The 121896-nt window shown below is 40.5% G+C and overlaps 1 protein-coding gene across 1 annotated transcript; it reads right to left on the bottom strand.

Annotated features, from left to right (window-relative positions):
- Nucleotides 1-236: 236 nt before the first annotated feature.
- Nucleotides 237-91211, bottom strand: CACNG4 (calcium voltage-gated channel auxiliary subunit gamma 4). Its single transcript, XM_014068257.2, has 4 exons — nucleotides 90932-91211; nucleotides 17619-17702; nucleotides 6923-7063; nucleotides 237-3480 (listed from the first exon to the last, which is right to left on the bottom strand). Exons 1-4 carry the CDS (start codon nucleotides 91158-91160, stop codon nucleotides 2945-2947), a joined length of 990 nt encoding a protein of 329 aa, XP_013923732.1. The 5' UTR covers nucleotides 91161-91211; the 3' UTR covers nucleotides 237-2944.
- Between the last annotated feature and the right edge of the window lie 30685 nt (nucleotides 91212-121896).

Here is a 121896-nt window from a genome sequence, read left to right as displayed (position 1 = left end):
AGGCAATATCAGTGCACAAAACATGATACAAATATATTTACTTATATATATGCGTGTGTGAAATGGTGCAGAAGCTAGTCAATTATCAACAAAAACATAGCCACTGGAAGAATATGGTCGATTTTACAATGCAACACATACCAAATATTAGACAGTGCCATCCCACAATCTTCAAAGAGGGATAATTTCATTGGATATGTTCGGATACTCTAATTAGAGCAAATACACATGATAACTAAATTCTACCTGTTAGTTTATTAACACAATAGGAAAACATAATTCAGAGAAATCACATTTGAATATACAGCAATGAAAAGAGACATAAGCACTTAATAATGACACAGACACAAACTGCTTCTTTATGTACTCTTATCATAGCTTTATACTACCCCTATCAACACTTTATTTTAAGACATCTCAAAGAAGAAATAACTTATCATTTGTAAGAACATGAACAGGTATACAGACACAAATAACTTCTTTAGTGTTTTAAAGTAAACCTTGAAATAAATGTAACCTTCGTGCACTCTTTTGTCACATAAAGGGTTAACGGACATTAGCATCAATTTTACATAAAATGTAGTTGCATCCAGTTGTTCAGATGGTTTTGCAAAAGGCCTACAAAGGTAGTCATATGTGGCCCTCCAGATGTTACTGAACTGCACTCCCCTCATGCTTTGCACCATTACGTGTGTTGGAAAGGCCTGATGGAACCGCTTTGATGTTTGGTTGGCATTCATTGCTGATCCCTGAACTTGTTAGAATCATCGTGGATTCATCAATGGCCATTAACCATAAAATCAAAATGAAGCCTTAGTTACTGTAAAAGTAAGAACCGGCAATTGGTCTGCTAGGCTTTGGTCTTGCCCGTACTGGTTGAAGACTGAATGCTGGAAATAGTGGAGCTTGATCTGATTTAGAAAAAAGGTACTTTAGTCTTAAAATACACCATCCTCCAGCATTCATTTCAGACCCTTTTTTCCTCTCTTTTAAAAAGATCTTTTTGAACTATCGAAAGTAGCTTTTTCTTAAAAAAAAGTTATCCCTACAAATATCTCTCAAATTGGTTCACTTCAGCTCAGCTTGTATTATGAAGTAGATGCAATGCAAAAGGATTCTGCGGTGATGTTAAGAGAACTTAAGGCTTTGCAAGAGCACAGATAAATTTGAATTGGCATTAATTATAAGCCTAGGAAATCTGAGGTGGGGAATCTCCAATCCGAGGGTGAGAGAGGTAGATCTTCTGTTTAATTCCATTCCTTCTCTCTATTGGCAATTCTGGGGAGTTCCTTTGCCCCTTAAAAAGGTAGCCATAGATATTTACAGCAACCTCTTGCATGCCTTTCCAAGAATGGGAGAGATTTTTCCCTAATAAAAGGAGCAAGGGTGCACATGCCCAATTCTACAGTCTCCCTTTCAAGCAAGAGTTATAGTAGTCTTCCTCTTACTCAACAAATGCCAAAGCAGTCTTTTTCTAGGCTTTAGATAATTATTTTTCAAAAGCTGCTCTTTATTTAAAAAAAATAAGAACTTCTATAATACAATTAATTTGTATTCAAACATGGAACTACATTAATAGTAATTGCTCTTGTTTGGAATCAATAGCCCTTCATAGAAAAAAAAATCTGCAATTCCTGCCATTAACACAGTCAAACTGCTACTTCCTTTGTTCTAAGCTTCTGGTAAATATTTAAAACCTGTAAGAAGGGATGGAATTACACTTTTAGCATGCTAGAGTAGGTGCCATGTGTATTTCATCGCAGCTCAAAGTAAAGGATTACTTTTCAACGAAGTGCCTAGAAAATTATGGCTGCAAATGATTGGTTTAGTAAAGGCCCCTCTTCTCCAATCGCCAACACAGGTCTATTTATGTTATGAGTTCTGGATTTATTCATTTATTTTATACAAATGTTTGAAATCTAGAATGTGGGGTTAGTTAAACTTACCTCTGACAAAATTTGGGAAACTTGCTTTACAAATATATATAGCATCAGTTCATACCGTCTCATCCCCAAATTGTTGCTTTTGACTTTGCAATTCAAGTTTTTTCAACCCTTTGGGGGCGGCTATTCATTTATATACAGTAATAAAGGATGGGCAGTTTTGAAGGAACTGATATTCTTCATCTAATCACAGTCTTTGCTTAAGGGTGCACAGAATAAAAAAATCAAAAGCCAAGGACTACTGGGCAATCCAGTAAACAAGGAAGAGAGGAAAATGGAGTCTACATCTACATTCTCAGCAATATTACAGTGTGTTTAAAGTCAGAAACCAGATTTTTCTCCTCCAACCCCAAGGATGCCTAAGGCTCAGGAGCAAGACTCCAGTTTGAATGGTTTCCCCTCACTGGTCTTCAAAAGTTGGAAACAACCACATGCTTCTTCCCCACCCCCATTGTTTGACTTTTGCTCTAAAAGAGGGGTGTCCAACCTTGGCACTCTGTGGACTTCAACTCCCAGAATTTCCCAGCCCGCCATTCTCATTCATGTCTTTTTTTTCTGCTCTAAAGAAACATAAACATTAGGCAGCATTTATGATGAATTTCAGATTGTACCAAAGGGCCGGGTTGTAGAAAAAAGTCCACATTGAAAATTTAAAAATCTATTTCCACTAAAATATTTTCCAGGACACAAGTTACACAATACATATTACAAAAGTGCAGGGATTGGAACGGCTGATTTCAATTATTTCTCAAATATTCTTTTCTTAATCAAATTTTGAAAGAGCTTATAAAAATCAGCTAAAAAGGTATTGTTCCATCTATCCGGGTCATTGTGTTATGCTAATTTCTCTGTCTGCAACTTCTTTCTGGGATTTTTTTTATTCCCAAAGTATGCAAGAGCCTTTTCAAAAGACGTGCTTTTCACCTACAGTATAAAGGATCTGGATTTCACTTCCTTTGCTTTGTTTCAGAAAAAAAAAACCAACAACCCAACAAATCCCTTCAAACAGGTGTTGTTCTCCTGTTGACCATATTGATATGAAGTCCCTCTTTGAATTCCTTTTGAAGGAAATTGTGGACCTGAAGAAAGCCGGCATCCTGCTCTATATTGTAACTTGCTGCTGTGGTGACCTTCAGAGGTTCTCTGGAGAGGGTGTACATGGAGATTTCATTCATCGGAAGAGAACCTGCCATTTTCATCCCCACTGGAGAAATGTCCCTGGATGGAGAAGGTTCTGTGGATCGAGAGCTGGATCTGGACCTCCTTCTTCTGTATCTGTAGCTTGGCATCCTTGCATAAGGGGAAGCAGAAGTCTTAAGGAACTGCTTCTTGGTCTTAAACCTCAGCTCTTTGTTTTTATCAATATAAATGTTCACAGCCAGCACACCGACTGTTTCTGCCACAATGAAAGACAAGGCTCCAAAGTAAAAAGACCAGCCGTAACTGTATTGGTTCTTTTTGTCCTCATCCCGCTTGTCACTAGGATCGCCTGCATTGCTGGAGATGTAGACAATAATTCCTATTATGTTACTTAATCCTGGGACGGGGGTGGGGGTGGAAATAGCGGAGAGAAATCTGGTTAGGAGAAAAGCTCCAGAAGACAATTATCACAATAACTTTCTTGCCATATCAATTTGCATTTTAGTCTTATAATTAGTCCATGGGCTAATATATTTTCATGCAGTTCTGAGCATGATTTTATTTGCTTTATATTGTTGGACCGGAATCTTAATTATATGCATAAAATGAATAGTTGCCTAGACTTGAAGTACAAAACACTTGGAGAACATCAAGAGCTTTAATTCTGCTTATGTTATTTAAGTGGTTTAAGGCAATACTTTCCAACAAACTCTAGGAATGCTCAAAAATAAAATCAATAGTATAAGTCACTGATAACAACAGTTATTAAAGTAAGTTCAATATGGTTGAACGCTTGTCTTACTTAAGGTAGATAAAAGGTGAAGCCATTGGAAGTGCCTTGGGGGGATCATGGGAAGTGCCTCATGTTATTTTAAATTGTTTTTAGATCCAGTAGAATATAGCTTACACTGTCTAAGATACAGTGAACTGCTTAGTTTGGAAAGAACATTGTGGCAAATCTCAGAGAAGAACAAACCCTGATATAGGGTACACCTACTTTATGATGATGAGTGACAGCATTCTTTTTGTAAAATGTGTCAATAACTGCTATGAAGGAGCTGGGTGTCCTGTGAGCCCCGGGGAGGTTTCTCAAGACCCTGGCAACTGGAGGAGGATATACAGTGTATGGGTGGTACGCATGCACACACACCCAAAATCTATGCCTCAAAAAAAACCACGTAATAATAAGTTTGAGCCTGAGCAAGGTAAGATTTAATTTTCAGGCTTTCACTTGTTAAAACAAAAGCTTATTGCTCTGAGACTAGAATGTAAATCCCAGGTCACTTTGGGATTCACATTATAATAACAGTAATAAGAAAGATTGTCTTCATGTTTATTATTGGTCTACTTCCTAGTTCTCTTCTCCATCCCTGTTGATTAAAAACAACAACAACCCTGTAATATTTTTGCCTTTACTTCTGAGTGAGAGATGACTGAAAGCAGTCCGTGGAAGAGGATGAGTTAACACTTGGAAGGGTTACAGGATTGGGGCAGTGGTGAAATTCAATTTTTGTTACTACCGGTTCTGTGGGCATGGCTTGGTGAGCATGGCAGGGGAAGGATATTGCAAAATCTCCATTCCCACCCCACTCTGGGACCAGCCAGAGATGGCATTTGCTGGTTCTCTGAACTACTCAAAATTTCTGCTACCGGTTCTTCAGAACCTGTCAGAACCTGCTGAATTTCACCCCTGGATTGGGGTTATCTTATCAGATCTCATTATCTTCTGAACAAGAGGCTAGTTAGAAAGATGAGCACAACAAATGACACCATAAGGGTATTATCTCTGTTCTGTTTACCTCCAGCCTTTCCAGATTTAACTTCTACACAGAGCCAATATCACTCAGATACTTTTGGAACTGAGGAATTACTGCATTCTCAATCATTTTTCCTGAAGTGTAATATTTGTGACTGGTCTATAATTATAAAAGTCTTCTAGAAGTAAGAATGATTCCTCAATAGAGGTTCTTAGTACTGCCTTTTTGAACAGTGGGAAATAAATTCCTGCCACAAGGTGGAATTGATAACTTGAATCAGGGGCTGCATGTTCCCACCCTGGCCAATTTAATTAACTACGGGGCCTCCTGAGATAGTAGCTCTCATTTCTCCACATGTACATTCTATATTTTTGAGATCTTCAAACAGAAAAGATTCTTCTATGTGTAAGGTAAGTGATGGCCAAACTTACATCCCTATGATATGCACTAACATTTCTGGTCACAAAGAATAATGTAAGCTGCTTTCAGCAAATCTAACTATTCTGTATTCTTTCCCTGCAAATCCTGGATTCAGAATAAGTACAACAAATTTGTTCTGTGTGAATGTAATGAAAATAGATTCACCTGCTATATTTACATTTTTTTAAAGAAATGAAAATGCTCTGGGTTCCTCTAAAGCAGGGGTGTCAAACTCATGTCGTCATGTTGGCAACACATGACATATTGCGACTTTTCTGCCCTTCCCTGAACCGGGCATAGGTGTGGCCAGGATGTGATGCATCCAGTCCGTGGGCCACAACTTTGACAGCTTGAAGACCTACCTGCATTCCTTTAAAAATGGGAGTGCTCAAATAGTTGTTTTCTATATGGTGGAACACACTTTCCTTCTCTGACGCCTCTCATATCCTGCTTTTCTACCCAGAAGACACTCAAAGTATCTCCCAGTGAAACCAAGATCCTCAGAAGCCTCATTGTTAATCATTATTTGATTTCAATTTAACCTTAGTATTATTAATGCAGATCTAACTCTGCTGCATTTAAATTGAACACTCCAAATGTCCAAGTGCAAACTGGATAGAATCCACAATTACATCCTAAGAGTGGTTAAGAAGTGGTAAGATGAGGCATCATCTGTGTGGGACATCAGAATTAAGCTAAGGGAATATAACAACCACGCCAGGGGTTAGCAATCTGGTACCAAATGACTTCACGAGCCCAAAGATATCAGACTATCTACCACTGAACCATGGATATTCTGCAAAACTGACCATTTGTTGGCTTATTTTTCAAAAAGGAGGACTGTACTTTTAGAAGTTGATAAAGAAAGAAAAAAATAGCAGCAGAGAGAGGCACCTAACCATGATTAGTTCTTGGGTTTTTAGAGAAAGACCATAGTAGAAACATAGAGGATTTTTTCTTGCTCCTCTGTAAAACTAAGACCTCCTCCCATTCCATTCAAAAATCTATGTGAAAATATGGAGGAGTGGTTTCCATCAAGGTGTTAGAAAGTGAGCAGACACCTACTTTGGTTGCCTTTGGTTGGCTGTTCGATAATTCTTTTTACATTTTTTAAAACACATTTTATATAAAGTGTCAATTATATCACTGCCTTTATTTTCAAGGATGATTCTTGATATCCTAATTTGCTCCATGAGCCAGATGGATGGTTTAGCCTAGGGCTGGTTTGGAAATATATCTACCTGCCTCTCAGGAAGAATAAAAGCAAATAGGGGTCCTAAAAATTATTTGGGGAATGGGGACTCAATATGGCAATAGGTGGTATTCTGTTAAATCCATTCACTGTAATTTATTCTATTATTCCAACCTTTCTTTTTACGGCCATGCTGGGGGAAAAAAGTTTGCAAAAAATAAATTGTGCCTCTCAGCCTGAAGTCTGCAGACTTTATATGGTGGCACTTGGAGCTGTGGAAAGGGAAGGGCTGAAGAAAATAACATTTTATTCTCTTTCAGTTCCAGCAGAATTGGCTCAGTGAAGGTCTGAACTCAACCAGTAAATCATAAGATCCCTTTGCTGATATTATTTAGAGGACATGACCTTTTCCATTCCCAATGCCCACTGAAAAATTAAAGAAGAAGCCTATAAAATAAAGATGAAGTTACCTGCTGCTACAAAAAGAATTCCAGCACTAAGGATAATGTTGTTTTTGCTGCTGTAAATCCTCCCAGCTCCAATGCAGAGCCCTCCCAGTAACAGCAAGATTGTACTTAGGATGGGGAACACGCTGGAGGCACGTACTATACCTGAGAAAGAAAGGGGACGAGAGAGAAGGGGGGACCATAAAAGAGGAAGATTGTTTTGCTATCGTTTTTTAAAAAGAAATATAGCAATTAAAAACCAAATTCATATGATTAGTGACAGTTTATTAATCAAATAATATTTACACTCAGCACATTGAGCATTATGTTACTGAAGCTGCTTCCAAACAACTACATGATTGTCATCAACATCATCAGGCATTCGTAACGGCTGTAAAATCAGCAGTATAAAAGTGACACCAACAGAATATCAGAAAATTGCAGGAAATACTCTCGAAAAAGGTGAAAGAAATCCAAATGGTTATCAACATCCTGGAACCTGGAGTCCACCAGGTAATTTATCCAGCTGTGCCAGAATCACCCCGGCCAATATAATGTTAGGGGATGAAGGGAACAGTAATGCAATTGGAAAAGTTATCCAGATAAGGAATGCTTTGTATTTGGGCAAAATGTTTGCCTCTGGAATGGGAAGCCTCCCCCAAAACACTGTACCTTCCATTTGCTTTATTTGTTTTTTCTCCTGATGAGGTTTTTGCACTTCCTGCTGGAAAATTTATGAGGTTATTACCATAATCAGCTTTCTGGAATCACAATATGGGGAAACATCTTCTGACAAGCTACCAGCTAAAGGGGTTATAAAGAATAACCCAGAAATTAATGCACGGAAGAGAAATGAAAAATGGATGAGCAGATGATGGCATAATGCCAGGGAGGCAGTATTATGAACAGCCATTTGCAGGCATGTGGATTTGGATAATTAAGACTGACTGTATGGGAGCTGTCCTGCCCCATCCAGCCTTCTCTGGGGCTGAAGCCTTAAAGACCAAATGCATAGAGTTTAAAGGGGTGCTTGCTTAGAGGAGGGCAGAAGGGGCATTGGGTGGTCACGTCCTTCTGAGTCTAAGTAATAATCAGCCTTCTTTGTCACGCTTTCAAGGTCTGAGTTGATTGATCAATTTGCATGGTGTTGGCATTTTTCTTTGGTTCCACAGAATTCTGTTCCTTCACTGCATGTTTGCTGATTTATTTATTTATCACTTTGAAAGTCAGCCTCTTTTCTGCCCTGGAAAATTCTCCAACAGCACTGGGGGGAAGGAGTACAAACCATAAAAGTGAAAAGAATCAGAGGACAAGGAAGAAAAAAGGGAAGGGAAGAAGAGCAGTGCTGAGGAAGACTGACAGAGGGGCTGTGGAAGTAGAGGAAAAATTAGATTTCCAGCATCTTGGAAATTGGCTCGGTCAGGAACGAGCAACACTTGAGCTTGTTTCACAATGTCTCTTTTGCAGATTTTACCAATAAGTAATGGCCATTTTTTAATTCTACACTAAAGGGTAAATTGCAATCACAGTGAGATGCTTACTGATTTGCAAGAGAATTACCTCAGGCAAGAGCTTCAGAACAGGCTCACAATTACCTAGAGACAGAGAAAGAAAAACAGTGGTGCTCATAACTTGGTTTGGCATCCTAGGACAAAATGGATTGAGGACACAAGGCCCGGGTTTATTTAATATGATAGAATTTGACCTGGGCTTGTTTGTCAAAGGAACTATTTTAGTATGATTTTATAGGGATCATATTAGTCACGTTGGTTACTTAAGCAATAGTGGGGCATGCTTTCCATCTGCTGTCTAAAAAGCTAAATCTGATAAGTAGAAAGAGTAAGTAAAGGTCCCTAGGTCCATGATGGCAAATCTGTGGCATGGGTGCCAGAAGTGGCACGCAAAGCCCTCTCTATGGGCACGTGTACGTTATCAGCTGCTTTTCTGGTTTCTGGCAGCTGGTCTTTGTGGGCACCAGAGCACTGGAAAATGGCCGGAAAATGGCCCAAAACGGTCTGGAAAATGGCAAAAAACATTCTGAAAAATAGCCAAAACACAAGCCATTTTCCGGGCTGGTTTCAGGGTGGTTTTTAGCTGAAAACACCCCCAAAATGACCTGAAAACAGCCTGAAAAATGGCTTGAGAGTGCCCCCCCCCAAAAAACCTGGCCTGAAAATTGCCAAAAAAAGAGAGATATGCACGTGCAAGCCAGTTGGTATTTTGGGTTTCCGGGACTGCAGCACGCGCACACGGGTTCTGATTTGGGCACTTGGTGCCGAAAAAGTTCACCATCACTGCCCTACGTAAACATTACTAGCCTCAAGTAATTGCTTCTCAGGTGGGACTGGAGAATTCTTTACCTGAAATCTGGAACTGATTTTTTTTACCACCACGTTGATCAGGATGAGTAGTTAATTTTTTGCCAAAGTAGAATATTAAGGAAAACTGGGAATTGTACTTCAGTGACATGTGCAGGCCACCAGTTCCCCATTACCCTAAAAACAATGGATTAGTAGCTCACTTACTTTAAGATATTTTTATACCAGTTCCCCATTTTGCTACAAAGAATACTGAACTAAATGTACTAGTAGCCTGACTTAGTTGGAGATATTTTTAAATAAATGTAAAAATATCTTCCCTGGTTAATACTGGTTGTAAATGTCAGTTCCAGTTTTAGGGAGAGAATTTTTCAGTTCTACTTGAGGACAAGATTCAATCTGGATCCTTCCGCACTTGGATCTAGTATTCTTTACCAAAACCAGTGTCTTTTCTTATTTTACAGAACATTTTATATTCTTTTGTGTCACATAAGAGAAATGGTAGAACAATCTCCTTCCCCTAGAGGTTCGTTTAGGCCATAATCTAACAATGTCCAATCAATTCTCAAAGATTACCAAATTTTGCTTGGACAACAAGGGGAAGGTAGCCTTGTTCTGAATCTGGATTGATACTGGCTGTGTGAACATGTGTAAATCTAGTATGGGCCATATGTGATCTTCCAAGTATTGGGAAACTCCAGTAACAATAAGCCTTAACCAATATGGCAACTTTGTGAGGGATATATGCAATATAACAAATTTGCAATCTAGTAATTCATTGTAATTGCGAGGAGGATGAGTGTTTTGGATTAAATGTATTCAGGGAAAAAATCCTCTAGTATTAAAAAAGGAAGCCAGAAAGAAAACTCTAAAGACCTCCTGGTTGCCATATAAATGTGACTGATTATGCCCTAATTAACATCACATTGGAAATCTATGGAATGCTTGCTCTTTAAACTCAGCACCTTATTTTCTGATTTGTGATCTTCAGTACAACAATCCATAAATATACTGATAGCATATTCCACTGTGTTTAATGGTCTCTACTCTTAAGATTCATAACTGTACTTTGATTTAATCCCTTTGCTGTTTCCTCAAACATCTTAAAACAACTTAAAACAGGAATAGGTGATGTTTAACTCCCATCAGTTGTAGACATCATGGCTAACTGCAAGGAATCAGGGAAGCTGCAGACTAGTAGTTATCTAGAAGACAGTATATTATTTATACTTGTTGCAATAGCAAACAATCCAGTGTTATTCTTCCACATTACATTAAATTGCTGACCAAACCTGACAAAAAGTTACCTAAGCATATTCCTATGATTCTTGCCACTTACATAAATATTCTCAACAGTGGAGATTCTGTCAATTGAAATAGGAATAAAGGAGATTTAAGTTCTGTCATCAACAGCATTGTCGTGAAAATCTTAATAATGTTGTGTTAGCCTCTGAGGTGAACAAATGACAGTTAGGCCTCTAGGACTACAAACTTGATCTCTCATCTGAGAGCCAGGAAATGTTTGTAGAGATATCTAATTCCTCCTGCTTCAATTTAAAAGTGTATAAATGAGGGAGGGTACTGTTTTGGCTACACCTTTTACACATATTGATAAATCTGGCAATGTTTGTAAGAATTAAGGCACAACAATTGCAGCCACCATCTTCAAAAAGTAGAAGAGATGTCTCTGCCTATCAGCATCTCCAAGAGAAATTAAGGGATCGGGTGAATGAACAAAATTTAATAGTTCAGGTATAGGCTTTACAAAGAGTTGGTCGACTATGAGTCTTTCCTAGTACTCCAGCATCTTAATAAGAAATACCAAATGCTATAATCTTCTCATAGGGAGCCTTCACAGACTTATAATTGGTAATTGATTCTATTTCCAAAACAACATGGATGGTCCATTGGAAATTTCTTAGATTGTATTGTTATGGTCTTTAGCCAATATATAAGAACATCACGCCTGCCATAAAAAATACAATGTAAGTTACAACGAAGAATACTTCAATGTATAAAAGGAGAAATTCCAAATAAAAAACCACTTTGATATTTAATTTATAACTCTATAAATTTATAACTGGAAATACGACAACATACAGCATTTATGGACTATGTCTTTGCAAAAACATAGTTCTAGTTGATTGTGACTTCATCTTCTTGGCAATACTGAACCAGGACACACTAGGCTCTTCTAAAGCCTCTTGGGAGCTTGATAGCAGCACTGCATTATCCCTCTAAAGTAAGATGGAGATAAACCCATCTGCCAGTGTAGGAGATGAACATTTGGGTTGCCTAAAGGCCCATAGATATTATTATTATTAAACAAAAGTGGAGAAGCATCCAGCCTTGTTTAAACACCCTTATATTTTGGAACAGCATTTGACAAGTATCTCTAATGATCACCTTTCACCTTCAAAAAGGTGCTGTTATACAGAGTCTAAATAAGAAATAATGAATGGGGATCATTCTCATAGATATTTTCTTCTTCTTCTTCTTCTTCTTCTTCTTCTTCTTCTTCTTCTTCTTCTTCTTCTTCATCATCATCATCATCATCATCATCATCACATTAAGTTATTTCAGGAAATAGTGCTTCCTTTAATAACAAGGACTTGTTTTTTCTTCCTTGCAAATGAATGTTAATTTTCTAGAATTGCAGACTCAATTCTGATTATCCTGAACAGAGACAAGTGAGAATGCAGATTTCCCTTGAAAACTGTCACATAATATAGGTTGTGCTCTACATGCCTAGAAATGAAGCAATGTGAGCAGATCATGCTCCAATAAAAGTCCCCATAAAGCATTGCTATTCATTATGTGGCAGCTGTTCATTCCGCTTGGTTTCCTTCCAGGCTCTAGGAAAAAGGGAAGATTAGCGACCAAGACTTGCTATCAACTCAGTCATGCAAGCTAAGACATTTTTTTTGTGCTAACTATAGCCTCTTGATGCCTGAATATTTTCAGACGACATCATACGTGAATGAAGATTGGTTTCAGTGAAGTTGCACCTGCTGTAGTGAAAAGGATAAATTGGTCTCACTCTTCTGGATGTCCAGCATCTGCTCAACCTCTTGGGCAACCTCAGAAATCTCATTACAGTCAAATGAATATTTCAGCATGACAACAAGTGGCTTTCATGTTAGCTGAAGCTCTGGGTAGAGCAAGACATGGAGTATCTTATATTCTTACTGATGATGCTACACAGCAAACTCTTAGTTGGAAAGCATAATATGTTATATTTATGCTCCTATGCACATTTTTACTTGTTTCTTTCTTGAGGTCCAAGAAAGCTCTTAAAATCTTGTTTTCATCCTAGAGGTCTGGATATAATGTATTTTGGGAACACAGCTGTGATTTCTTGTTGCTGTTATTATTGTTTTAGACTGGGCTATCTGTCTGGTTTTATTTATTTATTTGTAATTATTTTTTACTTTTTTGGGTTCTTTATGCTGGTCAGAGTCCATCTGAGTTGAATGGCTATAACAAAGAAAAAAATATCTGAAATCACAATTGCCAATTCTTTAGCTGGCCTTCATGTGCATTGAGAAAACCTAGGGCAGGAGTTAGCAACCTGTGGCTCTGAAGCTGCATGTGGCTCTTTCATCCCTCTGCTGTGGCTCCCACTCACCAGTCAGCTCCACAATTGATAGGGATTTCAGTTAGGACAGATAGAGAAAAAAGGAGACGTGCTAGGTGGGGGAACCGGACTTTCGCTTGGCTCCAGAACTGAATGGGGGGGGGGTGTTCCAGTTAGGACCTATGCAGCTCTTTGAGTGTTTAAGGTTGCCGATCCCTGACCTAGGGTATTATAATTTATCAACATAGTATATTGTATGTCTGGATCTAAGTAGGCTGGCCATTTGTAATTGATAGACAGAACTTTTGTCAATGCACACATTTTCTAAGTGCCATCCAAGATTTTTTGGTACGGCACCTAATGTGCTAATGTCCATTGAGGCCGTTTTCAATTTCAATTTTCAGATCTTGATACTCTGTGATCTTCTCCAATTCTTCGTCTTGTATTCTACTATCTCCTCGTATTGCCATATCGCTTATCCACAATTGATTATTATGAATCGTTGCAGAGTCAGCCAGATGTTCAGACTGGATTTGGCATTTTTATCTACATACCGAGTTCTTTCCAAGGACCTGGGAAATGTAAATATTGATGTTTGATAGTGCTAGAGATATTGTCGCAGGATGTAAGCTGTTCTGAATATAGCTGTCTTTTGCAATTGACTGATGATGAATTTGTCAGTGCCAGTGTTGTTCAAATGGTGCTCTCGTTGTTTTGGGATTGCAGCCAAGGTGCCTATTACTATTGGTACTACTTTTGCTTTATTTTGCCACTAGTCATTGTATTTCCATTTGCAGGTCATTGTAATTTGTGATTTTTCTCCAGTTCTTTCACTACTATTCTGCTGTCTTCAGGTACTATCAGATCCATTAGCCAGACTTTTTTTTGTCTTTCTTATCTACAATTGTCAAATCTGGGGTGTTATATGGCAGGTACTTATTTGTCTGAATTCTAAAATCCCAGAGCACTTTAGCTTCTGGCAGCCGTGATCTCACATAGTTGTGTGTATCATAATATTATTACCTGGCTTTTTTTTTATAGAAACATCATTAAGTAAAAGAATGAGAGAGAAATAATGGACAAAAGGAAAGAAGGAACTAAAGTCTCCTTTTCAAAATAATTGTGGGGTGACTGGCACTAAGAACCAACTGTGTATGGGCATTATAAGAATTATAAACTCCAATAATATTGATTGTTTAATGTTTAAGGAGAGGGGGGGAAAGACTAAAGTAACTAAAGGCTTTATTACCATTGTTGTCTATTTCAGCCATTCAGGAGAGTCTTCTTAGGTTAAATGGAGTCATGTTTATCATAATTCCTTGGTATTATTCCCTAGAACAACATAATATCAACTAGGCAATCTCTGGATATTTCATTATTAAATTTATATGCTGCTACAACTGGGACACTAATTTCCATAACTTTTACCCACCTGCCACGCTAACTGAAAGTTTTGTGAGTGGATAGGAACTAAGCAGAGGAAGGTTGTTCAGTTAATATGTAAGTATTTTTGAACTTTCAGAGAATTAAAAAAAGTATTCACCAAAGAGACTAAGCTGACATTTTTTTAATCTCATGCAAGACTAATTAAATCTTGGAATTCAAGTCTTTACATCTTAAAAAATGAAGAAACTAATCCACTCTGGTCTTTTCACAAAGAATAATACCAGAACATTTAATTATTTAAACTTTTCTTCTTTTTTACTGAGGAAACAAACTTCTAATTTGTCTGAGCTTAAAAATGAGAACCAATTATCCTATCATTGTCTAACGGGTATGTTTTAGTGTGAGGATTCCTGCTAAATAATTTGACATAGGACATATCAAAAGAGCTAGTTGAACATATCAAAACCATTTCTTATTCATGCTTTCTTTACTGGCATAGAGGTTTATTTTAATTTGTCTGTGAGAAGGGATTCTGTTTCAATTTTGAATTCTCTCATTTTCCTTAAACCTGAATCCTGAAAACTGCTGGATAATTTGAAAATAAAGGCAGCATGTTGCTGTCAGCCCTTCTATAGTTACTGTATTAGATCAGTGGCCTACAGCTGAACTGACTACTGAACCGTATGCTTTGCAGCTTTGCTCCTTATTGTTCTAAATACTGTGACAGAATATATTATTTTCATGTCACTGCCTGTACATTTAAATTTTTGTCAAGTTGCTTTATTTTATTTATTTAAAATGGCTTTAATGCTACATCAGACTTTCTCCTTACACAGCTAATGGCAAAAAAAAACCTAAAACAAAAAAATAAAAGACACCTCCCCAATAAATAATATGTACAAAAATAATATCCTATGACTTATAATATCTCTAATTTAAAGCAACCTATCAGAATACTCAATAAATTACAGCTATTCTGATACTGCTATTATGCATCTCAGGTAATATGTTCCTTAATTTTACATCCCGAAGGATCTTTCAGAAAGACAATGTTTAATAACTTTCTAAGAATCACAAATAGGAATATAGTTCTAGCACTAGAGCAACTGAAAATGAGTTCCCGCCTGCTGAATGTGAGAAGACATGGAAAGACACAGCAACTATCTCCTGCAGATTTGCCTTGTGATGGGTGGGTAGATTCTGTTTGTGTCAACCTCTATGGTAGACCAAACTAAGAAACTTAATGCCCTATCGGCCAGGAATACTTTTTATTGTCACATCTGTAGTAACAGAATCTTGCAAGTTGCCCTCCATCACTTATCTGTGCGTAAACTAGGGAAGGGCCTAGATCTCTCTAATTAATTTCTTGGAATGGGTTCAAGACCGACTTATCTGATTGTTGCCTTTGTAGCAGCTCTTCCTGTTCTCCTTCTAGACCAGGCCTGTCAGACTGGTGGTCCACAGGCCAGATGTGTCACATGCAGGCCACACCCACCCTAACTCCGCAAAGGCAAAAAAAAATGTTGTGATAAGTCATGTGACGCAATCGTGTTCTAGATGATTCCCAATGCCCTCTACAGTTTGGAGAAAACCAAACTATAAGCCTTGTAACTCTTTCTAAACTATTACTAGCACTGTGCTAAAAAATAGTTGGGAAGACAATGTAGCTCCCACAGTACCAATGTTATATGGCTATAGCTAGTAGATCCAGTCAGCATGTAAGCACCTACTTCTGCGCCAATGGCGGTTTCCAAATAGTCTTCAAGGGCAGGCCCATGTGGAATGCATTACAACCGAGGGGAAAAGCACATTGCCAAAACCTCCTGCCCCAGAAATGCTAGCAGTTGGCATCCCAGCTGTCGTTATTTGGAATCTTATTATTACCAGTGAGTGTTAAAAGACAAATCCTACACTTCTGCCATTTATAGAGTAGAAGCTCTATATAAACTTGATTTCTAACTGTTTTATAATATAATTGTTTTCAGCAGCACTCTTCCAATATGAGAAAGCTAAAAAGATAGGTTTAGCTATCACCTGCAATTCCTATCTCTTCTTCCCAAGGCAGGAAAAAAATGGTGATTTTCTAATTTTTCTGACAGATTGGCTAGAAAAATCAGCTGACTAACGAGAGAGGCTTTTAAGCAGAGACTGAAAACATTCAGGAGAAGCAGTATACAGTACATCATGGTTGAGAAACAGCTCACAGAGAAGAATAATTAGGTGTAACATAGGAGAGGAAAACAGTAAATGGAAGCATGCAAATGTGGATAAATCAGGAAGGAGGCTCACTGAGATAACATGAAATTGATGTCATGTATATCTTTTTGAGGGATAATCAGAATATAAATGAAAAATAAATAACTAGCAGAAGCAATAAATGATTATTACTTGGTGGGGGGGGGATGTGTACAAGCAGCAAAGATAAGAACAAACAGACTGATGTTGGGGAATAAGTGGTGGTGGGATTTTGCAGATTTGCCCCAAACTGACCTGGATCAGTGAGAAATACTGTGTGATTTAGATACATGCAGTCATGACTTGTTTGTTCAAAGCAGTTGATCAAACTCACTTATCACCCTCTCTACCTCTGTTGAGTAAGGTATATCCTCTCTTTAAATCAGCTTCCATGAGTTCTTAGCTTCAGAGCCTGTCTTTGAAAACTGAAGTTGGATCTACCTGTCACACAATGCCTGGGAATAATCTCTTTTGGATGCTTCCAAAACTTGCTTTCATACAAATTACTTGGATGGAAGAAAGTTGGAAAAAGGTTGTGGTAACTATTCTTTGGATCTTTGACAAGTGGGGCAATTCTTTAATGAGTGGGAAGTCATTTAATAACAAGGGCTGTTACTTTATTCTCAGGATCTTGGAATATAAACATTTAGGAACTTAAAATGTATGGTGGAATCCAGCAGCAGAAACGTGATAGCAAACTGTGTAAAGTCTATTGCAAAATAAAGGAAGCAAATGGAAACCACAGTGGCGCTAAATAGCCATAATTATCCCCTCTCTCATTGCAGACTGTTACATTGAGGCACCGCTGGTTACTTCTTTTATGGTTCTTCATAGGAGATTCTGCCAAAACCAGAACAAATGGACCCAGCCACAGAAATTTGGCAGCCAAATAGGTAGAGATTCTGGGGTTGTACAAAAGCCTTCACAAGCTGCTTATATTTTATGGGCTATTTGTCTTTGGTACAGATATACCAGTGGATTTTCAACAATGTAAAATTGAAATCTTGTTAATTAAAATGACAAAATTATTGATTCAAAATTTCTGGGGGTGTTAATACAATGGTAATCACTTTCATGCATGAAAATCCAAGCATTATATTCAGATTGTTTTTCTAAAAAGAAACAAATCACACAGAACTCTTCTTCTAAGAACCAATACCTATTTAAATAGATTTTGGCTTTTTTTTTTTAAAAAAAAACTTACGGAGAAGATATTCAGAGCTATCATGATCATAGTCATTGTCTTCAGGGAAATGGTTGATTCGAAAACAGTGTCCCTTGTATATCCCTGCAAAAGAAGAAAACATCCAAAGAAATCAATGAAGGGGGGCATTTTCCTGAAGATTTACTCAGTCAAAAGAATCAAGATTTCTGAAGTATTTGAATTGTCCCTTGAATTCAACAAGTGATTTATAATAATATTTTGGGACACATGTTAAGGAAACAGAAATAATTCTGCTAATGCAAACATACCTCATCTTGTTGTCTTTGTCCAAAAGCAAGACTAGAACTCAGTGGTGGGTTGCTAACCGGTTTACTACTGGTTCGCTCGTGCTTGCGCGTGCAACGCTTCTGTGCATGTGCAGAAACATCCGGACTGGTGGGCAGAGCCTCCCACCACCGCCACTATCGGCTCGGCTGAACCGGCAGCAACCCACCTCTGCTAGAACTCATGGCCACAAGAGTTTCTACCTCTGTGCCTTTAATTGCTATACCAATATGGCTTTCAATTTCATTGTATAATGCTTGAAATGTTTGGATTTTACTGTATATTTTTTGAATTGATGGTGTATCTGGACCATAAACTCTTCATAATGTTCCTTCCCTTCCAATATGTGAATATTCAGGAGTCTTAAAGTACAAATAATAAAAATAATAAAAGAAAATTATTTCCTGTCTCTTTTAATTGTTCTTTTTTAGTGTTATCTATACAGTATTAAACTTCCTGGCTAGTGCCCTGAGACTAACATACCCATGAGACTAACATACTTAAGGTTTTTCTTGAACAGAACAACACCAACACAAAATCTTTTCATTCCTTTCCTAATAATGCAAGCTGGAATTGGTCTTTTTACAGTCACCTCATATTGAGTTGATTAAGTGGAAACAAGTGCCCTCTCATATTGGGTTTCAATGACATTCTGCCATCTAGGAACACCTACCTAGTGAAGAGCAATATAAATCCTCAAGCACAATTTATTGGACCCAGTAACAAGAAATGTAGGGTTTTGTGCCTACATTTTTCATGAAAGAAGAGAGCCAACTTGCTTTTTCACTCTTAAAAACTAGTTGATAGGATCTCCACACATATTCACTTTAGATTAGAGCATATGCAGAATTGGTTTATATTAGCAAGCAATCCTGTATCTGCCTCTTCAGAAGAAAATCCCCCTTATGGTCAAGGTAAATTGCATAGGATTGAATTGTTGATGTACGCAACAGCTGTGCTGTAAACAATTAAATTGTGCGTTGTGTCAACTCTTTAAGGCCACACAATCACTCACTTAACTAAAATGGGATTGGATAAAGAAATATGTTTTGTCAAGAGCAGTATTTCATTATCTACCAGAGGATTAGTTCTCCATTGTCTTGAGAAAATGGACCTTCTCTAAGAACTTTGTGTCTCTCTAGTATCTCCTTGTTATTTAAGTTCCTTTCTTTACACATGGGGTGGGGAAAGGGTCAGAGATGCGTAAGAATAAACAAACCTTTTGGTTGTACTGACCATCTTTATTGTACCATATAAGTATTGGGAGAAGAAATTCCTGGTTTCTTTAGCAATTGCCAAGCAACCTAAACAAAACAAGCAAGTCCATAATACAACCAGCCAGTCTTTTGGAGCGAATAACAATAAATTTAGCAATAATAATGATAACAACTCCTGGTTTGGGTGCCCAGTACATATTGCGCAGTGTCCAATTTTCTCAAATCCTTGTTTCCAATCTTTCTCAGGCAATCTGCTGTTATAATTTGCACATTTTCAGCTCATAAACAACGGGTCTCTTTTGATCTGAGCTTCTCCTTCTTGATTTCTGACAGAAGTAGACTATCCTTTTCCCCCTCGTCCTTCAAGGAGGCTTTAATTTAAATGTCTAGATGAAATGTCAGTTTTGTGAGATTCTGTAAGGAGGTGTTGAAGGTTGTCATACACATGTTATGCCCACCAAGATAATTGACCGGATGTGCTTTGTGGAGATTTGATGCATTACAGATTTGCTTTATGGAGAAACGAGGGGAAAACAGTGGTTGGAGGAAGAGGAAATCTGGAAAAAAAACCCTACCTGGAGGAGATTACACATCTGGTTTTGAGACATTGAAAAGAGGAAGTTGCTCTGTGAGTTAGGAAATGATATTTCCAGGAGGAAAAATGCACAGAAGGAAAAAAGTTGCATCAATCAATTATTGCTTGACATTCTGCAATGCTGGAATACTTATCCATATGCCTGACCACATGTTGCTGGTTGCATATGCTCTGCCTTTTAAAGTCTTAGCTGTACATGAGACAGGGTTTCTACTGGAAAGAGACTCTAACTGCATCTGTGTGCAATGACAAATGTTGCTTTATGTTTTATGAAAAAGCCTTGTGTGGAGCATGTGCTCTCTTACCCCCACCCCACCCCTTCCTGCAAGGCGGAGGAGATAATCCTCCTTTCTTTTCTATTTTCAGTTAAATATAATACATACGGATCCTAAAATGTCTATTGAAATAAACCAGCTTTGTAAGTCATTGAAATGGGCTTGCTTCTTGCCCTAAACTACACACTTTCTTATGAGCCCATTCAGAGAGCTTAACGGCTGATCAATGCATTCTGCAAATGCTGGTAACATAATTATGAAAATTTGTTAGTAAGTAGATGTCAGGGAAGATAATTGCAAGCATTTGGAGTTATATCAATCAGCTTCGATTCTTGCTGTGTTAATAACTCGACTGCATTTCAAATAGGCTCTTTTCTTGTGGCTGCTTCTCCCAAGTGTGATGGTGTCATTGTGCTTATTAAAAAATGGAAAATCACATCCCAATCCTTTACCTTGTTATGAATCCCCTTTCCACAGATGAATGTGATGGAAAAGCTTAGTCTAATTACCAACATTCTCAGTTGGGGAATAGGAGTGACATCAACATTCAGAATCAGTTGCAAGTGACCTGTTATCTGATCAAAACAACGTGATGATCTTAAGAAGCACCATACATTTGACTCAGAAACAAAAAGGAGGCTGATAAAACTAGAGCAATCACAAAAGAACTGTAGGAAAAATAGAAAACGCTGTAGGCTGGAGTAAAGGAGAACAAAAAAATCCCAATCTTACATATTCCCCAGTTGATTGAAGGATTGTGCTCATCATAATTATTGAAGATTTTTACTGTTTTCTGTAGTTACACATTATCCAGCATTCATCAAGAAAGGGGCAGATTATACATACTGTAAACAAACAAGGAAACATGTTTTTGCTTAAGTTTAAATGGGTCTCTTTTATTATTTTCAACTGCCAACTTCCTGATATCCTCTTTAAACCATTGGTGTTTATATTTACAGAGTCCTCCTGTCACAACCTCTTTCTATCTCTACCCTTATTTCTTCCTACAATCCTGTCTACTCCTTATGTTCATCCAAATAGAGTTTTATTTTGGTTTCTCACTCCAGGTTGCTGTTATACAGGATTTTAGCCTTTAGAATCTGGCCCTATTATTCTGGAAACCAGCACCTTAATGTAAGACCCAAAGAACCAAGCAAAACATATGCAATTACTACTGAGTAATTCCCTGTATTGTTGTTAACTTACAGGCAGAATCTTGCCAGACTAAATCAATTAGCTGCATAACTATAGATATCCTCTGTGAATTGCAAGGGAAGGTCTGTCCTTGCCTTCTTCCTGCCTACCAGATATTCCAAGTTCTGGCGTCTCTTTGCCTTCCAAGAAAGAGCCTGGGACTCCAGACTACATGCTACCACACCTCTCTCTGTAGAAAGAACATTGGTCTTACCTGAACGTGTCTTTTCAGGGGAAGAAAGGGAGTGGTCACGTGTGGGTGTTCTCAAAGCCTGATTGGTCCAAAGACTGAGAGCAAACTTCTTAAATACTCCTGCCTTCCGCTCTTGCCCAGTTTCCTTGAAGGCGAACAACAGAACTGAAACGAAAAAACCAACAACAAAACCACCCGGCCCTCCCCTTGGCCCCAACAACCTAAACAGGGTGGATCGTGACCACTCTCTCTCTTCCCCTGAAAAGACATGTTCAGGTAAGACTAACGTTCTTTTTGCAGTGGAAGAGAGGGAGTGGTCACGTGTGGGACATACCAGAGCTTAGTCCCAGGGAGAGAAAAAACCCCAAAACAGCTATGGCCCAAGAGAAGGAGCAGCTGCCACCCTCTGCAGGACCCTCTGAGCAAGGAAAGCAGCCGCCGAGGTGAACGCATTTAGACTATAAAGACTGATGAAGGGAGATGGAGCCGCCCAAGTAGTGGCTCAACAAAGACCTCAAAGAGAGCCCCAGAGGCCCATGCTGCCATGGACACGGCCCTCCAAGGGGAATGAGCTGAGATGAGACTCCCGATGGGACAGGACGACCTGCCGCCCCCTAGGCCCACGTTGGCCTGACGCAGCCAACGGCTAATGGTAGCCGAAGACACCTCGGCCCCCAACGCCCCAGGTGGGATGGGGACAAATAAAGCCTACTACCAGCAGACTCCCGCCGTCCGTCGGAGACAAACGCGCAAAGCGCGATGAATGACTAAACGGAGTCAGAGCCTCTCCCTATCACTAGACAGACCCAGGCAGAGAGATTCCCCGCGCCCTATGAAAAGGGGGGAGTTCACCTATGGGATAAAAGTAGGGGCAAGGCGAAGACCACCCTATCCTGGTGAAAATGTCAATGTCATCCTTGGATGAAAGAGCACCCAGCCCTGAAATCCGCCGGGATGAGGCAATCGCCACCAGAAAGACCACCTTAAGGGACAAGAATTTCAGATGAAAGTCCGGAGAGGCTCGAACGGAGGCCCCGTCAAGTCCCTGAGAACCAGGGGCAGATCCCCTGTAGGGAACCTATGGAGAGGGGGAGGCCAGAAAATAGCGACCCCCCAAAGAAAACGCTTGACCAGTGTACCGTGATAGAGAAGAGAAGATCCCCCACCCCCCAAGACCAAAGGCAGCACCGCCACCTGCCGGCGAAGAGAGATGTGGGACAGCCCACCGCCCAGGTCCTCCTGAAGGAAAGATCAGGACATGAGAAATAGTGGCCCTGGCCGGGACAATATCCTGCAGGGAACACCACCTAATGAAAACCGCCCCGGTGGAGGTATAACTTTGAGGTGCTGACGGGTGCCGAGAAGCCCCGACGGTGTGCATAACCCCCAGCGGACAGCTTAGCCCCCCGTCTAGGAGCCGCCGTGCAAGAGCCCGGCGGTCAGATGGAGCCCCTGGGGCTGCGGATGGAGCAAGACTGCCTGACGCAAGACAATCTCTACCCATGGAATCCTCCCAGGGGGAAGGCACCAGCAGCTGGACTGGATCTGCCAACCAGGGCCTCCTGGGCCAACAAAGGGAGCCACGAAGACCACTAGGGCCCTCTTCGCTACCCCCCTCCTGGGGATCCCGGGGATGAGGGGAATAGGGGGAGAGGCTCCCAGCAGACCCGGGGGCCACTTGCTTCGGGAAGCTTCCGTGCCGCCCGCCGACAGACATTCTGAAACCAGGTAAAGAAGCCCAGCAGGTGCGAATTCTCCAGTGTGGTGAATAGGTCCTCCAGAGGTGCCCAACCTCCAACCGATCTCCCGAAACAAGGTCAGGTGGAGCAGCCACTTGCCGTTGTCCAGGGTTGCTCGGGTCAGCCAGACTGCCAGAAGGTTGGACAGGCCGGAATGAGTCCTGATCCCAAAGATGACAGGGGCCGCTCCGCCCAGTTGCCGAGCCCCAGGGCCTCCAGCCCAAGAGCCTGGGAGAGATCCCACTTGACAAAATATGTGGACCTTGGCAGTCACATTGTCTGCCAAAAAGAGCATGTCACGGCCCTCCACGGAGGTCCGGAGAAGAAGCAGGGCTATGCATGCCGCCCAAGGTCCAACCAATTCATGGTGTGGCGGAGAGTAGAGACAGTCCCCTGGCCTGGGCCAACCCGGAACCCCCCAGGGCTCCCAAACCAAACAGACTTGCGTCCGCGGTCACCATTCCCTGTCTGGGCTCCCAAGGAACAGCCCCGTTGGGGGGCCGGAGTGAGTCACCATGCGAGATAGGTGTGGATCCCCACTGGGGGGTGGAGAGATTGAAGAGGGTTGCCCAACCCCCTCCTCTGAAAGGGATGAGCACCCACTGGAGCGGACTGTGTTTGTCAATGATTGGATTTCTATTTCTGACTTTCCATAGAGTTTCAAATCATCCATATATAGTAAAAAAAATTCAGCTTCTTTGGCTGTTTGGTAGCCTAATTTCATTTTTTTAAAGATTACTGATAGTGGGATCATTGCAATGATGAAGAGAAGAGGTGAAAGTGAATCGCCCTGGAAAATTCCTTGCTTGATATTAACCATTCTGTAGATCTCATTCCCTACTGCCAACTCAGTTCTACATTGTTTCATCATCTTTTCAGTAAAGGATGTAATATTTTTGCTAATGCCAGTTGTTTCTAAGCATTTTATGATCCAACTATGTGGCAGTGAGTCAAATGCTTTTTTGTAATCAATCCAGACCATATTCAAGTTCGTTTTTCTGTTCTTACAATTTTCTAATATCATTTTATCAATTAGGAGCTGATCTTTTGTGCCCCTGCTCCTTCTTTTGTTGCCTTTTTGCTCTACTGGCAAGATGTTGTTTGTTTCCAAATAATCCATCATGTTATCTGCAATAATGCCTGTGAGTAATTTGAAGGTTGTTGGCAAGCATGTTATTGGTCTGTAGTTTTCAGGTGTTGTTCCTTTAGTTGCATCTTTCTGAATAAAGTATGTTTTTCCAGTTGTCAACCATTCATCAATTTGGCCCTTTTGTAAAATTTCATTCAGTTGCCTGGCCAATATTGCATGTAAACTGGTCAGATATTTGAGCCAGAAACCATGTAATTGGTCCTTTCCAGGTGATGTCCAATTCTTTACCTTTTTAACTCGATTTTTGACCATCTCAGTTGTTATTTCTAATACTTGCATTTGTTTGTTGCCAATGCTTTTCTCAAAGTCATGTATCCACTTTGCTTCCTTGCTGTAGTCCTTTGCATTTTCCCACAATTTTTTCCAGAATTCAACTGTGGCCTGCTTTTCTGGTTTTTCACTTTTGGTGTCACCATTCACATTAAGACTTTGATAAAAACGCCGTTGGTCTGATCGAAATTGCTGATTTTGTTTATATTGGATGATTCGTGCCTCATATCTTTCAATTTTTCTAGCTGTTGCTGTTATCTGCTGTTTTACAATCTCTACAGCTTCATTGATGTTTCTTGTATCCAATCTATATCTTCTGATTAGCCGATCTATGGTTTTGTTGTTTTTAAGCGATTGCTCATGCATGTTCTTTAAGTTACTAGCATCTGCCCTTAATTTTTTGACTTTTTGTTCTAATTGGATTTTCCACTTTGGCTTTGATGCTTTTTCTGTTGTGTGACTAGGTACTTTAATTTTAGTGCCTAGTTCATTAGTGACTATTACAGCTGCGCTGTACATTAACTGGTTCGTTTCCAAGATGGATCCCGATTCAATTGTTGAAAACACTGCATTAACCATTTTCATGATAGAGGCCAAAATTTTCTTAGGCACAGTTTTTAGTGATGGTAAACATTGCCTTTTCTCATTAAGCAGAAAATGCTCCATAGTTCATCATCATCATCATTATTATTATTATACAATTGTATCACAGCGGCCAGTTGTTTCGCAGGATTTGGCGTTGGTTACTAGTCGGGCCCCACCCAGGGGCCTAGGACGTTGTAACGTATTTTCGTAATATGCGTGGAGATCCAAGCAGTGCGGCTTTTTGCATTTGACTGATGGTGATTTTGTCAATTTTTAACTGTTTTAAATGTAATTCCAATGCTTTTGGAATAGCACCCAGTGTGCCAATTACCACTGGAATTACCACTGCTGGTTTGTGCCATAGTCGTTGAATTTCAATTTTTAAGTCCTGGTATTTTGCGATTTTTTCATGTTCCTTCTCGGCGACCCTGCTATCACCTGGTATTGCAATATCTATGATTGTAACCTTGTTTTTCTCAACCAGTGTGATGCCTGGTGTATTATGCGCCAGTATTTTGTCCGTTTGTATACGGAAATCCCACAAGATCTTGACCATCTGATTTTCGGTGACTTTTTCAGGCTGATGTTCCCACCAGTTTGTTGCTGTTTTAATATTAAAATTTTTGCACAAATTCCAATGGATCATTTGCGCTACTGAATTGTGCCGCAATTTATAATCAGTCTGTGCAATTTTTTTACAGCAGCTGAGTATGTGATCAACAGTTTCATCAGCTTCTTTGCAAAGTCTGCATTTGGCATCATCAGAGGATTTTTCGATTTTGGCCTTAATGGCATTTGTGCGGATAGCTTGTTCTTGCGCAGCCAGGATTAGTGACTATGTTTCTTTCTTTAATGTACCTGTTGTTAACCATAACCAAGTTTGTTCAGTGTCCACTTTATCTTTTATTTTTTCCAGAAATTGGCTATGCAGTGCTTTGTTCTGCCAACTCTTCATTCTTGATTTTATCACATCTTTTCTGTATTCTTGTTTTGTCTGTTGGGCCTTCAGTAGATTTTTGTTCTTTACTTCGATTAATAGATGTTCTTGACTTTCTTTTAAATAATCAGCCAGTGCATGTTTTTCTTCTTCAACTGTTTGCTTCACTTGTAATAATCTTCTGCCACCTGATTTTCGGGGCAGATATAGTCTATCAGTATCACCACGTGGATGCAAACTGTAGTACATTGTCATTAGTTTCCTGGTTTTCGGTCCAAAATGTCCAAATCAGTGTCCAGTTAACTATACCAGCTGTGTATCTTATAACTGGTATTGCCCAGGTATTTATGGCCTTGATTGTATTTCCACCATTCAATTTAGATTTCAATTTTTTTTTAACTCTGTTGGTGTACTCTCGCCTGACAACAGTTTTTATTTCTCCATGCTTGATGTTATCCAACTGCAGAATGCCTAAGTATTTGTAGGCTTCATTTTCTTTGCATTTAATTAATTGGCCATTGGGCATTTCAATTCCCTCACATGCAGTGATTTTGCCCTTTTTTATGGATACAGTGGCACATTTTTCCATGCCAAACTGCATTGAAATATCGGTGCTGAATACTCGGACTGTGTTTGTCAATGATTGGATTTCTATTTCTGACTTTCCATAGAGTTTCAAATCATCCATATATAGTAAATGCGAAATTTTTTCAGCTTCTTTGGCTGCTTGGTAGCCTAATTTCATTTTTTAAAGATTACTGATAGTGGGATCATTGAGATGATGAAGAGAAGAGGTGAAAGTGAATCACCCTGGAAAATTCCTCGCTTGATATTAACCATTCCGTAGATCTCATTCCCTACTGCCAACTCAGTTCTCCATTGTTTCATCGCCTTTTCAGTAAAGGATGTAATATTTTTGCTAATGCCAGTTGTTTCTAAGCATTTTATGATCCAACTATGTGGCAGTGAGTCAAATGTCTTTTTGTAATCAATCCAGGCCATATTCAAGTTCGTTTTTCTGTTCTTACAATTTTCTAATATCATTTTATCAATTAGGAGCTGATCTTTTGTGCCCCTGCTCCTTCTTTTGTTGCCTTTTTGCTCTATTGGCAAGATGTTGTTTGTTTCCAAATAATCCATCATGTTATCTGCAATAATGCCTGTGAGTAATTTGAAGGTTGTTGGCAAGCATGTTATTGGTCTGTAGTTTTCAGGTGTTGTTCCTTTAGTTGCATCTTTCTGAATAAAGTATGTTTTTCCAGTTGTCAACCATTCATCAATTTGGCCCTTTTGTAAAATTTCATTCAGTTGCCTGGCCAATATTGCATGTAAACTGGTCAGATATTTGAGCCAGAAACCATGTAATTGGTCCTTTCCAGGTGATGTCCAATTCTTTACCTTTTTAACTCGATTTTTGACCATCTCAGTTGTTATTTCTAATACTTGCATTTGTTTGTTGCCAATGCTTTTCTCAAAGTCATGTATCCACTTTGCTTCCTTGCTGTAGTCCTTTGCATTTTCCCACAATTTTTTCCAGAATTCAACTGTGGCCTGCTTTTCTGGTTTTTCACTTTTGGTGTCACCATTCACATTAAGACTTTGATAAAAATGCCGTTGGTCTGATCGAAATTGCTGATTTTGTTTATATTGGATGATTCGTGCCTCATATCTTTCAATTTTTCTAGCTGTTGCTGTTATCTGCTGTTTTACAATCTTTACAGCTTCATTGATGTTTCTTGTATCCAATCTATATCTTCTGATTAGCCGATCTATGATTTTTTTGTTTTTGAGCCGTTGCTCATGCATGTTCTTTAAGTTACTAGCATCTGCCCTTAATTTTTTGACTTTTTGTTCTAATCGGATTTTCCACTTTGGCTTTGATGCTTTTTCTGTTGTGTGACTAGGTACTTTGATTTTAATGCCTAGTTCATTAGTGACTATTACAGCTGTGCTGTACATTAACTGGTTTGTTTCCAAGATGGATCCCGATTCAATTGTTGAAAACACTGCATTAACCATTTTCATGATAGGGGCCAAAATTTTCTTAGGCACAGTTTTTAGTGATGGTAAACGTTGTCTTTCCTCATTAAGCAGAAAATGCTCCATGATCTTATCCTTCAATTCTTTTTGCTTTTGAGTTAGTTCATCAGTTGGTTCAGTGATAACTGGTTCTAGTGGTGGTGATGTTATTTCCTCCCCGAGAGCTTCTTCTGGGAGTTCTACTATAATGTCTTTAGTTGTGTCTTGAATATCAGTTATTTCCGCTTGTGATATTGTTTTTTGGGTTTTGTAATTTGCCTGAATTTCCTCATGTTCAACTTCACTAAACACTTTATTCTGTATAATAAATCGCCTTTGATCTGCTAGTCGTTGTTCACTAACATTTGAATCTGGATATTGTTGTTTCCATAATTCATACATTCGCTTTAAATAGCCTCTTTTTTCTGGCTCTGAGTTGTAGTAACAGGCCATTATGGCACGATTTTCATCTGCACTATATTTTTATCGTTTTGTTGGCTGGTCCACTTGTAGCCCACTTGTCGACGGATGTCCAGGGACTCCAACATCTACCACGGCCCTTGTTAACCCACGCGACGACTGATGCGGTATGGAATTCTTATTTGTTTTTTTCACCATATTGTATGGGTTGGCGGGTTTCTTTTACGGGACCAGATGCCAGCCTGACCCCAACCCTCCTCCTTTCTCATCCGGGCTTGGGACCGGCAACGGCGGAGTAATTATTATTATTATTATACAATTGTATCACAGCGGCCAGTTGTTTCGCCGGATTTGGCATTGGTTACTAGTCGGCCCCCACGTAACGTATTTTTGTAATATGCGAAATAATAATAATAATAATAATAATAATTATTATTATTACCATTGTACTTGATCAGAGAGGGTTGAGAGCCTCCCCAAAAAAGGTGGGACCCTTAAGGGGGCTGCCACCAAATTCCATTCAGCCTTGTTATTCATCTGTCCTGTTAAAGGTATCATTGCAAGACATAAGCTGTTCCAAGTGCCTTTTGTAATTGACTGAAAGTGATTTTGTCAATGCCGATGATATTTAACTAATGTTCAAGTTGTTTTGGGATTACATCCAAGGTGCCATCACTGTTCATACTATCTTTGCTTTCTTTTTCATAATTGTTTTATTTTTACTTGCAGGTCCTTGTATTGTGATCCCCCCCCCCACTCCCCAGTTCTTTATTTTCTATTCTGCTCTCTTTAGGTTCGGCCATATCCACTATCCAGACTTTTTTTCTTTCTTTTTGACAATTGTTATGCCTGAGGTGTTATGCTGCACGTGCTTATCTATTATTATTATCATTATTTTATTTATACGTAGGCCTGATTTTTCTTATCTCCACCTGAGATTGAATTTTGATCTGAATAGAATTCTAGGTTCCACTGCCAATAATCAGTTAGTGACATTCTGACAACTTTGAGCTAGACTGAATCCAGTCTTCCTCAAGCTGGTGCCTTCCATTTGCACATAGATTACTGTTCCCATTAAGTTCAAGGTGTCATGGAAACAGCCAATACGACAAACATTTATTTTATTTGCTCCTTGATATTGCTCTCAAGCCTGGCATTATAATAAACCAAACAAACTGGCAACACTGTAACGTAACCACTGTCCTGATATCAAAATCTTCTTTTATACCATTTCCTCAAATCGGCCCAATCTAAAATATTTGCATTTCGAATGCAATTCTGGTCAAATGCTATGATACTGATAGAAATGAAATACAGTTCTTGCCCTGTACCAGGGTTTTATATAATAACATTCTCTAAAAGCCATTATAAATCAATGTAACTCAATGACATATTCTTTTTGTTGGTTATAGCAGATGGAGCATTTTCAAAAATTCCTTTCATTAGTCTTTCATAAGCCAAGCATAAAAATCTTCACTAAATATTCTACTACTGAGGAATGCCTTTCAGAAAATTGATAACTGAAATACAACCATGCCACATTTCAGACAGACAGACATACCTTTTTTCCATCACTTTGAGGCATGCATTTTTCTATCAAAATTGGCTTCTGCAGGAAACATCCATCCCCCAAAATCAAAGTCTTTGAAAAATAAAATATTATTTTTTCTCATGCCAGAAAAATATCAGTGTCCCAAAATATTTAAACTCATCAACATTTCAAATGTTCTCCAAGTAGGGCAACGTCACTGTTAGTAATATAATTACACTATAATTACACTATATTCTATTCTGTTCCTCCTCCTAGGTATTTTTCTTGTATATCTACTCAGCATGTTGTCTGCTTATTGGACTACTAAGGTCCTGTCCATTTGCTTCAATATTATATATCATGGTTGTCCAACTTTTTGGCTTGCTTTGATTGCATTGAATAAAGAGGAATTATCCTGGGCCACATGTAAAATATATAATATAGTTAATGTATAGTATATAACTAACAAACTTCCTTATTTTTTTTTTATTATCTTTGGGGCGACATTACTAGCTGTCCAGGGTTGCATGTAGCCCATGGGCCATGGGGTGGACATGCCTGGTTATATTAATCTACAAGGTTCCAAGCACAGTATTGCAAATAAATCATGTTATGAATGAAAATTACAGGGTGAATTAATGCCACTATTAAGTATCTACTATCCACCAACGTTCTAGTAATATAAATAAGACACTGTGGACTATGCTACAGGAATGGTTTCTTTGAATTAGAGAGACCTAGTTCATCCCTTAGTGACAAACTAGTAATGTGCTTCTACAAATTATGTTATTTATTTACTTATACAGAATGCAGTATTGCAGGCTAACTGCCAAGAGTTTGATTCTCACCAGTCCAAGATTGACTCAGCCTTCCATCCTTCCAAGGTTGGTAAAATGAGGACAAAGATTGTTGGGGGAAGCTGCTGACTCTGTAAACTGCTTAGAGAGGGCTGTAAAGCACTACGAAGCTGTCTATAAGTCTTAAGTGCTACTGCTATTTGTATCCCACTGCCTTTCACACATAATTCATTTTGTATCGGAAAAGTATAATTACACTCATCTAAGCCCATCCTAAAATTCTTAAACAAAACAAGCTATTTCATTTGAAATAATCACAGTTCCTGGCTAACCCTTGTCAATATGCAAATCAGGGTTTTTGGAAAGCTGTTTTATCTTGAGAAGAGTATCAACATGCAATGAAATTTATTCATGATGTTTGCTGCAAACACTTCATTCCATGCTCAACAATTTCAGCTTACTGGATGCTTATCATCAAATTGTTGATCCTGTTCAGAAACTAGTTATAGCTCACTGTATATAAGGAGATTAGTGACTTTATTTAAAAGTAAGCAAGTCTACATCTTTCCTTTTAACTTTTCCAATGATTTAGAAACTTTCCTTCAGTCCATTTTTTTAAATTAAAAATGAAATTTGAGGCATGCATGGAAAAGGGTGGAAGAGAAGACAACATGAAGCCCATTGCAATATTGGCTTCTTAGTAATATTACCAAGACATAATATCTCATATTATGCTAAGTCCTAATTTATTTAAATATATGTTACCAAGTAGACTGCCACTGGCAAGGTTCGTGCAGTATACTTGGCCTTAAATCTTTGATTACATACCATAGTTTCACAAAACCTATTAAATCTAGTTCTTCATATTGTAATTTAATGTATTGGGAAAGCCTAGTCATTCACTCATTCACATTTACTTACAGCAACCTTGTAAGTACACATTTACTTACAGCAAGGTACATAGAATCTTGCTTTTCACCCCAAGCCCAGCTAGATGGAATAAGCAGATTTTAAACCCATTGTAGCCTGGAATTCCTGTTGAAAATTAAGCAATAGGATAGCTATAAGAATGAATTAGTCATGGTAACAATTATCTCATTTTTGTGTGTGTGTCCGAAGTCTTATTCAAAGTCAAATTATGAACTCAATCAAATCTTGGGCAAGTTCAGAAGACCCGTACTAATCAGCCTAACCACTTATAATGAATCTTTTTGTAAAGGCATGCCAAAATTGTGTGTGCACGCACTATCACCCACGCTTGTCTGCCCACACCCAAAAATTGATGTGCCCCGCCCACCTATGCAGGTACACATGACACACCCTGCATGGGGGAGGAGCTTTTGCCTTCCCCAGGCTCGGGAGGCTTTCCTGAAGCCTGGGGAGGGTGAAAAACAGCCTTCCCCGGCCCCTCAGATACCCTCTGGAAACCAGAAATGGATCATTTCCGAACTTCCGGTTGGTCGGTTGGGCCTGTTTTTTGCCCTCCCCAGACTCTGGAGGTTTTGCTGAAGCTTTGGGAGGGCTAAAATGGCCTCCCCCGGCTCTCCGGAAGGCCAAAAATCAGTTGGCCAGCGCACGCATGCACACCAGGGATGATGGCTCGCGTGGCGGCAAATATGGCTCCGCGTGCCACCTGTGGCACGTGTGCCATAGGTTCGCCATCACAGACCTAAACCTATGTAACTTTCCATACTATTAACCCTGGGTTAAAAAGTGACCAGCAGTTTGATATTTCCATTTATTATCAAAACTAGTGGTATTCTCAAATTGCTCATTTGATAAAGAAACCCAACATGCAGCTTTCTTGTATATTCCAGGCTCCTGCATCTTACAGAATATATCCTTGCTTTTTAACTATGAGAATTGTGACCCCAAAATGCCTGAGTTGTCCTGCAGAACTACTTCTAATGCTGATCTATTTCCTTCCTTCTGCTGTTTCTTTGTAGTTTTTGCAAAAGGAGGTTGGAAAAAAAGTCTTCCCTCATTGCTGGATTGAATTCTCCTGATGAACCTTTTCTGCTGCTGAGCCTGCTTGACAGAAGCTGTTTTATCTTCATCCCTGTTCTTTTCACTTCACATCTCCCCCCACCCACTTTTTTTTTTTTTTTTTTACAATTCATAGACTTCAAACACTCTTTAGCATCTCACATTGACTTTGCCTGCGCCAGCTGGATTGCAGCAAGATGAAATAATACTTCAAGACTTTTCCTCCCCTGCATACAGGCCTCAACCACCTGTCATTTTTGCTTTTGGCTTCCAGTTTGTGTGATGGCCGATTCTGGCAGTGGCAATCTCTCTCTCTTTCAGTCTTTACTAGGGATTCTGTTACGTTTCCTTCCTGCAAACTTGATGTAGCCACATCAGATTCCAAAATATGTCCTCCAAATAGTCCTGGGTAAACGGAAGGAAGATATGTCTCAACAATATCCATCCATTAAGAAGCAATGGGTGGAAACTAATCAAGGAGGGATCCAATTTAGAACTCAGGAAAAATTTCCTGACAGAAACAATTATTCATTCGAACAACTTGCCTCCAGAGGTTGTGGATGCTCCAACACTGGAGGTTTTTAAGAAGAGATTGGAAAACTGTTTTGATTACTGAAGTTTTATTTCCTTGGGTAGCGTTGGCACTAAATCTGAGCAAAAGCTGACATCCCCAAGGAGAAGGTGGGAAGGGAAATAAAATACTCCAACAGCATTGCCCTGGAATAACTCCACTTTTTCCAATACCTGCATGATATGAAAGCTTTTCTCTGTAATGTTTAAGCCTACAGAGCCTGTTGTACTGAAGATGTTCGATTAGGAGCAGGACAATCAAATTTTAGTCCAGCCCCAGTCACATAAGCTTGCTTGTGACTTTTGAGACCATATTCTTTCCAGATTAGTCTCCTTTATTCAAATTCAGAAAGATAAGTAATATCAAAAAGCAAAGCAAAGCAAACCATTTGGACATTAACCAAGCCTTATTAAAGTAGACAAATGCTTTCACTTATAATCAGCCTCAACATTAATTGTTTGCATTATTTAGTACAGAATTTTTTGCCTGCCAAATGATATTTTGAGAGTCTAAAAGTACCAAACAAGTGTAAAACTGTTTGCTCTTAAAAGCATTCTAGGTAAATCTATCCTCCTGTAATATGATGTGTATCTAATAGATGGTTGTTCCTAACATTTGTTCACCCCCCACAAGACCTAATTACCGTAATACTTCTGCTCCTATTTACCATTCTAGTTCTAAGAAAAAAGTTTAATTAATTGCATGGTACAGTCTGCTTGCAGACTGTAGAGATGGTGATGCCTAGTTATTCTGATAGGTAAACCCTTGATCTTATTTTCTATCATCTTCAAGCCTGGCTGTAGGATCATAAAGCTCATATCCCCAAGACGGGATGTAGTCTTGAACTCTTTAGCATCCTAGTCTCATCCATGTTCTAATTCCTAATTAGAGTCACTAGTTCAATTCAGGTTTAGCTATACTAGCATATGTTACTCTGAATAAAAACCAATTGACCAACAGCTAGTAGTATTGCCTAGTCCATTTCAGCCATGGTGGGACTCTGACTATTCACCAGCAAATCCATTACTCAACTGCTTCTTTCCAGAATCCTCTCTGATGGTAACATAACATCTTGGAAGTTTGCAAACTCTGTATCTTCTGTATCTTCCTCTCCTCCTCCTTTGAAAATATAAACTAAGGTCTTTCCCCCTATTCTCAGAAATCAAAACACAGAGTAAAAAGAAAGTATCTGGTGCCGTTTCCTTCCTCCTGACAAAGCTGCAAAAAGTCTACAAAAAGTCACAGCACCAAAGTGTAGCTGATTGTTGGCTTCTAACACTTAGTTTTAGATGTATGTGCACAGCAAGATTTATTCCAGGTGTTTGCCTGTCTGTATATGTGTGTGTATGTGTGTTTGTGTTTGTGTTTGTGTGTGTGTGTGTGTGTGTGTGTGTGTGTGTGTGTGTAGTTGGTTTTTGAACCACAATACATTCTGATGCTGCAAATTAAAAAGAAATTGTAAAACCTACTTCCCAACCTTTTTAAAAGAAGAGTTCTAGTTAGGCTACTTATTATTCAGAGAAGTTAGGAGTAGATGAAGCTGGGGCACTAACTGTCCAAGGTACAGTATGTAAATTCTATCATACATCAAACAGGGCTTGGAGAAGAGGCATTAAGAGAGAGAAATCTCTAACTAAGGAGGAAGAGAGGTTTAAACAAAGCCTTTCATCTTTGGTTTCCTTTTTATATGATATTTTTTTTGTGATGATCATGAGTATGGAAATGTGTGCAAAGATCTTTGGCCACTACTCTCTGCCTGATAATGTCTTGCTGCGTTCTCATGAATCACTAGATGCATGTGCTTTGTTCCTGCACATAGTAATTAGCAGTCTGCAATTCCAGCCTTCAGTTCCCTAAACCTGACAGTGAAATTAAACCATTAAAGCTAACAAGGGAAACAACAGCTGACTGCATATTACCAACAAGTCCTGTTTTAAAGGACCCTATTTTACTGTAAACTTTGGCCTAAAATGTGCTTTTTTAATGCAAGCTTTGATGCTGAAAACATGAACAAATGGCAGCAAAGAGGCAGCATGTGCCCTTTTAGTTTTAATTATTCATCAGACAAGCTTCCTTTTTTGTGCAAAGCTTCAGAGCAGAGCTTTTAAGCATGCGATTTGCTCATTGGTCTCCACATTAGAAGCAGCATATAGTTATTTAATTTATTTGCAGAAACACTTCCGATTTTGGTTAATGCCTGTAAAATGACTTCATCCATATAATTGCCAGTAAGCAATACAAGAACAAACTAAGTTTAATGTGCTGTATTGTAGGTACAAAATGCTGCACTGATTTTTTAAAAAAAGTCTTCCCTCACCCTACTAACTTACATGGTGCTGGAACCCAGTGATGTGCGGTGAGGTTTATGGCTGGTGAGGCAGTCCTCTCCCCCGACACCCCACTGACTAAAGCATTTTCTTTCGCCTTCCTGTGCTCACGGCAGAGCTCAGGTGGGCGAAAGAAAGCGCTTTAGTCAGTGGGGTGTTGGGGGAGAGGAGAGAATGCCTGCTCATTCTCTCCTCTCCACGGACACCCCACTGACTAAAGTGCTTTCTTTCGCCTGCCTGTGCTGGCGGGCTGCCACTTTCTTTTGCCCGCTTGTGCCCACGGTAGCCCGCCAGCACAGGCAGGCAAAAGACCTGCCTCTACTGGCGGGCTGCCGTGGACACAGGCGGGCAAAAGAAAGTGGCAGCCCGCCAGCACAGGCCAGTGAAAGAGACTTTCTTTCACCCGTCTGTGTCTGCGGCAGCCCGCCAGCACAGGCCGGGGAAAAAGACTTTCTTTCGCCCGCCTGTGCCTGCGGCAGCCCACCAACCAAGGCGGGTCTTTTGCCTGTGCGGGTGGGCTGCCACGGACACAGAGGCGGGTGAAAGAAAGTGACTTTCGCCCACCTGAGCTGGCAGGTTGCCATGGACACAGAGGTGGGCGAAAGGAAGTGACTTTTGCCCGCCTGAGCTGGTGGGCTGCCCTCCCTGTCTCTCCTATCCCCTTCCCTCTCTTCACAACTCTCTCTCTCTCAAACAAACACACACACCAAACACACACACACACACACAAACACACAAAGTTGCACCAGGAGGATTAAGTTTGAATTCCTCCCCCTCCTTCCGACCCACACATACACGTACCTTTTCCAGCTGTTTCACAGAGGATTTTTCAACTCTGCTCTTGCCTGCCATCAAGAAAAGAAAAAAAAATGTAAAAGGAAAAAGGCAAGAGCTGAGGTCAGGCTGAGCTAGTTGCTGCCAGAGTCACCATGGATGACTCTGCTTAACTGTTTTAAAAAGCCTCTAAAAAAAACGCCCTCTACAGGAGGAGGCAGGAGAATGACGTGCCTCACCTACGTCAGGATCTTTTTGGCTTTTAACCCTTGCTTAACTCTGCTCGAGTGATCATAAAGTCAGACTAGATGAGGCACGTGGTTCTCCCACCTTCTCCTGTAGAGGGCGTTTTTTAGAGGCTTTTTTAAACAGTTAAGCATTAAGCAGAGTCATCCTCTGTGACTCTGGCAGCAACTAGCTCAGCCTTTTTCCTTTTACATTTTTTTTTCCTTTTCATGATGACACTGGTGAGGCTCTGCCTCCCCTGACTGCACATCACTGCTGGAACCGTTTCAACTATCAAATGCTTTCAAACTGAGGAGAGAAAAGTAAGTGGGCGATATATTATTGATGGATTTTTGAATTAAAATGGCAGCACAGGAGCTCTGATCTTTAACAGCTTCTTCACGCTTCAGATAAAGTACCTATCTATCCAAACCTGGTAATCAAAAGAAATGAAGGAACAGCTCTGTAACTATTAATGAGCAGCTATTAATTGTCTTCAACACTGTGATGCACTAGAAATTATACTAATTCAGTATTTAACAAAGCATCTCTAAATCAGATTATTGATCTATCTTGATACTTTTCTTGGGTGTCCTGATTAACACTGGTCTTAAACACATAGACTTAAAACCAGAACTTTTTTATTGGGAATCATATCAGAAACATACAATAAAGACTTGAAATATTTGATTGTAAATGTTTTAACAGCTGCTAGAATTGTATTTGCAAAAAAATGGAAAAATGAGAAAACACCAACACAGAGGGAAACTATTAGGAGAATAATAGAATGTGCTGAAATGAGTAGACTTACATTTGAAATTAGAGAACAGGAGGATGAGCAATTTTATAAGGTTTGGGATTTGTTTTACCAATGGTTAGATAAAAAAAACCCTGGAAATGAAATTGTTTATTTATGTACTACCAGAAAGTTATAGTCATTGTTATGAAAGTTTTTTGCTATGAAATAAAGTGTTTGATCATATGATAGATAAAGGACAATAATGTATTTAATGTATAAGAGTGGGATGATTTGAACCCTATGCAAGTATTGACCATGTTATACTGGAAAGATTTTTATATGTTAAATGGACTAATGATGATGTAAAGAATAATTGATACATATATGAATTGAAATGTTCAATAACTACTTGGATTAACAATGGAAAACTATTTCTGGAGTTGAATATGCCACACTATAAGTATTGTATACTCTATGGATGATTAATATTAGCGGTAACCTGAACACATAATGCTCAATGATAATGATGTATTTAGTTATGTTTGATGGATAACCAGTGATCTTATTTTTAATTGTAAAAACTGATGCACAAAAGTTTGTAACCAAACAACATGCTTGACAAAATTGAGGAAAGTTTTTTGTACGTGTTGTTTTGTTTTTGTTAAAAAATACTTTCTTTGGTGTTAATCTTGTGGTGTGATATTTCTCCTTCATTTGCCATGATAGAAAGTAACTCTTTACACAGAGCATTGATTCCAATGCAATTATGTCTTTTAAAAGATAGGTTATCCATATTTTAAAATAACTTGGGGAAGAGGTTGATTTTTTAAATATCCCACACTTTTTCCAAGGTGATCAAAGCAGCAGATACAGTTCTACCCCCTTTACCTTCTCAATAAATAATAGTTTCAGGTACATTATCTGCAAAGTGGCTGTCCTAAGACACCTAGAGAAGTTCATGGCTTCTCTAAGTGTCTGTTGCTTTGTTTAATCAGAAATGAAAAAGGAAAACACACAAGAAGAAAATCTAGGAAAGCACATCCCAATAAAATAATATTACACAGAGTCCTCTGAAAATAGTTTGTCATTCAATATAGAATCCTATGTTTAAATCAGTGAATACTGTTTTCTCCCCCATAACTTCCTCACCAGCATTTTCCCCAGATAATTGTTGCTGAATTGGAGCCTAGTTTGTCTATGGTTTGATTGATAGAGGGCAGTGGTGGGATTCAATTTTTTTCTACTACTGTGGGCATGGCTTTGTGGGTATGACAGGGGAAGGATACTGCAAAATCCCCATTCCCTCCCCACCCCACTATCTTGCTTTCCAGCTCCATTCTCCTGTTCAGGGCAACAAAAGGAGATCAGCTGGGGGGGGAGGGGAAAGCCTATTTTCTCTGAACTGTTCAAAATTTCCGCTACCAGTTCTCCAGAATCTGTCAGAACTGGCTGAATACCACCTCTAATAGTGGGCAGATACAAAAGAAGCTACATGGAGGATGGTGAGAGCATAATTCCTTCTTCAAGATATTCATCATATTTGCTTTTCTGCTACAAATACCAGAAATAAAATCTGTACATGCTGAAGCAGGAGTACAAATCAGCCATCAACAGATACATAGAGATACACAACATCTACATACCATTCAAAAGAGACAACCAAAAAGCCAAAAAGGAAACACAAAGACCAAAACACCTCCTTACCAACAATCAATACCCAGATAACCAGAGATTAACACTAAGATTAATACTAGACCAACAACCAAGCTGTAAACAATATCCCAATCCAGGAATCACCAACTCAGACAAAAAAAGCTAATAATAAACAACAGTCTAATTCAGCAACCACCTAGACAACTTCCACGAATTGTGCCAGGGTAGCTACTAATATATAAAATGAGAGCAAACCTCACTGCCTTCTGATGATGTTGCCTAGTTTGGTAATGAAATGTCTGCAACAAAACAACCAAGCTCAAAAAACACCAAGGACCCTACAGGAATACTCTCCAAGAGCTACCCTAATTATTTTAACAGGCACTTTTACTGAGCAGAGTCCGGAGAATTTAGAATTCCAAACTCTGAATCAGTTAAAAACAAAACATGTTCAGCCTTTAAAACTACTAGAACTTAACTGCTTACTGCTTGAACTCCTCAAAGGATTATTTGTAGACATCAGAATGATCAGAGACATCTCCTTGGCATCTGCCAACTCCTATCCAACATTATACTTTATGTGGGTTTATGGGTTACAATAAGGATTCACAGATGCTCTTAGAAAATGAAAACTGTCAGCAGTCCAATCAATGCTTTTTTTGGTGGGGGGGGGGGGACAGATTACACCCACCTGCTTCTAAACATGACAGAGATACATCAGCATAGTACAGAGCATTTTGGTTGGGTACAGAGGATGGCACAGAGTATCCTTACCAACACATTTGCTTTTTTCATAACAGGTCAGTCCACCATGGCTCACATTTTTTTAATGTTGACCTTTTCCATCTGTTAGCCAAAGAGTATCCATGATACCTTCTCAAAATTCCAAGTGTACTCACCAGTTAAAATACAGACTTCTGATGTACTGCCATTATTTTATTGGGACAATTACAAGGTATCTGTAACTTTCAAAAAGATGGAACTTTGAATGGATTTGCCTAGTTGCTAAAGCACATATAATACACAAGCCAAAACAGCCTTGTGTGGTTAAAACTAAGTTAATTGAGTCCAATGTTCTGTTTCTAATAACAGGCAGTAACCTTTAGAGAATTCAGAACACAGATCTGATGGATGTATTGCAACTTTCTCCAAGCTAATGCCTTCCAGTTATGTAAGGAATGCTGAAGTCCAACCTGGAAAAGATTGGAATATGATAGGAATAGGAAATCTGTATCTTTCCAATCACTACAGAATTACACTGTTTTTCTTCACCATTGGACATGCTGACAGGGGCTTTTGAGATTTCTATTTATTTAGCAACTGAAAGATTTCTGAGTTCTATTCTAGTTTTTAATTAGCCAGGAAATCCATACATAGCTACTAGGAAAATGTGAAGGCAATGTCTTCAGTAATTAGTTTGCTACATCTACAAAAGTTTGTCACAGCAACTGCAAAGGCTGAGGATCTACAATATTTACTCAAAATTAAAACAGTCTAAATTTAAGAACATTCACCACCATCTCTTAAAATAAGATAAAATTAAACAGAAGCAGGCTTCATTTCTCTCCAATATTACAATCTTGATAAATCTAAGATGATTCTCCAATTTTAAAGATAAATTACTTAGGGAAAAAGACTGGCTTTCTTTCCTAGTACATTCAGCTGTGTGTTTCATTGATTTTCTTTTTATAGAAGCCAAGAATCTACTGTTTCCATGGCCAGAGAGTAGTATGCTGTCTCATTGGTTATTTTGAAATTACAGCACAGAACAATATGAAAATAAGAGAGGATAGCATCACAGAATGTATTTGTTCCTTTTATAGGTAATCCTTTACTTAGTAACCATTCACAGTTATGACAGATCTACCTTGAGACGATTTATGACCTGGATCCAAAGTTTTAACTGTTGTCACCCCTCCGTGGTCATGTGATCAAACTTTGGACATTTGGAAACATAGCTGCATTTGCAGCATCCCATGGTCATATAGGTTTTTAATGATTGGACCAAAACCACCACTTCCTTCCAGTGTTTGAAAAAACTGAGCCCATAGTGAACCACTGGTTTGCTTAATGACCAGTGTTCACTTTGATTGGCTTAACAACTGTATTAGTTGCTTAACAACTGCTGCAAAAAAGGTCATAAAATTGGGTCCATCACACGCCCAAATTGTTTTATGACCATCATGACTTATAACTATGATGGCCAAGTTCCATTAATGTTGTAAGTCGAAATCTACCTGTAATTAATAAATTTTTCAATTATTCAGAATGGCATTCATGGAAGAGATGCATATCTGTGAACATTCAGGAAATAGTGCCATACTGAATCATGCAATAATTTAGTAATTGTCACTACAACATTGAGATTATTTGTAGTGTTGACCTATTGTTTTCTCTATGAATTCATAACATATAATCTTTTTATGCTGAATCTCCCATAAGAATGGGGATGAAAAGGTAGTATTTAGGAAACCTGACATGGCAAATATGTTTCTACATTTTAGGAACCTTTCCTGTTACACAGTGGACAACTATCCTTCTCTCTTTCTTTGTACAGATGCTTCTTCTCTTTGGGTAGGAGGTTATCAGATGATAGAACAAAGATTAGAGAATTCCATCTGAGTATGAATAGTTCTGGGAGAGATATTCAATTTGGTTTAAGTAAATTAGGAAAATGATAAGATAAAAAGAAATCAGAAAACATGACCTCCATAACCATCCATGCAAACCAACTGGCGAAGAAGAAAACAAAGGTATCTCAACTTGAAAATAGATAACTCTTTCAAAAATAATGTAATGATGTATATTCAACATTCTTTTATTAAGTCATCTGCTTAATAGTTCAGAAAGGTGTTTTGATTTCACTTGTGTGAACAAGTGGCTAAAAGATTGTGGCCATCTCTTTGAAATAGTAAAAGTAGAAAAATGTTAAGAAGATAGTGGGGGACTTATGTAAACTTCACCTATAGCAACATGCATTAATTTCTAGCACAGGAAGTAGTATATAACAGAAAGCTTTAATTTTTCATGCATAGTGTATATTTGACCACCAGTGTTTAAAGTCCTTACTGATCATGCCTGGATACAATTCCTCTAAATATATGCTGGGAAACAGGATTGTTTGCTAGTGGGAAGGAGAAGCAATTTAGAAAAGTAAAATAAGAGTTGTGATAATTGCTAGCATTTTGGACTTCAAGATGCATTTCTCTGAGTATTGGTGTTGACGAGGAAGGAAAAGAATTCAGATCCACTGCTTTAAAGAAATACCTGTTGTTTTTATCCATATGCAGGACATTTTGTAGAAAACCACGAAGATTGCAGAAGTACTTTATATTTCTCATCCATAGGGGGGCAAGTTCAAATGATTCATCTCTTGGGAACCAATGGGAAAGACAAGGGGCTTGTAAGAATGCTTTGCTTTATTTAAACCTACTTAAGAATTCAGAATATAAATCAAGGGTGCAGGACTGCTTTATGGTATTCAAACTTTCCCTCTTGAAGAAGACCTCTGTGGCGTATAACAAAGAAGATACAGTCCTCAATACTGACAGGCTGACTCCTCTGAATACATGCACTATAACTACGAAGTTCTGGCTGGAAAACAGCTGCAATTTACTTTGGAACCTGATCGTTTTCTGAAACTATCTGGGTGTAGAAAACACATTCATGACTTCCATTACTACCTAGAAAATACAATCCCGCTCCCATCCAGAACATGGCAATTATGGATCCTAATTTAAAAATAGCAGATAAAAATATTCGGTAAATTATAGTAAACTAAGTATGTGCTTGAAGAGCAGAAAACCAGAGATAACAAGAAACCTAGTCCAATAGCCCAAGTGCGTGTCCATCTTAATATTTCTCAACACTGCAACCAAGGGACAAAGCTGCATATTTGCTCACCAGTACAATCTGTAATCTATATTGCTCCTTATAGTATTATTGTAACCTGATCCACCTTACAGAAAGAAATGAGAGTTTATGTCACAAACATTTTGCTGACAAAGTGATGTGTCAGCAAGCCTTAATTTGTTTCCCTATCCAGAAGACATCAGGGAAGATGTTCCCAGGGGCTTCAAACACCCTGGGTGCATCATTTCCCTTTCAAATCCTCTCCGCTGAGTCCTTTTCTCTAATCTTTTTCCAGCAGACACATTTTCATCTCTTTCTCAAGCAGCTGTCTATCACATATCTTCTTTTTTTTTAAAGCATTAATTACTTTGAACGCAATGAGGAGGGAGGGAGAGAGAGAGAGGGAGGGAGAGGGAGAGACTGACTCTCTGTGGGGTCTTGAAGCTACACCCAGAAGTATGGTTCCAGCAACATCTTTGAAAATGCTTTATCTTTCTCTCCTTTTCCTTCAGTACATTTTTTTACCAGATTGCAATATTATATGAGAATGGGGGAGGGGAGTACACAAATACAGATTCAAAGATCAGCAACAAGTTTTTAAAAATAATCCTACATTGGCTTTCAAAACACTGAGATATTTTTGTTCTCCCAAACTATAGTGCAGATTTTCTTTTTACAAATTGTGTTTCAGAGGCATCTGATATAAATTTGATGTTGCTGCCTTGTTTTATTTTTAAAAATGTAGTTGAATATTCACCAGTCATATATTGTTATGAATATACCTCAAAGTTAACCAGAGAAATGAATACATTATATCCTCCTCTCTCACAGGACTAAGTAACTCTTATTGGGGAACAAATATATCCTGATGTCATATTTAGTGCTGTCAAAACATAAATAACTGGAACTGTGTGGAATTCTGTTCATCCACACCTGGAGGAGACACTGACAGGTGCCAGGAAGTCACCATGAAAGAATTTAGTAGCTTCCCTTTGGGGAAAGGAGCAAGTGCACCATAATCTTTGAGACTTGTGAGGTCATATGGCTACAAAGGTTGACTTCAAAATCCAGCATCAATCTGTGGAAGATGGTGCCCTTAAACGTACAAGCTGCAAAGGTGTTGTTGATGTTTAACTAGAATATCAAGCTAATGAGTCACTTAACCTGCCAGCTAAGGTTTACTTAATACATGTTTACTGAATTAATGGGTGTGGGAGATTGCATCAATCTTGACTCCAAAACTACAGAAGGCAATAGATTCTTTCCTGACACAATATAATAAGAACGATTTGAGAAGTTTAAAAGTTGGTTCAAAAATTCAAAGAAACACACCATGTCAGTCGGTGAGGTAAGAGAAAATGCCTTTTCAATTCCATTGTCCTTTTGCTTGCACAAATTGAGTTCTAAGAAAAGAAAATCTGATTTAAAAGGAAAGAGACGTCACAAGGCTTTGCAATACGGAATAAGGAAAAACAGAAACTTCTGAAATGATAAATGGATTACTGTATTGCAAGTCACTGTTTGTGCTTAGCGTTCACTTGTTGTTTTTCTTATGTTATACTGCTGACAAATCTTTGCACCTAATTCTTTCCAGGTGCCTGTGAAAGGAAACAGACCTGTGTGCTACATCAATAAGGTGCACCAGTGTAGGATAGGATGACTTCTCAGAATCTCAGACAGGTAATTTGGATTTGCACCAGAAAAGAAAATTGGATTTGTTCTCACAACCATACTCTATTCCCTTTTCAGTATTAAGCTAAGCAAAGCGCACCAGGTAACATAATAAAACAACATGAAAAGGTGGGTTGTATATGTCAAAATAGGTTGAATGCAATGAGAATGGGATATTTGAGAAGTGAAAAAAGACACCAATGCAGAAATTAATGCTCAATGAATGTGGACTGAATACAAAAATGAGTGATCAATAGGAACGAAGTATGGAATCTGGTGTGGTCATTTTGGGATAATGAATTAGGATTGAATTGCAAAACCAGTATTAGTGAATGGGTGAATGGGTTAAGAAATAGACCATGGAAGGTGTGAATAAATAAACCACTCATGCCACATTACGAAATCTACCGAACCGTAAAGCCTACAACTTGAAATGTGGCACATGCGTTCCTCTTGGCTTCTAGGTGCTTGCTTAGAAAGGATGTTTCGAAATGACCATCAGATCATTAGTATTTCTTATATTATTATTAACATGTTCTGATGCTAAGGAGTTAGACATTCTACTCTCCATTCAACCTGAAAACCTGGATGTGGCCAGGGCCAGCACTTGACTCATCTGGCCTGCTGGCTGGGAGTTTGGAGAGGAGCCTGAGGGAAAGTAGGGGATAAGATAGGAGAGGCTTCTGTGGGGCAAGACTGAGGGAGAGAAGGGGATTGGATAGGGAAGGATTCTGTGGGGCAAGCCTGAGGGAGAGAATGGGATGGGATGGGGGAGGATTCTGTGGGGCAAGGCTGAGGAAGAGAAGGGAAGAGGAGAGGCTGATGGTAGCTACTCATTAATTTTCAAGGTGTGTCTAGTGTTCAAGTCTCTCTCAATCCTTCTGGATCTTGAGTCTATCTTCTAAAGTGTTGGCTACTCCCCACTACACACACAGCTTATTGTCATCTGCAAATCTGTGAACTCCCCTTCTATCCCCTCATCTAAATCATTTATGAATATGTTGAAGAGCTCTGGGCTTAAGACAGAACTTTAGGGGAAAGGGTATCTCACTGCATGGTTTTCTCCATGTGGATGTATTTCTATATCTACACGTCAGAGGCGGTATTCAGCAGGTTCCGACCAATTCTGGAGAACCAGTAGTGTAAATTTTGTGTAGTTTGGAGAACCGGTAAATACCACCTCTGTCTGGCTCTGCCCCCATCTATGCTCTGCCTCCCGAGTCCCAGCTGATCAGGAGGGAATGGGGATTTTGCAGTAACTTTCCCCTGGAATGGGGAGGGAATTGAGATTTTACAGTATCCTTTCCCTGCCACGCCCACCAAGCCATGCAATGTCCACTAAGTCACGCCCACAGAATCGGTAGTAAAAAATTTTGAATCCCACCACTGCTACATGTTGAGTGTGATTAGTCAGCCAATTGCAAATCCATCTTGGGGTAATGCTGCCTATCTCACATATTTTATCTTACCAAGAAGTAGGTTGTAGTGTACTTTGTCAAATGCCTTACTGAAGTGCAAGTATACAATTTTCACAGTCTACTAGTGTAGTCAATTTGTCAAAAATGCTGTTAGGTTTGACTGGCATAATCTGTTTTTGACAAAACCATGATGGCTTCTAGTACCTTGCTTGTTTCTAGGTATTCACAGATACGTTGTTATCTTTTCTACGATCTTCCCAGGCAGTAGATGATGTTATGGCTTCAGCAGAAAGGATTCTGTATTCGCTAGGCCTTTGTATAAACAGCACTTCTTGGGAAATTGGCAGCAGCAGAAACGCAGGAAGAGGCCAAATGTAGCATATGAATTAGGCCACTGGGCATTCAAATCTATAATCTTGTGGTACCATTTCTAGCAGCTTATGGAGCCTAGTTTCATCTCCATGTCCAATATTATATAGTTTCTTTTCTAGGGACAAAAAAAATAATTGCCAGTAAAATACTAGAACAAAACCTTTTCTCTTAACATTTCCACTTTTATGCAAAGAAATTCTGCTTGCATGTATGTGGAGGAAAATGAAGGTGCATTCAAACAAACTCTCTACATCCACATTCTCTAGAAAAGGACAGTTTGGCTACAAGCATGTCTTTTAATCAAGAACTAGGCTTCAGTTCAACTTTGTCAAGAACTGCCAAGTGGTTGCTCTTTAGTTGCAAGATGGCATAGGAATTTATCAATAATTTCCCTTCTTGTAGTTCAAGAGAAAAAAAAAGATTTATATTCCAGAGAAAAAACGTTGAAAAAAGAGCATTGAGTGACACCTTGCACTTTTGTCAAGAGAAACAACTCATGTTCTGTTTTCAGCTACTGGTTTCTGGCTAATAGCAGACAAGGTTGGTCAACAACAACAACAACAACAACAACAACAAAAGACTGTGATCCTACTTACACAGATTTTCCTATAATCTCACTAGTACTAGTAAATTATAAGCGATGGCAAATTATATGCCATTTCCTCATAAGTAGTCATTGCCCATCAAGATGCTACCCTCAATGGTTCATTGTGGATGAAGAGAATTGTATCTGGGATGGACATTCAACATCTATTCAGAGATTAAAGTCACTGCCTGTAATCGGGAAATAGAATCTCATTGGACCATAGATTTCATTGCTATGTGTCACTCTCAATAGGTTTCTAATATCAGAAAATAGTAGCTTTTTCCTTACAAAATATGATTATACAGAATGTACAAAAGGTACTAGTGAAATGGGAAAAGAATTCAGTGATTAAGCATTCACATTCTCTATTATAAACAGTAACTGAGAAAACTCTTTATACTGGCTATCAGTCAATATGGATAACATGAGCCAAGATTAATATCTGAGATCCAGAGAAAGTAATATTCAAACTGTTTCAAAATTCAATTAAAAAGTTGACTACAAAGTATAATGGGGTTATGTAAACACTTTCCTTCTTTCCTTCCTTCCTTTCTTTTATTTCAAGAAAGAAAGAAAGAAAGAAAGAAAGAAAGAAAGAAAGAAAGAAAGAAAGAAAGAAGCTCTCTATAGTTTCAACTTTATAGTTACAAGATTTTCATGATAATTTGAAAACTTTTCCAGCATCCATTTAAAAGCAAAAAGAGCAGGGATGAAGAAAGGGTAGCACAGCAGTCTCCAAATTTTCCAGAAAAAGAAAACTTGTATAGAAAAGTTGCAAAAGGTGTACTAACCTAAAAATAAACTTTCAAAAACTGATTTAAAAGTATATTTTCATTAAAGATCAATGAACTCACCATTGTGTTTTCCTTCAAAGTAAGAAAGATAACCTGGAAATCTCAAAAACATGATACTGAATGCCAGAACTATATAATATCTTGGAACTATAACTCCCCTGCTGGCTGATTTCTGAATGATGTTAAACCACACATTTTGGGGCGACAATGCTAAGCTAACCTCAGAAATGGTGAATGGGAATTATTAGTGGACTAAATACAATTATATAAAGAATGCCACCTTTTCTTACAGCAATTTCCTGCCCACTGAAGTGAAAACAAAAACTAAACAAAAATAAATTCAGAGAGATTTTATGATGGCTCCCTGACTATGTTTAATATCATCTTTCTATGTCTTTTTAAAGTTATTTTGAATTGTAACTCTTCTTATATGTATTTATTGTTCTTTAAATAAATGATGCATGCCACCTAGAATCACTTCTTGTGAGCTGGGCAGCTAAATAAATAAAACAGATGCTAAATAGACGAGAGCTTCTAGCACATTGATACTGCCATAAGTTAATGACTTCTAACATTGGAAGCATTACTTTTCATCCAACCATTGAAGGTGATATTATGAAAGGAGAATAACTTAGTGTTACAAAATATTTTAAACTCCCAATCTGTAGCTGATAATATAAAATTATGCCTACAAAGTAGAGGCACAACTTTAAAAACTTCTAAAAGTTAAAGTCAAAAGCATTGAAAGTCATTGTCTTTGTCCATATCCTGCTGTACCCACAAAACCATCATAGAACAAAAATGCTTCCTTTAAGAAACATGCATTTAATATGTGCAAAAATGTTCTGTGTATATACCGTGTTTCCCTGAATGCCCTGTTTCCATTTTCTTTTGACCCCCCCGAAATAAGTGCTTGGCCTTATTTTCAGGGAGGTCTTATTATTTTTGAGGTGCAGGAGGCAGCGAGTGTGGTCACCTCATGACTGCTGCTGTGTTGCAATATTTTGGGAGAGGGCTTATTTTTAGGGGGGGGTTATTTTCGCACAGGCACTCAAAAGCCCGATTGGGCTTATTATCCGGGGAGGTCTTATTTTCAGGGAAACAAAGTACATGTATGCATACTGTAAAATAATCTCCAGAAAATGTGTAAAAAGAATTTGCAAAGGAATCATTGAAAAACCGTCAGGATTTTAGTACTATTTTAGGTTGAACTTTATGTGTTTAATGTAGGAAGGATACTTCAAGAGCAGGTCATTGGAAAGAGGCTGAAAGAAGAAAAGCTTTCCTCATTTTCTTTTCTTAAAATCTATAATTCCTCACAGATAACTTTCTAGAGCTGTTCACAAGTCTCCGTTCACACAGCTCTATAATTCATATTGTTAATACAACACAGTGTTGCAGAAATCCTTTCCTGTTCAAATGATCTTCTGGCCAACTGAATGACACTAAAAACCAATCAATAATTGTCTTTAAAGCATTATTATTTTGTAATCCTCCCAAGTACAAGGAAATGTCAATATATAGTGTATTTGTACTAAAGTATCTTTCTTCTTCAGCCTAACCTGAGAAAGTAGTTTTGAGCATTTTAAATGTAATGCAGCAAAAATGTTTAATATATTTTAAAAAGTTAAAATGGTCTCCATGTTTCCCTCTCCCTCCATATTTCAACACACTCAAAATATTCACATACAGAAAAAAATACCTGTTTTTTATAAACCTGAATATCATTCTAAGGAAATAAAAAGTCCTCTAGTGCTCTATTTCAGTAAATGATGTTGTTCTTTATTACAAGAATACTATAATTTTTGAGCTATTTTCAAATCAGGACATCTACTAATGCTAAATAAACATTATTATTTTAATTTGACCTGAAGCAATGCCCTCCATTTTTTTAACTCCCCCCCCCAAGTTAAAATCTCCAAACACCAGTTTCTCTTTTAAATATCTACACCCAACACTTCCAAGAAAAGACAGACTACACATGTTTTTAGGATGTCCTGAGATGGCACAGTAAGGGAAACTGGAAGTCCTTTAATCCTGTTTGTGTGCAAAAAGGCACAGTGCGCTATTGAACAATTTCCTCCCTAGCAACAGCAGCAGCAGCATTTCACGAATTAGATGTCTACAAAGCCCCTGAGCATTATTTTGACCATCTTCACCATACAGAAAAGAATGCGTGTATAAATGACCATGTAGTGACGTAAAATAACAATCATTTTTAGCAACAAAAAAAGGTATGATTAGAAGCAATATGGTAACCTAATATCAACCCTCATGCTGTCCAAATATTTAATAATAATCTTACACAATTCTAGCTGTCTTGCAGACTGAGCATGGACATATAAAATAAGCACCTTGTTATTCAATTAGCATGCTTTTTAAGAGATCTTCTTTTTCAGGGTTGTTTTTTTAAGGCAACACATTAGATATCTTTACAAAAAGAGCTTTGTGGTGGTTTCTGTATAATTTCACCAGCAACAGTTGGGTTAAACCAAGGATGAATTTGGCCTTTTCAGTAAAGTGTAATTTTCTCCATGACTAGTTATTAAATGAAATCAAGAGAGCTGGGCTGCTGCTTGGCATGTGCCGTAGAGGTCATTTCTTTTCTCCTTTGCAAATAGAACATAAATGAAATCTAGCATCTTCATTGTGCTAGCCCATTCATCACACTGTGAACTAAAAATGAGAACACAAGTCACATTCCAGGTTTAAGAACGTTTCCTCACAGCCATGCTAATGTGCTTTCTTCTCAGCGGTAAGTCAGGGGGACAGAATACTGACAAAAATTGTGCTGCCTTTCAGCCCATCTTCAGCAATATTGCTGAGCAGCACTGCTCTCCCAACACAATTTAGTGTGAGGAAGTTTAAAAGTAGCAATTGGTGGATGCCTTGTTGCCCTTTCTCCTACTAGCAGGAAACAGACATCATTGTTCTCCTGAACATGTGGTGGGACAGGGTTGGAAATTCAAGCCTTAAGTTGTTGTTTATTTGTTTAGACTTAATTTAGTTTCAGATTGCTTCTTTGGCAGATCTACTCAGACCCCCCCCCCAAAAAAATTGCAGCCCTGGTATGAGGCAGCCGCTGACGTGGAAATTGACCTAGCCAGACTTTATTACAAAGGAGAAGGGGAGAGTGAGGAATCCCCCCCTGCCAAAAAACCCCTCCCAAGAATGCCGAAAGGGGGGAAGAGTGGATTTACAGGCAAACTCAAGCCTCCCGTGTGCTTCCGCAGTGGGAAGGAGGGGCATCGTGCCATAAACTGCCGAGTCAAGATCAGCCAAAGCGCCCTACCCCCTCAGAAAGAGAAAAAGCTAGAGAAACCTCCCAGCAGAAGGAAGTAACCAGCCTTAACAGGGGAGGATCCTTCTTGGTGTTTCGACCCAGAAGAAGGAGAAAACAAAAACCCCCAGCTCATCCAATGACAGTGACTCTGATGAGGCGGAACACTGGGTAAGTTCCCGTTCGGGGCCCATGACTGTCCCAGTTGAGCTTAGAGTGCCCTCTTCTGGCATGCAATAGAAAATTCTAGCTCTTTTGGATTCCGGTTGTTCACGATGCATTATGAGCCCGGAAATAGTAGAAAAATTGGGATTAAGACTAAAAACTTTAAAAATCCCAATTGCATTTTGCCAATTAGATGGCTCTATTGCGGGAGGAAGCCCTGCTCATTTTGTTACTGAACCTATTGAGATGTGGATGGGAACCCACCAAGAAATGATAAGTTTTATTGTAGCTCCAGGGATGGACTGACCCCTTATATTGGGATTACTCTGGCTACGTAAATAGAACCCACGCATAAATTGGAGGAAAGGTTGGTTACGCATTTGGTCTGCTACGCCTCCTGAAGGGGAGGACGGGGTTCCAGAACCGAATGAGGCAGCCCCCAAACTAGCGGCCAGAGGGCAGGAAAAATTGAAGGGGAGAAGAAAATCCCAAGAGAATACTGGGACCTGAAAGATGTTTTCAGTGAGAAATCTTCTGATAAATTGCCCTCTCATAGGCCCACAGATTGCAGTATTGATATTCAATTTACTCATTTTACTCATTTATTCAATGACCCCTAAGGAAATGGACGAATTAAGAAAATTCATTAACAAAAATTTGCAAAGGGGATTCATTGAACCTGCTAGGCCCCGAGTGGCTGCTCCAGTCTTGTTCAGAGAAAAGAAAGATGGCTCCTTTCGTCTCTGTGTGAATTTTAAAAACCTTAACAGGATTTGTGCCCAAAATGTCTATCCTTTACCACTGATGAAGGACATGCTAGCCCAATTGGGGAAGGGGAAATTTTTCACAAAGTTAGATCTGCGAGAGGCATATTATCGAGTCAGAATTAAGGAAGGAGATGAGTGGAAAACTGTGTTTAATTGCCCTCTTGGCTGTTTCCAATTTTGAGTTATGCCGTTTGGCGGCGCCAGCTGTTTTCATGCAATTAATTAATGAGGTTTTACATGACCACCTTTACAAAGGCATGATGGTCTATTTGGATGATATCCTTATTTACACGGAAACACGTGAAGAACACATGAAACTGATTCGCACTGTGCTCAAGAAATGCTAAATTGTCCAAATGCGAATTTCATCAGGAAAAGGTGGACTACCTGGGGTATTGCATCTCCCACAAGGGGATAGAAATGGACCCAGCAAAAGTCAAAGCGGTCACCGAATGGGCAGCCCCCTGCACACATAAGCAGTTACAAAGCTTCTTAGGTTTTGCCAATTTCTATCGTCAATGTATTCCTTCTTTTGCCAAGATTGCTCTGCCAATTACAAACCTCCTGAAATTGAAGGGGGGGGCAAAACCCAGACCGAGTAAACCCTTGAACTGGACTATGGAATGTCAGGCTGCCTTCAAGTAATTAAAATGTCTGTTTGCAGCTGAAACAGTCCTCAAACACCCGGACATGGATTCACCTTTTGTGGTCCAAGCGGATGCTAGTGATGTTGCAGTGGGGGCAGTGCTACTTCAGGCGAATGCACAAGGGAAGTTACAACCCTGCGCTTATACCTCTCGTAAGCTTACAGAAACAGAGAGGCGATGGGCTATTTGGGAAAAAGAAGCTTTTGCTGTCCGGTGGGCTTTAATGACATGGCGTCATTTTTTGGAAGGGACAAAACACCCTTTTGAGGTATGGACTGATCACAAAAACTTGGAGGCATTGAAAACCCCCAAGAAACTATCTCCTAAACATATGCGATGGGCACAACACTTTAATAGATTTAATTTCACTTTGAAATATATCCCAGGAGGGAAGAACTTTATGGCTGATGCTTTCTCCAGACTTCCTCAATATAACAGTTCAAAGCTGTTGTCCAACCTGTCATGCCAACGAGAAGCCTGGCCATTCCTGTTGTCACCAGGAGCCAGGCCACTCCCAATTTTGAAGTCACACAAGACCTTATTACAAAGCTCAAAGGAGCTCTTGCATATGATGACTGGTTCTGCCAACATACGGATGAATGCACCATGAAGAATGGCCTAGCTTGGATTGGGGCTAAATTGTACGTTCCCGCAACCATTAGAGCCATGGTCCTTCAGCGTGCTCATGACTCTCGCATGGCCGGTCACTTTGGTTTTGTGAAAACCCTGCATCTCGTCAAGAGGCAATTTTGGTGGCCCTCATTGAAAAAAGACATTGAATCTTATGTGGCTAGTTGTCTCACTTGTGCTGCGGCAAAGTGTCCACCAGGGAAGCTTTAAGGATTGCTCCAGGCGGTAGCCCATCCTGAGGCACCGTGGAAGGAGATCTCCATGGACTTCATTGTTGAATTGCCAGAAAGTCAAGGGAATACAGTGATTTGGGTTGTTACTGACTTGTTCTCCAAGCAAGTTCATTTTGTTCCTTGTTCCAAGATCCCGTCCGCTAAATCCCTGGCTAAATTGTTTATTACGCATATTTATCGTCTGCATGGGGTGCCAGACTGCATCATCTCGGATAGGGGAGTCCAATTCACCTCCTTGTTTTGGAAGGAGTTTCTGAAGTTAATTGGCTCCACCCAGGGCTTAAGCTCCGCTCACCACCCTCAAACTAATGGTGCCTGTGAGAGGACTAATTCTGCACTGGAACAATATCTCCGTTGTTTCATCAATTACCAGCAAGATAATTGGGTGGAGTTGTTGCCTCACGCTGAGGTAGCATATAACAACTCAGTTCACAGCAGCATGGGATTTACACCCTTCAGGGTGGTGTATGGACATGATTTTGTGCCTATCCCTGAGATTCTTCGCGAAAAACCGCAGTTATTATCCCTTTCCAAGTGGAGTGATTGCCTCTGGGAGATGTGGCCTTTGGCTTACCGGGCACTGGATGCTGTGCATCAGGCACACAAGAAACAGGCAGATAAAAAGAGGGCAAAGCCAAAGGAATATAAAGTTGGTGATCGTGTATATTTATCCACCAAGTTTCTTCAGACCTCTCAAAAGTCTAAGAAATTGGGCCCCAAGTATGTTGGCCCATTCCCGAATGTAAAAGTCATCAACCCTGTCTCCGTACGTCTCAAACTGCCTAAATATCTTAACCGTGTCTACCCTGTGTTTCATGTTAACCTCCTAAAGCCGGAACGCACTTCTCCATTGCAGACTCCCTTACCTGCCCCACTCCTGGTTGAGGGTGAGCAACATTTTGAGATTAAAGAAACTTTGGACTCTTGAAAACGTAGAAATCGTGTTCAGTATCTTGTGGCATGGAAGTATTTTCCTCCCTCTCATGCTGAATGGGTCGACAAGTCCCATGTACGGGCCCCTCGACTTCTTCGTAAATTCTACTCTGCCTATCCAGACAAGCCTTGACCTCCATTGATTTCTCTTTTCTTTCTCTTTCCCTATTTTCTTCTATGTTATGTTGTTCGTTTGTTTGTCTGTGTTTTTTTGTTTCTGCAGGCGTGATCGTCCCTCTTCTGGAGGAGGGCCGGATGTCAGCCTTTGTTTGGCTGCTTGCTTTTCGGCTGCCATTGAAATGGGGAGGGAGGGCATGGTAATTGGGTGGGGGAAATAATCTGTACAGGAGGACTGTTAATTGGGAGTTGTTCTCACCATTCGTTTGCGCATGTGGAAGGAGGGGAGTTTCCCACCAAGGCCAACTGTCCAGCATTCCAACCTGATGATGATGTTTGAAGATGTTTCCCACCTGACAGTTGTGGTGATATATGATTGGACTGTGGACTGGGGTACAAGGGGAGGTGAATGAATCATGTATTGATATCTATTGGTTTCGCACTCTTTTGCTCAGATCCAGCTTTGCTTCGCTTCTCATCATTTATAATCAGTAAAAGTACACTTAATTCTGAAACATAGAGATGAGTGGTTTCTTTTTTAAGTGAAGGAGCCATGACATTTCCAACATCAACATACACACACCCATATTGTGCATGGATGCATGTCTGTCAGATGCTCTAACTACTTTACAATCTTACCAGCACACATTCATAATGTAGACCCATATCAAACAGGAAGGTTCTTGATGACAGATCTATCCATCTCCTGATAGTTTCATATTCTAGTGCAGGGGTTCCCAACCAGGGGTGCAAGATGATATTCCAGGGGGTGCAAAAAGTGGGTTTAGAAGTTTCAAGATTATAGTGTATATGCATAATTATATGCATGTAATTATTTTCTCTTATAAGGGGTGTGAGAATATATCAGAAGTTTTCTATGGGTTTTAGGGGTGCAGAGTATAGAAAAGGTTGGGAACCCCTAGAATCTAGTGCAATGAGAAAGACTAAATATCCATTCTCTGTGGAAGCCAAAACCAAAATAGCAAGAGAGAAATAGCACTCAAGGACTGAAAGAGAAGGTCTTTCCAGTTCTCTCTGCAGCAGATCAGCAGATCTCTCTTTCAGAGGGCATCATCCACTGGATCATGTACAACAGAGGTCCCCAACCTCTGGTGCATGGACTGACACTGGTCTGTGGCATGCCAGAAACCAGTCTGCACAAACAATCGAACTGGTCCCATGGGGAAAGGGCCATCATCCACCACCTATGATCTAAGATATCCAAGAGGTAATCATGCCCGTTTATAGAATGATGCATCATGACTGGTTAGCTCCGGTCAGGAACCTGACAACTAAACTCATTATCAGTTGCTTTTCTTTAGTAATCTACATAGTTTCCATTACTGTAATAGAGTGTAATTGATGTAGAGTATGAATGATTATGACGTGTCACAATCCAGTGGTTTATTCAATGTATTTAGGAAAAGGACACTTCTTTTTCTAACTTTCACTCACCCTCTTAAAGCAGCAATGTGTTTAAGAATTTGCAGAGGTCTTGTAGCAAGGGTATTTCTCTAGGGAGCAAAAATAAAGATTAGGTTTCCAACCAGAATTGATTAGATTTGATCTGCTGAATTTACTTATGTAACGGCTACTAATATACTTGAAGATCTGAGCTGCTTGCAAAGCATGGGGGTTGAAGCCTTCCTTTAATGAAGCTGTGGGCCTTGTTTGAGACTTGGAGACATTTCTGAAAATAAAAATTGTCCTGGAGGTTGAAAGGTTTGCCTTCTTACTAATCTTTTCTCCCTCCTTTTTTTATTACAAGAGTTTTGTAAAGTTTTTTAAAGGACAGAGAATTTGAGGGTTGCCAATGAAGCTGCTTGCCATTTTTTAGATGCCATCTTAGAGATCCTTGAATTAAGAGGTCTGTGGATTTTGGTTCAAAGGTTAGGGGGGAAAAGAAAATGAGGTTTCAACCATGGATGAATATTCCTTCTTTATAAAATTGTAGCAAGCAAGGACTTTTACAATACATCGCTGTATTCCAACAGTAGTATTCTTCATTTTATAAGTCTCTGTTGCTTAACAATGCAATTTGGCAAGAAAACCTGGTTCTTAGGCTGTAAATGCAATTACTGATCTGTTCAATGTTTGGGGAGCCCATGCACCTGGACACACCAAATAAATATGCCTGTATACTAAAACAGAAATCATGTTTATGTTGGAGAGGAGGAACATTAACTAAAAATCAGAGAACTCTTTGTACTGAATGCCAAGCTGCTGAAGCAAAAAAAAAAAAGAGAGAGAGAGAAAGGCTTCGGTAAAAAGGTTCAAACGCAATCATGTTTCAATACACATCTCCAGGATGGCCAAAGCAGCAAAGTTGGGGGAGGAGGAAATCCACTCTGATCATGAATGTGAGCTTGTTATCTTGCTTTTCAGGGGGAAGGGAAGCCGGAAGAGGGATCATGCTGGCTAATTGAAGCTTACAATGCAGTCACATTTAAGCACTACATTTTAATTATAAACTGGTGACAGCACAGTCTCACGTTGTGCTTGCCCATTTCAAGTATAAGTACATATATAGGAATCTTCCTCTTCATTATCCTGTGATATGCTAGCAGGCAGGTGCTTAATGACATATTTAATGCTAAAAGCAAGTTTTGGGTTAAATTCTACAATAAATAGCAGTTAAAACTAGGGGACAGCAGAAACCATTGCCATATACAGTGTATCCCTGTATTCTGGTCATATTTCTCATTAAGAAATTGCACAGATAGTCCTTGAAGTATGACAATTGAGCTCAAAAATTCTGTTGCTAAGCAAAAGTTTTGCCACATTTTATGACTCTTCTCTTCACAGTGGTTAAGTGAATCACTGCAGCTGTTAAGTTAGTAACATGGTTGTTAAGTGAATCTGGCTTCCCCATTGACTTTGCTTGTCAGAAGATCATTAAAGATGACAACGTGATCCCGGGACACTGCAACCATCATAAATACATGCCGGCTGCCTAGCATCCATGACCATGGGAATGCTGCAACGGTCGTAAATACAAAAAACAGCCATGTCACTTATTTAGTGCGGATGTAACTTTGAGCAATCACTAAATGAATGGCCGTATGTGAAGTCAATATAACAATAGGGAGATGAGCAAACATCTTAGGGGACACTTAAAATTTCAGGGCATTTTGATAAGCTGAAACAAAGAGTAGAAACCAAAATGTTGAATTTCAACAGAATTACAAGTTTTGCTAGGGGACCATAAGTGGCAGCAATATGTGAAAAAAAAGTCTGAATAAGACCCAGCGGTGTAAAGTGACTGCAAAAAGAACACACAACAGTCCTAGGATGCATCAACAGAGGTACACTGGAAGATCAAGAAAAGTCACTGTTCCTGAAATATTGCACTCAGTTCTGAGCACCACATTTTAGGAAAAAACTGAAACATGTACAGAGAAGAGCAACCAAGATGATAAGGAGTTTGAAAGGAAAAACATGGAAGAAACTATTAGAGGTGCTGAGACATGACTCTAGTCTTCAAGCAACTAGAAGGTTGTGTGTTGCAGAAAATGGAGCAGACATAATCAACTTGTTTTGGAAATAGTAATTGCAAGAAGGCAGATTTTGGTTGGGAAAAAATGATGATGCCAAGAGATAACAATGGATTAAGAAGGGATAAAAAAAGGTAGACATTCTTCACTAGAAATGTTTTAAGTACCTAATACATTTCCCAGCCTTGGCAACTTTAAGATATATGGACTTCAACTCCCAGAATTCCCCAGCCAGCATACACAGATTTCTACAGTGGGCAGGCGGTTAATAAGGTCCATTTTGTCTTTACATTTTACGATCCCATGATTCTTTCAAGATCAATCTAAAGTGATTAAATAATGCAGATGATAAAGCAGTGCCTTAACCATATTTTAATCTCCGTGAAATTTTAAAATGCACTTTTTCAATAACTTAATTTGAAAACATATTTCATCTTGATGGGACCGAATCATAATTGAAATGCTTCCAGAATTTTACAAGCGAGCTGTGCCGTTTGTCCTTTGATTTTTATTGTGTAAAGTTGTGGGACATATTATCCTGATAAATTGCTTTTTTGCTACTGATTCCCGTCACTTAGTTGCTGGCCCCTTGAGCCAGAAAACATTTTCTTCTGCTTTATAATAAAGGCACTCCCCCTTCTTCCAGAGAATCGTAAATTGCTAAAGCTACAAAATTGGAATTATGGCCATTAATATTGAGCCGTTGCTTAGCAGTTAAGAAAGAGGAAACTACTGCAGGCATGATCTAGGCTGAAGCCTTTGCTGTGTGGGAGGGTTTATGGTGGCAGTTAATTTCCCAAGATGCAACTGGACTTTGATAGTTAGGTATAGGAGAGTCATAGATGAAAGCTGTATAATCAGCAGCATCTGCAGCAAACTGTGAGGATACAAAGATTATGCATGTGATGACATCATCATATAAATGTCACTATTATGTACTTTCTCTCATCTGATGCTAGGCACAGACCCTGTGGTTGTGAGAGAACTAGAAATGCTATCATGTTTTAAGTCCAATTTTCTTTCTGAAAATATGAAGAAGTCAAAACCATTATTTCTCTGATGCTAATTTGTTTTTCTAGTTTATTTTTTTAAGTTAGGGGTAGTGCTTAAGGTGTTGGTGTAGAAACCAGAGGATTGTGAGGTTGTAGTCCTGCCTGAGGCGCGCGCACACACACATAAACACACACACAACTGAGTGACTTTGGGCCAGATATTCATTCTTAGTCCAACCTGACCTCACAGGGTTGTTTTGGGAAAAAGATAGGAGGAAAGAAAATTAAGTTATATTCTCCACCTTCAGTTATTTATAAAAATAATAAAGGCAGAATACAAATAAATAAATTCTTTGACTGAACAATCCCTTGAGTGAGCAGAGATAGGAACACCACTTCCTTTCCCTCTCTCTCTCTGCTACTCTGCCATGTTTTTAGTCAATTTCAAGTCAATCTCATCACTGTCTAAACCAGGATCAAATTTCTAACCAATTTTCGCATACAGTACTCACTGAAAACACTCTGGATTGACTCCTGCTTCTTCCTCTTCCTCACAGATTTCTAGTTAAACTTCCAGAAATAAAATAGCACTGCAATTTTTACACACAGAAGCCATTATTGACTTAATTGTTGTGGATGTGGCCGTGTGTGTGTGTGTGTCTTCCTTCCTGGAGGAAGGAAGGAAGAAGGAATTCAGTGGAGAAAAAAAATTAAGAGTTTTGAAGGAAAATTGCATTCAAAGGATCAGTTGGAATGGGTGTGGTATGTTTCTATTGAGATATAAATTACATATGAATACATATTTATAGGAACTATTCCAACAACACACTTAATTCCATCACTAACCCAATCAAATCTCCTTAATGCTTCTATCTGCATGCATATATATATATATATATATATATATATATATATACATACATATATATACATATACATACATACATACATACACTTTTTTTAAAAAAAAAGGTAGATATGTGGGTGATTTGGGGGTGATTCTTGAACTGCCTTCTTCAATAACTAATGAGCTGCCCAACGAAGCTGCTTGTAGCATCCACCCCTTGGAAGGCAAGGGGAAGGAGGCCCACAGATGTTGTCGCTTTTCCCACACGACTTCTGTTTTGTGGAATTGTTTTCTGCCAGAAGTTTAATTAGCCCCACCACCCTCAGAGTTGTTTTCTGAGGGGAAAAAAAGACCAAGCTTTCCTAGAAGGCATATTAATTGAAGTGTCTCTCTCTTTTTGTCTACTGATTAATTAGTTTGTTAATATACCATATTTCATCAATTTTAAGATTACTTTTCACCATGGATGTTTTTAATACATGTTAGTATGGTACTAGTCTTTCTGAGATTTTGATTAGTTTTTTTATTTATTGTTGATCATATTTGTCTGCTGCCAGACTTCTGTTTGTGAAATAAAGTAACCCCTGCTCCCGCATGGGCAGTTGTACATTGAATGGGGAGGAGTGTGTGATGTGGGAGCAAAGTGAAAGCCATGAATTCTAATACCATTCTAAAGATCTTTGCATATGATGTGTCGAGGATGATGTTAAAGTTCCGTCATCCCCTGCCTATCAACAAGAAGTGACAATAGCAATTACACCATGGGCTTGCTTAGTCTCATAACATGACGCAGGAAAATTAGGGGCAAATTAAGTTACAGAAATGATGTTCAACTTCATTAACTTCAGTTAATTTTATCCAATTGCAACCACAGCTGCCAAGAAAACAAGTTACGCCCATATTCAGCAGGAACAAAACACTTCTATTCAGATTCCCAAGGTCCAGTTTAGATCGGCAAGAGTCATTTAGTATATTTCAGAACGCCATTTTGAATGGAAATACAGATACTAAACCATCTGTTGGCTGTGTATTCTTTCATTGGGCAGAACAGGTGCATTCTGAGGAACAGGATAACATATGTGGCAGTTGAAATGGTATGAGATATAAAGGAATTACACAAATCACATTAGCCCAAATCAAAATAGGGATTAAATTAGTTAACCAAGTGTAGAAAGAAAAAGTGATCTGATGAAGTAGATAAACAGTGGTTAGATGAAGTCAGCTACAGTACAGGAAGTCTTTGAATTACAACCATTCATCAGTGACAATTTGAAGTTACAATGGCACTGAAAAAAGTGACTTATGAGCATTTTCCACACTTATAGCTGTTGCAGCATCCCCATGGTCATGTGATCCAAATTTGGATGCTTGGCAACTGACTCATATTTATGAGGGTTGCAGTGTCCTGGAATCACTCGATCACCTTTTGCAAGCAAAGCAAAGTAAATGAGGAAGCCAGATAAACTTAACAACCATGTTACTAACATAGCAATTGCAATGATTCACAAAACTGTGGCCAAGTTGTAAAATAGAGCAAAATTTACTTAACAACTGTCTTGCTGAGCAACAGAAATTTTGGGCTCAATTGTGGTTTTAAGTCGAGAACTACCTGTACACGTGGATGAAAAAGATAATGATGCTAGCAGAATTTTTAAAATAAAACACAGAGAGAGAGAGAGGGAATGAGGGAGGGAGAGAAATGGGATAAAGGAAGAGATGGCTAGTGACAACAACAGGTGACAGCCTCCTAGTCCTTTGCAGCAATTGGCATCTAAAGAATTGGGTCCAGCTAACTCACTTACCAAGCATTCAAATTGCTAACAAGGACAAGAAATTAGTTTAGCCTCTTCCTCCTCACATAAGATCTCCTTTCCTTAGAGCAGGGCTGTCAAACTCCCAGCTGGCATGCCAGATGCGTCATGTGGCCACGCCCCCACCCAGTTTAGTGAAGGGGGGAAAGCCTTGATACATCATGTGATGCTGCCATGACGACATGAGTTTGACACCACTGTCTTAGAGAATGTCATGGCCCAGACTAACAATCCTTCTCAGTCAAGGAAGTTAACCAGAACATTGCATCCCCAAAGTCAGACCCTGTAATTCGAGGCTTCAACAATGATGCTGAGCCAGAAACTGATCCTACTTCCCATGCTTTGGATTTATCAGAACACTAAGTTCATCTAAAGCAGTGGTTCTCAACCTTCCCAATGCCGCGACCCTTTAATACAGCTCCTCATGTTGTGGTGACCCCCAACCATAGAAGAGTAGTGTCTCGGTTCCTAAGACCATCGAAAATCTGTGTTTTCTGATGGTCTTAGGCGACCCCTGTGAAAGAGTTATTCAACCCCCAAAGGGTTGAGAACCGCTGATCTAAAGTCAGATAGGTGTAGGATGCTTGGTTATACCAAAGAGAGCTAAAACCAGTGGTGAAATTCAAAAAAATTCTCTACTGGTTCTGTGGGCATGGTTTGGTGGGTGTGGCTTGGTGGCCATGTGACCAGGTGGGCATGGCTTTGTGGTCATGTGACTGGGTGGGAGTGGTTGCACAACTGACTCACACACAATGTAAAAGCAGCTGGACTTTACACAAAATGGCCCCTGCAACAAGCAGGAACCTCACAATCAGGCACAGCTGACTATGGCACAGCTGATAGGTAGTAAAGAATTGCTTTTAAAAGTAAAAAAAAAAGTCCCAAAGATTGCTCAGCACAGCTGATTGTCACACAGCTGATCGTTGGAACTTTTTAAAAAACTTTAAAGCATTTTTTTTACTTGAACGGTAGCATTTTTTACTACAGGTTCAGGCAAACTGGCCCGAACCGGTAGCATTTCACCCCTGGCTAAAACCTGAAGTGCTATTAAGAGAAAGCAGCTGAGGGAATCCAAGGCCATTCCTTGCTAATCAAGGCCATCCATTTAGGGAGCAACCTGGCCATGTCAAATGTGGGCCTGTCTCAATTCCTTGCTACAAAAACATCCCTAGCTTTGATTTTTGTTTACTTCTGGACTTTCCCATTTATTTATCCCCGTGGACACTATTTCACAGTGAGCTTGCTTTTGTGTTCCAACATGAATTCATGAGTATGAGATTTATTTTAATGGAATTAGTGCAGCAATAGCTTAGATAATAAGCTCTCATTTCTGAGGCTGGGATTCAGTGCGGCTAACTCACTGGAAAAAGTTGGAATCAGATAACAATCTCCTCTTGTAGGGGGGAGGCCAAGGAAGGGCTGGGTTGCCCAACTTAGAATTTGAGTCCCCTCAGGGAAAAGGGCGGCCTACAAATTCTAATAAAACTAAAACTAAAACTAAACTAGAATTGAAACAACCCAAAACAGGAGAATTTGGTAGTATTTGTATTTGTATTTGAAATTTATTTATAGGCCGCCCTTTTCCCTGGGGGGACTCAGGGCGGCTCACAACTAATGGGGAGGGGGATACAAACAATAGCACATAAAAGCAATACATAAGTAAAAATAAAACACAACATTCATACCATTCGGGTGGGGGTGAGTTACATTCTTTAACCCCAGGCCTGACGGGATAGCCAGGTTTTAAGGGCTGTGCGGAAGGTCTGGAGGGTGGTGAGGGTACGAATCTCCATGAGGAGATCGTTCCAAAGGGTCGGAGCTACTACCGAGAAGGCTCTCCTCCGCGTAGTTGCCAGTCGACACTGACTGGCAGATGGAATTCGGAGGAGGCCTAATCTATGAGATCTAATGGGTCGCGAGGAGGTAATTGGAAGAAGGCGGTCTCTCAAGTATCCAGATCCACTACCATGAAGGGCTTTATGGGTGGTAAGTAGCACCTTGAAGCACACCCGGAGATCAACAGGTAGCCAGCGCAGCTCGCGGAGGATAGGTGTTATGTGGGTGTACCGAGGTGCACCCACGATCGCTCGCGTGACCGCATTCTGGACTAGCTGAAGTCGCCGGATGCTCCTCAAGGGCAGCCCCATGTAGAGCACGTTGCAGTATTCCAGCCTAGAGGTCACAAGGGCACGAGTGACTGTTGTGAGAGCCTCCCGGTTCAGGTAGGGTCGCAACTGGTGCACCAGGCGAACCTGTGCAAATGCCCCCCTGGTCACAGCTGATAAGTGGTGATCAAAGGTCAGCTGTGGGTCCAGGAGGACTCCCAAGTTGCGAACCCTATCTGAGGGGTGTAATGTTTGACCCCCCAGCCTGAGAGATGGAACACTAACCAAGTTAGTGGTAGGGAAACACAACAGCCACTCGGTTTTGTCCGGGTTGAGCACAAGCTTGTTAGCCCTCATCCAGTCCCTAACAGCCTCAAGGCCCCGGTTCATCACGTCCACCGCTTCATTGAGTTGGCACGGGGCGGACAGATACAGCTGGGTATCGTCCGCATATTGATGGTATCTTATCCCGTGCCGCCGAATGATCTCGCCCAGCGGTTTCATGTAGATGTTGAAAAGTAGGGGGGATAAGACCGAACCCTGCGGCACCCCATATGTTAGGGGCCTAGGGGTCGATCTCTGCCCTCCAACTAACACCGACTGCAACCTGTCCGAGAGGTAGGAGGAGAACCACTGCAAAACAGTGCCTCCCACCCCCACCTCCCGCAGTCGTCGCAGAAGGATACCATGGTCGATGGTATCGAAAGCCGCTGAGAGGTCAGGGAGAACCAGGATGGAGGCGTGGCCTCCATCTCTGGCTCTCCAGAGATCATCGGTCAATGCGACCAAAGCGGTTTCTGTGCTGTAACCAGGCCTGAAGCCGGACTGGAAGGGGTCGAGATAGCTAGCTTCCTCCAAGGACTGCTGGAGCTGAAAGGCCACCACCTTCTCAACAACCTTCCCCACAAAGGGGAGGTTGGAGACTGGGCGGTAATTGTTAAGAACGGCTGGATCCAGAGATGGTTTCTTCAGGAGGGGACTCACCACCGCCGCTTTAAGTGCGGAGGGAAAGACCCCCTCCCGAAGGGAGGCGGTAACAACCGCCTGGATCCAGCCCCGTGTCACCTCCTTGCTGTTAACAACCAGCCAGGAGGGGCAAGGGTCCAGTACACAGGTGGAGGCACTCACAGCTCTCATGGCCTTGTCCACATCCCCAGGGGCAACATCCTGAAACTCAACCCAGCGATGGTGTTCCAGTAAATCACCCATTAAATTTAAACTTGTAGAAGAGAGATTTGCTGCATCATTTTGTACCCTCTCCATTAGGCTTGCTGTGCTATTTACTAGAGAAGGAATTTGTATCTCAGAGACCATGGTTTCCATGAGGATTTGAATGCTAATGCTTATCATTTGAGTCTTGCTGGGAAGAAGGATGTTATTAGCTGGAAGGAGTGGGGACTTTTCACCTTACCATGGATAGAACTTTCTCTCTCCTCTCCTTCTCAAAGAAGATCCTCAGGTATCTAGTTCTTTGTAGGGTTGGCTTTTTTTAAAAAAGATCATGCCAGGACAAAACTATCACTGAGAATCAACAGGATTTTAATTAAATTGATAAACATTCTAATTCATTTCTTACTTTGTGTTGCTTTAGGATAGTATAGGATCTCTGTCAACCTCCACTACAATTAGAGAGACTGATACAGATTGTGAAAATCAGACATTCTAAATAACTATATTAAGCTCCTTAACCTGATACAATCTTCAGATATGTTGGAATTTGTGTTTGATTGGAAATTCTGGAAGATCCAGTCCTGTACATCTGGTGCTAGTTTAGGGAAAGTCAGATTATGGCCAGTATTTATCACAAAAGAAAATACAGCAGAAATTATTTTCTTTTCAGTGTTAGATTTTTTCCCCCAAATTTGATTTACGGTCAAATAATTTAAAGACATCTCTTTCAAAGAGTCCTGAAAAATAAGCAACTATTTATTTGTTGCATTTAACTTCTACCAATTAATTTGTCCTATATACAAGTAGAGTTTTCAGTTTGTGTGTGTGAAAAAAAGAAACAAGCAAGATCAGTAATACTGAAGAAATCATTCCCTAGATAACTTGTCCAACATTACTGAATTGATCTTGTTGCAATACATAAATGCATCTTTTAGGGGAGTATGATTATCTGTGCTTGCCTCTTTCTTTTATTGATCATTTTTAAATGAAAAAGTCAAAGAAACAAAAGGGAAAAAAGAAAAAAAGTGGTCCAGAAATATATCTGTAAGTGGGCAAGGAATTACTAAATTTACAGTTAGTGTACAGTATATATTTTATTAGAAATTAGATGGATGGATGGATGGATGGATGGATGGATGGATGGATGGAAGACATGTACTCCAACTAATATACAATATTTATAGACAAATTCAATATTTGAATTCCCTTTCTGTCTGATTTCAGTCCTTTACTTAGTTTTTTTTCTCTTAAAAACCATATTCTAGATACTTATATTTGCCTTGCTACATAATATATTGTATTATGAAGGCATTTTTTGCTTAAATTTGATTAAACTTCTGTTGTGAATATATGCTGCCAATTTACCCATTAGAGAATATTCTCCAAGTGTAAATTCCCTGTCTTGATATCCTCAGAAACATATCTTTCTTCCAATGTTGTGCAGAATTTATCCATGGCATCGTAACATATATCTTAATAAATTATGCCATATTTGTTAATATGTTTTGGAGTTTTAAGTAAAAATTATTTTAGATTCATTTAAAACTTTATTTCTGAATTTCTCTGAATAGTGTTCTTTATTTATTTCCAATACTTTTTGTGGGTTTGTTTTTTTACATGTCTACTACTTATGGTAAAATGTTCCTTCTTGCGGCACTGCCAATATGTATTACTATTTGAATTATCTATCTTGACACTTACTGAAGATGTTGTTAACAGTACATAAATGAAATTTGGATACTGGACATATTTTGAGGCATACATCTTATGAAGAATAAGATCAAGGCTGGATAATCCTAACCTGCCTTCTGGACCAATTTAGAATAACCCCAAATCTATATAAATATTATTCTACACTAGATACCAGAGAGATGGGGGGTGGGGAACCAGACTGATGTATTACATTTAAAACACATCGCATTGATGTATGACTTCAATTTTATCAGAGCAGCAAGACAAATAACATACTTATGGAGCTTACCAGGAAGACCTTACAAAACACCTGTAGCAACTCTGAAATACCAGAAAATCAATGGGAGATGGTAATAAGGGTCATGTCCATGGAGACCATGAACAGCTCCTGCAGATTGGGGAAGAGGTGCAAGTTATTCACCCTGTTTGCAGATTAAATGTTTCACAATATGTATGTTAGAGCCTCATAACTTTTAAAGAAAGTCTTACGTGAGGCAGGAGGAAGGATGCCAAGTTAGACATTTTGCTATTGCTTTTACTTTATTCTCAATTCTTCTATTATTTAAGATTCTCAAGACCTAGATTAGGTATAAAAAGAGTTCTATTTAAGACAGAAGGGCCATTAACATTTGTCCTACTACTATATCCTAGATCAGTACAAATGGATCGATCAGCCTTAAGAATACCGAGGAGCACCTGCTATAACTACATACTTCTAACTGAATTACTGATTTTGTTCTTCTTCCAACAGAACTACAGCCAAATTACACTAGAAAGCAAATCCTCACGCTGAGGCTCTCAAGAGCTAACCTGTAATTATGACATCATGCATTTGGCTCTGTCCCCCCCCCCCCCCAACCCCCAATATTTTCCCATTGGTTAAATAAAAGAGAAGGGTGGCATAGTACACATCTTGTCTTCTTTGGTGTACCTGCTCCAATGTTTTTCTGGAACCATGTGTAAAAAACACTTTTGAGGGACAGAGCATTATTCTGCAGAAAATCATGATGTTTTGAAGTCAAGCACATTTTCTTGCTCCAAACAACTCAGATACAACCTCGGATAAAGTAATGGCTATTTCAAATACATGCACATTGGAATTTTTCCCACCTAGACTGGACTAGACTAGATTTATGCTACTTGGTATTCCTACTCAGGAAGATGAACAAACATGGTTAATTTTTACAATAATGAATGTAAGATCAAACTATTTTTGCAATCTATCAGCTAGCAAATCCCACATAGAGCTAAATATAATACTCCTATCAGGTAACGCAACATATTATTCTCAAACAAACTGGTATAACATAATGGTTAGTTACTATCTTATAATTTCCATGCCTAATGTGGAATGCAGATTGGGTGGCCTTGGATTAATAATTATTTATCAGCTCAGCCTTTTTCAAGGGGCTTTTGTGAAAATTTAATGATGGAGGAGAAACTGTCTTTAAGATAAATATATCTTATTTAGATATAGATAAAATATATCTTTGGATTCTAAAGCAAAAAGGTCTGTAACTCTGTAAACCAGCTATGCCTTTTCCCAGAGCACAGGTGTGCCATTGCAAGAAAAGATGGGGCTGCTTTAAGCAGTTTTTTTATCATTGTAACGTGCCCATCCCTCCCACTCCAAAATACTTTTTTCTCCTTTGAATCCAAAGCACTGCTTCCTGCTGCACAGGGAATCAACACAGAAAAAATGAGAAGCAGAATAGGAATGGGGCACATTTAATTGGGACCAGGTCAGCAGACAAAACTTATTACTGATGCTTTGGCCATAATATCTACATCAAATTCATATTAGATAGCAAAAAACTATCTAGACAAAGCTTTTCTTTATTGTTGCTGTTTTCCTGTTGCAGGGCTTTTTTAAAAAATGGAGCGAGTAATTTTCCAGAATTCATTTGGCTAAACAAATCTACAAACCTGTTTTGATTGCATCACCTTTGCTGCTAATTCCATTTTATTAGCTTGTCACAAACATTTGTTCAGGCAATTACATTTTGTTAACTAGAACATCTGTGAAAGCAGAATGTTGTGCCAATAGTACTTTGCTAACTCATAGCATAACCACTCATAAGCAGATAAGAACTGCCATGCCACATCAAAAGGGGCACACAGCTGTGCCAGTTCAGTACCTCAAACTGTGGTGTTTATCAGCTCTCTTATTTGAGGGACAGGCCAAGGTTCAGAGAGATTGTGGATTACCGGTAGACAACTTTAATGCATATCCTTCCTTGTGGTTTAACACTTGGGAGATTATACCTCTCAGAATTCTTTGTTTGCAGTTGGTTGTCTATTTCATATCAAGTTTGAGTGGGGAGCAAGGAATATAGTATCTTTTTTATACAAATACACTATGGTACAATTATGTCCAACATAAATAAATGGTGAGGCATTTGGGATACATGTGTCAAATAGCTCTGTGTATCCAGTACAAGATTTATGAATGCTTTCCTTCTGTCCACTCCAAACATCCAGTCAAAGAATAGTCACAATGTTATTTTATTTAAGTACCCCTTCAAAGAGCTAATTTCAGGGCTAAATTATTAAAAGCAAGTACTACAGATATTCACTGAAGGCGAGTTGCTAGACTGAAATACATTTAGAAGTACTCACAAATACTACCAATTCTACAAATTCTGTAGCTCATACACAATTCCAAAAATATGTAGTCAGCAATAATGTAGGCTACCAGATGCTAGGAATGGCCAATATGATATAGCAGCTTTCCTCAGTTGCTATGCAGTGAGGATATTCCTCCAAATCTGCTGGATTACAACTCCTGTTGCATCTGAAACAAATAAGATTGGCAAAAATGGTGCTACTAAGCAAAATAATAGTTACATAGGAGATAACCAATGGAGCCTGAGGGCAGGATTAAAGACATTATTGGTTTTGAGTTGTTATGTTCCCACAAGAGGCCTAAGACTTGCATTCCATTGACCCTTATTTAGCTCCAATTTGGCTTGATCTTTTAAATCAGATTCTTGTATATAACTAGCATGAAACAAACTTTTAGAGCTTTGAACTCTACTCCAGTTCTGTTTTCTTGCACTTGACATGTATGCCCTAATGATTTTTTTTCAACATATTTCAATATGCTACTTGAATAAAAATGCAATAATGATATGTCCACATATGATATAGAGGAAGAAGTACATGGGATGTACTTACTTTTTCACATCATTATATAAAGTTGTAACTGAATAAAATAAATTACAAAAAACATTTATTCAAACATTTTCTTCTGTGGAAGAAGTAGGTACACTCTTAGCTTTAATCCCCAATATTGCCCCCTTTGGTGGAAACCACAAGTAGGCCTTTTCTGCAACTGTCTATCGCTCTCTGACATTGGCTGGGAGGACTTTTTCCCCCTGAATTTTTTTTCGTTCTGTGATGTTTGAGGGGTTAGTTGCATGCACAGCCTGTTTCAAATCACTGATGGGATTTAAATCCAGGTTTTGACTTGGCTATTCCAGAACCATCCATTGATTTTTTCCCCCCCAGCCATTCCTTGGTGGATTTATTGGAATGTTTAAGGTCATTGTCATGTTGCAATTTCCACTTTTGGCTGAACTTCAATCTTCTGACAGATGGTCTCACTTTATCCTTAGGCATGCTCTGGTACAATTAAGAATTCATAGTGGATTCTACGCTAGTGAGTTGCTCAGAAACCACCCGCACTCCCATGCAGCAAAACAGGTCTATGCATAACATTTCCACCATTACGCTTTATAGTTAATACTAGATTTTTTAGTGAAATGTTTGTCTTTAGTTTTACCAAGCTTGTTTTCCAGTATTTTGGCCAAATAACTCTGTTAACAGACCAACAGAGCTGGAAAGGACCTTGGAGGTCTTCTAGTCCAACCACCTGCTCTGGTAGGAAACCCTATACCATTTCAGACAAGTGGTTATCCAATCTTTTACTTAAAAACTTCCAATGTTGAAGCATTCACAACTTCTTGAGGCAAGTTGTTCCACTGATTAATTATTCTAACTTCAGAAAATTTCATCTTAGTTCTAGGTTGCTTCTCTCCTTGATTAGCTTCCATCCACTGTTTCTTGTTCTGCCTTCAGGTGCTTTGGAGAATAGTTTGACTCCCTCTTCTTTGTGGCAGCCCCTGAGATATTAAAATACTGCTGCCATGACACCCCCTAATCCTTCTTTTCATTAAATTAGACATACCCAATTTCAGCAACCATTCTTCATATGTTTGAACTCCAGTGCCCTAATCATCTTTGTTGCTCTTCTTTGCACTCTTTCTAGTCTTAACATCTTTTTCACATTATGGTGACCAAACCTGGATGCAGTATTCCAAATGTGGCATTACCAAAGTATTATAAAGTTGTATTAACACTTCATGTGATCTTGATTATATCTCTAGGTTAATGCAGCCTAGGACTGTGTTGGTTTTTTTGGCAGCTGCAGCATGCTGCTGTCTTATATTTAAGTGATTGTTCTGTGTCTTTGGATTAGGTATTCTTTGTCCAAATTTAGTCTTGCTCCTGGGGAGGAAAGCTATGACAAATCTAGACAGCATAGTAAAAAGCAGAGATATCACCCTGCCAACAAAAGTGTGAATAGTCAAGGCTATTGTTTTCCCAGTTGCAATGTATGACTGTGAAGGTTGGACCATAAGAAAGGCTGAGCGCCAAAGAATTGAGGCCCTTGAACTCTGGTGCTGGAGAAGACTCCTGCAAGTTCCTTGGAGTGCAAGGTGATCAAACCGATCAGTCCTAGAGGAGATCAACCCAGACTGCTCTTTAGAAGGCCAGATCCTGAAGATGAAACTCAAATACTTTGGCCACCTAATGAGAAGAAAGGACTCACTGGAGAAGAGCCTAATGCTGGGAAAGACTGAGAGAAAAAGAAGAACGGGATGACAGAGAATGAGGTGGCTGGATGGAGTCACCGAAGCAGTAGGCATGAGCTTAAATGGATTCCAGAGGATGGTAGAGGACAGAAACATTGTCGATGGAATGGCGATGGGTCGGACATGACTTCACAACTAACAATAACAACAGGTCTTGCCCTGATGTGCATTGTGGATAACATAAATTTCTTTCTGGCATACCTTCCACATAGATTTAATTTGTGTGGCTTCTTTCTAATGGTACACTTCATGCACTTCAACATCAATATAGGATTTCTGCTCATGGACTGAATTAGCTTGGACAACGTGGCCTGAACAAGTTGGCGTTTGAAATTTTCTCCATTTTTAGAAGTTCTTTCAAGCAGATATTCCTCCAGACAGTGAGATGATTAAGGTCCAATTCTTTGGAAATCTCTTTAAATCCTTCCATAGACTCATAGGCATCTCCAACCTTCTTTCTGAAGGTCTCAGAGAGAGCTTTCAATCTAGACATACAATGCCACAGACTTCAATAAACAAAAAGAAAATCAAATTAAACATCTCTGATTCCTTCTACATCCACTCCAATGAATGCTCTAACCATCGCACCAGATCTGGTGTGCTTGATTCTAATTTTAAACATTTAAGTATTGGAGGTAGTAATAAATTTATTTACTTTTTCCAATGCAAAATTTGCAATTATGTTCATTTAACCTACTACAATAAACGACAAAATGTAAATGGTGCATGCTGTTTTTTATATTATATTCCCTATATCTATAAATATACAGATAATCTGTGACTTAAGACAATTTGGTTCAGAATTTTCATGGTGACTGTTAAGTTAATCGTCACCAAATTTCTGACTTTTTTTCACATGGTTTTTAAGTGAATCACTGTAGTATTAAAGTGAATTGTGTATAAAATAAAAAAAATAAATTAAAAAAAATAAAAGTGATTGTGCAGTCATTAAACAAATCTGGCTTTCCCCATTGATATTGCTCGCTGGAAGCTGGCTGGGAAGATCACAATGGTGATCACATGACCCCAGAATGCTGCAATCATCACAAATACATGCCAACTGACAAGCATCCAAATTTTAACCACAACACCACAGTTGTACGTACAAAGACTGTAAGCCACATGTGACATCACCCTGCCAACAAAAGTGTGACTAGTCAAGGCTATGGTTTTCCCAGTTGCAATGTATGGCTGTGAAAGTTGGACCATAAGAAAGTCTGAGCGCCAAAGAATTGAGACCTTTGAACTCTGGTGCTGGAGAAGACTCCTGCAAGTCCTTTGGACTGCAAGGCGATCAAATCACTCAATCCTAGAGGAGATCAACACTGACTGCTCTTTAGAAGGCCAGATCCTGAAGATGAAACTCAAATACAAACACAATGGTGATCACATGACCCCAGAATGCTGCAATCATCACAAATATATGCCAACTGAAAAGCATCCAAATTTTAACCACATGACCATTGCAGTTGTAAATGCGAGGATTGTAAGCCACCTGTGATGGCTCCCTCTGGCACCAGTTCGGAGGATGGGGAAGATCCAACTCCGGGGACATCTGATAGAGACTGTGGGGAGTACCAGCAGGAAGGCTCTGTGGCAGATTCAGATAGTCTAGGTGAAGCCATGCCAGGAACGTCAGGGGAACACAGGGAGCGGCCAGACAAACAGTCGGCTTGACAGGCAGGAGAGACACAGCTGTAGCCAGCCAGTGGAGGAATTGCCATTCCAACCTCATCCAAAGTTGTGCAGAGCTGAGAGGTGAGAGACACAATGGAGGTTGGCTGTGCTGTTTTCCCTGGATGCCATCTTGGGCAAGGAGTACAAGCCGCTTCCAGGGATTTTGGTGGGAGGCAGGTGTACAGAGGAAGGGCAAGAAGTTACCCAGGGCTCTGAACTAGGAGTGGTCAGTGTTAGATCGGGTAATGGATAGGCACACAAAGGCTACAGTAACAACAGCTCTTTATTGCAAGTAGGAAAACATCCGGCAGAGATGAGTCGGACATCAGACCCTTTTAAAGGGATCTGTCATGACTTCCTGGGAGGAGCCTGCTGGTGGTGGCAGCAAAAAAATCAGCTGCCTCCGAATTCCTGGCTACGTACCTGTTTAGAGGATCTTCCATCTGACGTCTTATCAGGTTTTCTTATCCTTCAGGCAAGAAGGAAAGAAGAAATTGTTTTGCTGGCAAATGCTCTTCGATTTTTGCAGCTTTTGTGCTTACAGGGAAAGGGGGGCTAGCCCAAGGCAGAACAGCTGTCCGTGCTGGGAATTTCAAACTGCCTTGTGCAGGACAAAGTAGGTCTCCCCCACTCAGTTCAAAGTTTTGTTTGATTTAATCTTATCACGAGCTGAATCCATTTCCGTGCACAATAATTGTTTATCAACATTTTAGCTTCTTTTCTTTTTCTCCTCCAAAAAATTATTTACTTAGAGGCTTTTAAAATGGTGCCGAGCAGGCTGGTTTCTCCGGTAATAATGAACACTTTTTGTTAATTCTCACAAGAATTCACAAGAATTCAAAACAAAAGAGATTGCTTATCATATGTTTTGGTTTCACAATAGGCCAGCAGAAGCTTTTTAATTAGTTTTATTTCTACAAGAATTTTACTCCTTCATTAACTTTGCTTATCTGGAAGTTAAATGGTGATGAATCTGCTGAACGGTCTTGTTACAATGTTTACTCACTGAAAGTTTTGCCAAGCCTTAAACTTCAAAATAAAAGGGGAACTCAGCCTCTTTACTTAAAGCTGCATATTCAGGCAATAGAGTTTTATTAACTGCAGGCAGATAAATTTTGAAATGGCTTCAAAACCAAATATTAACTTGAAGTTGTAAATTTTTTTCTTATTACTATTCAAAATACCAGCTTCAATTTTGTAAAAGGCTTTCTTATCCAGCTGCGTTACAAGATGGCGATTTTATAGCTTCTGCGTTTGATATATGACACACTCAATTAGCTCCTCCTGAAGACTTCTCCTTATTAACTGTTAAAAGTCTATAAATAGTATCCCATTTAAAACCGAGGGGAGCAGAGACTTTGTTTGTTTGTGCGTTTTTTATAATGGCTCCCAAATCGAAGCAGTCTAAGCGTTTCCTTAATAATACATCTCAAGAAATTGTTACAAAATCGCTGCCCTTGCCTCCCACGCCCTCTACTGGAGATCTCTTAACGCAAGAATTTCTTTTTGAAACCCTTAAAGAGTTCAGACAGGAAATTAAACAACTTTTATCGGACTTATATGATAAACTGGACGCCAAGATTGCTCAAACAAGGGAAGATACGATCAGAGTTATGACTGTTATGACAGACTATGTTTCTGAAATGGAGGACAAATTGGAACTTTTGGAAAAAACTAATTCTAATTTGACATCTAAAATTCAAACGTTACAACAGGAAGTTGAAAATGCTCAAAAACAACTCGTTATGATAAATTACAATAAGACTGCGTTTGCAATAAGAGTCAGAGGATTGCGTGAAAAGGAACAGGAGAATTTGAAACAGACCTTTTTTGAAGCTTTCAGACGTTCGGTGGGAAGTCCGGGATTTAACTTTGATTGGCAGATTCAAAAAATTTATCGCCAGAACTCGTGTGTAGCAAAACAACGACAGCTTCCGAGGGACATAATTATATATTTCACCACAAGAGAATCCAGAAATGCGATAATACAGAAGTTCTACAATAACAGGCTGCGAATCGATGGACAGGACTTGATTGTTTTTAAAGAAATACCATCTCAAATATTAAGAGCAAGGAGAGACTACACTTTCTTAACTGAAAAACTCAGAGATTCTCAGATACAATATAAATGGGAAGTGCCATCTGGTATCACAGTCACATTTGAGAACCAAAAATATCGTCTCAATTCTGTTTGCGAAGCCCGAGATTTTTACTACAAAACTCTGAAGGCGGGACTTCCTGATTCACCCGGACTTGGAGAAAGACAAGGAGAAGGAGAAGATAAGCAGCAGGACACGTGGCTACAAGGCGGAGGGTGTTGCTTTCCCCTTCCGGAAGGGCAGAAGAGTAAAGAATAAAGATCCAGCTATGCCTTTAAAATACTTCTTAAATTTTTAATTTGAATAAAATTTCAGGACTCCTGTCTGGTATAAAATGACAAAGCTGTATACCGATGAAGAGATATTGAGACTGAAAGAAGCGGTGCTGAATTTGGACATATATTGTATGGGACTTATATAAGACTTGTTTGAATCTTAATTTAAACTGCGCATGATCTATTCTTTGGGGCGAGGAGAGCGGAGATCATAGTTTTCTTGGATTGTGGTTTGGGATGAATGGAGTCGGGTGCGTGGGGTAGATGGAAGGGTAGTGAAAGTTCAATTAGATTACCTTGATCCAGAATGTAAGCTGATTTTTGTATAAATTGTTATTTGAATACAAGGTTAAGAAAGATTATCTGGAGAGTCTACACGAGGGTGGAGTAAATATGAGAGGAGCAATGGATGAGGATAAAATATATATGCGGACACGGGTAAAGGCAGGATGGGAGGTATAGAATTTATATGCGGAAGCAGGTAAAGACATTGTTTAAGATTTTAAAAATAATGAGAAGCTGAGTTTAATGTTAGAGAGTATATTGACTTCTCTTTCTTGGGGGGGGGTTTCCCACCCCCCTTTTTTCTTTTTATTATTCTTTTCTTTTTTGTTCTTTATTTTTTATTATTTTTTATTATTTTGTAACTTCTAATCTATTTGGTTTCAATATACTCCAGACTTTGCTTGATAAAGAACGATGCCGGGAATGGGACCTGGGAAGTCGGAAGGGGGTCAGGGAGGGGGGTTCAGGGTGTGGGGGGGGAGGGTGGAAATATAGACTCAATTTTCAGAACAATGAATGCACTTGGATACTGTTTTTTTTTTCTTTTTTTCTTTTCTTCTTTCTTTTCCTTTTATTTTTCTTTTGTTTTAGTACAAAACAAATAGACCAATGAATACTAGAAATACACCGAAGTGAGGTGTAGAGGGAAAGAAGAGGGGGGAATTAAGAGGGAGTGAGAAGGGAATGTAAGGAGGGTGAGATGGTGGGAAGGGGAGAAAGGAATGGCTGAGGGGGAGGGGAAGTAGAAGAGGGGATTGTTGGAAGGGAGAAATGAAAGTTGGAGGGGTAGAAGGAAGGGTGTATGTAGGATAGAAGTGTTATGAGTTGTTTATTGCTTCTTCTTCTTTAACTGCACAGTATTTAAGTGATTGTATAAAGGAAAATGAAAATGTAATAAAAGAAAATATTTCATCAAAAAAAATAATAATAAAGGGATCTGTCAGACCCCATTGACCAATGGGATTAACCCTCTGTTTCCACCAGAACAGAAGACCTTGGTAGAAACCACTATCAGTGGGGGGGGGGGGATATCTAACGGTCAGGCTCTGTGGAGAGGTCACCAGAGGGGCAATCAGACAAACAGCCAGCTGATGGAAAGAAATGACAGGCACAGCTGCAGCTGGAGAAAAGAGTCCCCACAGGAGGAGGAAATGGGAGAAGGTGCACAGCTGCAACTGGCCATTTGTGAATGTGCAGGGCTGAGAGGAGGCAGACACAATGGAGGTCAGAGAGGCCACTCATGGTGAGCTGCACCTGTCAGGGGCACATGGAGCAAAGTGTCACTGGGAACAATTTGCAAGTTTCTTGCTTTGTGTTCATTCAGCCATCATGATTCTTGCCATGGATGTACACCTTGACTCTGCTTTCAGACTTTGGACTTGGCTCTTGGACCTTGAACTTGGATTTTGTTTTGGTGATTTGTGCTCAGACAGTGGACTTGTATTTGGACTCAGAGGACTTTATGGACTTACTCTGTGTTTCCAGATGGGTCAATTGAATTCACTGGGTTTTGCACTATTTCCTGTGTAGGGATGAACCATGGGAAATACTATTTGGAGTTGGCAAAGTTCCAATAAATACCTCAACTCTTGGCCTGTGTGCATGTGTGGAGCATTACAGGCTATTATGAGGCTACTCATAAGAAAGCAACCTTGCCCCTCCTAATAAGGTGCACTTGTCAGCGCCTATTTATTTTGGCATTTGGAGCCTGGGGGTTGTCGGAAATAATAGGTCCATCTATCCATGAACTCTCTTGATTCACTGCCTTGGATTCGTTGAGACTGTGTTGCTGTCACTGTGCCTTGATCCCATAGACACCAAGCTTCCTTTATTGGGCCTTAAATCTTTATTGGGCCTTTATATTGCTATTGTTCTGTCTTGATCCCATTGAAGTCAAGTTGCCTTTGTTGTGACTTGAACTCATTAAAGCCAAGCTGGCTTCATCATGACTTTAATCTGCTGGAGTCATGTGGCTTTCATTGTGCCTTGAACCCATAGAAACTGTCTTTGCCTTGGCCAAGCCTTGAACCCTGAGTGTCATGGGGCTTCCAACCTGTGGTGACATTCCAATGCCTTAAACACAGAAAAGACTACAGCCAGGCTTGCCTCCATTGCCTTTGTTACACACTGGTCATTTGAAACAGACTTTAAAAATATGCTCATGTGGAATTGGGACACGGGGAATGACTATGGTTGGTTGTGTGAAATACACATGTTTACTCCTCTTGTACTGTGGGTGTGGTTGTGGGTGGGTGGGTGGACTGGGGCAGGACACCACCTTTTTCAGTCCCATTGTAACTTTGAATGGTTGCTTAAAGACTGGTTAGAAGTTGTGGATTACCTGTAATTGAAATGAAGATTAAATATCTGTACATGGAAATATGTTGAAAAAGTCAAAAATGTAAATGGAATATATTTACTTTTTCACATGAGGAAGAAAGAGAAGACAAACTAGATGTTAGAACTATCTGTAAAAACTGCCAAGATGATAAGAGAAGCTGAGAAGTTGAACTGGAAAAAGGATGCCAATAGATAAATAGGATAGAGTAACAGATTCAAAGGATATCAAAGAAAGATGGAAACAGTACACTAAAATAAAGCATAGTAGAGATGTCAACATATAAGATACCTTAGAACAGTGGTTCTCAACCTGTGGGCCGGTACCCCTTTGGGGGTTGAATGACCCTTTCACAGGGGTCACCTAAGACCATCGGAAAACACATATTTTTAAAAAAAATTAAAAAACTTAAAACAATGTTATGGTTGGGGGTCACCACAACATGAAGAACTGTATTAAAGGGTTGCGGCATTAGGAAGATTGAGACCCACTGCCTTAGAAGGTATTTCCTACTTACACGAATCTCTAATATTAGTACAAGATGAAGTTACATCAGCACTCTGATCATTACTAAGTCAGAAGACTACAGAAAATGAGGGATTGTCCATTGATACATGGTAAGCAACAGAAGAAGAATCAGTAAAGGTTCAAATCAAATGATGCTAGCAAATCTGGAAATGACACAGTGGCCAATATATTGGAAGAGGTCAATCTGCATTCTAATACCAAAGAGAGAAAGAGACGTGACTATTGTACAATAGCCCTAATATTACTTAATATTATCCTTAAATAAGTCTAAACTGTATGTGCTTTATTGATTATAAAAAAAGGCTTTTGATTGTGTCCACTATGCTTGGCTGTGGAATGTACTTAGAAAATTGGGATCTCTGAGCATCTACAAACTATATACAGGTAATGAAGCCACAGAAGACCACCTGGCAAAACAGAATGGCTCCAGGGTGGCAAAACAGTAAGACAAGGGTAAATTCTCTCTCTCCTTTTTTGTTATTATTATACTTTTATCCCAACTTTTCAATCTATATGTTGAATATACATTAAGGGAAGCTGGATTGGAAGAAGATGAGTATGGTTCTAAAACTGGAGAAAGTCCTGTGCTATATTAATGCCACCACTCTAATAGTCAAAAATACAAAGAATCTGCAAGGTCTACAGTACTAATAAAAATAAAAGAAGATAGTGAAAAAATGGGAGTAAAATTAAATATAAAGAATATCAACATAAAGAATGTTGTCAAACTAATGACATCATGTAAAAACAACCCAGAATTGATAATGATGATATCAAAATGCTAGAAGAGCCTTTTAGGCCCAACCATCAATAAAGAAGAAACAATAGTCAAAAAATATGCCCCAGATTAGCACATGGTAAAACAGCCATGAACATATTGGAAAAGATGTGCAGATGCCATGATTTATCCAAGCCTACCAAGATCAGACTAATATGAGCCATGACACTGATTAATGTCGTGAATGATGCCAAACTATGACACTGATTGAAAGTGATAGTTGGATTTTGAAAAAAACAGATATGAAATTGGAGAAAATTCTTGAGAATATGAGAGACAGACAAGAAAACAAACAAAGGGATTATTTAACAAATCTATCCAAAGTTCTCACTTGAGGCCCAAGTGACCAGGTTCAAATTATCCTACTTTGAACAAACCACATGAAGATCTGGGTCTTTGGAGAAGCTTTATTTCTGAGAAAGGTGGAAGGAGAAGAGGATTGCCAGGAGCAAAATAAATAAACTCTTGTTACAAGGATGATGGTGCATCGTTGGAAGACCTGAGAAACCAGGTTTGGAATAGACTGTCTATGTCAGTAATGGCTAACCTTTTTATAAAGGTGTGCCAAAAATGTGTGCGTGCATGCACGCTGGCCCCACCTGCATGCATGACTCCCTCACCTGTGCATTTGCACAGAGGGGCATGCAGGAGCCCCCACACGGGGGGGGGTTGCCCTCCCCAGGCTCTGGAGGCTTTCCTGAAGCCTGGGGAGGGCGAAAATGGCTTCCCCCAGCCCTTCAGAAGGCCAAAAATCAGCTGGCCAGGTTGTGCATGTGTATGAGAGCTGCCATACTGACAAATATGGCTTCGCGTGCTACCTGTACCATAGGTTTGCCATTACGGGTCTATGTGATGGCCAACAGTTGACATTGACTTCATGATAATAATCGGTTCCACCACAAAACCGCGATGCCCTTATCCGCGCCGACATAAGTGCGGAGGCAAATCCGCGGCGTCCGAAGCGCTAAGAAAAAAACAACCCTACCGCCGCGACAACAGCGCGGTGACAGAAGGGCGTTCTACATGCTTCGTTCTTTGCCTCCAAAGGTAGCCCTCCTCCTCCAGCTGACAGCGGCAGCGGGCACGGGGCATAGCGGGCTGCCCAGCAGCAGCAGCCCGCGGGAAGGGTCCAGCTCAGCCGCGGGGGGCAGCAGGAAGCGGAGGAGGACGCAGCAGCGGCGGCGGCTGAGGCTCTCCCGGGCCGGCGAAGCGGGCTTGCCCGGCGGAGGCAGGCTGCCCTCTTCTTCCTCAACAACATCTCCTTGGACGGGCGGCCTCCGCCGCCGGCGCCTCCCCCGGAGGAAGAGGCAGGGCGGGCGGGCGGCGGCGGCTGAGGCTCTCCCGGGGCCGGCGAAGCGGGCTTGCCCGGTGGCGGCGGCCGCCCATCCAAGGAGATGTTGTTGAGGAAGAAGAGGGCGGCCTGCCTCTGCCGGGCAAGCCCGCTTCGCCGGCCCCGGGAGAGCCTCAGCTGCCGCCGCTGCTGCATCCTCCTCCACCGCCAGCGTCGGCGGCCCTGCTCGGGCCCCCCGCGGGCTTCCTGCTGCCCCCCGTGGCTGTGCTGGACCCTTCCCGCAGGCTGCTGCTGCTGCTGGGCAGCCCGCTTTGCCCCGTGCCCGCTGCCGCTGTCAGCTGGAGGAGGAGGGCTACCTTTGGAGGCAAAGAACGCCCTTCTGTCGCCGCGCTGTTGTTCCCGCGGTGATGACGCGCGGTGATGACGTTGCGACTTTAGGGACGCGATTTAATCTCCGCTATTTTGCGTAGCGCGGTTTTGTCGTGCCACGAAATAATCAATCAAGCTATCAGGACCAAACTATGCCTTACCGTTTTTGCAATGCAAATTGTTATTTATACCATATTAGTCAAAGTTAATGCTCAATAGCCCTATGAATGGTTCCTGATAAAGGCTCTTTTCCCTATACAGTCACTGGGAAAAGAAATATCTCTGCAGACAAAGCTAGGATTATTCAGTAAGACAGACTGACTCTTGACTCGGTATACTTGTTGTATACTCTATATATTGTATAGTTGTAGATAGTTACATCATGTAACAATGATGGCTAACCCTCTTGTCATCGTGCCAAAAGCATGTGTGCGTACACACAATAGGGCACCCACACCCATAATGCAATGCGTGTGTGATACCCGTCTGTGCCCTCGCCCTCCTGCGCATGCATGTGCAATTTCCTGCACTGCCCCCACATGTGATCCCCCATGCTCCAGCTAAGCTCCATTGCACATGTGCACACAACCCCCGCACCCCATTTTGGGCCTAGTAGGCCTCACTTCAGCCTCCTGGGAGCAAAAACAGGCTGCAGGGGGGCTGCCCCCGCACTACATTTTGAGCCTAGTAGGCCTCCCTGCAGCCTCCTGGGAGCAAAAGTGGGCTCTGTGTGTGTGGAGGGGCACTGCACCCCCTGCAAATGCTTGCGTACTTCCCACATGCGCCTCACCCACGGGTATGCAGGCAGACCCAAAAATCAGCTGGCCGGCAGGAGGTGCATGCGCATGCACAGTGGAGCTTAGCTGAGGCGATGTCTCACATGCCCACATAGGGCTCTGCATGCCACTTGTGGCATGCATGCCATAGATTTGCCATCACGGTCATATAATATATAAGGACCACATAAGTAGTTGAAGCACATAAGTAAGGAGCACATAACAGCTGAAGAAGCTTCTTGAATGAGAAGCAAAATATTTTCAAAGAAAAACCAGAAAGTCCAATTGCATCTTGAAAAAGCACCTTTGAAGCTCCATAAGTAGTTGTTCATTCCAAACCACCCATCATCTCATTTTATTTCTGTGCTATATAGAAGAAAAAGGCAACCTAATATTGTGAGATTTTATCAGATAGAAACAATTTAAGTCTGATCTTGGCTAATCAATATAGCCTAGTTTGCAGGTTATTATGAAAATAGAATTGGTATTAGAGAGAAGTCTGAATGCCATCCTGAGCCCTTTGGAAGAAAGATCTCTCTCTCCCTCTCCCTCTCTCTTTTCACATATGGTACATTTATTAATAATGGTAATTAGTACCAATGAACCCTCATTTAATAGGAGCATTTTTCTATTGGTGAAATACAATAGTCATTAACTTTATTTATTTGACACCATGTCAGTTTTTAAAACACAGTTAAAACTGCATAGTCTATCTTCTCAGACCTTGCTTTTTGTTACTACCAAGAACTGTAGATATTTTGATTGTCATCAGTAGGTGATTACATATAGTATGAAGATGTAACTATAAACTTATCCAGTTGTAAATGTTCCTCAATATTTCTTAAGGAATGCGAACAGAAATTCTTAATACAAATGTAATTCATAAAGAGAAATATCTGCATATTTAATACTGAATTTAACTTCTAAATACTGTAAAAATTTTACAGCATGATTTTAGAATCCATACACTTGTTAATTTAAAATTTTACAAATACATCTTAGTTAAGCCATGCTAGGCGATTGGAAAGAACTTGCATATCCTACTGTAATTCAGGTCAGTATTAACGTATAATCTGAGAAATGTTTAGCTAAATACAGAAATTGGACTTACAGTTGCAAACCAATACAGTGGCAAGTCCAAACCATACATAATTAGCAGCAAACTTCAGCAAAATATTTAAGACTTACACCAGAGTAAAAATAATTGAGACAAGGCTTTGAAAATAATATCATCATATAAAAAGACAATGATTGTAGGAGAAAAGTATCAAATTCACACTTTAAAATGTCATCTACTCCAAACAAACAAACAAAGAAAGAAAAAATAAAGAAATGTAGTGACCTTCCATTACCATTTCTGCCACTTAACTTATTCAATTATTTCAAAACATTATTTTCTTTATGGGGATACCACAGGACCCATGCCACGTAAACAATACTATGGTTTTTATTTCATAGATGTCTTTGGTTGAAAGGTTATTTATTCAGTGAAAATTGCTCATAATAATCTAATGCCTTTGAAAATGCATGATCATACTGTTCGCTTTCATTCATCTTTGGGGGTGAGGAGGAATTATAATTTAGAAGGATATTGTAATTTACGAGTAATAGAAGTCTAAGATTGTGAAACTGTAATTTCATATGTTGAGATCTAACTTTCTGTAAATAGCATCATCATACCATGATTAAATTATGAGAGTATTTTTTTGGGTATATATTATTTGAATTTTCAATTCAATTATCAATTATTTGAATTTTCAGCATCTGAAAGGTGGAAAATAATTCTGGAAAAGTTTAACAAATACAGCAGGAATTTGTTATTGAAATAATTTTTTACAGACAGTAAGAATTTTGATTTCACTAACTCTTCCATGACTTGAGTCAAGTGCTATTAAGAATATATTGAACACATGTGTCTTTCTGAAATTAGATTATTCATTTATTCATTTATCCATCATCCATTACACAGAAGTCTCTTACCTCCCATAATAGAAATACCAAGTCTTCAATACCAAAACAGTTTCAGTTTCTCTCTTGTTCTTTTATCCTTTAAATGGAAGTACGAAATTCATCTTTTAAATGGAAGTACAGAAATAAGATTCTACTCCATTTTCTCCTTCTCACTTCTGAATCCAACAAACCAAGGGCAAACCTTTCTTAATTTGAATGTGACTTTTAATAGGACATCCAATCATTGGCATTCCTCGCTATCAGATGATTCCTGTTTGTACTGATGTCTACTTATCAAAATGGATCAAAGTGAAATAACATATTTACGGAGACATTCTCGTGCACAGGATATCTTGAAGGAAGTCTTTTTCTTCAGAACTTGACTGCTGCTTTGGAGTAAAGGTTGATCCTAGAAAAGGGAATTCCTGTGGCATGTAAAAAGTGAAATATGCTAAGCCAAAAAGAACCACCTGTTTTGTTCTCAAGGCCTTAATTTCCAAATGATGTTACATATCTGTCTAAGATATACTATATAGATATTTCAGTTACTGAATCACTCCTAATTAGCTCTCTCTGCTGCTATAGCCTTTTTAAAAGGCATATTGTGGAAGGAGGATGCTGCCTGAGTAGCCTGCTGTTAAATTCCCTTGTGCTACATCTTTCTGATTTCACTCTGAGATCTTGTGAAAAGAGTTAGCCAAGAAAATTTAGAGAAACTGGCTAATTAAGAACTGTAGAAAGTTCATTTCTCCTTAAACCAAAATGTATGTATTATGCTTAATGAAACAGGCATTCAGGTCTTGAATTATGTTTTGTAAACTAAAGTTACAGTGAAACAAATGCCTACTTGGTGTAAACATGCTTAAATTTGGACATCTTTACAGCAAACACAACTGGGGTATCCAAAAGTGAAAGAAGACATGGCATGATGTCAGAACTCAAAACATAAAACTTACATGCTTGTTTCAAAAAATGGCACACAAGTATGTAAAGGCAGTGTTTGCATTGCAACGGCACCACATGTGTATGATCATTTTGATATAATCGTACTTTGCTGTGATGCCCACCAAGTCATTCATTGTTGGAACTTGCTCCTAAAATAAATGAACGCTTTAGAATTATTCCTGGTTTTTTTTGTGTCACTTCTGTACTATCTGTCATTTAGAATAAACCCAAACATTTGCGCTGCCAAGGTTTGTGGGCTATATTGTGATGACAGAATTGGGGAAACAGAAGCTGCTGTGCCACAAATATTGTTTTGGAAAGAAGCACACTCATACCTCTAGCATCAAAATGAAATAAAATGTGAATAGATTTTTTTCCATCCAGTTTCCATCTGTATCTCATTCTTATTATGGCCAGACTATTGACCAATCATGCTGCAACAAAGGCTGCTGGAAGTTGGCAATACGTAGAGCACTGCAATGAGATTTTGTGCCAGAGGCTCAGCACTCTGACCTGTGGCATTTGTTCCCTCTTTCCATGGTTTATTTTGCCAAAGTTGCTCAGCAACCCTTGCATTTTCTTGTAAGAAGCATCTACAACCCATTCTAGCTTAGCTCGGTAGGATCCAATTAGGACAGCCTTGCGGTTGAGATTTTAGATAAGTCTTAAATCAAAGCTTGCTAAACATCTCAAAAAGGCAGTTTTCAGAAAGACTAATTAGATGCAGTGATCCTTAAGCTGAACCCTATTCCTGCTCTGTGGCCACTCGAAACAAAAGTGGGCAAGACTGTTGAATGGACTATGTAAGTTAATTAACTAGCCAGTAGGCTTACCCATGATATGGTCATGTCTACTGAGAGTAGAGGGTCAAAATCTACTTTACATATCTACTCTATCTATCTCTCTATCTATCATCTATCTATCTATCTATCTATCTATCTATCTATCTATCTATCTATCTATCCCTCTATCTATCTATCATCTATCTACCTACCTACCTACCTACCTACCTACCTATGCATCCATCCCTAGCTATGTATTCATCTCTATGTATCTATGTATGTATCTATCTATGTATCCATCCATCCATCCATCCATCCATCCATCCATCCATCCATCTATATTTGTATGTTGTCTATCTGTCCATCTATCATCTCCCCATACCCCACCCTTTTGAGGAGATTGGGTATTTCCATCTTGCAGTGGCTTTGTGTTTCTACTTTCAGCCCCATTTTTGAGTTTTTCAGTCAAAAGGCTTTGTAATCTGGCAACTAAATTTCAGTGGCACAACCTCAGGATATTTTGGAGGCTGAATGCAAATGAGGAGGATAGGCTGCATGGTGCTCTCTGATTGTCCACTCTTGCTTTAGGAGGTATTAGGATTAGGTGTGTCAAACTACATAGAAAGACATATGTAAGCAGATGATTAAAGAGAAAGTGTTTTTTCACTTCCTCACTATCATTGCCATTCTGTGGAATCCAGGATTATAAGGCAAATGACTTTACTGATACTTCCTTCCATTTGCTTACCTATTATCAAATAAAATAAATCTTTACTTTTTAATTTTCATTCATTTTAAATTTATACACCATACAATCAGCCCAATTCAACCCAAATGTGATTTACAAGCAAATAAAACCAAAGGGCCCATAAAATTACTAAGATTCCATGGCCAATCATCGATAAAACAGTAACTATAGACATACAGATCAGTATACAGATCAACAATTCTTACATCTTGAAGACCTTATAGAATGTTTTGATAGGAGCTCTCCAGGAAGGGTGTTCTACAAGGTGGGAGCTACTGTAAATAAACACTTTCATATCACAAATTGGGGGGATGGACACTATTACATCCCCCATTTGGGCCACTTCTGTGTGGGGGAGGCAGACTTGAAGATACCTAGGATCCAAGCTATGTAAGACTTTGCATGTTAAAAACCAGTGCTTTGAAGAGTACACAGACTGCTACATGTTATACCGACTGTATGGCTATGGAGATTCTCAATCACCCATCATGGTTGTCGCAAAGGTGCTTTTTCCAAAAAGTAACTGGATTTTCTTACTTTTTTGAGGGGGAACGTTTTGCTTCTCATCCAAGAAGATCCAATCCAAGAGAATTGGAGAAGCTTCTTGCATGAGAAGAGGAACATTTTCAAAGAAAAAAACCAAGAAAGTCCAGTTGCCTTTTGGAAAAAACACTTTGGGGTATACCAACGGTAGTGTAACTTAATATTTGGAAAAGGCAGCCCATATAAAAATATGCTGCAGGAGTTCAATATAATAACAATGAGAACATAAATTATTTTCATCAGGATCTCCCACTTCAGATAGGGCACCAGGCAAACAAGAGTTAAGGCTAACTTGACCTTGAGCTTAACTGTTAAATCCAGTAGGTCTCATGAATATAAAAAGAGTTAGACTTCATTGAGACAGTAACACCCCAATCATTTATAACCAGCCCTGATAGCCAGATAGTTTCTGGACAGACAGCAACTTTGTCTTAGTAGGATTCAACTTTCAGACTTTTACAATCTTCAGACACCAGGTCTACATTACCACAGCATCTCCAAATTGTTCAGTGCAGTGATACAATTTGATATCAACACCTCCAAGTGACATATAACTTCTCCCATTTGTTTCCTCTATAGGTTAAAGTATAGGGATGAAGGGGCCAAAGCATGCAGCATTCCACATGGGAGTGTTCCCTAGGCCAACCTCTCTTCTCTGCCCCTCCCCCCTGCAGGGTGCACCCTGCACCCTCCCAAGCCCTGCACCACTTAGGAAATAGTAGAACCATTGCAGAATCTCTACAATAAAGCAGGCTATCCAGAACGATACCATGATAAATGTTAAAGGGGGGAAAAAACACTGTCAAAAGTACTAAGAAAGGTCACCCAAAGTGAGTACACCGATTTCGATTCAATGTCCAGGCTTAAACCTTGACAGATTGGGCTCTGGAGAACTCTATCATTGAAGTTCCACCACTTTTCTTACGAAGTTTGAAGTCAGCACAGTAGTTGTCCAAGATATCCTGATCCAGGGAATCCTTCTTCAGGAGATTCATAGCACCACCCTTCTGAAAACATTCAACAGAACTCACTCTATCAAGGAGATACTGAATGTTTTCTTAACACCAGCTCCTCCCCACCTCGCCCTGCTACTAGCTATCCAAAGGACCCCATGATAATTGGGAAGTACTCCAATTATGAGAAGTACTCCATCCACTTCATCAGAGTCTACAGACCAAATAAATCATACGTGACATTACAAGATGCCACCACTTCAGACACTGCCTCGAAAGGGTCAAGCCTCTTGAATATGAGCGATTTTTCTTAAGCAAACATGTCACATGGCAGCAGCAGATCTTTCTATCTGCTATTTCCCACAGGGAGCAGGCTAGCTTAAATAAAGCTGCTGGACAAACAACCTGCTAATGCAATAAGTTCGCAGTAGTACTGATGCTGGATGCAGACTCAAATTGTTTAATCAAGTTCAATTTTGGCTTTTTCTATCAGTCATCTCATCTGCTGCTTTGTCTCCCAGAGCTCTTTATAAACCAAGAGACTTCCGGATTGGTGACAGAGACTACTTGAGGGGCAATTACATCAAGTGTGTGGCTATCTTCAACTCCAGCTCTCAACCAAGCACTCAGCAGAACTGCCCGACAGAATCTCCCACCAATCACTGGAATCTAGTATGAACCATCTTGATCAGCCCATCACCTCTGCAATGGTCTTTGAAGGCAGGAAATCTAATATGGGTCAGGAAGTGATGTGATCTTAGCAAAGGATGAAAGTAACTTCTTCCATCTTCAGAGCACACATCAACTGCTCAAAAAAAAAAAAAGGAAACAACAAACATGTGTCCTTTTGTATGTGACAGGTGAGACATCACCTGGGATAAGCTCACTGCTGTTATAGAGGCCATGAACGCCTGAGCCTTCCCAGATTACTCCCATCTCCAGCAAGAAGGTGGAAATCTTCCAACATCAGCCCACCAATGAGGTTCAGAAAGGGACCCTGTAAGGTAGCAGGGCAACCAGTATGTAAGCAAGAGGGTCAACCTGTCAGATTTCAAATTCTCACTCAGTCTCTGTCACTCGAAGAATAGAAGCCAAGCTATCTTTCATGATCCTCACTACTCATCCTTCCCAGCTTTAGCATCACAGAATTTACACAATTATAGTTTCCAACATCCTTCACTCCACACCATGTGGAGTGGCACTGCTGGGAATCAAATAATTCAGTAATATCTAAAGGGATGCTATCCCCATTCAGGGAGAATATGAATTCTGAATAACTTTTTTTTCCTGCTCACTATGTTGGTTAGAACTTACAGAAGGTAATGGGAAACCATCCAGAAGACACCAAATTGTACTACTGCTTCTCTAAATGATGAAACAGAGAGCCAGTTCCCAAAACTGGCAGACAGAAAATTAAAAGGTGGTATAGTAGGGAAAGGAAGAAATTGGAAGAGAATGGAAGCGGGAGGAATGATTTTTCCAAATAGTTCCATTACATTAAAAAAAAAAATCAGAAAATGTTGTATTTGAGCTACCCAGGGCAATGGAAAGACCAGCTGCAGCTTCCATTGACTTGCTATTGTCCCAGAGCAGCCATCTCACTCACTTTCCTGATTTCATCCTTTGGGAAGACCAGAGTGAGAAATGAGTTCATTAAGTGAACTTTCCCCTAGTATTCCCATCCAGAGAGGGTTTTTTAAAAAAAGCCACCCAAACAATAGGGTGATAGAGTGGGGCAAGGACCGTTTCCTCTTTTTCCTTGCATGAACTGGGTCCAGGGGAGGGTATAGCAATGAGTCTCAAGCTGGAGTTTGACATGCTGGGTGCTGTTGTGCTCTGAAAGGAAGGAGCAGCCCCATCCTGTTCATTAGACTACCTTGAAAGAGCATGATCTGCTTATCAGCTCCCCTGCGGACCTCTTTCTGGAATTTTGTCATGTTTAGGGGAAAAATCAGCAGTAAGTGGGAAGTTCACACACACACACACACACACACATTGATATGGTGCTAAACCTACTCCATAATCAGCTCTATATTGTTGAAACAATTTCATCATAATGAACTCCACTAATAATTTGTCATGTACGTCACTGAAAAATTAAATACTTGCATATTCTTTTGAACAATCTAACAAGTGTCACCCTTGAAAGAAACTCTCTAGCTGAACCTTCCCCAATGTAACCCCTTACCTCTTTGCTTGGTACTACAGCTCCCAGAATTTACAGCTGGAATGCTAGTTGGGGATTCTGTAAGCATTCTATAGCTCATATGAAGGCCACCGAGTTGGGGAATATTTTACTAGCTCAGACACAAACATATATACGTTTACAAGCGATCTTTATTATTCTGCACACAGTAGTAAAACCTCTTTCTTTGTCTCTTCCATCCCCAATTTTCTTACCCACTTGTTATTATTTTGCATTTCTTTCAATCTTTGGCTAAGCTAAAGTGTCCAGGAAAAAGGGCTAAGACTCAACAAGACCGGGTTGAGGCAAAGCAGACACCTTGGGTTAAGCATCACTCCCTCTGTCCGGTTCCCATAGCAATCAGAGACATTGGTTGCCAAGGCAACAACGTCCTCCCTCCCAGACAGTATCAGAGCAGAAGTACCAACTCAGCTGCGGCCAGCTGTATCTGGAGGAAAGGGTGTGTGTGTTTGTGTGTAAGAGAAAGAGAAAGAGAGGGAATGGCAGAGAGAAAATGACACAGAGAGAGGGAATGAAAGAGAGAAAAAGATGGATTCCAAGAGAAAGAAAAAAAGAAAGAAAGCTTTGCCATGAAAAAGGGAAGAACTGAAAACTCCCAATCCCTTAGCCAACCTCCGGTCTCCACATGAAAGCCTCGCATTGTTCCTCACTAACCATTCCGAGCGAGGAAGTTGGGCACTTTTCCTGAATCTTTTTCCTTCTTTCTTTGTTTCCCCCGCGATCGCTCCCGCACATCCGCGCGCAAGACGGAGCCAGCCCTCGACCACGTTCTCGCCTCGCCTCGCCCCGCGTGTCTGAGGCGCTGGCGCTCGCCCTTCCTGCCGGGGCTTACTACCTTCAATACAGCAGAACCTCCAGAGGCCGGAGTGGGTGAGGTCGCCCTTCACTTTTTTCGGCTGCCTTTCCGCCGTCTCGTCCGTGGCTGTGACATTGGTCCCGTTGCAGAGGTTGGCGCTCGAGTAGAGCCAATAATCGGTGCCAATAGCGATGGTCATGAGGCTGAAGGCGGCGAAGGCACCCACCGTGGTCAGCAGCATCTGGATCCCACGGTCGCACCACACCATGGTGCTTCATGCTCCACCCGACGGGCTCAGGGGGCAGCAAGAGACAGACGCAGTCGAGCACTGCCTCCCCCCCGCCGCGCCCGAGCGGTGCCTTCCCCTCCTTCCCGCTTCTCTTTCTCCCCCTCGCCTCCCTCCTTCCATTCACCCAGGACGTGGCAAAGGAGCCGAGACATGGGCGGAGGGGAAAGGGGAGGGCGCGCCAAAAGCTTCGCGCCAAAGCCCAGCGGGGGAAAAACAAAAGTGGCCCCCGGAAAGGTCGCCGCCCTTTCAGGAGTCAGAGGAGCCGCGACGTTGCCAGCCGGCGCCCCTTCCGACCCCTGGGGCTCCTTCCCCTCGGGGCGCTCCCTCGCCACTCCAGCGCGCCACGCGCCCGGCGGCACACGCCGCGAGTTGCCTCTTCCCGCCGCCTAAATTCGGCAGAGGCAGAGGAGGCGGGCCGCCTAAAAGCCCCTCGAGACTGCTCGGGCTCCGCCCCACCCTGAAAGGAGAGAGGGAGAGAGGGGGGGGCAAGGGAGGGAAATTAGGGGGCGAGAGGGTCGGAGCTTCGCCGCGCGCGCCTGCCAGCCCGCCCCCCGCACAGCCTCCTCTAGACGCCGGCGAACCGCGCGCAGGTGGAAGAGATTCTCTCGGCGCGGTTGTGAAACGGCCGAAGGCTCTGCTTGAAAGAGGCGGGGATGGATGGCGCTGCTTTTGAGGAAACTCGAAGTCCATAGTAGCCTAGATTTCGAGGCAGTTTCCTCTGGAATCTACTTTGGAGGACCTTGGGAATAAAACCTGTCTGGTTTGGGGCTCAAACTGACGTCTTATCCATGTTTTCCCAGCCACTTGTTTCTTTCAGGCTAGATTAAAGTGCCCAAAAGAGGGAGTAGATTTACTCAGACCAAGGATTCAAAGATCGTTGTAAAATCTGTAGTAGCAGAGGATCTCTATATATATATATATCTAGCTATCATTTATCTATTTGAGTTTATATGCCACCCATCCAGGGGTGAAATTCAACAGGTTATTACAGATTCTGGAGAACCGGTAGTTGAAATTTTGAGTAGTTTGGAGAACCAGAAAATATCACCTATGGCTGGCCCCAGAGTGGGAGGGAATGGAGATTTTGCAATATCTTTCCTCCAGGAGTGGGGAGGAAATGGGGATTTTGCAGTATCTTTCCCCTGCCACGCCCACCAAGGCACACCCACAGAACTGGTAGTAAAAAACAAAAAAGAATTTCACCAGTGCACCTATCTCACCATCACAGATGAATCTGGGCAGTACTACTGAAGCGTTTCCTTACTTGTTCAATAGTCTCTGTAAATCAAAAAGATTATCACACTGCACTTGGACATAAATTAACTTTGCTATGAAACTGAGTAATTTTCCTATCACTTCATTTTGGCCACTTACCTGGCAATCTTTTCCATTAACCACTTATAAGGATTCCTTTTTGTTATTGCTGAATGATCACCTAAACCCTTGAACTTAAACTTCTAAGATTTGGCTGGCTTTATCACCTCGCAAAAAAACAATTATGGGCAGAAAATTGATTCCAATTCTACCAATCAATTAAAAATGGAATTGGTAGTTAAGGAAAGAAAAAGTCAAATTTTGTTTTTATGCTACTAAGCATAGTGCGGCAATTTTGCCAAATCCAGTTCAATTTCAGATGACTTTGAATGCAAAGTAAGCTAAAACAAAATTAAAATCTGTCCCATGAAAAAAAGCAATTTCCATTCAGTATTTCTCACTTATAATTAATGGGAAAGCCACCATAACCCATTCCAGCTGAGGTGTAGGGAGAGAATTGCTGGGAAGGAGGAGGATTAAAAATGGAGGATGGACAAGTGGAAACCGCCATGGCAAAGTTCCTTCCCACAAGGGGCCTCTTCCTTCCCAGTGGTTTCTTTTCTCCCCATTCAATGAGATGGAAAACAGCAGGACAAGGATGGTATCACTCGGGGCCTCTTCGTGCTCTGCAGGTATTAGTCAAGATCAAGAGAATGACAAGAAGGAGGGTGGAGGTGGGAAACTGCAATGAGGGGGCATTGTTGGGAAGAAGGGGGAATCAAGTGGGGAGTTAGCCTTGAATCATTGTGCAACCACAAGAGCTCCAGGACTGACTGCCCAGCCAAGTTCCATGGAACCTTATCTATCACTTCCCAAGGGAAGGCAAGATTCCTGTATTATAGACAGAGTACAATAAAGTAGTTTGCTTGTGAATCTGGTTGCTTGTGCCTGACAGGCATCTATCAATAAACCCTAGCAAACCTGACTAGGAAGAGAATATATGTTCAGTTAAGAGAATAGACTGTTATCCCAGCCCAAGTTGCAAGAGCTAGGATATGTTCCTGGTTCAGCCAGGCATGTTGGATTCCATCTTAAGCTATGGGCATCTGTAGGAAATACATTTTGTATAAGTTCCTTCTGTTCCATATGTACTTGTGAATGTTGTAATACACATACAAAAGGGGTATGGCTTACAGCACAACACAGTAACACTGTTTTTCTCATTCTGCCCCCCCCCTTACCACATCCCACCTCCTATCACTCATGGATACTACCAGTGATGTGCAGTGAGGTATACGGTTGGTGAGGCAAGAGCGCTGCGGCGGCGAGAAGCAGCGCCCCCGCTGCTGTCCTCGACAGAGGCGTCTCGCGTTTATATCCGCCATAGACATGAGACACCTCTGTTGGGCGGAGGAGGTGGGGTGCGAGGCGGCAAAGCACAGCGGTGGCAAGAAGCAGCGTCCCTGCCGCTGTCCCCGAGAGAAGCATCTCACGTCTATGTCCACCATAGACATGAGACACCTGTGTTGACACAGCGGCGGGGACGGAGGAGGCGGGGGGCGAGGCGGCGGAGCGGCGGAGCGGCAGAGCACGGCAAAGAAAGAGGAGAGGAGGAGGCGGAAAGGGGGAGGGGAGCAGGACGGGACTCCTGGTGGGGGGGAGAGTAGAAAGGGAAGGGGGGCACAGCAGGCAAAAGAAAGAAAGCGCCAGCCCGCCAGCAGAGGCGGGTAAAAGACCCGCCTCTGCTGGCGGGCTGCCCCTCTCTTCTCAAACAAGGCTGCCCCTGTCTTCTCAAACAAGCTGCCCTCCCTGCCTCTCCCCCTTCCCTCTCTTCTCAAACAAACTCTCTCTCAAATTGAGAGAGTTTGAGTGAAGTGAAGAAACACATACACACACACACACACACACAAATTATTTACAATAAAAAATTACTTACAAATTACATTAATTTTGAACTCCTCCCCCTCCCTCCGACCCACATACCTTTTCCAGCTGTTTCACAATCACAGAGGATTTCAACTCTGCTCTTGTCTGCCATGATGAAAATGTAAAAAATGTAAAAAGAAAAAGGCAAGAGCTGCTGAAGTAAGGCTGGATTAGCTGCTTCCAGAATCCCCAATGGATGACTCTGCTTAACTGTTTTAAAAAAAGCCTCTAAAAAAAGTGCCCTCTGCAGGAGGAGGCAAGAGAACCACGTGCCTCCTTTGCATAATGAAGTTTTCACCTTTTAACCCTTGCTTAACTCTGCTCAAGTGATCATAAAACTAGACTAAAAGAGGCACGTGGTTCTCTCGCCTCCTCCTGCAGTTAAGCACTAAGCAGAGTCATCCACTGTGACTCTGGAAGCAACCACCTCAGTCTTTTTCCTTTTAATTTTTTTTCTTTTCATGATGACAGTGGTGAGGCCCTGCCTCCCTTGCCTCCCCTGACTGCACGTCCCTGTATACTACTGTCCTAAGTTGTGACTCTGTATTGATTCAGGGTGTGGGCTCCACAGAATGACCTGGAGGGTCACAGGCAGCCTGTAGACTGTGAGTCTAATGTTATGAACTCAGAAGCTGGCCTTTGACAAGATTTGGACTAATTTAGGTTGTGCTAATTTTGTTTTAAATTCAATGACATCCGTTTCACTATTAACATATAGTTGAAGAAGGAAATCCTGTTCCAGGAGAAATTTTCATAAAAACAAGAACACTTCCATAGGAAATTTGGGAGGAAAACTAGGCTAACTAAAATGTTAGTAGAATGTCTTAGTGGACTATTTCTTTGTTTTTCCTACTCATTGGAATATTCAGAGGCAAGGAAGATCTCGGGAGAATGAACTCAGCAGCTTCGCTTCATGTATGAATGTGTTTCCATGTACATTATTGGAAACAAAGAAGTCTTCTTTAGTCTCATGCCTACAAGTGCTGGCAATGTGTTGGCAGTGGTTTCAGGAACCTAAAGGTAAAGGTTCCCCTCACACATATGTGTTAATCGTTCCCAACTCTAGGGGGCGGTGCTCATCTCCATTTCAAAGCCGAAGAGCCAGCACTCTCCGAAGACGTTTCTGTGATCATGTGGCTGGCATGACTCAATGCCAAAGGCGCAGAGAATGCTATTACCTTCCCACCAAAGTGGTTCCTATTTTTCTACTTGCATTTTTACATGCTTTCAAACTGCTTGATTGGCAGACGCTGGGACAAGTAACGGGAGCTCACTAGGAATTCAAACTGCTGAACTGCCGACCTTTGTGAGCCACCGCATCTCTGGGTCCCAGGAACCTAGCTGTAATCCTAATACAGATGGCACATGCCAGGTTGCAGAAGGCAGGTCTTTACCATGAAAAGCATAGCTGTTTCCTTTCTTCTGATGAACCAAATTCTTAGGTTAAATAAGCCACTTTTTTGAGAAGCCCAGACTTGTGTGAGATAAGATGGGGAAGTCCTTCCTGTACCCCTCCCCCTTTCCCCTGTTTCAGCAAACAAGTCATGCTTTAACAAGCAGTAGACTAAGGAATCTGCTGAAATAAGTACAAATGAACGATTGGAGCAGGGTATGAAAATTTGATCAAAGGGAAAATACTTCTACCTTTTACACTTCTAGAAAAAGAGCAATGGAAAAGTAAGAAAGCATTATCTAGAACAGAGGTCACCAACCTTCCGGGCCTCAGGGACCACTAAATTCATAATTTTAAATCCCGCGGACCACTAATATGATCTGCCTAATGACTGGCTGGGTGGGCATAGCTAGGTGGCAGTGATGTGCAATGAGTTTTATGGCTGGTGAGGCACTGACACAGTGGTGGGTTTCAAATTTTTTTAGACTTGTGGACTTCAGCTCCCAGAATTCCACAGCCAGGCATGCTCAGTTCCAATTTAAAGCAACAGCATTTGTTTTTCTCCTTTGCGAAAAAGTTTCCTTCATTCTTTTTCTTCTCCCTCCCCCCTTCCTCCCTCTCTCCCTCCCTCTCCCCTCTCTCAAACAGACACACACACACACACACACAGAGAGAGAAGTTGGATTGGACTATCTCTCCTACCCCCTTCCCTCTCTCATTCACTCTCTCTCAAACAAACACAAACACAGAATTTGGATGCAGCCTGCTGTCTGGGTGGGAAATGCTTGAAACACAATAAAGCCCATCCACCCACTCACCTCCTGCTTGCAGACTGGTGTGAGAGAAGAGGCAGAGAAGCCGGATGGGAGCTGATCTGAGCCTTTGATTGCAGGTGGAGCCACGTTGACTTTTCAAACTTGTAATCAGTGAAGCTGGGCTTATATAGTTCTATCCAGGGGTGTGTGTGTGTGTGTGTGTGTGTGTGTGTGTGTGTTTAAAAAGGCAACGTGGCTCTGCCTGCAATCAAACTAAACTTGGGGAGGGATCTACACTTGAGGATGAAGTTTGAATTCCTCCCCCTCCTTCTGACCCACAAGTACCTTTTCCAGCTGTTTCAGAGAGGATTTCAACTCTGCTCTTGCCTGTCATCATGAAAAGAAAAGAAAATGTAAAAGGAAAAAGGCAAGAGCTGAGGTCAGGCTGAGCTAGTTGCTGCCAGAGTCACCATGGATGACTGCTTAACTGTTTAAAAAAGCCTCTAAAAAGTGCCCTCTACAGGAGGAGGCAAGAGAACGACATGCCTCACCTACGTCAGGATTTTTTAGGCTTTTAACCCTGGCTTAACTCTGCTCGAGTGATCATAAAACTCCTAAAGTCAGACTAGATGAGGCACGTCATTCTCCTGCCTCCTTCTGTAGAGGGCGCTTTTTTAGAGGCTTTTTTAAACAGTTAAGCACTACGCAGAGTTATCCACGGTGACTCTGGCAGCAACTAGCTCAACCTGACCTCAGCTCTTGCCTTTTTCCTTTTACATTTTTTTTTCTTTTCATGATGACAGAGGTGAGGCTCTGCCTCCCCTGCCTCCCCTGCCTCCATGTCCCTGCTAGTTGGTCATGTGACTGGATGGGTGTGGCCAACTTGATGTCACTCACATCAAGGGGCACATCACCAGCCTCTACTCACCCCTCCCCTCCCAGCCACTCACCTCCCTGCCCGGGGTCCTTAGAGCCCCAACAGGAAGCAGTTGCTGGAGCTAAGCAACCTCCACAAGAAAGAGTTGGCAAAACAGCTGGCTCAGTTCAAATTGGATCTACTGAGAAGGAGGCTCAGTAGAAGCACTTCACTGATGACTATGAACATAGGCTTTCCAAACAGAAGGAAGTCTTGTGGGAGTGCAAGGCCAGGTACCGGTGCCTGGAGGCTCAGCGGGCTGAGCCAGTACCTGGCCATGATGTAGTACCACTGGAACAAGGCCCTCCAACTCTTTACCACCAGCGGCACTTCCTTCCAGCCTTCACCCAAAGCCCCACACCAGGAGGCTGAAGCAGACCTCAAATCAGAATTTCTGTTCCCCTCTAACCCCGAAGGGGGAGACTCTCTGCAGCAACACAAATGTTCATTGCACGTATCCATCCCAGGAGACGTAGCTTGAGGACCGCTGTTTTAGTCCAATATAAAAAATGCAAATAATTTTTCTGCAGACTAGCAAATTTTTCCCGCAGACCACCAGTTGGTGACCGCTGATCTAAAATATTGTTGTTTCACTACAGATGTGATAAGAGTAGAAAAAAAGGGGAAGGAGAAGAGGAAATCAGCCTAATAAACTCATTTATAAAATAGGTGACAGGGAGGTAAATTAGAAAAGAATTGCCACACAACAGATGGAGAAATTTCCTGATTGAACACAAAGTTTCTTGCCATTTCAGAAATTCAAATGACCTTCCATTTAATGTAATCTTTGCTATTTTATTACACTTCTCTCCCCTTCTGTTTTGGGGACAAGGTTATTTTCACTAAATCTGTTGCTGAGGCCAATTCATGAACTTTCACCCATACATCTCCTAAACTGTATATAAACTCAGAACTTATTCACACACATTTTCTTTCTTTGCTTTTCCTATCAGTGATTTCTTCTAACGTTACTGCAGGAAGTTAGCACCCACCCCTCTCCTAGAAAAATGAAATATTTTAGGAAATATGAAAAAGGCAGAATATTATATTTGCCTGAATGAGGAATGGAGAAACATGTTTTAGGCAGGAAGCAGACTCGCTCTTAATAGCCCCCACCCTCCTCAATAGCCCACAACAGATGTCCGGACTTAAGAGATAAAGAGATAGCTAGGTCTATTCATAGGCAAATGCCCTCACCCAAGATCCAACAAAGATAGGATTAGCCCTCTACCCATCTCATCACACTGGGAAGATTACTCAATCAAGCATGGGACTCAGGATAGCCGACAGAGTTGCCCCTGTCTGACAGCCAATCAGAGTGCCAGCTCAAATTCAAAAGCCCAGAGAGGGTATAAAACTCAGGCACTCTCAGCATGTCTTCACCCAACATCTTCAAGGCATGTGGTCCTGTAGATCATTAAAATCATCTTTCCGAGCACCTCCATGCTTCCAGTGTTTTTTCCCCCACTTGGAACTGAACCCAGTAGGACATTTCTTCCAAAAATATCTAGCATCATCCAACCTTTGATGTGCCAAAACAGCAGCAACCATGAAGACAAGATTCACATACTTGGGAAAATGGGCTCTCATTCTCCCTTTCAGAGGTGCTCACACATAAATTTATTCTCCGTAGCCACATCAAGCATAGCACTTTTAAAAGATGTTGATAATTTATCAAGCACAGGTGAGTGAGTGGGGAGGATTTATTTAGAAGGGGAGTAGCATTTCTTGTTTCACATTTCTAATAGCTTCCTCTGTTTTTCAATATATCAGTACAGGTAGTCCTTGACTTACGACTGGTTGCTTTGTGACCATTTGAAGTTGCAAAGGACCGCCCCACAGAGCTCCTATGACCTGGATTTGAAGTTTCAACAGCTGCCTCCCTCCCAGTCATGTGATCGCATTTTTGGAACTCTGCATTTACAGCTGTTTGCATTGTCCGTCAGTCACATGACTACAATTGCAATTTGCAATGGGTTTTTTTTTGTCGGATACCAGTATTTCCTTTTAGCAAGAAAACACTTGTTGCAGACAATGGATTCTCTGGCAAACGGTTGTCACAAAAAAGGTTGTAAAATGGGTTATATGGCGATTTGCTTAACGACTGGCACAACTTTCAGCCCTTATTCCGGGATCAGTTACGGATGTAGGTCGGAGACAGCCTGTAATCCTGTAGAAAATAAAGTTTTGTACAATTGGTGCAATTATTAATTATTATAATTATGGTTAGCCAAGTAACATCGTGTTACAATCAGAATTTAAAGGATATTTGAAAAACCTATTACAAAAATATACCATACACCACTGATGACTAACCTTTTTCTCCTTGCGTACCAAAATCAACACACATGCCCACACCCATAATGCAATGTGTCCTGCCCCCCTACGCATGCATGCATGACCCCCTGCACTCCCCCGTGCATGTGCGTGACCCCCCCCCCATGCCCCATTTTTGGTCTAGCAGGCCTCCCTGAAGCCTCCTGGGACCAAAAACAGGCCACCCTCTCACACTTTTCCCACCCACCTGTATGCACGCGCGACCCCCCCATGCATGCACGCACATCTACCTCATGCACTGCAGAGACCCAAAAATCAGCTGGCTGGTGGGAGGCGCACACACATGCATGGTGGAGCTGAGCTGGGTGATGGTTCCTGCAGAGAGGGCTCTGCGTGCCACCTGTGTCATAGATTCGCCATCACAGCTATATACTGTATATGTTCATACAGTATATTTAATTTGGTTACTGAAGTTGTTCATTTACTGGGTTCATACAATAAATTAACCAATCTGACTGAGATTACACAATACTCTAAGCTTTTTATTGAAAACTAATTAAAAATATGTTTTTTTTTAAAAAATTAGCCCACTCACCTTAGTTATGTGGTCAGAAAGTGGACGTCTTGGGGGAGCTATTAAGAATCCTACATATCTTGAGGAGGAGCCAACGTCACGACGGAACATCATGCGGACTTGACAGTCCGAGTCCTCCGATGACACTTTTGCCCTTAGATGGTCCGGCAGGACCTAAACTGTCCTGAAGAGACAGTGACTGGGAAGACAAAACGTTGCTGGTCGCAGGGACACTGCAGAGTCCCTGATCTAACCGGTGGCAAACAGGCAGCCCCCAGGCTGACATAGTCGGAGACAGCTCCCGAAGGAAAAGAAGTGAAAGTGTTCCATCTGGTGAGGGTTTTTTTTTACTTTCAGATGATTGCCCTAAGAAACTTATTTAAAAAAAATAATTAGTCCCCTAAGTAAGAATAAAGCAGCGAATTTAATCCTTATTGGACTGCTTTAGAAAGTTTTTTGCTCTTGTTTGTAACGATGTTTTGTGGATTGAAGTGATTGCAATGTTTCCTGTTTCTCTGCTTGAAGTCTATGGACTGATCTTTTTTCCTCTATTTTTTTTTTACTACCTTAACTTTTTCCTCTGGCTTAAACTAAAAAATTGTCTTACTTTAACAAATTTCTCCTTCCATTTGTTATAAAATCATACTAAAGATACTTAAGAAAAAAGCTTAAAAATAATAATTGAATCTGCCATTTGGAAGCCTAAGCCTGAAGTTTTTTTCCTTCTTGAAACAATGTATCCTTTGTTCTTTTCTATCTGGCTTCACTGAGTTTGCAATGGAAGGGTTTGGAACTTGTTTATAAAACCTGATAAAGACTCAAGGGCATGAATAGTGCTTTGCAGGTGCTCTTGGAAAATATTTTGGCAAGAGAAGGAAAAGAAAAGAAAGAGACAAGAACCCTTCTACTTTGAAAATCAGAAAATAACTTGTGCCCAAGATTTAAAATAAATATAGATATACCCCCCCAAAATTCCTGACAGGCTAGAGTGGCAGATTCCTTTTTCTTTTTTCTTTTTCTTTATATTCCTTTACAATTGTTTGTTTCCCTCCCTTCGAGTTGTAAGCCGCCCTGAGTCCCCCCAAGGAAAAGGGCGGCATATAAATAAATTACTCTAAACTCTCTAAACTCTACATTCTGAAAAATGGATCAATATTCAGATGAAGAAAACTTAATAATCCAAAACATCCTGGCTGGACTCCAAAACATCTCAGAAGGAGATGTTTGACAAGAAATGGGACAGACTATGGGCTACCACAGTAAAAGAGGAGGGAGTTGGAGTCCCAGAGATTAAAGAAGAGAATGAAAATACAGAAAACAAAGACAAGATGCTAGATGAACCCATTAATGGAGTAAATGTGAGTGAAAGAGAAAAGAAGGGAAGCTGGAAAACTGACAATCACTTGGAGCTTTTTCCCAAATTCCAAGATGCAGGAGGAAAAAAAAGAGTGAAAAAGATGGAATTAAGAAGACAAATCCATCCAGAAATAAGTTTGTCAACCAAAGTTAAACCTACGTTAATAACAACTCAAGGGCAACGAAACTACGTGAGAGATCTTTCAAGCTACAAAGTGCGGAGAGAAGTTCTAAACTCTGAAAAGGTGCTAAAAAGAGAATTGATACAACTGCTGGCGAGAGAGAAAGGACCATTTTGCTACTGGAAAGACACTGGTTGATAATACTAGTTGATGATAAAAATTAGCTAACTTTTGATGATTAATAAGTAGGGATTTTAGTATTTTGTATACGGTTTTAGATTATCATTGAATGTTTATTCGTTAACATATAATTTACTATGATATTAATAATGAAATGATAACCTTAATTAAGATAAATAACTGGGCCACAAATTGTAAATTGAGATTTGGCAAAAAAAACTATAAATCTTATAAATTTTTGTTTAGATCTTGTTATGAAGGTATAAATAATTTGGATCAGAAGAAAGGAGACATGATATATATAGCAAACAATTGGTTTTTTTCTTCTTCTTTTAACTATAATAACAAAAAGGAAATGTTAATGCATACTTTTGGTGATTATTAACTAGAAATGTCAATATCTTTTAGATTGTTTCAGATCTTAAATGGATATTTTGTTAACACTTATTAATAAATTTCTGTTTAGAGATGGTTATAAAGGTAAATTTCTTTTGGGCCTGTGGAAAGGAGAGGTGAGAAAAATAGTAAATAATTTTTAGCTAACTAGAATAATAACAAAGAAATGTTAATGGATAATATTTAATGATACAAGTTGGTGTGTTGTACTAGTAAAAATAAAATAGACAGAAGCATTAATCTATGAGTTTGGGGAGGGGGAAGGGAGAGGGAATATTAGATATCTTTTTAACCGACTTCTTCTAGAATATGTTATAAAGATGTAAAGATACGGCTGATTCATTGAGATTGGGGGGAAAAAATGCCAGTAGGTGGCTGTGTCCTTAAAACCCTATTAAATGAAAATGGTGGTTTAGTGATAGTAAAATATATAAATTTTAAAATGTAAAATTTAAACTGAATGAAATATATGTGATGATGGAAGAAACGCACAAAATGTACCTGTAACCAATAGATACGCTTTCTACAAGATGTAATGAAAGATGATTTTTTTGTGTTTTTCTTTAATGAAAACAATAACAACTTTAAAAAAAAGAATCCTACATACCTTTCTGCATTCTACCGGAGAAAAGTGACTAGGGATATAACAAAAAAATAATAATCTATAAAATGCAACATCTAAGCAAGAGGATATAAATTGAATATTGCATCAGATAATCTAGCTGAGATTTGGCCTGACACTGGATAAAGGGAATAATAACTGAGTTCCATGCATGTAAAGTTAGAAATACTTTCCAATATTTTCAGTGGGATTCCTCCTCCCCCCCGAAAATGTTTTAAGGATTGAAAAAACTAAGCCCTGCCTGCACATAGAAACATTGCCAACTGATTGGTTATTGAGAGTACAATGATGAAAGAGGAAGGCTAGCTGGTCCTAACAGAGTTTCAGTGGAGACAATGGATGTCCAGCAGCCAGAGGGCCTTCACAGTTCATATGTTTGAGAAATAGGGAGTAATTCCCTATTTATAGAAGAGAAGCTTGGTGACAAACACTCTCTATTTGCTTTGCATATTTAGACTTGTCAAGTGAGCTAATCTTGTTTCTTCCACGTCAGTAGAGGTTTATTTGTCAGTTTGGGTCTTGATCATTTCAGAGAGCAGGGGCAGAGTAAGCAAACATACCGGCTGGAACCGAAGAAAAGCAAATCAGAAGAAACAACATGGATCTGTTAATCATTTAGAAGACATTTTAGAAGGTCACTGCCAATAATGCTTTTGCTATTTGTTGTGCAATTTTTAACGGGCTGAGAGCTGTTAAAATGGGTCCTGGGAGGCACGTTTTAAAAAGTGATATAGGATCAAGACAGAAAATGACACAAAGAGAAGACCAAAATTAAATTTGACCTGATTTAAATTTAAATGAAATCAGATAAAGCAGTTAATATGTACTTATAGTTAACACATTTTCCCAAAAAATCTTCGGATTCATAGAAAAGTATAAATTAGCAGCCAGCTTTGAAAGGAGTTTGGTTCCAATTTTCTAAGGCTTGGGTCATGTATTGATTGTTCATTGTAGGCATTTTACATTTATTAGCTATTTCTTTTCTTTTGTTTTTTTAGTTATTATTACTTATGCAGGAGATGTTTTAATTTCTGTAAATTGCTGTGAGCCAAATGGAATTGGTGACGTCCACATCTGATAAATAAATAAGCACCCAATGAAACCAGTGGTGGGATTCAAAAAAATTTACTACTGGTTCTGTAGGCATGGCTTGGTGGGCGTGGCTTGGTGGGCGTGGCAGAGGAAGGATACTGTAAAATCTCCATTCCCTCCGCACTCCAGGGGAAGGTTACTACAAAATCCCCATTTCCTCCCAATCAACTGGGACTCAGGAGGCAGAGAATAGATAGGGGCAGGGCCAGTCAGAGGTGTATTTACCCATTCTCTGAACTACTCAAAATTTCCGCCACCGGTTCTCCAAAACTGGTCAGAACCTGCTGAATACCACCTCTGAATGAAACCCTTTTATCTCTTCTCAATTGCATAATGAATGCATTTCTGTCCTATCCAGCTAAATAACTAGATTTGTTTCCCTCATATCTACAGTCCTCAAAAGATGGAACAAGAATAAAATTGTCTTTCTTTTTCCCCAAGAAAAGAGTTACCAGGCTTTGATTTAATATCTATCTCTCTATCTATCTCTATCATCTATCATTTGCATTAAGGATTTTGATGAAGTAACAAAAATTAATGCAAACTAAAAAGAAATAAAAGAATAAAAAGTATAAGAAAAGGAGTGAGTAAGCAAAGAGTGAATAAAGAAAAGAAATATATAAGGAAGTAACTTGCAACCTTCATTACAAGTAGACAAATTTAGTAACTTTTCACCTTTTAAGGTTATACACAGATATCTCTTTATCCCATATCCCATATCCCATCCCTAATCTATAAACTTTGGAAGCTGCAATGGACAGATGCCGCTCTGGGAGTAAGCTCTATGGTTGTACGCTCTGCAGCCCACAACCATAGAGCATACTCCCAGAGCGGCATCCATCCTTCGTACTTTGAAAGTCGGACAAAAAAAACCCACAAGCGACAGGCGGTGCCAGCAGCAGAGATGCCCTGGCTCTGCAGAGTTAGCCAAGGGCATCGTGAGCCTGCGAGTCGCGCGAACGGGGAATGGAAAAGCCGTTCATGCAACCCCCCTTTCCAGCCATGCAGAGCTCCATTCACTCACCTAGGGGCATTCCAAAGGTGCCGAGCCGCGGGAGGCGGAGGGCGGCGAACAGGTGCCTTCTGGGTACCGCTAGATTGGTCAGTGGTGCTGTGCCCGACTGGAAAGGGGGGTTGCTGGATGGCTGCTCACGAGCGTAGCCACCTCATGGCTGTTGTGTTGCTGCTGCAACAGCGCAACACAGCCATTTGACCCTGAGGCTGTGCACGGCTCTTCAGGAGCCCGGTCGCAAGGGAGCAGCCGCCCAGCAACTCCCCCTCTTCAGCGCTGCTGACCAACCTAGCGGTACCCTGAAAGCACCAAGCAACATGAGCGCCTTTGCCCCACACCTCATTCCCACGTCTTGGCGCCTTCGGGATACTGCTAGGTCAGCGAGAGGTGCTCTGCCTGGCTGGAGGAGGGGATTGTCCAGGGGGCTTATTTTGGGGGGGGTGGGCTTATATTTTTGCCCATGCGAAAAATGTGGCAAGGCTTTAGTTTCAGGACATGTCGTATTTTCAGGGAAACACAGTAGATACGTACAAAAGAGCAAAAACAGAAATGGGGCATTTGAGTTTCAATCAATGTGAATGGATTACATCTGTTCATGTCTGACTCTTCACGACCCCATGGACCACAGCACAACAGACCCCACCATCCTCCACGGTCTCCTGGAATTTGCCCAAATTCATGTTCATTGGGTCAATGACATTACCTGACCAGTTCCTCCTGTGCTGTCCCCTTCTCCTTTTGCCTTCAATCTTTCCCAACATCAGAGTCTTTACTAATGAGTCCTCATTTCTCATTAGGTGGCCAAAATATTTGAGCTTCAGCTTCAGTATCTGTCCTTCCACAGGACAATCAGGACTGATTTCCTTTAGGATTGACTTATGGACTGCAGTGCAGGTCAGCAAATGTATTGGATTGACTATGGGCATGATGGCAAACCTATGGCACATGTGCTAGAGGTGGCACGCAGCGCCCTCTCTGATGGCCGTTGCCCCAGTTCAGCTCTGCCATGCATGCATAAGTGCTCCCTGCTGGCCAGCTGGTCTTTGGTTCTCTCCCATGCATCTGCAGGAGCGTGCAGGGGGGGGGGCACCCGCATTCGCAGGGGGCATATGCACAGGGGGGGGGCCTTTGGGCATTCAGTCACTGGACTATGGCAATTTACCATTTCTGCATCTGAATCAGATAGTCAAAAGCCTTGAGCTGGAGAAAATAGGCTGTCTTATAGAAAACTTTTAAAAATACAGGGATTCCAAATTTCAGCTTGATAATGTCTTTCTTCATGTTAAAATGGTTGACCTTTCATTAACATTTATCCAGTTTTAATGTAGAGCACTTTCAGTTCAAAACATGTTTTTGAATAGACTTCAGCCTTATTTTTCTCCCCCGGATAACTCACAGGTTATCACAAAGAAACACAGAGGGAAATAGAGTTGGCTTTGAAAAATGCATTTTTTTCACAGTATTATTAAAAACTGAGTTGTTTATTATACAGAAATGTCATCTTACTATTATTATTTGAACTTACCTTTCTGCCCCTCAGAGATAAGCCCAAGGCTTATAAGAGCTAAACGAATCCTGTTTCAAAAACATTGGCCACATTCACACATCACGGTAAGCTAGGATCTGGAGATTTGATGGCATGCTGCCCATTGCCTCCCATTAGCTCTAGGAATTGTCTACATAACATATCCTTCCTTCCAGTATTTGCCATATTGTTTGCTCAGTTCTAATCTTTTATCTCTTTTTAAAAATTATTTTCATTTTGCACAATTTAAGAGGAAATCAATTTGCTGAAAAGCAGTGCATCTGATTCCAGAAGTCTATTCATTTCTGAGAATAATCTTGACTTCTAATACATTATTTAGATAGTCTTCATATATCTACAGTCCAAATTTTGTTGCTCATTAACAGGCAAAGAGGATAACCGGAAGCAGCTTCACCAATCTGCTTGATAGTAAAGTGAGGTTTTGTGAATAGGGCATTGCAACAATCATTTTTTGCATTAGCAAAGCCTCTCAAGGACAGCCATATTCTTGGTTCTCTAAATGTCAAAAGTGCCTGATTGGAAAAGATTTTGCACTAGAGCAAATAGTTATACAAGACTTTCCATATTATCCATCTTTAAGTTCACCAAAGCACCTGAAGGTAGGACAAGAGCCAATGGATAGAAATTAATCAAGGAGAGAACCAGTGATGGGATTCAATTTTTTTTACTACTGGTTCTGAGGGCATGGCTTGGTGGGTGTGGTGTGGCTTCGTGGGTGTGATGTGGCTTTGTGGGCATGGCAGGGGAAGGATACTGCAAAATCTCATTCCCTCACCACTCCTAGGGAAGGATACTGCAAAATCTCATTCCCTCCCAACCCCACTAACCTGCTTTCCAGCTCCCTTCTCCTGTTCAGGGCAACAAAAGAAAATCAGCTGGGAGGCTGGAAGGCAGCAGGGGCGGGGCCAGCCTATTTGCCGGTTCTCTGAACTATTCAAAATTTCCACTACCGGTTCTCCAGAACCTGTCAGAACTGGTTGAATACCACCTCTGGAGATAACCAACCTAGAACTAAGAAGAAATTTCCTGACAGGTAAAACAATTAATCAGTTGAAGAGCTTGCTTGCAGGTTGTGGGTGCTTAATAGTGGAAGTTTGTAAGAAGAGATTGGACAGCCAGTTGTTCAGAATGGTATAGGGCAGAGGTGGCATCCAGCCAGTTCAGACCAGTTTGGGCAAACCTGTCCTATATTCCCTTGTTTTTTAGCTCAGCTGATTCGCACGGCAGAGCAGATTGCTGTGCCTCAGCTGAGCTAAAAAACAACTCAGCTCACCAGTGCTGACACCGAGGGGGGTCTTGGAGTGCTGCACATGTGCTAAGTGCTCTCTCATAGAACCAATAGGAAAAGATTTGGAATCTTACCACTGGTATAGGGTCTCCTACTTGGGCAGGGGGTGGTATAGAAGACCTCAAAGACTTCCAATTCTGTTATTCTACTTTGGATAGCCTTTTGACAAGCCAGGAGCAATGATTTCAGCTTTCAAATAGAATCAACTGAATTCAACAGGATTTCAGTTTTAGCTGGGCAAAAGATGAAAGAAATACAGAAACAGTCTGGCAAATATTTGCCCACGACAACTCAAAGAGAACTGTGTATGAATTCTGTAAGACACAGGGAAGTGAATCATTGGCTATACAATAAAAAGTCAGGAAGAGGCAAGGAAGGTAGAACCATAAAGGCAGAACTAAGAGGAAAACAAAACTGGAGTGGCGGGGAAAGAGAAGGAAAAGAGGAACTGTAGTAGAAAGATGAGGGTTGCTAATATATTGGGCTGAATTCACCCACTGGTTTTGCTGAGGTGAGAATTGTTGAAAGAGTGGCCATGTGCTAGTCAGAGAAAATTTCATTATTGATGCAGGCCTCAAGGTGCTGACTCCATGGAAGAAGTCTACTTCTGATGCCAAGCCATAAGGAGTCTTCATAGCCTGATAGTCTGCAGGTAAGTTGGATCATTTTTTTCCTCACCTTCAAGCACATGGCACATGGTAGTCAAGACAGTAAGCTGGAGAACAGTCATTGAGGAAGGTGAGAGCTTAGTTATTCCTGACTCAACTTTAGGGGGCAGAGTGGAAACCCCTGCAAACTCAGGATTGCTTAAGTTTTGGTGGTGTTTTTGTTGTTTTTTTGCAATGATGCGATTCTGCTTCCCCACTGGAGGCACTGCTTAACTCGCTTTTCCTGGCTCTGTTGACTATCAGGAGGCAGTATGTGGTTGGTTTCATCCTTACTGGGAATCATCAGATGATTGTTGCTAGATCTTCTGCTGTGGGGTTCAAACCTTCTGCCAGGGCCTGAAATCATTTACTTTCCCACCTTTATTCAGGGCATTAGCTTTAAGAGCTACTCTCAATCCTCGGGCTCAGCAATGTTTTGGGAAGTGATATATATATATATATATATATATTATATACATCTATCACAAGGATATATCTAATCCACCTTCAAGACCTCAGAGAAAAAGAGATAACAGCTCTATGTCTGCATAGGAAGGTGGACTGTATATAATGGTGTTGGCAAACTTTTTCAGCACCGAGTGCTGAAACAGGATCATGTGCATGCGCAGGAGCACCAGAAACTGAAAGAGCAGCTCCCTGGCGTGCATGTACGGGAACCCCACAAACTGGAAGAACAGTTCCCTGGCATGCATACACGCGCTGGGAGGCTAAGCTTCTGGTTACTTGATCTTCCGGTTTCTGGCATGCATGCGCACATGAAGACCAGCTGGCCAGAAACCAGCTTCCCAGCACATGCATGTGTACCAGGGAGCTGCTCTTCCAGTTTCTGGCACTCCCATGTATGTGAAGACCAGCTGATCGGCGCACATGCATGCCAGAACCTGGAAGAGCAACAGCCGACAGCTGGCATGCCTGGAGAGATGGCTCTGCGTGCCATTTCCAGCATGTGTGCCATAGGTTCACCATCACGGGTACATAACATTCTGATACCTGGCAAATATCTGTAGCTCGGGTGTGGGATGAGGGTGGAGGTTAGTTCTCTGAGCTCATGGATTGGTTTCCAAATGTTTCATTACCAGGCTAGGTAACATCTTCAGCAGAGTTCAGGAGATGTCAGTGTCAAGAGAACAGTGACACTGACATCCCCTAAACTCCGCTGAAGATGTTATTTAGTCTGGTAGCAAAACGTTTGGGAACCAATCCACAAACCTGAAGAACGAACCTTCACCTTCCTTCTGATACTTTCTTCTCACTCCTAAGCTTCAGCTTAGTGTTCGTTTAGTGACCGTTCAAAGTTACAACAGCAAAAAGTGACTTCTGACCGTTTTCCATACTTATTATTGCAGCATCTCCACGGTCAGGTGATCACAATTCCGACACTTGGCAACTGGCTTATATTTATGGTGGCTACAGTATCCCGGGATCATGTTTTTGCGACCTTCTGACAAGGATGGTCAAGGAGGAAAACTAGATTCTTTAACAATTATGTTATTAACTGAACAAATGCAGTGATTCACTTAACAACTCTGGCAAGAAAGCCTGCAAAACTCACTTAACAACTGTCTTGCTTAGCAAGATAAATGTTGGACTCATTGGTGCTTGTAAGTTAAGGATACCTGTACAAGGAATTCTGCCTTGGCCATTTTTTCACACATGAGATGAAATAGCTGAACAGGGCCATAAAAGAAGAATTTAGTGGATAGAATAAACTTTTATTACTGTGGAGGAGTTGTTTTATCTGTTTTCCAGTATTAGGAGGGGGGGGTCACTAATGAACTGAAGGAAGAGAAAGATATAGCAAGTTGCAGTGTACCCAAAGAAAGAAACAGTAACAACAGTAGCAAAAAGGGAACAATACAAAATAAAGTCTAAAGTCTTTATTTCCATTTTAGAAATAAGAGAAGATTATTTAAGACTTCATAATCTGGAGGGACTTGGTGATTCAGTGGCTAAGACGCTGAGTTTGTTGATTAGAAAAGTAAGCAGTTCAGTAGTTCGAATCCCTAGTGCCGCGTAATGGAGTGAACTCCTGTTACTTGTCCTGGCTTCTGCCAACCCAGCAGTTTGAAAGCACATAAAAAACGCAAGTAGAAAAATAGGAACCACCTTTGGTGGGAAGGTAACAGCGTTCTGTGCACCTTTGGTGTTTAGTCATGCCGGCCACATGACCACGGAGACTTCTTTGGACAGCGCTGGCTCTTTGACTTTGAAACGGAGATGAGCACCACCCCCTAGAGTCAGGAACGACTAGCACATATGTGCAAGGGGAACCTTTGTAAGGGCGCTCCTGTTGACTGACAAGGGGCCTGTTTCCCAGGCTTCGATCACTTCCCTGGCTGTCTTTGTGCCTACTCATCCAACAATCTTAGTAACTGCAAAGTTGAATTTGTGCCCTTGTTCATTGCATAGTATATATAGCCGTGATGGTGAACCTATGGCACATGTGCCACCGGTGGCACGCGGAGCCATTTCTGAGGGCACACGAGGTGTTGACCTGTCAGCTCCAGTGTACATGTGCGCCAGGGGTGGGTTTCTCGCCCCGTTCCAACCGGATCGGTTGGAACGAGGCCGGCGGCGTCCTCACGCACGCAGCGGCGCGCGCGTGCACGCACGCGGCACGTGTGTGCACGCACGCGGCGTGCGCATGCGTATTAGCGTCTGCGCGATGCTCCAGCTGCTCCTGGAGGATCGCGCAGGCGTTCTGCGCATGCGTGGAAAGCGCGAAATTCAAAAAAACCGGGTAAGGAGCGGGCGCGGGTGTGCGGGCGCGCGCGGGCGCGGGGGGGGCTTCGCCGTTCCCGGAAGTTACTTACTTCCACAGGGACCGGTGCGAACCGGTTGAAACCCAGCCCTGATGTGCGCACTGGCAAGCTGGTTTTTGGTTCTGATTTTTGGGCGTTTTTCACCCTGCGGAGGATTCCCTGAAGGGGAACAGACTTCCGGTTTGCATGTTGGGCTGTTTTTCGCCCTCCAGAGGTTACAGGGAAGCCTGAAAACCAACCAACGCACAAACCGGAAGTTCAGGAACGAGGCCTGCACACATGCGGGGTGTGTGTGTGTGCACGCATGCACAGGGGAGGGCATTGCATTATGGGTGTGGGCACATGCGTGAGACCCCCCCCCCAATGCAACCCTCACTTTTGGCACACCTTGACAAAAAGGTTAGCCATCACTGATATAGTATGCTATGTTCAGTTCCCAAGGCTATTGGACAGGAAATGCAGCCCTTAGAAGCTGAATGCTTGCATTGTTCACTCATAGGCAGAGATGCAGAAAAACCGGAGGACAAATGATAACCCAGAGTACAGTACCGCCTAGACCTCTGAAGATTTGCACAGTTACAATCAGGCAGTCTGATTGCTGAATATTACATGGAACAGCCATTCTTATTTATATGTAGGTAGTGTTACATATCACTGGAAACCTGTTTCTTCTTCTGCACTGGTATCTGTCTTGGAAATATGCTAACTGGGGATAGATGTCTCCCGCTGTTAAAATAAATAAAAAGTAACCTAGCCCAATATTTGGAATGTGGAATATCTGAAAGATGAAATACCTTTTTAATATTTTTTTTACACTCAAAACAATTAGGTGTTTAAGGATAATTTATTTCTGAACAACTGGCATAAAATTGGGTAGGAAAGGTAAGAAAGCCTAAGGGATGAGAGGAATTAGTTATACCAATGTCCTTGCAGCTTTTGGTATTCTTAGTTGTTGAATTCACACATGCACACTTCAAGTATCTACACCATAAGCTTGGAAAGAGAGATTAGAATTTTAGCCTTTGATGATGGTGGCAGTCTGCATCTACATTCAAAGCATCACTCTAAAAAGCAGCTGTTCTGATTCCACGCAAAGGAACTATGGGAAAACTCCATTTTAATGTTATGCACAAATATCTTTTAGGGAATTTTATGGAAGTATGTCTTTTCAGCTTTGAAAGAAGAAAAGATCCAGGTAATATCCTATCAGGAGAAAATTATCTATTGAAACATGACAAATGCTTGAAATGGATGTAGATAGAAAAAGGAAAAATACTTCTGATGCGCATAAAAACAAAATTCATACTGTTACAGCAGCCTGCCCAGAGCACTGGGTACTGTTCCGGTGCTATGGAGGGCCCACCCACCTGCCTGTCATTCTTACCTGTCTTTAAACTCTTTGGCGCTTCTGCGCACGTGCACGGCACATACAGCACCTGCACAATGCTTCGCCAAGCAGCTGGAACATCACAGAGGCTTGTGGAGGCATCGCTGGAGGGTAGGGCGCATGCATCCGGAACCCACCACTGCCCTAATCCTTATTTCAATCCTGAGTTACACCTAGTTTCCTTTATTGATTTTCTGAGTTTGTTTTCATAAATGAAGGTCCTGGAATGTACCAGATTTCCAGTTCCAAGCACCCAAAAGGTCAGTTTTATTGTGTCTGAATCATGTGAATTCTAAGTAGTTCTGTATAAGTTCTATCCCAGGTTTTTGGTCAGCCTTGTCTTGTGAAAAGACCGCCATTCAAAGAGCAAATGCAAGAACCCGATATTTACGGCCATGTTTGGCTGCAGGTACCCTCTGAAGAAGCTAGCAACATGCCTAGTGAAATGTCAGAATGTTTAATGGTCTCCCACAACATCACTTAGAAATCACTTCACCCACTCTATTTATTGATGGAACTGAGTTTTAGGCAAGTACCGGTAGTTCTCGACTTGCAACAGTTCATTGAGTGACTGTCAAAGTTACAAGGGCATAATTGCAACCTTTGCAGCATCCCTATAGTTACATGATCAAAATTTAGATGCTTGGCAACTGGCATGTGTTTGTGACAGTTGCAGTGTCCTGAGATTATGCTATCCCTTTTTGCGACCTTCTGACAAGCAAAGTCAATGGGGAAGCCGGATTCACTTAACAAATGTGTTGTTGCTAACTTAAGAAATGCAGTGATTCACTTAACAACTGTGGCAAGAAAAAGGGGGGCAAAATTCACTTAGCAATGTTTCACTTAGCAACATAAATTTTGGGCTCAATTGTGGTTGTATGGTGAGGACTACGTGGAGTCTTAAAGTTTTAACCATCCTTTAGTTTTTCCTTTATGTTTCAGTAGAGAGTTGGATGGTTCAAAACCAGTGTAAGTAAGTAAAATCTTTATTACGGTCAAGGACCAGCAATACACATTAGTTTTTACACTATGTTAAAAAATACTAACATTAAAATATAATTAAAAAGTATTGACATTAAAAGTGGATAATAACATAATGGTCCAAAGATTGTTAAAGCTATATCCAGATAATTGGTACAAGATGGTACTATACTTCTGTAACCAATTTTTTTCTTATGGACATTGCAGCAGCACAGAACTTTGCCACTGCATACGTGGTAAACGGGTTAGTGTCCTGGAGGAGAAAGCCTAGATAAAAATGGTCTGCCCTCCCTGGCAATCTCTCTAATAAGGGGAGAATATGTGCAGACCTACAAGCTCTGTATAGCTCGCAGTGTAATAGAACATGTGAATTATCTTCCACTTCTCCTTTACCACATATACAAACGCGTTCTGCTATAAGTGTTCTCTTATACCTGCCCTGGAGGAGTGCTGAAGGAAAATCTGGCTCTGAAGAAAGCTATTCTTTGTTTTGGGGAGATCAGGTCATTTAGATATCTTGCCGATTCCCACACACCCTGTTTAATTTTGTCCCTACTGTGGAGAGGCAACCTATTTAGTTCTTCTTGGAACTCCATATCCCTCATTCTATTGATTACTACTTGCTTTGCTTGCTCAAAGCCTAGGGACATTAAGAATAATGGTGAGAGCCCATAAGAGCCCAGCTTGTGATCAATTGCCTGTTTCCAGAGGGATGGGAAATTGTCAGTCAACACTAGTGGGGACAGTCCCTCTGGAAAGAAATGCATTTTAAGCCAATAAATGATCATCATCTTCCAGGCTCTTACCTGAATTTGAGACATGCCTGTCTCAATTCTTAACTGGGCATTTCGAGTTCCATTGGGTGCAGCTAAGATGGCTCGCAGGAATTTAGTTTGTATGGTTTCTAGCGAGTCTCTCTTTGCAAGGATTCCTGATTGTGCCCCGTAAAGAATTTGTGCCAATGTTTTGGCCTCAAAAAGTTTTAAGGCAGCAGGTACTAACTGACCTCCACCTGTATAAAAGAAATGTTTGATTGCATTTGAGGACCTAATGGCTATTTGCAATGTGTGATCCAGGTGTACCTTCCATGTCCCTAGCGAGTGGAAAACCACACCAAGGTATCTAAATGTTCTAACCTGTTCCAAACTATATCCTTCTATTTTCCAGGAGTATTGGCTTGGTCTTTTAGCAAAAACTAAAAAATTTTATTTATCAAAGTTAAGGACCAGCTTGTTTTGCCTGCAATAGCTGAGTGTTGCCCTAATTGCTCTCTTCAGTCCTATGGGGGTTTGTGAAATGATAGCGGCATCATCAGCATATAAGAGAATTGGCACTTTGCGTTGTGCTAGGTTAGGAGGATGGAAATCAGGGTTCTGTAAGAGATCAATTATTTTTTTTCAAAACCAGTGAAATCTTCACAGAGTGAAAATAGAATGTATAGGGGCATCCTATTTGCTTATAATATATCTATACTGAACTCAATTTATTATTTTGTTACTTACTCCCAAAGTTAATAGCTTGTCCTAGAAATATTCTTCATCACTTCTGCTTCTGTAGTTCTTCCAATGCCCTCCAAAAGAAGTTAAGAGGCTTAGGTATGTCATCTGTTTGAAGATTGCTGCAAGAAATTAATTCAGCTTCTTTGTGTTCTCCCTTTGGTGAATATTTCACTCATGTGTCAATTAGCAGTTCTATAAACTATGCTGTTTTCTTCAATTAGGTTTTGTACTTTTTTTTCATGTTTCTTATCATATGCTCATCAAAGTCCTTACTCATTTTCCCCATTAAATTACATTTGTTTCAGAAGAATGCAAACATTTTCCTATGTTTCTCATTGGATCACATCGTCAGTCTTTTTCAATTAATGTTATTGTCTTCTACAGCTGCCCTAAAAAGATCTTTTGACTGACGGGGCTCAAAAGCTAAGCAGGTTTAGGTCTGATAAATTGATAGATAGGAATCTCTGGGGAATAGCAGGGCTATAGACTAGACTGGAGAGAGAGAGAAAAGGAAAAACCTCTCAGAAGAATGTGATGACAAAGGTTCAAAGGTGAAGGCAGAGTTGTGTATGTAGGTCCCAGAAGGAACAATCTGAGATTGTATCTTTTATTTACCTGTTCCTTCAATCATTCATTGATTCATTGATTTATTCAATTATTCATTCAATCCTTCTTGATCTAAGATTTACCTGTCCTTTGACACAATTTCAAGAGGAACAAACCTATTCCTTTATCTGAACTTTACTGCAGACATGTGATGGAAAATACGAAGGAATTAATACTGGACTATCTTAATCATTTTTTCTTCTGCCTTGACAGGCATATTGATAAATTTCACTCATTTCATTGAGTGGGGAATACTTGGGTGTTCGCTGATTCAAAAATGATTGTCCTTGTACTCTCTAAACATGGGTGTCAAAGTCGTGTATCACAGCGGTGTCACGTGACGTATCTGGACTTTTCCCCCATTCGCTAAACTGGGGCTAGGGAGTATGTGACGCATCCAGCCCCGCGGGCCTCGAGTTTGACACCTCTGCTCTAAACCAACCAATCAACGGTTATAATTGTTGCCTCTCTTTTCTCAGTACACCTGTGTTCCAGATTCTATTCAGGATGGTACTAATATGGCAAGGATGTTCTCAGGTACGGAAAAACTTGGAGGAGAGGTTTGACAGTAAATACAGTAAATATATTAGTCTACTCCAAGGATGTACAACTGTAGCAACTTGAAGGCTTGTGGAATTCAACTCCCAGAATTCCCCAGCCAGCTTTGCTTCTGAATTCTGGAAACTGAAGTCCACAAATCTTCAACTTGCCAAGGTGCCCATTCAGTTTCCATAGATATATAGGCAGTCCTCAACTTTTAACAGTTTGTTTAATGACCATTCAAAGTTACAACAGCAGTGAAAAGTGTGATTTATGTTTTTCATACTTACAAACTTTGCAGCATGCCCATGATCATGTGATCAAAAAATTCACATGCTTGGCAACTGGTTCATATTTATGACAGTTGCAGTGTCCCAGGGTCATGTGATCACCTTTTGCAACCTTCTGACAAACAAAGTCTATGGGGAAGCCAGATTCACTTAACAATTGGGTTATTATTAACCAATTAACTGCAGTGATTCACTTAAGAATGGTGGCAAGAAAAGGGATAACAAATGTCTCACTTAGCAACAAAGTTTGGACTCAATTGTGGTCGTAAGTTGAGGACTACCTGTAGAGATGAAGGGTGCTCCAGGCAAACATATATTTTTCACTGGACATCCTTCATTACCTATGGCTTTCCTCATTCTCTTCCTCCATCAGGAGAGTAACCCTACAGCTTTAGTTGGGAAGGCAGTTTTATACATCCAATGCTCGTTTATCATTGCAGAATACTGTTTTGTCTGTTTGAAGATAGCATTAGCCTTTAAAACCAAAGATGGAACCAACATGGGCCAAATATGAACAGCGTTGTACTTCTGGGCAATATTTCCCCAGAATTTTCTTTTGGGTCAAATCTTAACTTATGCTGAATTAGAGATAATTTTGCAGATGTTCCATACTCTTCTTTATTACAGATGTAGTGAATTCAATCATATTTTAAAAAGGACTAAAGAAATACATTTCAAACAATACAGTGTTTATTAAAGCATTGAGGCCCTTAAAAGCGTCAAGTAAATCAGCAGACTGAAATTACAGAGCCTTTGCAATAAAAGCCCCAGAGTCTAGTGAGCTAGCAGGATAGAAATCGATGCAATGAAGAAATCTGATCAGACTCAGTGGAAGCAGCATTACACAGCCTCTGCTGTGCCAATCAGAAGAACTGGATTGTGTCTGTGGAGAACAGCCTAAAAGAGGTTTTAAGTAAATGACCTCATCTTCTGGATGGAAATCGGATACCACAGGAGCTCCATTTTGCTCTATTCAGCTCTCTTCAGATTCATGGTGGACTTGATAGCACATTGAGGAACAGTACAGTCACCCGGTCAGTTTCACTGTTTATTTCCTGAGGAAATGAATAAGGTTCTTAGATTGATTTGTACCACTTTTTACCTGCAAGTAATCCTCAAATTATGACATAATGGAGCCCCAAAATGTCCATTGCTAAGCAAGACAATTGTTAAATGAGTTGTGCCCCATTTTACGATAACTTTTGCCACAGTTGTTAAGCGAATCACTGCAGTTGTTAAGTGAATCATGTGGTGAAGTGAATCTGGATTCCTCCATTGACTTTGCTTGTGAAAAGTCAATTGGGAAGGTTACACATGGTAATCACATGGCCCCAGAACAATGCAATTGTCATAAATACATGCCAGTTGTCAAGCACCCAGATTTTGATCACCCGACTATGGAGATGCTACAATGAATGTGTAGAAACTGGTCATAAGTCCCCCTTTTTTCCAGTGCCCTTGTAACCTCAAATAGGCACTAGATGAATTGTAAGACATCTGTTTGAATTCTTGGACATTGTCCTGTGGGATCTGTAGAGCTGTGTCTCCCATGTTAGTTTTTATGTGAAGTCATTGGGAAGAATTATTCAGTTTTGAAACTAATTGCCATTAGTATGCTGATGATACTGAGTGCATTTCTCCCTTCTTGTGGGCTCATTGTTTTACATCTCCACATGGTTCCTGGGTACCCATCCAGACTGTAAAGGGATGACTGTGTAAAAATAATCTGAAGCTAAATTCAGACAAGATGGAACTGGTACTGATTTCAGGAGGGGATTTCAAGATTCAAGCGATAACCTAGTGTCAACAGGATTGCATATCTCCTTAAGAATCAGATTTGTAGTCCAGAGGTCCCCCTGAATCCAACACTAATGCTAGAAAATTAGTAATTGTTTATCAGCTTTGGCTAATCAACAGGCTACTTCTCTCCCTGATGGAGAACATCCATCCACTGGTAACTTCTGAACTGAAGATGTGTTTGAAATTGCAGCTGCCCAGATTGCCAAAACATTGGTGATAGATGGGGTTTTCTTGAAGATAATAAATTAACTCCCTTTTAAAACAACCTCACTGATTGCTCATTGTTTCTGAGCCTGCTTCAAACTGCTCACCATGATGTATAAACACTTACATGGGTTGTACCCAAGCTACATATAGGATTGCCTTCTTCCACATAACCCATTGCACAATGGCAACCTTTACAAATCCCATAAATACACCATTAGTATCAATAATTAATTCTGATTTCCTCAAGATAGGAGGAAAGGGCATGTGCCATATAGCAATAGCAATAGCAGTTAGACTTATATACCGCTTCATAGGGCTTTCAGCCCTCTCTAAGCGGTTTACAGAGTCAGCATATTGCCCCCAACAACAATCTGGGTCCTCATTTTACCCACCTCGGAAGGATGGAAGGCTGAGTCAACCCTGAGCCGGTGAGATTTGAACCGCTGAACTGCTGAACTGCAGTCAGCTGAAGTAGCCTGCAGTGCTGCATTTAACCACTGCGCCACCTCGGCGCAAACTGAGTATGTTCCTTCCATGTTACTCTTTATAAGAGAGATAAAAATATTTATTTCCCCAGTGTGTCTAACGTTCTAATGTTTACAAGTGTAGCTTTCCATGTTTTAATTGTTCTTGCTTAACCATAGCCTTATGCTTATGATTGTTTTTATAATATTTTTATAAGCACGCTTAAAGTAGTGGGCAGTATATAAATTTTCAAAATAAATCAAATTAAGAATACATAAGGGGAGGGGAGATCTTTCCCCCTTTCACTTCCTAATTCCCCCAGAGGCCACCTTAAAATACCCAGGAATTGTCTTCACCAAGAAACACTGAGATCACACAGCAGAGAGCACAGCTGTGTTCTAAGCCATTGCATGTCCTCTAGCTAAAAAAAATCCTCACATTTCCTCAGTTCCCACAAGAGAATGGAAGCTAAAATAATGCAAGATTTTTGACTTCTTTCGCATTCAGCTCACCCCTTGCCACAGAAGGAGAAAACTGACACCATAACGCCAATTTCATTCTTAGGCTACCGAGAAGACCCCAAAGCCACGATTCCCTTTTCAGGATATGCTTCTGGGGCTCAAATTTAAGAGCCAGATAAAGGGATGAGATTAGAGTTTCATGGGAAACAGCCTATGTGCCTGTGCACCAGAGAGCCCCAGAATTGCCAGGTGAAACCAGCATCAAAGCAGTTGTTCTTGGACAATGACTGAGGTTGAAGGAAATCAACCAATGGTGGAAGGGAAGACAGGGGTGGATGGGATCATAGGCGTGGGGAGCCAACATGGCAGTAATGCAAACAGGCTCTGTGGAAATTTCCACAGGAAGTGTGTAAACTAATGGTTATTCCCATGAAAGTATTTATTTGGCAAATATTGCATGGCTGTAGTTTGATGGACTGATTGTCTTAGCTTTTTCAGGATGTACACAGAATTCATCTGCAGTTCTTCTAAGAAAAAATACAGAATATGTCTGCATATCAAACAAAGTGTATCATTGTTTTCTCATGATGAACTCAATGTACTTCTTTGTCAATTGAAAAGTGAGTGAAATTAATTTGTCTTCTCTTGGATATATTGTACAAAGCATCCATGCTTAGACAATATTAAATTAGATTCATTTCACAAGTCAACAGGTTTCTCAGTATCCCTTTCTCCCCATTACGCATAATTGTTTTTCTTTCCGATTAATCAAAGTTTTTTAAAACAATCTTAACTATTTGGGCTTTATTGGCTTTCTAATAACTGGAAAAGATAAGATTTTTTTTTAAATGATAATGTCATTTTAAAAACGAGGGCCAGGGAAAAGAAAGCCCTAGGAATATTATGTAACATGAGCCATTTGGTACATGTTTGGACCAGAATGTCATATTCTGGACAGAAGTGTTTTGAAACAGGAAAAAGACACTCGGGATAGCAGTTTAAGGCAAATAGGGTAAGAAAAATATTGAGAAGATTGTGGGAGGCACTAGGCTGGTTGTATAGCAACTATCATTGACAATTGTCAGGTGCAAGCAATCCGAGACCATTTATGGATAGTCTCAAGCAGAAACTGTATTGCTACTTTCCCATATTACAAGAATCTTATCAGACTGACTGCATTCCCTTAACGATCAGATAATGCTTTAAAAATTCTGGGGGAGGTCAGGTCTGTGCCGCTTCCTGCAGTGCAAGGGCTCTAAACTCAATCCCTTCTTAACACCTATCTCTAATCTAGCTGGAGATTCTACCACACCAATATTCTTAGCCTAAACTGCAGCTCTTCCAGCTCCCCACTTCCCAGTCTTTCCAGTATCTTCAATTCCTTACATTCCCTTATACCGTACAAAAATGTAAGGACTTTGTGTACAGCAGCTAAGGCGGAGGGCGGGAGGGATAAAGGCTCTGGGAAAGCTGAAGTTTGATTGACAGGGTGATTGGATATGCCACAATTAAAGCCAATGACATTGGATCTGGTATCTAGTTAAAGGCATTAGAAAAAGGAAGGTTCTAGAAAAGTAGGGTTGGAAGTCTAATTAACCCAATTACTGTCAAGGTCCTTGAGTTAAAATGTCCAGGATATTCGATAGGTGGACCACTACAGAGGACACATAGAGGATGGGAGAGAGGGAGCCAAGCATATCAAACTTGTCCAGCTTACCCTACAAGACTTTTTCTAGATTTTGTTTCAGCTGAAATCCAGAACACACCAAATGTTGTGGGTTTTGGTTCTGCCCATCTGCAACTTGCCCAGAAGGCATTAACAGAACTTTGGAGACCGAAAGCACCTGCCATAAATTTAAACAAAACTCATTTTTCATTTTGTACACGACTCACAAGTGAACACTAAAACTAAGTTGAAGAAGTTGAGATTTTTATCCATTCTATATTTATTTCATTGTTGTTTTATGGCCAAGTTGCCAGTCATTGATATCTTCTCTTCCGCCGCGCAATATTCCAATTGCATTGTACAACCTCAAATACAGTTAATATGATCCAGTGAGGGGCATCTTTGCAGATAAATAAGCTTCTAGTAAAATCTCAATCTGGCTGAGAAATTAAACAGATGACTGTGTTCTACATGCATAAATGCTATTCATATGATTGTATTTTATGATCTATGACATATTACTGGGGGGCTGGTGTGTACACTGAGAGCTTATGCATGGGAGACAAATTCCTTGTGTGGCCAATCACACTTGGGCAATAAAGAATATTCTGTTCTGTTCTGTATAGTATATATTCAACATAGCAATTCCTGTAAAACTGTGAATGGAGAATTTA

This window comes from Thamnophis sirtalis, unplaced genomic scaffold (genome assembly GCF_051295495.1).
Source record: "Thamnophis sirtalis isolate CommonGarterSnake01/CBP01778 unplaced genomic scaffold, rThaSir2_p1.2 scaffold_3, whole genome shotgun sequence".
In the NCBI taxonomy this organism is placed as follows: Eukaryota; Metazoa; Chordata; class Lepidosauria; order Squamata; family Natricidae; genus Thamnophis; species Thamnophis sirtalis.
This window is presented reverse-complemented; position numbering and strand designations above follow the sequence as displayed.

Excerpts from the sequence above, each read along its gene's own strand:
- CACNG4 (XM_014068257.2), bottom strand. The coding sequence starts at position 91,160 with ATGGTGTGGTGCGACCGTGGGATCCAGATGCTGCTGACCACGGTGGGT. Across the intron at positions 7,064-17,618 it reads TAGCTCTGAATATCTTCTCC|GTATAGTACGTGCCTCCAGC; the intron begins GTAAGTTTTTTT and ends TTTCTTTCTCAG. Across the intron at positions 3,481-6,922 it reads AATTCTTTTTGTAGCAGCAG|GATTAAGTAACATAATAGGA; the intron begins GTAACTTCATCT and ends CCCCCGTCCCAG.